This window comes from Buteo buteo, chromosome Z, assembly GCF_964188355.1.
Source record: "Buteo buteo chromosome Z, bButBut1.hap1.1, whole genome shotgun sequence".
Lineage (NCBI taxonomy): Eukaryota > Metazoa > Chordata > Aves > Accipitriformes > Accipitridae > Buteo > Buteo buteo.
Genome location: NC_134204.1, coordinates 20,823,906 through 20,968,084, shown reverse-complemented (window position 1 = coordinate 20,968,084; position 144,179 = coordinate 20,823,906).

Here is a 144,179-nt window from a genome sequence, read left to right as displayed (position 1 = left end):
CTTTATGAGCAAATACAAGTGCAACAGCTATTGATGCAAGCTTACCCTGCTCTGCTCATGCTAGGGAGGGGGAGAAGCTGTGTGTCTGCCTTAGTACAGCCCTGAGCACAAGTTTATAAATAATACTGAGTCTAAGTTTAGAAACTCAGGTTTTCTGACATGCTCATATGAACTTGCAGAGTGGGTTGGTTTTTTTCTATTTTTTACTTTTTTTGGTCAGACAACAAACAGAGCTAAAAATATCTGCTTATAATGTGCGTATGCAATGAAAGGCAGAAAAAAATGAGGGTATGAAATATGACAGGCCATAGGTGGATCACTGAACATAAGGTCAAATTGGGAATGGCAGGACCCAGCCAGCTGAAAAAGAGGTAAATAACTTGCCAGTAAAGGGAGGGTAAGGCTGGGTAAAAATCAGCAGGAGAGCAGAGTACTTAGCGGAGGAAGGTGGTAGAGAAAGTGGGTGCTTTAAAGTCTTTAGTCACGGCTGTCTTACTTGTCACAAACAGCAATAAGCAGTGAGCTGTAACAAATCAACCACATGGCTATTACCTCTGCTGGAAATGGAAAGGAGGAAAAAATATCAGCTTCTTCCAGATGAAGCTGTATATGTTTCTGTACACATGATGTATATTTCCAAAATAGAGTTTGACAAGGATGCTGGCTGAATATGTTCCTCTCAGAAAGTCTCCTGGGCTTTTTTAAATACCACTTACTCATCAGTATATTGTCTTTGTGTCTTATCCCAAAGGCAGCATCATTTTCAGTAGCAGAAGTACTCACAACACCTTCATTTAGCACTCATTTAGGATTATCTCTGAGGGAGAACCTTGCCTTTCTTATTTAGCTTTTCCCTCCCCACACATGTGGGCAATCCAGGGCAGCCCATCTATATTATAGTTTGGGTCACCCACACATCTCCTGGACTCTCCTCCTGCTGCTAGCTATTTAATGTTAATGAAGGTAGAGTGCATGCCTCCAGAGACTGCCACAGTTAAGCAGATAGTAAATTAATCTGACAGGTGACTGACTGGTCCTTTCTGTAGTTTGTCAGCTCAGGCACAGAGGGAACTGGTACTGCCAGCAAAAGGGAGCATGTTGGCAGGGGGGGCTCATGTGCCCCTACTGGGACCTGTCCCCAGTCCCGCTGCCAGCAGTGCATCTGAGTGACTGTAGTGGGGGATATCTACAGGTGAGAGGTGTATTCCTCACTTTGAGGTGTAACAGAGGTGCTGAAACCAAGAAGCATGGATGAGTTTTTTGTTACTTATTGTGTGGTTTTGCCCTTCAGAGTTTCTGCTTGTCATTATAAAAACAATATGTTTTTTCCTTTCCTGTCTTTCTCAGCAGTTATGCTGTATGTTCTCTTCCTCTTTTGGGGGAAGTATATACTAGGCATGTTATTTTGGGGGGGTTATAAGAAAAAAAGCTTTGGTTATATCTTTTTCAATGGGGGATTAATGCTATACTACTTCCAACAAATTACTTTATGCTCCATAACCCTAGCAACTTGGATTTTGCTTATGTGTTTTTTAAGTGGAAGGCATATATTCAAGGAACACAGAAAAAATTGCACCGCAAGTCTGGTTTTGCATATGCAGTGGGAAAGCCAGTGGTGAAAACTGCAGGTTATAGCCAGCTTCCTTTGTGTTTTCCTGAAGAATAAGGAAGCTAAGTAAGTGGTTTTACAGGAGCACTTTATGTGTAAAACCTGCTGAAAGTCAAACACTTTAAAATAGAGTCTGTTGTAAGGTTGAGGCTTTAAGATGTTGCTTTCCTGTGTCACTGTAGCTTGTGTCAAATAAACTAATCATGAACACAGCTCTGGCTCCAGTGGGAAGGCTTTTATACTGCAAGAACTAGCCTTACAGCACAGGTACTGACTGTACTTGTATTCTTGATGTGTCAGCAAGTATGAAAAATTGAACTAGAGAGAACACTTTGACTAAACTACTTCATTAAAATATGCTGTTTTGTTGACGCTAAAACATATTAAGGAGACCTACTAGTTAGGTGTGAGATTTCAGCTTTATTTTTTTCAGTAAGAGAATCTTTATCCTGTGAGAACACAACCAGCCTTGAATGTAAGATTTCCTCTCCTTGCTGTGCTAGATAAGCAATCTGCTCTGAGACCAAGAGCCCTCATACCAAACAAATGCTGTAACAACTCCAGGTTCTTTGTGTGCACTTGACCGCTGTATGGCACTGACATAGTGGCTCTGGGTCAAAGAGCCTGGTGGCTCTTTTCCCCTTACTTGCACCACTTGACTCCAGTGAAAAATGCCACCTTTCCCACTGAATCTTGCCTCTCACACATGAACTGAAAAACTGATCAAAATCTGTACCTCTCCATTTTCATATAACCAAAGGGGACAGCACTTCTTTTACTGTGGAACAAAAAAGAACCTGGAAAGTGAGAGAGCTGCTGTGGAAGCGGGTGCTCCTCTGGCTTGCTATCATGTGAAGTCAACAAGCTACACCCCTCTAAGCTCACTGAAGCGACTAGGCAAAGCAGTCACTTTTGTTACATATCCTGCTTTTTTTCCTGCATAAAAACAGGACTTCAGTGACTAGGGCAGTGAGCTTGAAACCTCTTACAAATACTCAAAAAGAAAAGCATAAGAAGAAACTGACTGACGTGGGTTGACCTTGGCTGGACACCAGGTGCCCACCAAGCCACTCTATCACTCCCCAACCTCAACTGGACAGAAGGACAAAATATAATGAAAGGCTCGTGAGTCAAGATAACAGCAGATAACACTCACCAATTACCATCACAGGCAAAACAGACTCTACTTGGGGCAATCAATTTAGTTTATTACCAATCAAACCAGAGTAGGGTAATGAGAAATAAAACCAAATCTTAAAACACCTTCTGCCCACCCCTCCCTTCTTCCTGGCCTCAGCTTCACTCCTGATTTTTTCTACCTCCTCTCTGCCAGTAGTTCAGGGAGACTGGGGGATGGGGGTTGCAATCAGTTCATAATACATTGTCTCTGCCGCTCCTTCCTCCTCAGAGGGAGGACTCATCACACTCTTCCCCTGCTCCAGTGTGGGGTCCCTCCCATGAGAGACAGTTCTCCACAAACTTCTCCAACACAAGTCCTTCCCATGGGCTGGAGTTCTCTATGAACTGGTCCAGCGTGGGCTGCAGTCCTTCAGGCACAGACTGCTCCAGCATGCATCCCCCACAGGGTCACAAGTCCTGCCAGCAAACCTGCTCCAGCGTGGGCTTCCCACGGGGCCACAGCCTCCTTCGGGCACCCACCTGCTCTGGCATGGAGTCCTCCCCGGGCTGCAGGTGGAGATCTGCTCCACCGTGGACCTCCATGGGCTGCAGGGGGACAGCCTGCCTCACCGTGGTCTTCCCCACGGGCTGCAGGGGAATCTCTGCTCCAGCACCTGGAGCACCTCCTCCTCCTCCTTCTTCACTGACCTGGGGGTCTGCAGGGTTGTTTCTCTCACATGTTCTTACTCCTCTCTTCTGGCTGCTGTTCCACAGTGGTTTTTTCCCCTTCTTGAATATGTTATCACAGAGGTGCTACCACCATCGCTGATGGGTTCGGCCTTGGCCAGCAGTGGTTCCATCTTGGAGCCAGCTGGCACTGGCTGTATCGGACATAGGGGAAGCTTCCAGCAGCTTCTCACCTGTAGTCCCCTTGCTACCAAAATCTTGCCATGCAAACCAATACACTGACTTACTGGCCTTTAAAATAATTTTGAGCTGGGTCTTTTCTGGAATATGGACTGTGGCTCAACAAAATAAAAGTATATGTTGTGAGCTAGTCCAATTTATTTGTACAGGTACTGCCAATTCTGTTTCCTGTGACAGAGACAGGATCAATAGTGCTAAGCAGCAGAAGTGATGCAAAAGTTTTGATGTCACATTGTTGTAGTAATAATTTAAAGCTGGTCATAAAAAAATTTGATCCTATCCACACTTGCTGAGTCTATGAAATTGGAAATGTCAGCTGAGATGGTGTTTCTCTGAAGTCTGTAGGAATCCTTTCTGGGTTTCTTCCAGGTTATCCATCCCTGAGCCCATCAAGCAGGTTGTGGGGGATCCAGACTGCCAGGAGCCAATGGATCTGGAGCATCCCCAGTGTATTACCAACCCTGCAGTCAGCAGCTCCAGGCTTATGTTTGCAGCTCTTAGTTGGATCTGCTGAATCTCCTGGATGAGAACCACTGGAGTTTCAACATGCCAGGTAGTGAAGCAGACAGTTTTGTGTTCCCTCATTGGGCTGACTGCCTGTCAGGGTTTCTGAGGAATTTGGGCTGCCATCCAGATTTAGTGGGACTGGGCTCTTCGGTATTTGTGCAGCAGGTAGTCTCTGCTAATGCTCTGGAACAGTACTCCCATTCCAAGGTTTGACCTTCAAAAAGAATGGGGTGGGGGAACAATTTTCAATGAAGCTGGTTTGAAATTGAACTGCTGAAGTGCTCATGTAATGGAACTTGCTTGCTCAGACTAGCTCTTACAGTTATTCACAGCTGCATTTCTAGGTGTAGAGAAGCTCATACTTCAAACACTCACTGACATAAATGCCTTGCTGTTCCCAGGAAAGGCTCATTTGTATAAAGAGGAATTGGCAGACGCAAATCCAGTGTGACTTGGAACAACAAGACTTTCTGTATATGAGCCAATAAACCTAACCAAAAGCTAATGGGTGCAAGGAGTTAACAGTTGGTTATCTGTGAAATAATATTATCAGCTATTAATTAATTTAAGGGCTGGTGCTACTTTATCACTTGATTAATAAACTTTGGAACACTGTTATATATGGGATAAAGCAATCAACAGTTAGAATCAGGAAGTTGATTAGACAATTTATGTTGTAGCCATCTTGCTGTTTGGCTATTAAAACCAAACACTTGCAGCTATGCATACTAACAGCAGGAGAATTTCCCATCTGTGGTGCAATTTCTTTTGTCGGTCTGTTTCAAGGTAAAAAGGTGCTTCTGTTTCACAGCAAATTTGTTCAGGAAGGTTCCTGCATGGCTACTGCTAACCACTGATGTCCTGCCAAAGTTGTAACAGAAAATATTGCCTCTCTATTTTGCAATAAACTTGACTGGAGTGAGTGCCTGTAAGGGAAGGTAAGAGGGGAAGTAGGGCTGAGAACTTGCATCAAATCACTTGCTACCAAAATTGTTTTGCTTTAAGGTAAAAGAGTATTTTTTTTTTCCCTGGGTTTTCAATAAATGAAAAAAGCTTCCTCCAACTTAAATTTGCCTCAGTTAATTCATCCTCTTTGTCTTTGTTAGCTGGTTTGTTTAATAAAATAATCCTATTTTTAAATGGAACAATTCGAATATTCTGTACTTCTCTTTCAAGCTCTATTCATGAGCTAGATCTTGAAACCAGTCATGAAATTTAGTAGTAATTTTGTTTCTCTGAAGTGATTTCTAGTCATTTATAAACTTGCTTTAATACTTGTCAGAGCCTGGAGATGGACAAATAGGGCTGGTGTGTTTGACTTCTCTGGATTTTGGATAAGAAATGATACAGTTTGCAGACTTAGGTCTTGCCTGTTCTTGCAAATATCCACCCTGAATTCTCAAAGAGCAATAGTCACTTTATACACTGTTGAACACAGATTTAGGATTTCAGTTAGGGGTATTGGTGATGTTGGTGCTTTCACTCCTGCTGCCTTCTCAAGACTGTCATCTCCAACAGCAGCTGTTCCATGAGAAATGGAGGAGAAAGTACTAAGATTAGAGTGTGGGGTGGTCCATGTTCTGTAGGGGAAGAAGAGGTCTCAACACAACTATTAAAACTGTAGTTACATTATGTTTATTTAAAAATAAGAAAATTAATTTAAAGGGATCTATAATTCTTGGTAGTTTGTGCAGTGACACATTGGTGCTTTATGCTCAGCTCCTGCTGTCCCTTTCCACAACTGACTGTGATAGTTCCTTACGACTGGTAAGGTTGCAATATTACTGAAGAAGTGAGACCTGTTGCAGAAATAAACATGAGAGATCTAACTAGCTGGAAATGTGTGCTTGTGGAGTGACATTAATAGCATGGTGTTCTAGCTGTGGAATTTGAAGGAGGTGGAAAATTGCAAACATTGGGTGAAATTTTGAGGCCGTTGCGATGCTTCCATGTTCAGTTCTACCCTCTGCTGGAGGGAGTTCAAACCCACATCCGTCATGCTGCCATAGGTACCAGGCTATGGGCTGCTCTGCATGTTCTTGTAGCTTGTCCAAAGGTCAGTAGATAAAATGCCTAAAACATTCTTAGGAGTAAGGACTCTTCCTCTCTGGTAAGTGCGATGATTACCTGGCTGTCAAATCAGGCTGCCACTTGTTTTCTCATTCTGGTCAAACAAATCTTGAATCCTTTTTCTGTGCAGCAGAACAGCTTAAACAGGATGAAGCAGGGAGAATTCCAATGCAGAATAGCTAACAATAGTTGGGGTGTTTCCTTATAGACATGCAAGTTTGAAACTGCTCAAGCAAGGAAAAGTAGTTGAACCTGGCTTTCCTGCTTACTTATGAATGCTCTTTGAATACACTGTAAAAGAGGATACAAGTACTGAGGTCTCTTCAGTGACAAGAATGGACCTCACTCAGTGCTTTGAGGGGAAGGAGGAAGGTTCTGGGCTGCAGCTCCTGACTTGGCAGAGGCACTACCTTACAGACTCCCTGAAATAAGCTGACCTGAGATTTGTTTGTGTAATCAGATTTTCCTGCTGGCTATCCCTAGGCAGCCCAGTAATAAGCACTTTGTTCATGAAAAGATTTTTATAAGGGCTTTGACACCTACTATTCAAGCAGTGTGACACTTAACTTGCAGACTTTAAAGACTTGTATTGACACTGACTCAGAGTCCATAGTATCACATGCAAAATGCTAGACCGTATCCCCTCCTTCCCTGCCCCCTGCCACCCCCAAATCATAAGGCTCTCAATACTGAGGAAAAAACTTTTCACTGAATGCTGCAGTAGGATTTCATAAATATATTTTTGTTTGCATAAATGCTGCAGTATCAAGGTACTTTGAATTTTAAAGCAGGGTTTCCTTTGGCAAAATTCTCGCTGAATTCAGGAGTTTTGCATTGAGAGATTTAGTCTCTAGAATACTGAGGGATAGGGTTGCATTTGCTTGTTCTGATATATTCCAACAAATATGACTAAACATTATTCTTGCAATTTTTTTTTTCTTCCTCTGGTGATTCATAGCTTAAAGTCTATTGTTAACATTGGATACATGCCACTTTCACAGCTGAACATATTGCAGAAATCTAAAAGCATTTTTGAAAGAACTAGGTGACAAAATTATTAAAAGCTCTTGATGGTATGCAGTGTATTTGTAGCTCATGAGTGGGAGAATCCATTGCATACTAACCATTGTTCAGAAATGATAGCTTATAAGCTCCTTTGCTTACTGAGGAAAGGTTTTTGCTATGTGTATTCTTGAATATTTGAAGTTAAGGAGGTAAGTCACGTGCCTCACGTGGGAAACAGATGTGTGGTGAAAATGGCTGCTCTCTTAATAAGGAAAGTCTGTCAATAAAGCTTTGCTGTCATAGTAAATGTATATGGCACTTCACAAATGCCCATTGTCCCCCACCAGGTGAATATTTCCCCCTCTGGTTTCTCTCTCTGTCCCAGATTTAATTCTTATCCTGATAACTGAGGTCAGTTAAGTTTCCCAGAGAGTGCCCATGATGAAGAGGTGTCTGCTTCCTCCAAATCAGTTGGACAGGAGTGTTTCCCTTTGCTTTTCAACCCTCTGCACAGTAAGGAGACTCCACTTCATGTAGCAAAACAATTGCAGTCTCTCCTCTGTGAATAAATCCTCCTACCAACGTATTTCTGCCTGAAGAATCTTAAATGTTAACTCACATCAATCAGTTCTCCCACACAAGAGAGACCATGACTAATTATTGTATTTATCTAACTTCAGTGTTTTTGTACTCCTGTCACTGACTGTAGTATCTGAGTACCTTCGGCATGCTTCACTGTTAAAAAGCCAAAGTCACACTGGATTTCATGGTACATACATGGTCCCTTCAGTTGGGATTGTAAGAGAATGCTACTTTCATGATGATGTTGGCATGGTTAGAGATAAAACCAAGCATCAGTCTTGCAGTGACTGAAATGCCTGAGGGAGTCTTATGGCTTCCATAAAGATGGTTCACGCTTCTGTTTTAGGCAGCTGAATCACTGTGGTGAAAAATGATTGGTCTTGGAAGTTAGGACCAGAACCTTATGTTCTTGGAGGCCTCTGAACAGAAGTGTGGTGTGTTTTTAGGAACCTCTAGATGGATAAGAGGAGCAGCAGTGCTGGCTGTGTGACCCTCACCCCACTGGGTGCTGGCCTTCACAAACCCCTGTGGGTGAGAACAGTCTTTCAGATTCATTTTAATCAAGGGGTACAGTTACAGTCACAGACATGTCCCTGATGTGTGTAATCTAGAGAAGTCCCAGTAGCTCTATAAGCTGTCTGGTGTATACTTGATTGCTGAAACCTAAGCTGCTGTATCTTTATTGCTATCAGTTCCTTGGCTAGGCAAATCAAAGTTACTGTTGTTATAAGCAAGAGTTGCTTCTGCAGATGTATCTTGTAAAAGGCCTCGATTTCCCTGTCTCGATTTAATCTTTGATAGCCTGTTACTAAGGGTCTGATTATTTTCTTAAAAGTATCCCTGGGACATGATGTCATCTTTGTTACTGAGGGAAGGCTCATGTGAAAAGATGGGTCTTGCATTATGCTCTAAAAATAGTGAGGTCACTCCCATCAACAAAAGATAAGATTTTTCAAGTTAAGGAAAACCCCAAGTAATCTCACACAGACAGAGCACACAAAACCAAGGCAAAGTGCAGGAAACATGCCAACAAAGTCTAATTGTGGGAAAAGACGTCCAAAATACTTAACACTAGCTTAATGAGAGTATCTTTTCCACAAAACATTTACCAAAATTGAAAGTTTTCTGAGAAAAGCTGTAAAATAATTCTGTAGAAAACCAGAGGGGTGTCCTGAGCTCTTGACTCTGGGAAAGGTTGAACTGAGTAGAACCAAAGAAGCATTTTTTTGCAAAGTAGTATCAGAGTAGTGTTTCAACGTACACCAAACAGACATATTGGAGTTCCTCTCCTATGAGACGTATCAGTGTTTCAGTTTTATTTCCAAGGAAACAAAATATCTGTCAAGTTCTTGTATCAACAATTCCCCAGAAAGAAGTAGTGCAACAAAACTCATGCGTGTAACAAAAAAAAGAAAAGATTCTTATCTTGTTACTGAAGGACTCACTGACCAGCCCTTCAGTTTTTGGAGCCCTAAAAAAATGAATTTTAGGTGAGGCAGGAGAGAAAGGTCAGGTAAATATGTCAATAAAACCTATAACAGGTAGAAAAATCATCAAATTAAATTTTGGCATTAAATTTGGGCTTAATAAACACAGGAGGATGCAGTTTAACTACCCTTTATAGCAAGAAAGACATGTGGAGACTAGTAAGGGCAAGACCACACTCACTGAAACCGTATAATAGCCTTGCACAGGGGAAATAAAAGTATCTGAAATATTCAGTATATGGGGTGTTCTGTGAAAAACAATGGCAGTGGAAAAGAAGAGGACAGACTGCAATGGGAGCAGTTGAAACTGCCACCAGAGTCCAAAACTCTGTAGACCACAATTAGCAGAGGTGGCATTCTGCATGGAGGCAGAGGTCCATACAAATATCTTAAAAGTAGGTCATACGCCAGCACTAATATGGGCCCATGTTAGTACCTGAAGATCTGAAGAGTCTGGATATTTGGTGGGATGGGAGAAAGGGAAGGTTGTCTGCTTATGTAAGTGGAATGAACCATGCGCTGTTTGGCTTATGCAAATCCTCCTATTTTTAGGCTTGTTTGACCTTCACAGTATGCAAAATTATTTTGAGTACAATAAGCTTCCAATAAGTATTTATTGGCCTTATCTATCAAGTAAATTATTGTAAGGGATAAAAAGGAAAAGTGTTACAGGCATTTTACTACCTTTTGAAGTAAACAGCATGGTGAAAACAAAACAAAACAAAACAAATTGACCTTATACAACCTTTTCCAGAATGTTAGTATTATTTTCTATGGCCGGGAAATCAGCAGAAGTAAAGAACATTTTTCTGAATTTGGAAATGTCATAGCAACTTTTAATAGAAGTATCTGGGTGTTAAGGAATTGATGGCAATTTTCAGTCCTAGGTTCTCTCCAATGGTACTTGAAGGTACTGACTGCTGCTACTGACTTCTGTGGGTACTGCTTTTCTAGAATTCACGTGATATTTGTGTAAGAGGGATGGTGAATTTTTGCCTTTCCTCCTAGAAGACTGGTTATAGCTGTCTATGTCTGCCAGGTATTATGGGTAATTTCCGCAAAAGAAGCTCACTAGGTTTGTTTGGGGTTTTTTTGTTTTGTTTTGTTTTTTTTTCCTTCAGAATTTCAGGTTATTCCTAAACCTCCTGGGTATATTGCCACTGTTCTAATGTTCTGGGATTTATATATACATATCTGTGCTAACATATTGTCCCTGTAGTTCCAAAGTCCAGATGAGTTTGCCCCATAAAAGGTTTGTCTTGACTTAAATGTTCAAAAAGCAAACTCCTAGCAAAACAGTTCAGGACATTGAATCCTGGATTTGTATTTGTTATGAACATAAGACATACACTATTACTAGTTTCTTGGGATTCCAAAGGCAAGTTGGAAATCCACAATTTCTGAGAAGTTTGCCAAAAAAATGTCTCAAAAACCTTTCTGTCAATGTCTTAGCCAAACACTGAGCAGATTCATAATCTGACCTACCACTGATAGCAATTAGGAATGCTTAGTGTTCCCTAAAATCAACCTTCAAAGCATTTCAGATCGGCTACCAAAATGCTTTGGTAGTTTTGGAAAATGCGTACAATTATGCAAATTTCTGACAGTCACCATGCTAGGACTAGTTTTCTTTAAGCATTACTTCTGAACTAGTTTCTTTAAGTTTACTTTTTAGTGAAATGAGAAATGCTAACATTTCTGACTTGTGGCTCATCCCGTTCTTAGAAAGAGGCATTTGAAGTAGGTTGGGCAACCTTAAAGTGTGGATCATCTACCTCTCCCTGTTCACTGCAAAGGTAGCTCGGGTGTAGATGGCTGTGTGCAAATAACACCACCAAGACATTCTGGGCAAAGACAAAATATGGTCCTTGTTCTTTGGTAACTTTGACTGTCATAAAGGTCATGTTGCATATTGTAATTATTGCTAGGATGCTGAGAACATTTGGCCAGGGCCTTTATACTACCAATTTCTACACAGAGGAAAAGATATGCATGAGGTGTCTGGAATTGAAAGTTTGCTGCTTTTCATTGAGGGAAAACAAAAAAACTAGGAATAGAGCAATAATGAAAGATGGAAACAAAATCTAAGCCAGGCAAGTTGGTTGTATTACCTGGGAAAGCAGAATGGCATGATTAATTTACAAAAATATTCTGAAAACCCAGAACAGTTTCCTTAGAAATATTACTTTCTTCTTGCTTTTATTCCTTTTCAGTTTTCAGTATCTCTTCACAAGCTAAACATACTATGCTGTTCTATGAATTAAAGGGATATGCTCACAAAAAAAGAACAGTTATTAAGTTATTGAAAAATGTATAGGATATTTTCAGGATAGCAGATGTTCTGAACTAACTGGTACAGTCTTAAGCAGGTATGTCAGTCATCACTTTAAAAAAATCTCCAGCTAATGCATATCTATATAATGGGTTAAAAAAAGGCATTAACAGCTGAAAAGTGAAATAGCTTTCTTGGGATATTGAACAGGCAAAAACATAAGGGGAAATGAAAGAATGTCTTTCCGTGGGTCACAGGAAGTTTACCTATAAATAGAGCATCAATTTATTTCATAGCTTGCAGAGAGCAGGAAACAGCTCTTGGTGCAGAATTTCTGTAGAGAAAAGGCACAGTGAATTGTGCTGGTGCAAGTTGTATGTGTCTACACCAAAATGCTGCTGCTGGGGCTGGAAAACTCAAACTAGGCTTTGTCTGTTAAGATTTTTCTTCTCAGCTGCAGATACTAAGAGCTTTACAAAGTCTCAATTCTGCAGGCAGCCTGAAATGATTACTCAAATGCCTGAAGTGTTCCAGTTTATGTCAATAAGCTGCTAGCTGGGCAGCAATACTGTGAGCTTGTATGACTAAATGCCTTTACATTAATTCCAGGATACTTAAAGTGGCAGTTAAACCCAAATGCTAAAATCCCTGTTTTAATCCCATTCTATGTAATAAAAATATTGAAAGACAAATAGCTCTTCTATTGAACATTAAAAGAAAATAGTAAATAAGTACCATAACAAATATGGAATGTTATTCACCTGCATATTTCATTTAAGAAAAAGAAGTTGTTAACACAGGAATTCAGAATCCATGGCACTGTCACTTTCTAGTAAGCTAAACTCAACTTTGTATATGGGAACTTGCTTATAAATGTGCTGGATTTTTGCCAGCTACTGTACAGCTTGTATGCAGAAGAACAAAGTGGTGATGCTAAAGAGACCAATATTAATGTAACTGGCCCTCACACCAGTTATGTATGATTCTTACAGTTGAACTACTTACATCATTGTAGGAGCAGAATATGCACCCAATGATCTGCTTTCTTTACTGAGGTACTAATATGTTGGCATAAAAAATAAATAAATCTGCCTGTGCATGTTCACATCTCTCAGACTGGTTCCATTGAAAAAGCTGAGGAAATAATTCAGTTAAAATCTCCATGTTTCTGAACCCTAGCCTTGATGGAACCCAGCACATGGCTCCCAGATTGCCATGCTGTGTGATCCCCCCAGAACTGTGGAAAAGGGTGCAATCACTGTTGTGCTAGACTACATGGCACATAGACGGTGTACTGTAGCAGAGAGTAGTCTCAGCTGTTTTTCTGTTCATCATAGAACTTTCTCTATACCTACTCTACCTTGAAGTCATCACTTGCTTCCAAGAAAAATGAAAAACCTGTGGGTATAGAGCTGTGGAAGGGGTTTTTCGTGGTTTACATAGCATCACTTAACACATGTAATTAGGTCTCTCAGCTTACCTTGCTTGACCTTTGGGAGGAAGAGTTTGTTTCAGAAAGACACTCCCTATTTTAGATTAATCTGAAAATAAAAATAACTTCCAGGATCCCTTTTAGCCTCTGAGCAAAGAACTTAATGACTTGCAATGTCCTACTTGCACTGCTACATTCACATGCAGCTCAAGAATATGTTTTTCTTGCATGGCAGGTTACTGCAAATAGCAATCACGTGTTGTAGCTGCTTTATAATTAGTGCTGACTGAACAACCATAACCCTTTGGCTCTGATTCCAGTTCATTCTATAGCCTTCATTCACCAAGAAACACATGGATAGTTGTAGCTTAAATCTTGGCTCCTAACAAAATCCATGGAGGGAAGTGAAAGTTAGTATGAATTTTTTCTCTGCCCAACACACTGCTCTGCTCTTCAAAGGATGCATCTGAGAAGATCCAGCAGAAATACATAAGCAGGAATGTTGGCAGCTGTACTGGCAATCTGGTAGTCACCAAATTATTTATTGTAATTAATCAGAACCCATATGTGGGAGATGTACACAGAAGCAGAAAGGCCTAGGAGTTGGTAGCATACAGGTGTATCATGATTGCACACATCCCTGGTAGTTTGTTTGTCTTCAGTAGAAGCTGCCTAACCAGCCAAGTAAGTGGGCTCTCAGCATGCTCCAAATTAGAAACATTTTCGGTGGCCTGTCTTGTAAATGATGGATGACTCTGGTCTGGACTCCAAGGAAAAAACTTGGTGCAAAGAGAGAGAATAATGTTGGCTTAGAGCAATCATGTCCAGATGTAGACCAAAACTCTTAATTCCTTTGGAAAAATAAATAATTACATAAATTGTACAGGGGTTTCAACTGCTTGGAGGCTTTTGTTACCTTGACATATCTTACTGTCTTGGCTTTCTTCTGTCTGAGCTGAAGTGACTAAAATTCATTCTTATTCTTTTGCTAGTACAGCCAAGGGTCAGGCAAGTGAGGCAATGTACAATCTATGTCTGATAGGTGGCTTAAGTGTCATTAGCACATAAACCAATCCAAATCACAAAAAAAATTACTCCTGTAGAGGGGTAGAAACAGCATCTTCAGGTGGATGTCTAAAGGCAAATGGGGAAATAGAACATGTATCCAGAATGCTGATATTGTCCAGATTTTATGTGAAGGAAAAGTGAAATGCAAGGTGGTGCTATTCTGCCTTCTCTTTATTTTTCCAGCGCAATCCATAGCTTTTTTGGTGGAAAGTCTTTCATCACTTCAGATAGGTTCTCAAACCATCTAGCACGCGCTTAATTTATCTGGGGCAGAAGTGTGTAAAGTGTCCCTTGGTTTCAGTCTTTGTTATGCTGCATCTCTCATGGAAAGTCTTTTGAGTAGTACCTTCCCCTCCCCGGTCCAGAGACTATTTTGTCTTATTTTAGTCTTTTGTATCAAAATGTTCATTATGTCATCATTCTTTATCCTAGAATTAACTTATTTCATTAATGTGTGTAAGACCTGCAGACAGGAGATGATTAATGCCTATTAACTCGCATTAATTTATATTAGATACAAAACTACTATATTAGAAAACTCTTTAATTTTGATCTCTCTAGAAAATTCTAACACAACCTTAATTACATCTCAGCTACCAGTTATTGAGCAGATCATGTCTATACTGGAACCAATGCAATTGAGTAGACTGCTTGTTGCTTGCATAAGATCAACAGTGTGCCAAGTAGAGGAGCATTTTATGAACGTCTTAAGTGCCATGTAAATAGATTACAGTTAAAATGGGTAAGTACAATCATTTTTTAATGACAGATCAATAGATTCTTAAGTGCATACATTTCTCAGTGTGAAATATCATTTTGCTGAGTGTTTTGTTGTCTTGGCAGTGTCTAATGGACAAGTGGTTACATTCTTTGTATTATCATAGTCTACTGCAGTTTTCTGTTTATTTTTTCCTCTAAATTCTTCTTTTTTAGTATTTAATTGGTGTCCCACAAAGTTTCCCAAAGCAGTGTTAGTCAGGTATTAGGGAATGTACCCAAACCCTCTCTAGGATTATGCAAACCTGATCTGGGAATGTGTGCCAGCTGCTATAAAGGGGGCATTAATTCACCGCTTACTTCCTTGAGCTTTCTGGTCCCTGCCTGGAAACCCACAGGTGCACAGATTCCTTGAGGACAGAGTTTTCTGGATGGATTATATCCCATGTGATATGCTAGGCTGCTTTACCTCTTTGATCTGCTCTGGTGCAACGCAGGAGTAAGTAGCCATAGCTAATCATGGGAGACAGGTTAATCAGGGGCCTGGAAAAGAAAATCAAAACTTAGTTCACTTTTATTCAGTGAGTTAATAATAACCAAAATACTTTGATAGAAAAAGGTCTCAAAATTTTATTTTTTTCTTTTCTTTGGAGCTTACTCCAAAGAGTAAGAAGCTCTGTGAACTGCAGTTCCTTTTACCACCCAGGAAGGGAGACAGAGTCAGTATCAGAGGTTCCTTCTTTATTTTGTTCTGTTGGATTTCTTCTATCATCTTTTGGAAGGATTTCTAGCTCAGTGTGTCTCTTGGTACTTATTTCTTACCATATTTTTAATTTATGTCTTCTTCTAATGAAGTTCTTGAGAATCTTCAGCTGCCTGTTACAAGAGTTTCCTGAATGCTAACCTGGGGCTGTGTCCTTTTGTGGATCACAGTAATTGTGAGATGACTTACAAGAATGTTAAGTAGCTGCATTTTGCTTTAGGAAGCATACCAGGCTGTCATTTCAAATCTGTGAGGAGGCATATGTATGCTACGGTTCATCTCCTGTGCTTTATTTCAGTACTTCCTACTGAGAGTCTGTGAATGAAACTGGATTCTGTACTAAACAAAGCTACCCCTCCACCATGGGAAGGAGAACAAATGTAGCAACAACACTTGTGGTATTTCCCTGTTTTTAGAAGAAAATGCATGGCCAAAAAAACGACTGATCAAGAGGGGTCACACCATCCTGCCAGCAATCTCCAATCTCATGCTTTGATGCTCTTTCTAGTGATTAGTTTGTGGCAATAGACATGATCACATGTGAGCTTAAGTTATGTTGTTAGCTTAGTTTACTAGACAAAATGGGGGAAGAAGAGAGAAGAATCAGGATTTGCATCACAGTGCAAGTGCAAAATATTCCACACCAAACCACTTTTCCAAGCAGACATCTCTAACCGCTTTTGTCTACTGTTGTGATATTAAACTGTATGTGCCTCATAATCTGGCTCTTCTGACTTATGCTTTCAGTTTCTGAATGCAAAAAACCCTGAATCTATAAAATGGGGTTCATTGTCTCAACTCTTTAAATATATTCAAAAAAGTACTACAGGATCCATTGGATGTTTATTTGGAGAAGTCATAAAAGCAGAGGAAAGACACACTCTTGAGATCTATTGAAATGTAAAGGAAAGGTGGCTGACAATAACGTTCTGGAGATAATAAACAGAAATTGGCCCACTGGGCTGGAGTCCTTGCTCTTAATTGCTCAAGGAGTTATGGCACACCTGCTTCCACAAAATGCCCATAAAAGAACTTTGTGATACATTTGACTGATAGAAAATACAGTCTAGGTTGCATTGTCTCACTTAGGGCCCTATTAAGATCTGTTAACTCGGTAAGGAGTCCAGATCTTTGTCAGTATCAGGCTATACTGAGTTTTGAATCATGTCTTCTAAGCTCTCTTGGGAAGTCAAGGCATTGCTTTATAGGCTCATGTTGCCCTGAGACTGTGCTTTAATTAACTTATCAGGTCAACGGAACAGCACAGATGCAAGGCACACTTTGGCCATCATATTCTTCTAGTGTAGTTCATCCTGTAGTAACTTTTCCAAGGGAAGTTGTACCAGTTGTTTGAATCCAAATAGTTCTCTCCTTTAAAATCAATACTAAGTTGTATTCATACAGATGAAACATCTTTTTAAATTATATTATCCAGTTTAAGTCCCAACACCCGAACAGGTGATCTTGTTAAAGAAGCTCTATTCCCACATGGGGAATACAGGGAAACATATGAATCACAGCATCACAGAACAGTTGAGATTGGAAGGGACCTCTGGTGATTGTGTAGTGCCACCCCACTGCTCAAAGCAGGATCAACTAAGTCATGTGGCTCAGGGCAACATCCAGTCAGATTTTGAGTATTTCCAAGGATGGAGACTAAACCCCCACGGGCAATGTGTTCCAGCATTTGGCCACCTTCCTTTGTCTACATGTATGTTCATCTGGTTGGCTTTGTGCCCATTGCCTCCTGTCCTGACATTGGTACTCCTGTGAAGAGTCTCACTCCCTCTTTACTCCCTCCCTCCCATCCTACCAGGCATTTATACACACTGATGAGATCCTCCCTGAACCTTCTCTTCTCCAAGCTAAACGGTCCCAGATCTTTCTGTCCCTGTAGGTCCCTGTCTGTCAGCGTCCCTGTATGGCAGATGCACCAAGCTCCAAGGCCTTAATCTTTTTTATGGTCCTCCACTGGACTCACTCCAGTAAGTCCACGTCTCTTCTGTACTGGTGAGCTCAGAACTGGACACAGCACTCCAGGTGTGTCTCACCAATGCTGAGTACAGGGGAATGATCACCTCCCACAACTTGGAATACCCTTCCTAATGCAGCCCAGGATGCTGTTGGCTGTCTTTGCCCAAAGGGTACACTGTGGGCTCATGTTCACCTTCATGTCAACCAGGACCACCCGGTCCTTTTCTGCAGAGCTGATTTTCTTGATCATTGCTGTGTATGTAAGCAGTACAAAATTACCATTTATTTAACTGTAAAATGAAGGGTTTATGTTCTACCATGCTTAGTATTATCTTTTGGGTGTTAATAGCTGCCAAAATGACTGCCATTTCCAAATATGTAAGAGGAAAAGAGATAGCTCTAGTAGCCAAATCTACTAGGGTACTGGGATGCAGAATAACTTAAATTATCGCATATCCTCTGCCACAAACTGAGTTTGTAATTTGTCTTATGAGTTTACCTGCATCTATGGCCAATCATTTCTTCAGCTGAATATTGAAATCTAAGAATGACCTACATGTCTATTAAGGGTACTTTCCAGACTGATTTCTACTCAGCCACCATCTGTGTATTTCATACAAAAGTTGTGACAGTGAATGGGAAAAAAAAATCTTCAAAAAATATCAACATTATGTGTTATGCTATTTAAAGCACATAAAAAGAGTGGGAACAAAAAGCCATGCACAGCACCCCACACACACTTTAAGAAAGGATAGAAAAAATACTAAAATACATTCAACTTTTAGAAAGAAAAACAAATTGAGTCTACTGCTTGGATGCAGTAGAGCAGACACGTGAGGTGCTGAGCTTTTCCTCCCCAAAAGGGATGGTGCCTGCGACCAGGTGAGCAGAATGTCTCCCAGCAGAATTTCACCACTCGGTCCCCACCATGGGTCTGCCCCTAGCACATACTCATGCTGCTGCTGAGAGTGGCAGGTGCCAAGAGGCTTCCACCTACTTCTTGCCTCCAGCTGTCTTGATATCTTCCAAACAGAGAAATAGAAAGGGCAAAACCACATGATCTGTGTAGGGAACATAGGCACATGGATAGGGGTTGAACTGCAGACTCGTAAGCTTGGTAGCTGGAGCTCATGATGCAATCTGTTCTGTGAAACATCCTTTTTCATGTTATTTCTGCCTGTTTCTGCAATGTGTCATCAAGTGCTATTCATACTATGAAGCACAATGATTGCATTGCTTTTTTTTTCCTCAAGCTTGCTGTGACTGGTGATTAAACAGTATGTGGGCTACAATTAGCTTCAATGTAAAATGCAAAATTGACTCCTACCTGCACAAGAGAACCACCATAGCAGAAAATGCTTTGTTTTTTTCTCTTTTGAACCATGCTATAAGTTCTAGGGTCCATTAAAGTAATGGTCATGCAAATATAAACATGAACAACTGACAATATACAGTTTGTCTTCTCTTTGGTCAGAACCATGAAAAATGAAAATATTTTAGTCTTTACCTCAAATTTCAAAATTATTCAGGCTTGATAGCTACAGCTATTAGAGTGATCCTTATCTCCTCCATTCCCTGAAAGCCACATTGAGCACTTCTCCATTATTCTCCTTCCTCCCCAGAGAAGAGAAATACCAGACAGGTTCAGCTAAACAAGTTGTGTTGTGACTTTCTGGCTTCCAATAGCTTTGGCCTGTGAATATCTTTGATATCTAGTGGCAGAGGAGCTCATGCTGGATACACTCCTAGTAGTGTATCTCTCATATTTGTTATTTAGTTCTCATGATATCTGTAGGTTCTTTCACTGAGACTCCTACAAAGTCTCAGTAAATTTTAAATTTCGTTAAAATTGGCTACAGGGTTCTGAAATGATTAAAGAAAGAGGTAAGATAGGTAGCTTGTTCTTATTACATTATTTTAGTTTTCCAAGGAAACAAGACTCTGGAGAGTTCAAATGCTTTTTCTGCTGTACTGAGAGAAGGAAAGCAAAAGAGCAGAAAGTTACTAATAAAGTGAGTAGTGAGAAAGTTACCTTAGTGAATACATAAGTCATCAGGACTGAACTCAGTCTACTGGGTTTTCTCAAGCAAGTGTAGATTCTGCTAAGGAACTCCATGAATAATGCTACTCCATTGCTTTTCTCCCATAAATCTGGATGAAAAGCAGCACAGCTTGCCTAGAAACTGAGTTTGATGTAACTTCTGAAACGCAAGCATGGGATTTCTAAAGGTTGCAGTTTTCTAAAGATTTTAGTTTGAGTCTTTCGGAATGAAAAATTCCTTCTGCTTCAGAATGACACCACTGACCCAAATGAGTCTTCAGAGAAATTCCTTCCCCCAGTCTCACCTTCTTGTTCTGTTTCTCAGTATCTTGCTCAGTTTCCCAACCAGTTTTAAAACTGGGAACACTTTTCCAAATAGAATATCAGATATTCAGATATTTCAAATGTAAATTGAAGAGGTCTACATTGCGTAGCAGAATTAGAGTGCTGCATCTGAAGCAGTGACAGTATTCCTATCCTTTTTGGCGGAGCTAGGACTTGAGCTGAAATGTTTCCAAGTTCCCTCTCACCCCAAGGCCTGGGGGGACCACTGGTGATGCCTCATGGCAGGCTCCTGCTTTTGGCCACCTGGGCTTTGGTCTGACTGCGTGTGCTGCTCCCAAGAAGTTGCAAGGGCACTTTCACCTGCATGTCATCTTTCCCCTTCCCACAGTCCCCCAAGCTCTTGTTGAAAAAGCTTTCATTCTGTCATTTGCTCTTTAGTCAAACAATTATTTTCGAGTGATTGCAATGCTTCTCACAGACATGCCTAGAAATCTCAACAGCTGCATATTTCTTTGTTGAGTACAGAATAAAACTATTTGTTGACAAGTTTTGAAATGTCCTACATACAATGAGTTTATTAGGTATAATGGTCACTTGAGAAATATTTCTTTTTCTTCTTGATTTCTTTGTCAGGATCTGATGAAAAAGACTTTTCCCAATCTGAAAGTCAAAGTTGCTCCCTCCAGAACAACAATGTCTTGAACACTTGTCAATCAGGACTATATCCATGTCATAAATTCAGCCTTTTCATTCTTCAGCCTTTTGTTATTATGTGTCTAGCAGTACCAGAATTGCTAACCACACATAACCCTTTGTGTCTTATAGCACCAGTGACCAGCAAGATAGGCACTACCTATAGAAGCTTATAAACTAAACACGAGGGGGCATATAGCTCAGATAAAGAGAAATGTTTGAAGAAAAAGACAAAACTGGGAAAGAGGACAAAGGAAGAGTTGGCATGACTAATGTGACAGGCTAATGTATTTTTGCAGTCATATCTCCTAATGAATATTTGCAATGAGATAATATACTGTTTGAAGCAGGGAAATGTCATTTTTTGCATGAGAAAGATTGATACAAAAGGTGTTAAGTAAAGGTGCCCCATAAAAAGAATCTAGCGGTGTTAGGAAATGTGTCAATGAGTACTATAGTTTTGGGGTGGGGGAGGGAAAAAGCTCTGTGTTTTGAACTTAAGTAGATAGATTGGTCCCCAGTGTCTGAGAAATACCTTGCTATGTCTCGGTTTGAGCTCCTGGGAAGATCTTTATGAAGAGGCATTAAAGTAAGACTGAGAATTTTAGTTAGAGGAGAAAAAGACTAAAATTTATTTGCTCTGTTTTTGTTCTTGTAATGACGTAATGGATACCAAATACTTCTTAATCACAAACATGTTGGTTGGAAGGGACCTCTGGAGATCATCTAGTCCTTCCTCCAGTTCAAAGCAAGGTTGTCTTCAACACCAGGTCAGATCAGCCATGGCTCTTTCTAGATGTGATGGCAATTCCACAAAATCTCTAAGCAAACCCATTCCAGCGCTGCACCAACCACCAACACAGCCAGCAGAATGCCATAAGAGAAACCAGTTACCCATGTAAACTGTAGTTAGATTTTTAACACTGAGTGCATCTTTTAAACAGTGAGAATGTTTAATCACTGGAGCAACATTTCAAGTGAAGTGAAAAATGCTCCATTCCTTGTTATCTTCAGGCACAGACTGCTTTTCTGGTATGTATTTTAACATGTACAAGGTATATGTCACTGAAGTGCCAGTTATCAGGCTTTGAGCAGGGATAACAGAGACAAATTTAATGTTAAGTGATATAGGGGAGAGCATGGAAAATTATGCTCATTCTTCTTTCACCCCATCTATGAATTAATACAAAATGTGTACAGTGATTGTGTGCACAAAAATGAGCACTGTTATGTCTGACTTGGTGACTTTTATGCTGAATGTCTCATTTGTGGGTGCATATTCTGAACATCTGGATTCTTTCATTGCTCCACAAGGGTCACAAAGTAGCTTTACAGCAGCCACCCTTACACTCAAGGGGAGAATTTCAGAGCACAGCACAGCATCTGCAAGAGATCTGTAAGAATTTCTGTCCTTAAAAAAATCTCCTGAACCATAAGCTCATCCTAGTTCTGGAAATTCATTAGTGGTTGCTTATTTAGCATAATGACTCAGTGCCTTTCTCATCACTAAAAAAGTTCCTTCCAAAATAATATAGTCTTGTTGGCTGGGCACTATGGTGTAGCTCATATTTCTGTCCAGTTTGCTGTGCCAATTTTTAAACATGACTTCTGAGATCTTGAAGTGTGCCAGAAGAGAAGTATCTGCCCAGTGATGATTTTCTGGCAATTTGCACCAGCATTGAGGTATTGTAGAATACAGGATTGATTCTAACTATCAACTGTAGCATTTTCCACACTAGAATCTTAAATTTTCCAGACAGGATAATAACACTTGGTAACATGGAAATAACACTTTAGTCTTCTAGTTTCCATTAAAGGCCAATTTTGCTTTTTTTTTCCTTTTTTTTTATCTTTCCTGTTAGATTGGAACAAAACAAAACCTATGAAATAACAATTTTAATTTTTAGGACAGGGACTTGTTTTCTGAAAAATGAAGTCAAATATCTAAATAGCATATTAAAAAAGACACCTGATCTTTTCACTGAGAGCAATGCTGATGCTGCATTATACCACTACTTTCATGAAATTAGAAAGCAAAGCTCTGAAAAATCTTAAACATAACTTCTATGAGAAATGGACTTTTCAAAGTGGTTTTATAAAGACATTAAACAGGTTTGCATTGTTCTTTTATGGTAATTTTGCTAAAAATCAACTAGTTTCCTTCAGCTAATATTACTTTTGTTAGGACAAAAGAGAAAATAGTAATAAGCTAGAATTTAAGCCACTGCAAATGGGTTTAGTTATTTTCAAGTCAATGGATTTATCCCAATCTCTACTATCTAAGGATGAAGTGCAGCTGTCCATTACTAAACAATGCCCACTTTATGGCTTACCGCTCTTAAGTGGCAGAAGCTGCTTGGCAGCCATCATATTGTACTACTTTACAGGACAGGTTTTATTTCTGGGTTTTTTTGACCCAGTAGGACATTCTACCAATAATGTGGGCTGTGTGTCCAGCATCTGTCTGAGTGTTCTGCCTGTTTTTGGTTATTTCTAACAGTAGCTCTTCACCATCCCTCCTCTTGGCCTTAAAAGGAGATGTTTGAGCAGTCAAAGCACTTGTGGGCTTCAAAAACTTGCTGTAAGAGATGAAAGCAGACCTTAAATCTTGATAACTGGGGGAAGCTACAAAGTAGGTATAGTATTTCTTTGAATTCTGGACTATGTCTTATCTCACAATGTGTGTACACAAGGGGACAACATGAGGGCTGAGCAAACCACTTCTGTATGTGGCATCTCATGACTTAAAGTTTTAATATTTTCTTAACTTTCCCTTTTCTCTCTTAATGTCCTTCTATGTATTCCATGAAGCTTCCTTTTCTGAAGCTTTTCATCTCCTACAGCCACCTTAACCCTTCAGTAACAACTGCTTGGAGAGCAGAAAAGGGAATAACTTTTCAGCAGGAGTAGATCTGGACTCCCCATTGATGGGTGCTAGTAGCAGGGACCAGTTGAGTTGAAAGAAGTCAAGTCTCCACTTGTTCTAATTATCAAAAAAGTGCAGTGGTTTCTTTGGTGGAGTCTCTTCAAAAAGATGCCAGTTCCCTATGCAGAAGAAAGTGGATGCAGCAAAGAAAGGAAATTGGGAATTCCTCTGTGATGAGTTCAGTGCAGTTCTGTCCCTTTTGCTAATCACGAAGCAAGCAATAGCTTCACCACCTCAGGAGACTGGGTCACCATACTCCTTTCCCATGCCATAAACAGGTAAAAGAGGTATTTAGATAGCAGAAGTCTGCTTTCAGATGGATGACATATCTCAGCCTGTCAGTTATCTCACTGTCAGCAGATATCCGTGTGTAAGATACACAGCAAAAAAGGTTCTCAGAAATAAATGAGACCAGGACATTTGCGTTGTTCTGAGTTGTGCCAGTCCTACTTATCCAGGTATTGACTTCCATTAATACATGCCCTGTAACCAACCTGCATAAAAAATGAAACTGCTCCTTCTGCAAAGAGCAGTTTAAACAAAATACCTGAAGGAAGAGAAGCAGAGGGAGCTTGCAGTGCAGTATCCAGACCACATTTGGCAGCTACCAGATTTCGAAGCACATATCCTTACTTGTGCCTTTCAGGAGAGGATAGATACAATAGTAGACTTAGGGCACAACAAGTGCCTGTGAATGGTGTGGCACACATTTTTTTTAAGGAAATTTGTCCCTACATTTGCACTGTTGCAGTGTGGCCTCCCAGCCTCCCCACCTGCCAAATAAATCCTGCAGAAATGTCATATGTAGAGTGTCTGTTTCCTGCTAAGCGATGACCTGTGACCCTTGGCAGCAAGACCCTCTTTCCCCTTGGTCTTACTGTGTTGTTCCCTTAGAAGGTCTTGGACTGAAACCCCAGGTAGGAAGGAAGCGGCGTGCAGCATCTTTTGTCAGAGATAAAATGTAATTAGCCTGGAGGATGTGTGAGTAAAGGAAGCTTACAGGAAAGCAAAATCATATGACCCTGATGAAGCATTTAAAGGCACTTGTTGCAAAAATAGGATAAAGTAAGTTAGAACGCAGGAAAGATGGAGTCCTTAGCCATAACCTGTTGGTGTAGCTGAGGTCTCACAACCTATCAAAATGTACCTTTAGACCCTGTGAGTTTTCACATAGAAGGTGGTTGTGATGTTTTTGTTGTGTTTGCACATGAAGTCATAGCAGCTGCACATCTAAACTGTGTGCCTACATTATTTTGAAGATGTATACCAAAAAATGATGTTTATAATAATACTTCTTTATATAGTGTGACATGCCTGGCTGTAATTTTCAGTAAGAGCAAATAAAGGAAGGTTTGAATCTGTCTGGAATTTGTATTTGTTGTTGGTATCAATGATTTTCAGTATCAAATCTGGATTATTCAGTTTCAAACCTAGTCTAACTAGTTTATTGGTGTAATGCAGTCAAAATTGTCTTACTTATAGGGTCCTTCTGCAAATAAAGCATGTATGATCTTTCTATGTTAATAAAAATATCAAAGTAGCAGTTACTTAATTCGAAAATTTTGTTGTATCAGATTTACATGTAGTTCTGGCAGTTTTAAGTATTTGATTCAAGCAATTTTATGACTGAAATTGACACCATAGGTAGACAAGACATTTCACATTTGAATAAGAACATAACAACAAGTCAGGGGAGGAGCTGAATGCAGTAAAATCAAAATGACTTAGAGCAGAGCTACTTTCCCAGAAGGTCAGCTTACTAAATTCATTTCACAAGGGGTATTTTTAGCAATTTGGAAATTTCATTTAGAACAGCCAGCTTAGATGTAATGTGAAAATTGGAAGTAATGGCCACAGCTTTGTAAACAGGAAAAGTCTGGTCTAATAACACATTATAACATAATTTGGGTGAATTATGCCACAAACAGAACAGAATTTTGGCCACATAAATTGATAAATACATAGCAATTAAAGATATCAAAGTGACTTCAAAATGTGTTATTTTTGTCCAGTAAGATCTGTATTTGTTTACATCAGTGCAGAATGACTAGCTCTGCTCTCCCTTTGTTGTAAAATTTAAGAGCATTTGATAAAAATAACTCCCAGCAATGGGTGAAAAGTTCAATAGACATTTCAGGGATTTTCTGATATCAATACTGCCCAGATAGATAGATATCTGCCACATTTGCTTGTACATATGAGAAAAGGTATATGAAATTTCTGCAGGATTATTTATAAGATCTAAGTAGACCGGAGTTGTTCCCTGTGGACTCCCATTTCCTCTGTGTGTTCAAGCTATGCTTAGTGCAAGCTTGGAGAGCAGCCATCATCACAGCTTCAGGAAACTGAGGTGACCAGTCACTGACCGTGGGCTGCTTTCTACCTCACAGCAGATCAAGAGTCATTCTGGTTTGCTCCCAGCTTCCTCGTCAGGATGTAATGATACATCCAAGCCATGAGCCATTTCCTTCGATTGCACCTCCTCTGCTAGTGGTTGGTTAGATAAGGCATATTATATAGCCTCCCAATCTCTTTGATGGACATAATTTATCAAAGGGATGTCCTAGCCTTCCTTGTGCAACCAGGACTATGTGGTGCTGTGTACGTGCTCCCGGTCATGGGACATCGCACTGTCCAGGCAGTTCTGCTTCTGCTAAGGAAATTCCTGGTGGTGGTCCCAGGTGCCAGATGCACAGGTCCCAGACTTGGCACAAACATGAATCCACAGTGATTTTTAGAATTCATGTGGTACTTGACCCCAAAACGTTTTGTCAGTTCTGGCCTAGATGCCTTAGGCTTATGCCTGCTTCTTCACAGCAGCTATAAAATTATCGTCATTAGTGATCACAATCGATCATTTAAAAAATGGCTCTGAAGTTAAATGAAGGTGGAAAATAGCCACAGATGCTACTCTGTATGATAATGTACATAGAAGATAACCTGTCCATAAAGTTTACAATTTAAAACCAGTGGCTCTCAAATTTCTTTCTGCAGTCAGCTCCCATTTCCATCAGTAGTTGAGGGTTCACAGCCTCCATTCATTTCATATAATGGGAGTTCATGACACCCACTTGAGAAGGACCAATACAAGACACAACAGCTAGGTCCAGGCAAGGGATGACATGATGAGCTGATTCTGGTCAACAAAAGAGGCAGTCTTCAGGGCATCAGGACTTTTTCAAGATTCTTATTGTGCATTTTGGCAACGGAGTATTTAAGGAGGAAGTATAAAATAAATATGCCCCCCGCCTCCCCGTCCCCAGAGATTCTTCTGTGTATTAGGGACAGTATGAAAAAAAAACAAGGAAAGGTTTACTGAGAAATGTGAAATTTGGGAGTTGTTTGTACCATGGGTGCACTAGAAGTTGAAGGCCACAGTCACAGGGAATGAGAAGGGGAAAGCTCATGTCAGCCTTTACCATTTCTTTAAAAAATACTTTTAAAGTAATATTACAGAATTACCATCTCCACATCTCTCTTCCTCTTCACACAGGACAGGGCTGATGTGTTGAAAAGGCAGCCAGTATGGCAGGTGAGGATGCAGTGATATCAAAGGAGAAGACAACCTATCTGTTGTGGCTAAATGATACAGAGAAGCCACAACTGCCAAGAAAGAAAAAGAGGAGAAATTGAAAAGCAAATAAGGATTCTTAGTTAATCAACTGAGAAGTTGATTAACTTCCAATAAACTGAATGCCAGGGGAAGAGCAAGTGGAGGGATTCAACACACCAAGTTGCTCTTGTTATGGAGCAAGAGAATGAAGCAGAAGTTCCCAAGGTTTTGTTGGTACCACCTAGAAAATGAAAAACTGTCAAATTTTGTTTGTACTGTTACTGAAGAAAGTATTAAATTTACTTTTCATTTAGCCCTTCCATATATGCTAGAAAACATACCAAGCAAACAAAAGAATTAAAGCATAGAATAAAAATCAGTGCATTTCAACACTTCAAAAACTGTTCATGATAAACATTTGATCCTTGAACTAAAAGTAGGCAGATGGTCAGCCATGCAACTGATAAAACAACTTTTTTTTTGTACTGTAAAACTAATAATACTTTCATAGATGATGCAAACTCTCTACCATGAAGCAGAAATAGAAATGCTTTTTTTAATATTGAACGCAAATTTGATCAAATAGTAAGTCATACAGTGTTTACTAGCGTATTACAAGATTTGCCAATCATATATTCATCTCTACTACTTAAGGGAAAAATATTTGTATTACTGGATCTCAACATTTATTATCCTTCCTCTCAATACTCATAATACTACTTTCTGATATTTTGTGCTCAGGATTCTTTGTTTTTTGGGGGTTTTTTTGCTTTCTGGGAGGTACACTTTGTAATATTTTCTGAAGTTGATAGTATTCTCAAAACCAACACATCTTATTACATTACAGTAATTTAAAAATGGAACAGGCCACAATTAGATGATAATTATTTTAGATTTTATGAGAGCTCAGCTTACTTTGTTTTCCCTTACCTAAATTCTTCTATACTGGAAAATATTCTAATTATTGTTATAAAGGTTTTAATAATAAAATTCTTGAGAAGATTTGGCACACAGTCAGCATATATAAGGAAACTCACATAAGTAATATAGTTGAGATTTGTTTCCTCTTTCTTTTCAAAAAGGAAGTATTCAGAAGGGGCTTCACCTAGAATGGTAAGATAAAAACAGTAAGATGCTGAAAATTTGGGTCCCAACCCCATGAAACTGTGGAACATATACTTAACATTAAGTTCTGGGATCACATCAGAGCCAGTGGCACCACTGACTTAGCAAAAATAAGTGTGCTCAAGTTACCTGCTGGATTAGAGCCAACATTTTCTGCCTCTTACAGGATGGATTTCCTTAGATGAGGATTTAACAGTAAATTTAAGTAAAAAAGCTGAAATTTCCATTCTAACACAACTACACCTTCCACAACAAATTATTTCTACTTTTCAGTTCCAGTGAGAGATTAAAACAGGCAGGGTATCCAGCATTTTTAAAAGCCTATGACTGCCGTGGAGGATTTGTGATTCACAGGTTTCCTACTTCCCCCCACAAAAAAAAACCCAACAACCCTTTCCTTTCCAAACAAAGAAGCTACCACAACCTTTTCCATGTTGTCGTTGTTCTTTTTTTTTTTCTTTTTCTAAATATACTGCCAGAGACCCTCCACAGCCATATATCCTGGGTTCCACAGCAGCTGACTGGAACTGAGTAAGTGTCAGCAATTTCCCGGAGCCACATGGGGATGGTGAGGGTTGGCAGCTCTCAGGAGTCCCCCCTGCTGAGGGTGTGATCTGGCACCCAGAGGCTCAGTGACAGCCCCATGGATGATTAGGTTGCCATTTGGCCTTCTAGATGCTAAGTTAGGGCTCTTCAGAGATATGGAGGAACTGAAACAGTGGTATATGAGATACCCTTTCAGTGCTCTGGTCCTCATTTCTGGATGCACTCTGCAGAGATGCCCTGTAGGCTGGGTAGATGTAAATATTAATTGGTTGTAATAACCAGGCAGCAAAGATCTAATTATTTTATCCTCCACTGAAAAGTTTGAGTAGGCTGAAGTTGAACTGCTGGGAAGTAAAGATTGTTGTGATTGTTACTCAGTATATGCATTTCCTCATATCCCAATTTGTTATGGCAGTAATGGAAAGGCACATGAGGGGATACTTCCTGTACCCTAAATTTAACTCCCACATGTTTCCTCTTTTCTCTATTTCATATTCCCTCTTTTGCTTATACTGTTCCTGAGGTGAAGTTTGATTTTATGCATTGTTGACACCATCCAAGTTTGAAAGAAATCCAGTTTGAATTTTTTTGCCAATTCCAAACCTGATTCTTATTTTGAGCAAAGTACTGGATGAATTTCAGATTATATAGAATTTTCATTCAGTTCCAGGACCAATATTACATGTACTTTGAGCATGCCAACTCATCTTCCTACTGTCTTGGTTATTTTACATAAAGATCCAGATAATGTGGGTCTGTTCTCTGATTATGTAAAGATGAGAAAAAAATTGAGAATGTTGAAGGGGTTTGGGCATTATCAATTATCTGTTTCTTCAGAGGTGTCCCTTAGAGACCTGCCAAAGAAAAGGTTTATGAATGGTATGACCAATGTACCTCTCTGTATTCCAGTTGGACACATACAAGCCCTCAGTGCTTCTAATGCCCTTCACTGACAGAGCAATTGGATATTGCATGTACAATATGTAGTTATGTGCCTGTTCATGGGGTTTGATTAGTATTTAGAAATCTGACAGGTACTAACACACTGCTAACAGTAGTCTGCCACGGTAAATCAAGTGTCACACTGCATGAGCTGTTGGTTAATATCACACCTGATTAAATTCTTAGGCATATAAAGATGTCCCACTCTGCCAGAATGAAGGGCAGTAAATTTGTTTAGGAGTGAAAAACTCAGGTTCACATCCCTGTGACACCTGAGTCTGTTGACCTGATGGCTCTTCAGCAGTGAGCCACTCAGATGCTCCTTGGACACACACCATTACGCACAAACATTCATCATGGCACCATCTTCAACTTCCACCTCACAAATCCAAAGCCACCTTCTGTCTAGCCAAATGATGTTTACATATTTCCACATACCAAAACAGTTCTGGCAGAAGAGACACATCAATAAACTTGTTAATCTATTCAGGATATAGGTTTGAATTTTCACCGGGCTGCACGGGTGCACTAACCCTGGGCTATTGATTATTAGTGGAGGGAGGGAGGGAGTTGTTCTTCCATTTTCCACCCAGGAAACGGAGTGCCTCTGTAGGGAAAAAAAAATATAACATTGACAACCTGGACACGGCTTTTTGTTGGAGGCTCTATCTGTTTCCCTGCTCAGCTGTAAAGCAGCAGGGCACACCATGGTCACAGCATTCAGGGTCAGAGGAAGGGCATGTCTCTGATCCCAGCTTGAGAACACCAATAGGCCTATGGACATGCATTTTTAATGTTCATTGAAATTCCCTTGTGAGCTGATTAATTTTATGTGTTAGGTGGAGTTTTCTGAAAAGTTTGAGGAAGAAGTTGCAGGCATCACAAAGGAAACCAATGGCAAATACAGGGATAAAAATACCTCACATCCCCACATCCAAGTTTGAAGTTCAGTCTCTGACTTATTTCCACTTGGCATGCAGCAGAGCTGCATTTGGCAATGCAAATTTTAGCTTTACTTGTGCATGTGGGGAACATGTAAGCAATTAATAGTTCAGCACAGGTACCTGATAGAAAGAACTCAAAACTTACTGGTTTGATTTGCATCAACCGTTGGGCCATGCCTGTCCTGTTGTGAACCATCACTAACACTGTTGATTTTTTTGCCCATCTGATACCAGATGAATACTGAAAACAAAGAATAAGCCAGGAACATACTCTTTACAGCCTCCTCAGTTTTCCGCTACAGCTGACAGACCTAACCAGTGGAGATCTCCTGACTTCTGGCTCCGAGTGGGTGTGAAGACAACGAAAGTGTCTGTGCAGTGGGTGTTTTGCATAAAACTTGTGTAACTGTGCTAAAATGTGTCACAACTAACACCTGTTTTCTTCCTTGGGATCAGCACCAGATGGACTGTAGGTTTCACTGAGCAAAGGTAACTCATCTCCTTATCGATCCCTTGTGTAGCAAATCAACTCTTGAACTTTTATTCCCTGAGGAAAAAAACTGAGAGAAGGAAATGCCTGGTTAGGCCTCATTAAACTTTTGCTGCCAGGCACAATAAGATCATGGATAATGAGGACCTCTTCACTTTTCAAGTAATTGAGTGTTTTATTCTTTCTGCATTGCCTTTCTGAGGACTGGTGCAAATGCTACCCATCTGGAGTTTTTCTAATGTCTACAACAAACGCATGTGTCTGATTTTACTTTCAGACTAGGTTATGACCCTTTTTCTTACCCATATTCTTGTAAATAGAATAATTTTTTGTGGCCAGTGTTTGTCCAAACTGCTATGCTTGGGCTTTTTTTCTTTCTAGCATATTGCTCACATGGAGGTGACAAGATCTGGCAGCTGCTGTAATACATTGTTTTTGCTTATTTGAGGTTGGAGTTATCTCTTGATTTATTATTTTTAACCTCTAGCTATCAATTCTTCATTCTGAACTACTTGAAAGACACAGATTCCTTCTCTGCCTTTTCGCTCCTTTATCTAGCAAAGCTTTTCACAGTCCTTCAAAAATACAGGTGTTTGTCTCTCTTACTTTTTGAATAACAGGGAGCTACAAACAAGTACTGACACATGCATCCGAGGAAAAGACTAAATAAACCTTTTTTAAAGCAAATGGAAGAAAAAGTTGTGATCTCATCACAATCTTTATGTATTTGCCAGCAGGAGAAGAAACTCTTTAAAAGAAAAAGACCTACTGGCATCTAGCAGTGGAAAATGTAGTTAGACATATTAAGGTTTAATGCCTACCTTTAAATGTGAGTGTAATCAATAAATAAAAAAACCCTGTCAATCCACTGTCTGTGAAATTAGTAGTGGATGACTTTTCAAATGTTATGGCTTGGCACAGAATTTAGTTGATGAAAGGACCAGAAGTGTTTTCTCTCTGCAGCATCAATTACTAATGAATTGTTCAATAGTTATTATTCTTACATTGGTGTCTCCAGTTTAAAACACGCTGGTTTTCTTCAGATAAATCAAAATTTGAACAGTGTGTTTCTCAGTTTTCAGCCTGTCTAGATAATGTAACTTTGCCAACATCTGTCCTGTTGCTCACAGGTTTATTTAAGACTTTTTACTAGGACTCCTGCATTTCAGAGTATTTCAGAGGTGCTGAAGTTCTCCAATAGCTTATTTGTTTGCCTTTGATCTAAACAGTTATTTATCATCTATTGCTGTAAAATAGGAAGGAAGAGTACTTGCCTATTTTTGGAAGGTACACCCTTTCTGTTCTCACTATCTACACTTTGGATTTATGAATCTTGGCATGTAATCCTTAAAATAAGCATCTTATATTGAGAATTCCGGATACATAATTATTTGAGAGACAAATGGAAAGAATTTGAAGGAAAAATAGCTAGAAGGAGTGACTTACTAGGAAAGACTAAAGTACTAAATGATAGTTAATGGGGAAGAGGATGAGCCCTCCTTCCAGTTGGAGGGAGACATGTGAGCAGGAAGCTATCCAAATAGGTACAGTTTTAAACAAAAATGAAAAGGCCTTTCAGGTCACCACATCCATTTCCTTGTTTTAACAAACTGAGACCAGTAACTCGAACAGTTCTGGAAGGGTCATGCTGGAGATCAGAGAAACGGTGCCTATACCAAATGCTAGCATGCATCTCTGTGGGTATAACACATCTATTCATGTCAGGCTCTGTTGCTCCGTATTTTGCACATTTTCCTATTTAAGACCACAGTTAAATACACTGTGCTTTGAAGCAATCCACAGTAATGTTAATGACAGACTCCAGTACTGCAATGTTTATTTCTAAAAACAACAAAGATGTTGGCATGGTAATTTTCTATTATTTCAACTGCAAGTCTAATCAGAATTAGTCTGATTACTTTCAACTTCTCTCCCTTCTCCTCCTCCTCCTTCTCCCTACTCACAGTGATTCACTTCGATCTTCACGCAACAGAAAGAAAACTACAGAATTCACTTGGAGAGAACTTTGATTTCCTTGATGAGAATGGGTTTTATTAAAATACAGTGTGCTCATCATTCAGTACTAACAGGTGGTCACAATTAAGCAACAGCAAAATTGCATCAACAGAACATTTAGAAGATCATACAATCTCAATAGAGCTTTTTTAAAAAACTCTTGAAAATATTAGGTTAGGAATATCATAGCCATGTAGACTATACTGACCATGATGCAAGAAGCATCTAGCAAAAACTGGCTCTTCAAAAAAACAGTTTCAGGGCAAAAAAAGCTAGAAAATCAAAGTGAACAACATACAAAGATAGCAAGAACAGCAAATATAAATTTTTGAAAACTATTATTCAAATCTGTAAACAAAGGATAAAACAAGAATGGGACCAGTGTAAAGAAGACAAAGCCAGTCTCTCCAGTGGTGTCCAGTGACAGGACCAGAGGCAATGGGCACAAACTGAAACACAGGAGATTCCCTATGAACATCAGGAAGCACTTTTTCACTGTGAGGGTGAGGGAGTAGTGCACAGGTTATCCAGGGAGGTTGTGGAGTCTCCATGCTTGAAGATCTTCAAAAGCCATCTGGACATGGTCCTGGGCAACCTGCTCTAGGTGGCCCTGCTTGTGCAGGGGGATTGGACCAGATGACCTCCAGAGGTCTCTTCCAGCCTCAACCATTCTGTGATTCTGAGATAAAGATACTACAGTAGAATTAACAGCCTGGAAGTAATGCAAGATTTCTGCTGTTCATTTTTTGTTTATGTTCAGTCTCCCAGGTTTGTGAGCAAAATTTTCCTGTAGAAAATGTTATTTAGTTTGGGATAAGTTTTATACTGTGTATTGACATGAAGAACATTGCTTAGCTGTATAGAATGAACAGTAGTAGTTTTAGTTTACTATACAGAATAGGCTGTATATTAAGATAATGCTAATATGTGATATTGCAGTGTTTGTTTTGTTCCACTAAAACATTATAATTCTGTTCATTTGGTCTATTTGCGAACAATTTTTGTGTTGCATGAGGTCCTATATACTCAGCTCCTCACAGGTCATTTTGGGTAGATGACCCACGTTGATCTGTTACATTTGTTTACAAGTGTATATGCAGTATGGTCCTGCAAACATCTGAATTTTCAATGTGCCTTTTTATTAATTTTAGCCTGATTCTTCTTTCTCCTCCCATTTTTTCTTCCAAAAGCTTTCTATTCATTAGACAGAGTAGTTAGTCTATTAATGCAAAATACCCTCTGTGCACAGGAAAGGTTTCTTTCGGCTCCCCCACAATGCATCCAGAGATGCAGAACACTCCTGGAATGTCAACAAGCAGCTGGGCATACAGGCAAACAATTTTGCTACTAGAAAAGTAATTTCTTGCATGTTGTCCTCTTTCTTTCACTTCTTCACCCTTTTTTATTCGCAGAGATCTCTGACTCAGCCTATCAATCTCCACAGTTTTCCCCGTTTATTTTTAAAATAAATCACTTGTTCATTTTCCTCTTGCCATTTCAGCAGTAAAAAAAGGAAAAGCATGAAACAAAATTACTGTTCTTCTTGATCTCATGTTCTAGCCCATCTCTCTTAGTGATTGACTGTGCTTTTTCCTAAAATTCATTATGACTTTCCTCTACCTTGATGGTCTTGTCCCTGCTCAGTTTCTTTGTGTTTTCTCTTCAGTTAAGGACTCCAATCTGAATCCCACTGAATACTGATGTGCCAAAGGATAAAGAGAATAAGACTGCTGGATTACCTTTTTCTCTTACCACTGTGGGCCCTGCTGTCCTCTGAGCCTGCAGGGACCCTTCAACACAATAGTCAGATGTTCAGCAAGTTTTGCACAGAGAGTCTTCAGGAGCCATAACCATGTTATTAATAATGCAAATATTAGGGTAATTTTTTTGCTGTTTTACTTTTTACACTAATGATTGGGTTTTCTTTTAATGGGGCCATTTCAGCAAAGCAAGTATTTAGAACTCGTTTTGCTAGAAATGGAATATGTGATTAGCTTCAAAGAAATGAAGGAAAGGAGCGAAAGGTACCAAAGCCCAGGTGCAACAACCCAGTGGTTATTTCCCCCTCTAGCTTCCACATTTGCTCTTTTTCAGCTTCTTTAATTTAGGCTTTGCCATTGCCAAAGCAGCATTTTTCTTTTCTGAAAATTTTCCCTTTTCCAACTGTAATTTTAGGCTTTCTAGTACTTTTACCAAGTATGAATTAATGCAGCTCAAACATTACTATGAATTGATTAATCAGGTTAACAACCCAGACCTTCATTTGATTTGTGTCTGGCTTAATCTATAATGTCTGCACTATATCATTTTTTATTTCCTTTACTACTTCTTGTGCTGCTGGTGTATCTGCCCAGTAAAGCATTATAACTGCATAGTTATGTTTTGTCTGCCTTCTGTTAATGTGCTGGTAGCCCAAGCAGAACTCTACACCTTTGGCTTCATTAGCAAACAACACAGACTGCTACACATGACTGTTATTATCTGAGCTCCAGAGTCAGGCTTTATTTTAATAGAATCCTGCAGACACTCAGCCTCAGCTTTCCTAATTCTCTATATGTGATCTCTCTGTATCTGGCAGATCTCCTCTGTGATTATTGAATACAATTTCAACAGTGAAGTATTGCTGAATTTCTAAGTATGATTTTAAATATATAGAAAAATTGTATTTTTTCATTTAAGAAAAAAATATGTTCATTTGTCTGTCTTTATTAAGTCTGCCCTTTTTAGGAGATTTCTGATTTATTTTAGGCAGTGTGACATTTCACGTCTTGTTTCCTCTTTCTTTTTTTGTCAAGTACCAAGATGTTTTTTCTCCTTAAACTAGGAGTTCGGCAAGATTCTGAATATCTCAGGGTATAGGCTGCCCTGAACGCCACCAAATGCTCAAAACATATTGCCAATTATAATTCAATTTAACTAGGAGCAAAAAAGTTTGGGTTGGTTTTTTTTTCAAGGGAAAGGAGAATGTACTCCATGATGTCTTGGCAGGGGGAGGTGAAGTGCACACCTTCATATTAAGGATGTGATTGCAGAATGAAAGCTGATCTGAGCTGAGTAAAACTATCATAAAAAGACCCTGGCAGTGTAACCTGTGACCGTCTCACGCATGACTTCTTCAAATTACTACATTTTAAAGAAGTGTAAGCTCTGAACTAAATTTTACCACCTGGCAGCTAGGCAAGGATCAAATCTCCTTTTTCACTGTATCATACCAAGACGGTATACAAATCCTGCAAAAGCTCTGTAAAGGAGTGTTTCTTCAGATGCTTTTTGGAGGGCGTCTTTGATGTAAACTCCCAAGAGTAAGTCAAAGTTCCTCAGAAATGCATGATGCTTTGAGAATTGGAGGAGTTGTGGTGAGGAGATTGTCTTCAGAATAATTTGGGTATATTTCAGTTTTGTGCTTCTCTTCCAAATTGCAGAGCATCAAATTTCCTTTTTGGTGAAAAAATCGTAGCTTTCATTTTTTATGTAACTTTGACTTGGGGTTATGGGACTTAGGGAAAATCAGCTCTCAAAATATACATTGCTGTCTGTACTGCAAGTTGTAGCTTTTAAAGAACAAGCAAGCAACAGAAAGACACAGCATGGATCACATTGCCTAAAATGTGTAAGTATGCCTGTTTAATATCATTAACAGTAATATAAATAATCCCTACAACAGTCAGAGGGAACTTCTTCATTATCCAATGGCTCAGAAAATATTTCCCAGCAGTGTCAGGTTTCACTATGCTTGCAGGTTTCACATAGTATGTTTATTAATTCCATTAAATGGATTTCTAGTAGCAGTGCACTATTTTTATAGAGGTACTATGAAGAGCTACTCAGAATATTTTCAGCAGAATGCTTCTGTTGAAATACGCTATTTCGTTCAAGCCAATTTTTTTTTGCTTATATATATTGAATTATAAGGTTTTGACAGAATTATTTCTGCAAGTGACCTTCCTGATGTTTCAGGAAAGGGACTCTATTTTCAGATTTTAAAATCTAAGAAAAAGTATTTTATTGTTAACAGTCTTTGATCTGTAGCATGAGGTTTAAGGACTGTTCTGCATAAAGAACAATAAAGAATTGGTCTTAATATCTGGAGACTCTGCATGTAAGATTTTGAATTTGCTGTTTTCTCTAACCACTATAGCCGTTATCAGAGTTTAGCATGACTGTAGAAAAGTGTATCCTCTCTGCTCTGGGAGGAGAATCAGTAAATGAGAACAGGGTTTGTTACATACCCTGGATTTGATTAAAAATTCTTCCAATCCTGTTAAGGTTACTGAAAGTAGAAATAGTGTTAAAATGTTTGGAGAAGTAGAGGAATCAGTTTGATTTCTACTGCCTACCTTGAGTTTTACATAAAAATATTAAATATTGATATTAGATTAATAACAAATAAAATTTATTTCTTCACACTGTTTCTCTTCCTCCTGAACTTTGGTTATGTTTGTCTTAAATGACCTGTTAAATAGTACACAAAAGCAGCTTCAGAATGCAGCAGTGATTAATCTGTCACTTACTGCAGCATATTTTTCTGAAACATGCTTTAGTGGGCAAAGAGCAATAATTTCCTCAAGAAAATCCTGGGCAGGAAATCAAACCACACGATGGTTTCTCCTGGCTATAAAATCTGAGCTATATTTTAAAGGAATCTCTCAAACAGGCAGTGCTAATAAGGCATACCAAATAAGGGTTTGCAGGATTGCTCTCTGAGCATCAGGCTTTGGAAAGCTGCCAAACACTTGAAAACGTAGAAACAAATATACTCTTCTTTCATTATTTTCAGGCACTTCTCAGATCCTTAAGTAATAAAAAATATGTGCCATGGTATGTGCTTAAACTGTGCCAAGCATCATATCAGGCAATGGCAGAGCATGTGCCCGCACAATAATTGGGCCAGTCATATGCAATTATTTCAAATGAGTTGGCAGAATGTAAATTCATTAGAAAAAAATCTCATCCACACTATTAATTCCTTGAATTGCTGCAATATGAGAAATTCACCACATAACTTTCACACCTGTTCATACTCCCTTGGGGTTTTTGTCTGTAAGAAAAGTTGTGGTGCAATTGGCACTAGGTGCCTGTTTCAAAATGCCTGTGGATATTCACCCCAATTAAAAAAATTAATTCAATCATATCTGCTTTCTATAAACATACTACTGAGTCAGTTTAATGGCAGGAACATTTGCAAAAGCTAGAGGTTTAAGTGAACACTGGAGACCATTTGCAAGAAAATGTTGATTTTAGAAGCATTTAGAATTGGTTTTTTTCAGTGTATATTCTGTCCTGATCCATCCAGTGAACAGAAAAAAAGTAGTGATTTCCAAGCAAAGTTCAGGTTTGCAGTTTTAATTACTTGCTACAAATTTCTTATGACTATTTACAGCAATTATTCAATAAACAATTTTAAATCTTAATAATAATAATTACAAGATTCTCTAAGACAGCTGATAAATTCAGTGGCTGGCAGTATGTGCTATTGTAAGTTCCCAAAGCTATGTCCTATCATAAGTTATTACCTATCGTAAGTTCTCAAAGAATCTTTTCTGGTTATTGAATCAAGTTACATTTACTGGAATTAAAATTAAAATCTATTTTATTAACTGGCAAATCTGCCTGTCACTTTATCTTGATTTGTCATTGAGGGGATGAAAGGGCAGCTGCTGCTGTTGTGTGTGAACAGAGGACATGGCCTGGAACAGAAAATAGAAGTGGAGCGAAATAGATGTTTATCATCTTCTCTGCCACAGAAACAGCAGCATAACAATGATTTAATTCAATTTTTTTCTGCCACAGTAAGGACAATTTTTCAATTTGGGCCAAAATTTGGCTCTACTTTGGTGAGTGAAAGTTTTTTTTGTTTTGGCTTTTTACTGACTTAGAAATGATAAAAATTTAAGCTGGATTCCCTGTCCCTGCAGGTTTCCTTATTTTTTTCACCAACATTTCTCACCTTTTTATCAGCCATCTCTTCTCGCTGGTAATTCTTATTTTTGCCCCTCTTTTCGTACTTTCACGTCCTTTGTACAAGCTTTACTCAAGCCCTGAGATAAGCCTGGGTTTTGGCACTGAACCACTATGAGACTTCCACACATGGGAAGAGCCTTCCCAGAGGCTTGCAGCATGAGCTAGCAGCCATTGCCCTGCAGAGCTCCATCTCACACTATGATGCACACATGCCAGGAGTGGTGGTGGTGGTGGTGTTTCCATGCTGGGTCAGGCAACATTTTAAACACCTTTTCCACCCTCAGAGTCATGGAAACGCATTCTAAACAGGTCAATCTTTAATCTAGTGTCCTGTGCCTAGCAAGCACACAACCTCTCCAAAGAGTAGTGGTACCTTATGCACAGACATGCAATATTATTCAGGCACAGTTGAGTCAAGTTCAGAAGGGGACCCTTACCTTCTCCTGTACTCTAAAAATCAGATTCTACCTATGCTCTTCTTTAATAATTTTTTTTTTGTACCAATTAAGTACAGTGAAGGTGAAATAGGATTTTAGTTATTTATCAAATACAGAGTTTGTAGTTTGCCTTTGTCCCTGGACTGTCACAGTATTGAGACATGTCATACAAATAAATTCCAAAGTAGATATTTAATTTTATAAAAGCTGAAAATTAATCTAGAAAGGCAGCTGTCCTCTGCATAGTAAAGGACAGATTGATCAAAAATCTTTAGATTACCATAGAATGCTGATAAAAGAGGTCACTGATGATTATACTATGAAATCAAGAACACCATTGTGTAGTTGTTACCTAATTGATGTAGTTAAATATCATATGATGTTGCTGATACTCCCAAACAAATCAAACAAATTCTATTACTGGTAATCACCCAGTTCATTAATTACAGGCCTGTTACTTTATTTTCCTTTCAAATGTTAACATTAGTTTCAACAGCCTTCATGAAAATTTGTGCTGTGTTTGAAGTTTTGTGACATTTGTCATGTTTTATTTAGTATAGGTGAAATTCTGGATGCCACTATTTACACTTCACAGTGAACTTCTAATCCAGAGTTTTTGTTTGAACTTATCTTTATTCTTTGAGCACCTGTTCAAATGCTGGAGGCTCAGTTCAAGATATTTTACTTTTCTGTGTTTGTTTCTGGCCCCTTCAGAGAGCATCTCATCTACTTGCTGAACTCATCTGCAGGCAAACTACTCTAGTGTCCCTTCTCTTCCTCCTTTGCTTGCTACCCATTATACTTCATAAATTTAGCTGCTTCAGTTCCCGTTGCAACTTCCTTCCTGCTCCTTGCTGTGACAAATAAAACTGAAACCTGATTTGAACTATCGAATCAATTGATAACTGCACATGCACTTTTTTCTTATCATTTAAAAACATTCCATTAAATATACTGGTGGAAAAAAATTCTAGTACTCTGAGACCTTACACCTCTTGTATGGTGTCTGAAGAATCACATCCTTTTGGCAGTGATTGTCTTTTGCACAGAGAAGTAAGGGATAGAAGAGGAGAATGTTCAAGCATCTACCTTGAGTTGTGATGGTCTGTATCTTCTTCAGCCCTTTGTTTTCTCACCTTACTCAATTTTCACTCTGATTACAAGGGTCTTATGCCTGCACACTAACTAGTTTGATTATGGGAGTTTAAGTTATGTGGAACTGTGAAGCCAAAGTCTGCAGGTCTTCCAAATCCCTGAGAAAAATAAATGGCCTAAAGGAAGAGTAACAGGAAACTCATGTTATTGGTTAGAAAAACCAAATCGCTCCATTCATGCACTCATTCATGGAAGTTCATGGTCTGTAGTTACATCCTGCTTCCACCTAGTTTCCATTACTCCTTTATTTCTAGACTTTGCTCAGAATCCATTCCTAACAAAGACTGCAGCTCTTTGCATGGTAATATATTGAGAGACAAACCAAAGGGTTTACTTAGGTAAACTTTAGCAAAATTGTAGTTGGTTAAAACAAACTCCAGGTAAAGAATAAATTCAGTCTTCATAAAAAACTATGACAAAGTCAAAAAAGTGTTTCTCTAGTGCTCAACATCTGACTAAAAAGACAGTGGTTAGTTTTAGTCTGGGAAGAAACAATGGTAAAGAAATCAGAAAAGTGTAAATTGTGGAGTTAAAATTCATTTTTTCTTTCTCACTAGAAATCAAATGTTATCTCTAAAACCTCTATTTGATCTTTATTATTAGACAGTAATTAAATGTAGAAGATGTATTTATTGTTGTGCATGTGCTTGTAGATACTAAAGTAAGCAAAAAAACCAATAACTTGAAATGAATTACTTTTCAATAATAATGTTAATTCAGTTTTCAGTAAGAACTGTGAGAAATAAATGCCAAAAGGATGAACTTTTGGAAGAATAACCCTCACAGAATCCAGTTAACTCTGCTGCTTTAGGGAAGCCTTTACCTAACTTGTACTGTGAATTCTCCATGCTGCTCTTTTTAGCTCTCCCTGAAGGAAGATAAATTGACACTGTAGAATCTGTGTTTTGCATATATGACAATACCCTGTATAGCTTCATTTGCATCCAACATGTTTCACAGAAAAAAGGTGACATTATAGGAAATACCCTACTTTATTCTACTCTGGATGAAATTGTGCAAGATGAAGCGAGGAAGGGAATGCAACTAGAATGAATTTACATCAGTCACACAGTGTAGAGGTGAGGTGCCTTACCAGGTAGACCTGTCTTCTACCCCGACGTGGTAGATGATTGACTTGATTCAGTGATTGTCATCTGCATTTCACTTCCGACAGGCTTCATGCCCTCGGAGGTGGGGGGTGGGGGGTGGGGTGGGAGGAAGGTGGTGTTAGCAAGGGCAGAAAGCTAACCTAATATATTTACCCAGCTATAATTGTGTCTATTTTGAAATTCAGTTGAATATGGATAAGAGAAGTCAAAATAGAGACGTCTCACAGGCCAGAAGCTTGGCTGTGAATATCTAGCAACATAGGGACCTGCATTCTGGTTTCCAAGTCAGCCACATTCCTGATATACTGCGCTCAATTTCCAAACTCTTTATGCAGTTGGTGAAGCTAAATATGGATTCCCCTTCTCAGAAGAATCAGCTACTCACTAAATCTAGGAAAATAACATTTTTTAAAATTTCGTTGCTCAGACTGCTTGAGGAGGATAAAGAGAGCAGGAAATCATGGAGAAAAAAACACTTCAGACCAAAGAAGTTGGGAGAGTTGTGGTGATGATGGGAAAGTAAATCCAGATGAATATGAAACATTTAGAATGAAAGAACCTCTTTTTTTTCTAAAGAAAAATGCTGAAGTGTGTTTTTCTATTTTTTTAAAAAATACTTAATCCAAAACTCTCACTAGATTGCCCAATATTTACAAATTATTTCAACCCTTCCAGAACAACTATTCTTTTAATTTACTATGTAAAAGTATGACCATCAGTTCTCATAATGACCATGATAATAAATTAAGTCTATTTATGATTTGCTAGTGCAGTAGTTTGTGTCTCGTCATTGTATCTATACCATTTTATACATTAAAATCCATATTTTGATTACAATGTTATTTAATCTAAAAGTGACTTAGGATTCGGAGGATTGTCTGTTTTCTTTGGTTTGTGTTTGTTGACTTGGTCTTTTGCTATTAACTTTTTTTCCAATATCTACCACAAAATGGTCAAATTCACCTGCAAATATACAGGGACTCCAGACTACTACTACACCAGTGCACCTCACAGGATTTATACCTGTCAGTTGCTCAGACATTTGCCAATGCCCCATTTTAATTGAGACAAGGATCAGTAAATTGTTTGCTATAGTGGGCTTCATTTTGCTGGTCTTTCTCCAGCACCAATTCCTTTAGCTGTATCACTCTTGATTTATACATGCACAAACCTGATTCATACACTATGGTCCACAACAGCCATTAGATTAAAGTGCTTTTAGGACAAATTTATAGTGAATTATTAAAATGAATTTTCCTAGAAACAGTGAGTAGATTGAGTACAGCAATTACTGGTGGCAAGTACTGAACGCCAGGGACCTCTGCATTACTTCCATGAATATTGCACACACCTCAGTTTAGTGCACTGCATTGTTGCAAGTCATTAAGAGCCATGGGAGGATGAAGGGAAACAGCAGTAAAGAGAGGCTGTCCTCAGCAAGCAGTAACATAGGGTTGTGAATAACAGTATGGAAACTCTTAACTAGAAGTACCCCCTTGTTAGCTCAATCCAATGTAAATGCGATTCTCTGGGTGAGAAGACCTGGCCTGCACAGCTGACAGGCAATGTAATCAAGAAGAAAGTCAGTGGTACAGAGAGAAACTGAGAAAATGGTGCCAGGATCCTCCATCTAGGCAAGATTCATGTATACAGGCCTTCTTTCTTTAGCTTCTCTGACCATGTTTTTCCTCTTGATTTAACAGCATTTTGTTGCAAAGAGGTTGCAGCAAGCCTCAACAAACATTGTCTGATCACAGGGTCCCCAAGAGACAGTCCCCTGGGGGAACACAGGCACATTGGCCCTCCACAAAGAGCAAGAAACACTAACACCAAGGATAAGAAACACAGGACTGAAGGGTCAGGGAGATCACCTTCTTGGACTTGTCTTGGTGACATCACTTGGAGTCCAGCAGAGGCTCAGTGTACTTGCTATAGATATAGGAAGGAAAGCACTGCATTTACAATACATTCAGATAGCATCTCCCCTTGAATTTCCAATTTCAAGTCTGACCAAGAAAAATAAAGTTGTAATTTCATAATATGCTGACATCATGAAAGCTGCTTTTGCCCAGATCTGCTTTTTCCTGTCCCAGTGCAATCCTCTGCTTCTGCATTAAGCCAGCCTGGCTGATTTAGGGCTGTGCAATGAACCAGGCTGCTGAAGTGATCCTCCTTATCCCTCCCTCCTTTTCTGTATTTTTGGGGAGCAAGCATTATTATATCACTTTTTAGGCCATTCAGTTGACAGCACAGATCCAAATAAATGTTGCCAGCCCAACTGATGGGGACCAATCCCTTTGCATCCAAACTATCTTACAGTGAGATGACTGCAGTCTGGGTAAGACGCAGGGGAGCAGTTCAACCAGCACAACCATCACCTTGAGCACTTGTACTCAGCAAGAATATGCTGAAGCAGATCTAAGCAAACAGTGATGACACCAGCAGTACCAAACAATACAGCTTAAACCAAGTCAGTGTTTTCTAGGGTGAGAGATTTTGCTTTTGCTTTCTGATCCAGTTAATTTCTGAACAGAAATTGGGAATGAAGCATTTAATACCCAAAAAGTTACTTTTATAAGCTGAATATTAGGGTCTTTATTGCAACCTTAATAACGAAATTCACTAATCATTTGGTGAGTTTTTCAAAGTCTCCTAAATCAGACACATAATTCTCAGATTTTTTTTGATATATCTATTCTCTGAAATCACTGGTCCCACATGCAGCACAATGTGTATTCCCATTTAAATCAGTTAAAGTCTGTCCATTTCAGTAGGAAGCTAAAAGCCTACATACTTAAGATTTTCAAAACATTGGTGTTCAAATCCTGTTACTTTAGTGAAGTACTGCAAGGTCGAAGTGTTACAGTGTTATTGCACATGCTGCAAGGGAAAAAAATCAACTTTCAGCCCAGATCCACAGATGTATGCTACTACAACTCTGTTTGCAGTGTGAAATACACTATCAAGGGCACTCTGCAACAATGATACTATTTTCAGGTATTTGGTTATACTTGTGTCTCTAATTAAGCCATACCATTATTTAGTTAAGGATTTTGCCAGTGACAGGTAGTTTCCTATACTCTGACAACAAACTGTTTGAAAAAAAAATATCTACTGAGAGAACCTAGGTAAGAAATACTTTCCACATCCAATGGTACTACTTGCAATTTCCAATATTATCCTGGTTTATTTTGAACCAAGTCAAGGTTTTCTGAAGGTTTTAAAAGGCAAGTGTGATTGAATGGTGTCTAGGCAACCTGCTATGATGTGCTTGACAGTTTCAAATCCCTGCTTCACATCTAACAAACAAGGGGGTCTGACTTTGCAAGTGGGATGCTTGCCCACCAAATAATTGTGCAGATTTTCCTTGTGAGAACTGTTCCAATTCATCTAGGGAATTAAATACTGGAGGGTCAGAGTAGGACCCTGTGTTCTGGTGACAGTAGTCCCACAGGATAACAAAATCTGACTTTAAGTCCTTGCTTCAAACCAGCTATCACAGAAGCAGAGGCTGAGCCATCAGCCCCTGGGCAACTGCGCTGTGCTCTCTCACAGTGGAGCAGCTCCATAGTGAGACAGTAATTAGTGATGTTGCAGACCCAGCCCAGAGATGCTGTTCTGTCACCTGTTCGTCCTGAAGTAGAGGTGTTCTTGGTTCAGACAGACACCTATTCCTGGGCAGCTTACTCACGCTGCTAGTCTCCCTGTATAGTCGGGGGTGAAAAAAGGCCCTTCAGGAAGAAAATTCAAAGATTTATATTAGTTTTGTACCCTGAACCTTCCTTTGAAGTAGACTCTTTCTCCATGGATTACACACAGATGTGAACATACTTCTGCCTTAGTCAAACCACGTGAATACCCCTGAGTATCCTGTGCCAGAATAACCAAATCATTTTGTCAAGGCACAGGTGAAGGTGGCATAGTTTTAAATCCTAATATGAATTAAGAAGACTGGGCACTTTCTCAATACTCCAGGTAAGTGTTAAGCAGTAAATAGTCTCTCTACAAATTTTTATCAGAAAGTTTATCCTACAATGCAGAAAGGTCTTTATGAATTTTTTGTTTGGACATGGCTCAATGAAAAGCATGTCTGTCATTTTTCCAAAGGAAAAAATAATAGGCAGGTTTCCTAACTTGTGGTATGGTTTGTTATACTCATGAAATTTCAATCAATCTAGTCTGTTTTACCAACCATTTCCATCTCAGCTGAGCCTCCTAACCTCTTAAGGATCATAAGAATGAAATTCAGCATTGACTCTTGCCATTTGTTCACACATTTTGCTCTATGCCTTTTCCTATTTTCTTCTCTTTCCTTTTACTTTCACCCATTCTAAGACCATTTATTGTTTGATTTTTTTTTCCCTCCAGCATTCACTTTAAATCTCAGGGGCAGATTATGAGCAGTTGCTCAGAGAAACATTCCCATTGTCTTTAGTAATAGCTAATGTGACTGCTTATTAGTGGTAGCTGTTCACAATCTGGTCAGTGTGATTTAGCTTTGTTTCTTTTGTAAGAAAAGCTACTGATTTTCTCTCTACAGCCCACGTCAGTCCTCAGCTTGTTATTTCTCCCCATTTATATCTATATCTATATCTATATCTGTCTATACATCCCCTGAGTGCTTATTCTCTCTCATTCCCTGTTAAATAAAATCTGAAGCATTCACACATGACAGTGAGATTCAGCTGAACAAATACAGAGGCTTACATGAAATAGTCATACTAGGTTCCCTGTATGCTCGGTGCAGAGAAAGAAGCACTTGCAGGGCACAATTCATCCCATGAAAGTAAACTCCTAAAATGGGGCAGATTAATCCAGTCTTTAGCACCAGCAGTTACCCAGAGAAACTCTAATTAATGTTGCCTCCATCATCAATGTTTTTCCCTGATATTTCTTGGTTAAAGACATTCTCATTAATAAGTAAACAAAAGGTCTCCTACCTACAGCTAAATAACTTAGTCTATTTTACAGAAGGTCCTCATACTTTCATACAGGATCTTTGTATACTCTGTAGTGCTCACACCTTTGCAGGGAGTCACAATAGAAAGTAAAGAGTTGTACAGTGATGGCTCTGTGTTCGTGAAAGCGGTCAGAATGAAAGCACCCTGTGTCCTATTCAATGGTGAAGAGCAGAGCAGTAAAAACAAGCAGACATACCACATGTGTGGCAATGGTGAGTCAGCAGTATGTCCGTAGTTGCCTTTTGCACAGAGCTACCAGCCTGGACCACAGTGAGCTGCTGTGATATAAAAAGAAAAGAAGTGGTTGCATTTGTATAAGCAATATTCTTTTGTGTCTCTTGAAATCCTAAACTTTTCAATGATGACTCAAAAGCTGAAACACTCCAGCTAAAATCCAAATATTTTTATTCAAAAGAACTCTTTGGTGTTTTGTATGAGTTACAGTACAGAAGCTTCATGTTCCTACTCAAACTCCATGTCTCCGTGTCCTATGATGACTCATAAACTTTCCTGTGAGTAATATCTAGAAATATGGAGGACCGTTCCAGCTTCTGCTGTGCTATGGAAGCTGAAACCCCAACAGGGAATCCAGTGCATGTGAGAGAACAAGGACATGATGTAACTGAGCAGTAGCTCTGGTGAGTCACCACTGAAGCATATCCAACTACAGTATTTCTATGTGGGGACGTTCTTTTTTCACTTAAGAAAACATCAAAATTTCAAAAGAAAGACGTTTCATTACAGATTATACATGAAAGGCCCTAGTTCTCCATTTTAAAAAGTCCTGATTGATTGTTTCAAATGCACCATATTAAGCAACTCACCTACAAGATTATCTTCTGTTAGCCCTTTTGAAGAGTCTGCCAATGTCTTACAGGGTAAGGTTAAGTATTGCAATGTTATATGAGGTTATGTGACCAAATTCTGTCATCATATATTTGCCACCTGAGCATCGGAAAGTTTTTACTGGCTCTTTTCACTGTGTTCTTTTTTGCTTTGGTACCTTGGTGGGTAAAGAAACTGGAAGAGCTGTCACAGGGTAGAAAATGTACTGGTATTACAAGAAGAACATTCAGTACAAGGAATAGACTAAACACAATTGCCTTTTGCTCTCCACGCCCTCAACAAAACATATCCTCACAGAACTTCTATTTAAGAGCTGGTAGCACTGCTGAAATGTTAAAGCTCCCTATGTGTTCCTCAATCCACAATTCAAACTGAAAACTAACACACCTAATGTGTCAAGTACAAGAGCAGATGAAAAATGTCAAATTATCCAATGTTTGTTATGATGATTTTTTTGACAAACAACACCTTATTTTACTGAAACATCTCTACCAGCTTCACAAACATGTTGTGCTGAGTAGCTGGGAGAACAGACTGCCAGTATTATCTGATATTACCTGACAACTGACAGGCATGCTCCTGTTATTGGACTGGCCTTAGAGACCAGCATCTGCTCTATGGCAAACCGGAGGCCAGAATCAAAACTCGCTGGACATGATAGGAAGCCCTTCTACTACTTATAAATGAACACTTTATCTAGGACAGAAAGTTTACTTTTCATAGCCTCAGACTCACATCCATAATCAAAGAATATTTAGAAATAACCCAAATAAAAATCTGAATATTTGGAGGAAGTTCCAGTTTGTTGAAAGAGGTTTAATAAAGCAAGTGTTATGAACTTTGCATCCCTCCTTTGCTCCAACAGGTAAGGCTGACTATGAAGCATATCTTCAAAAAGGTTTTCATATTTCACAAGAAACATTTCATGAAGTGAAGGAATGACAACAGGAAGAAAACAGTATTGGGAACATTTTCAGAAGTAAGTCTTCTGAAGGAAGATTTGCAAGGAAAGGCTGAACTTTAACCAATTCATTATGTAAAATTAGAACAGAAATTATTATTCTCTGGCCTCTGATGACAACTTCATCTCTTGCTGTGTTTTCAGTCCTTTCTGTTCAACTGACTAACCAAAAGCCAGTTTTACAGCCAGCAGAAACAGTATTACTATGAAAGAGCCAGGAGTGGTCCTTAGAGCTTGATGTATCATGAATTGTCAGCAGCTCAGTGAGGACCCTTCACCTGTAAAGGGTCAAAGGAGATGTCTCTTCTGTGAGCTTAGATTTTAGTGGTTTCAAAACACAAGTCCATGTATCCTTCCATATTCTTTGCCCATGGAGAAAGGCATGAGGGAATGTGAACGAATGTCTAACCTACATACAAACCAAGTATATATGGGAATCTTTTCATTTTATCTTAATTAGGTCAGGATCCTATTAAGAACTCTCTGCTACTTCTCCCTTCTCATTAATGTACATTAAAAGACTTTTGGTCTGCACTTTGAGTAAATAAACAGGCTGTCTATTCTGGGAAATCTAGTTTGAAAAGATGATGGTGATGTTTTGTTTATTTTGGATTCAGGAGGGCTAGTTAAGGACTGGAACTCTGCTGCACAAAGATATGCACTGCCATGAGCTTCTCTGTCTCCAAAATAAGTTGTTGTCATAAATATAATTCTGTATAAATAGGTTTGCATCCTCTCCTGAATTGAATTATCTGACTAACTAACTAGGTTTAGGTTCTGGTGGTTTGTCAGTGAATAAGCACTAAAATCCTGGGGGCTGCACAGTTTTCTATGTAATTGTTTTACTGTCTTAAGGTAAGCATCAGAATTTGCCCTCCTAGAATTTTAATGTTGGTGATTAATAGGAAGTAGAAAAGAAACAGAAGGCATATATCTACATTTATGTTCAAAGGCAGGAGAACACAATTAATTGCAATGCAAACTTTTACAGATTAGCTTAATAATACTTCACAGTCCCTCAGACCAAGCCCCTGCACTGCTCATTGCCTTTTATCAATTATGCTTTCACTTCTTGCCAAGATTGCCAAAGAATTATGAAGTCTTCCGAAGGGATGGGAATAGGATAGCAAAGTCATTTCACACAGGTTAATAATGCTGCTCAGGATTAAAGCTTGTATCCATTTGTGTCACCAAAAACTGAGGGTTTTGCTTCCACAATTCATGCAAGAATGTAGTTTTTATTCTCTCTATGATGGGAATGCACATTATGACACAGTCTGAAATTGCATTCATCACTGCATTCACAGCATGCTGTCATGCCAATCCTGCTCTTCTCTCCAGGAGCAAGAATAAAATTGATAATGCTTAGAAATTAATCAGTCAAATTACTTAGAAGAACTACTGCCAACCAAACCCTTCTCTTTTCCAGCAGGTTTACCTATGTTGTGAGTGACCTGCCAGTGACTCTTTCTTGAACTCAGGTCCAACACAGTCAGAAGGTCCAATGAGACAAATGACACCCTGTGTTTCAAAGGGAAATGGCTACAGAGAGAAACTAAGACAAATAGCCTAGGGACTACGGTTATAACCTTTAAAACAGTTCCAATCCACTCTGTGAATATTTACTCACATTTTTTTACTAATAAATATGCCTTCCCACACTTGTCATTATGCCATGCAAGATCTCACAGCTCTTTTTTTTTCACATATGGTCCTTTTTCTACCTACTCCTTCTCTGGAACTACATTTGGAAATGATGCATAAATACATCCTGTTTTTCTCAGCTAGAAAAGTCACCCTGCTCAATACTCTTCCTTATTAACACCTTTTTACTTGTTGGTATAGTTGAATGCATGAGAGGAGATTTAACATTTTCATTTCATATCGGTGAGTTAGAGGCTGAGGGTTTTTTTCATTTGCTCACCAAATGCCAAGATGTTATGATGCTCTTAATGCTAGAATTCAGATGTAGATCTCAATACTCCATCTGGGTTCCACCTCTATTCCTTAACATTTCAGAAACTAACACAATTAAAAATTAAAATGAGATGGACAGAGCAAACCAGAACTTTATTGCCAAGTTGTATGGTCATGCAGTATATTCAGAGTGATCTAAAAACAAAGGTACAGCAAAACACCAAAGAGAGGGGGGAGGAGTCTTTGCAACATCTGGATTTATGTATTTTAATTACACCAGCTCTTACTAATGACTGTGATAAGTAACAATTCACTATAAATATTTTTTAAATTAAGTAATTTACTTGCTGAAATGCAAATAAACAGCTCATTAACTTTGCTTTTGACAAAATCCTGTGTAGGACCTGGTTTAAAAATATGTCAATTAAAAAAAAATCAAGACTAGCTCATCATTAAAGATACCCAACAGTCAACACAGGGAGATAATTTCTTTCATGAATAAGTATTGGTACCTTCTCACACAAACTAGTTCCTTCATGGTGAAGTTTTGAATCAACAAATATCAGGCTGTGATTCTGACTGTTGGCTTGGGCTCTGTGATAGTAGGAGCTCTTTTGTAGCATTACCACCTTTGCTTAATCCTGAGGGTCAGCTGGAGAAGCCTGTTCCTGGTCAACACCTGAGATCCATTCATTTCAGATTCACTGCCACGTCTGAGCATTTTCATGAAATAGTGTTTTTTAAACTGATGTTGCAAGTACGAGACCTTCCTCTGACTCTTATCATGCCTCTGTACAAGGACAGGCCAGAGGCTCTCCCAGCGTCCATTGCTGCATTTCTACAATAGGTATGGGGATAATAAAGCACAGTGTTTCTTTTGCCTCCAGCTGCAGACCTCAGGGTTCTCTAATCCAAAACCACACCAAAACATGCTTGCTTCAGAAAAATGTTTCAGCTTGCACAGAGTAGTGCTTTCAACAACACTGCATTTCTCTGGAAATGTTCTGGCCAGGTGTCTGTTACAAATAGTTTGGGTTTTTTTATAATTTCTGGAAACTATTAAAAACCTGTCATAACCACCCCAATGTAAACTTAAAGGCAGAGAGGCATTTGAGCATTTTGTGTTTTATCAGGCACATTTCCATTTAAATACAAAGGTCATTATACATGGTAGCTCTCCTTTATCCACATGCCTTTGTGTTACTGTGCAAAAACTACTTATCTGAACTTTCTGTACCTAAAAGTTAATCCTCTGTGTGTGCTTTTTTCCCTGAAAGTTGCCTTCATCACAACACCTAGGGTCAGTGTCAGCTCCTGAGCCCTTCTTCAGAGTTAGAACACCAGCCCAGAAATCCTCATCAGTTTAGGGAACTGATGTTTCAGAAGTCTGTAGATTTGGTAAATAATTGATAAGAGGCACTTACAAAGTCTCTTCCCAGTGGACTGGCACATTTCTGAAAGAGCAGAAGCTGTCATTGCACTAATAGTAGAACTATTCAACAGGCTAGCGGGTCATATTTTTTCATAGGGATTTTATATTTCTCTTACACTTTCATCTCCTGGTTTTCACAGATGTATTATTCTGTTAGTAAGTAGGATGTGTATTTCAATAGCCAATGCTGCTGAAAAGAATATTGCCTGATGTACTAACTGGTCTAACAACTGTAATTATTAAACATTTGCTGACAACAGAGTATCCCTTAAAGGCATTAATGTGTCCTTGTCTTGTACTTGTGGTTTTTACTATGTGTCTCTCAAGAGCCAGTCTAACCCTAGGGCTAGAAAACAGAGGGACAGACACCTTTTTCAAGTAAGTCAGTACTGAAGATCTGAATAAATAACCAATGAATACCTAAAACAAAACCAGCTGTACCTCACATTTATATGCATGAGCAATACGTTCTTGAAAATATCTTTGTAATCATAACTTTAAGATTCCTAAGAATTGCATCAAGGACATTTTGACAAGTTATTTTCTAGAGCTGCTAACCATTATTTCCAGTTTCAGTTGCTGTACTTTGTCAGAAAATAAAGGATACTTTTAAAAATGTACTAGGGAAAAATACACAACTTACTTAAAACATAAAATGATTTTGGCATCATTAACAAAATGTCACACTGAACACTGAATGGGTATCTAGCTACCTGTGCTAATGAGCTGGAGAGAGTTAGTATTTTTCCACAGTGTGCTGCATTTGCAGGATGCTGAAGGGTCATGTAGAGTTCACATGATCTACATAAAGTATAGGAAATTAATACACTTTTGGAAAAATACAAGCAATTTTATAATAAGTGAGTGATATTGAGCTGTCAGCACTCAGATGTCCTTTTCCCACTTCTTCTGCCATTATATTTTTCAAGAGAGCAGCAAATGTAAAAGATGTGTTTCCTAGACTCCCTCCTATAGCCTTACTGAATGCCGTTGTATTATACACAAGTATAAACAAATAAAGTTGACATTATACAATACTAATATAAAACAGAGCGGGAACTGCTATGGCAATGTTCAGCTCCAGGGTACTGAGAAAAATGAGACCCCATTTCTTTCAAATAACCTAGCTGAAGCAGTGGCCGGAATAAATACAGATATAAAAGCAGCACTGCAAAAGACAGCAGCAGTAATATGCTGGCTTATTTCTCCAGTGAGCTTGGTCAAATGTCATCAGCAAAGCAACTGCCTTATTCATGTCAATGAATTACCTACAAGTTTCTTTTCTGCTGTGGTACCTGAAGCTGAAGTTGGCAGCTCCCATTCGGAGAACCGATTGTCCACCCTTGTTGCGAGAATGAATCAAAGAAAACATTGGCATTGTTTTTTGGCTAAGTACCTACAATTTTATTAGGTATTTTAAGAAACAGCAAGTTAAATCTATAAGTTTTGTTTTCCTGACAGTAACAAAAGTCGAGGAGGAGATTAAAAACCCTGTCTCAAGCCATCACCAAATTGTCCTTTTTTAAATGCATTCCTCCTACATACCATAACTGCCTGTGCTGAGTCTGTGCCTCTTGCATCAGGGGGCCTACAGCATCCACACTCATCCACTTTCTAACCAATGTTTACATCTTGCAGCTTATGCACATCCTATACAACCTCACAGATAAGAGGTTCTCATCTGGTTTAAGCAGGCAAATTTGGAGCAATTTCCTGAAAGACTTTGCTGTGATTCTCAGTTGAGATCCTGTCTTACCCATCTCTACCTGCTCCCACTCACAAGAGTCTCTTGAACTGTTGCATTACAAAAGCCTGTTCCAAGTTAAGAGTATTCCCTTGTGCCCTCTAAAAGAGAGTGAGTCTAAAGGGGTTGTTCACAAAAAGCAGCTGGGGTAACAATTATGCTACAAGCAACTCCTGATGATGAAAGTGTTAGCCCCCTAGCATACTCCACTGTTGCAGCTACCAATGCTGCTGTGTTGACCCCATACAGATACCACTTCTTGTTGATAGGCTGTGGCATCAGGTCTTGATGTCTGATCAGCAGAGACATAGGAGCTGCTCGCAGAGCTGACTGCAACCTTTTAAATTAGAACTGAAATCTGGTATTTCTGACAGTCACCATGGGAAACAGAAAACTTTGTTCAAATGCCATGCAAGGGAAAAAAACTGAAAGGCCGATGCTGGAACCCAAAATAATAGTTTTCCATGTACGTGCAATGCAAGACACCAGGTCACAGGAGGATGTAAACTGACAGAGGGGACCGCCAGTAAGACAAACAGATTAGCTCCTTTCTTTTCCTTCTCAGTTTCTGGTCCCCCATTGTCCACACCAGGGTGCTCCCAGGTGAATCCAAAACTTACTGCTGGGAATACTTTCCTCCGGAGGGATACTATGAATAAGTCAGTGCTAGGAGTACCTCCCTGCACACCACTTTCTGTACTGTTCCTGGAGGCCATGAGCCACTGAGCACCCTTTTGGTGGGCTGAGACACAGGTCCATTATTATTTCAGGTACCGTGAACTGGAAAAAAAGCACACAAAACATTAATAACGATAGAAACTGAACCTCTCTGAGCTTTGTGGTCAGACTCAGAGCAGGCAGAAATTAATAGGCAAAACCTCTGTGTATGAGTCTCATCATGAACAAGTGAAGTCTGAATTAGACCAGTGTCAAACACTTCCAAAATATCTTTGCTACAGTGCTGGTGACACCAACACAATGCCTCCATGAAAATGTTATTCTGAACCACTGTGTGCTGAGACAACCCTGGAATGGTCTAACCCAACACAAATCTCTCACACCCAGAGAACAGAGACAGAACTCCTCCTAGCCTCCACGTTCCTCCTACATCTGCAATTAGCTGTCATCTTCTCTGCTTACCTTTGAGTGTTACTGTCAACCTCTCTCAGAGTGTTTGCTGCAACACAAGCCCATTGTTCCCAGTAAAATTTGTCTTCTTCATATAAAGGCAAACTAGTTTTCATTTTGTTATGGTATTGTACTTTCTTGTAACTTTCTGAACAGTCTGTAACTGATAAAACATTTGTAAGATGGAAATTAATTATCTTCCATTTAATCTCATTTTCGTCCTTGATAGGTTTTGTTTGTAAGGAAAAAAACCAAAGATGTCAAAACCCCACCATTGGTAAAGGCACACAGAACTACTTATTCTCTCACTTTGTCTGGTTTTATGTGTTGCAAGACTCTAGCAAAATAATCTCATGTTCTACTTTTTGTTGTGGAATGAATGGCTTCATTTGCAACAACCCCCTACTTGCATTCCACTCAGAACCCCAGTTTTATTACCCAAGTGTGTGAGATAGACATAGTGACGGGCAAATTAGTCTGAATCAGAATGAAATTGTTTTCTTCCCACTCAGATGTGTGGATGTGAAAATGGACATAAAGATTTCCATAGAACAGCAAGAATATTTGTTGAGCTGTTTTGAACTGCTGAATTGTTGCAATTATCTAAAATGACACAGAAAAGCTCTGCTCCTCCTCCATAGGGTTTAACAGCGATGCTGTGCTCATGGCATGTAAATAAGTGCTTGTTTGAATAGTCACAGTGCAACACTCTCACCATGGGCTGCCAGCAGCTATGCTTCACACGGCACAACAGAAGTCAGAAGACATTGAATGCAAAGGAATGAAGACCCCACTGTAAACAAAAGGCTGGGAAAAATGAGCACTGCCAATAGCTGCCACACTGCTGTTAAGTAGAGGGCAGCTGGGCAGCAGCATCCTCAAAGCAGCACGTGTTGGGCACGCTGCTACATGTGGGACTTGGGAATTGCACTGAGAAAGAGACCGCCTTGTCACCCAGGTGTGCCATCCTATGCCAGCTTCAGCACCAACACTCAGCTTTCCTGCCAAAAGGTGAATTGTGCTGAAATGACATGGGAACAGTTCTGTCCCTGGTGTTACTCAAAATGACATTGCTCCCAAATTAGACCGACATAACCTGCTGCCTCATCTCTGCACTCTAGCACCAGGGCTGCCAGGAGGAGCCAGAGAGCCCTGGGCCATTAACTGTAATTGAAGACACTCGAACGTTCAGCTATAAAGTACCAATGGGAATAGCTCTAACATCAGCATAGTACAAAGCAAGTTTACTAATTATGGTGGCACTTCTAATCTGTTAATGATTTCTTTCTTAAAACATTGAACCCATATTAGCATCTTAATATTTAGCTTTGTACCAGGAAAAAAGTTTTTTAAAACCCTAAAAAATGTGGCAAAATAGAAATTCTGCAAAATTGGTTTTCAAATTATGGGAACATCACACCATTTTTAATCCAATTATGTAATTTGTCATTCTTTGTCTCCAGTTTACTGAACTGTTCAAGTTAATTCAACATCACACATCATTTCTTTGTACTGCTATCTCCAGTTTTCCTTTACTTTTCTTCACTCAGCGTATCACTACACAGTTTAGATGGGTTTGCATTACGGAAGAGAGAATGGGAGAGAACATTAAACCATGTATGGCAATAAAAAACTAATGCAAACAGTTTTTTAAAGTGAATAGCAGAAATTGTCTTTGGTCTACTCAAAACTTAGAATATGCCTTCTCAGGAATATTGAAAATTTAAGTTTCCTTTATTTTAATGGAAAACAAAATCTTTCAGGGAAATCAGTATTTCACTGGAGAAATCTTCAAATTCACAAGAAAGGCATTTTGCCCTCTGTTAAACAGTGCAATAAAAATTTCTGTTCAGCTCTATTTTCAGCATGAGCTGTGTCTGTTCATGCCCAGATGGAAAACATCCCTGTGCCAGCACCCCACCCTGTGGTGATGGTGGCACAGGGAGGAGCATGAAAGCCCGTCCAGCCAGCCTCTGTGGTCTGGGAGGAGTGGGAATCTCCCATAGGTGCCTCAGACCCTAGCAATCCATCCAGCCCAGCTTTGTCAATCCCACAACACCTGTCACTTCATCCTTGAGAATAACGCAAAGATTTGTCTGCAGTTCATCATCAGATCCTTCTCTTGCTTCAACAAAACTTGTGGCAGCTCCTGAAGCACCAAACTTATTCACCAAAAAAACACTAGCTGGCTTAGGATCACACAAGTGCTTCATGACTTTTAAAGTAATTTTGTCAGTCCTTTTGCAGGTTAGCTTGTGGATATGAGTCCTTCAGGTACATTTATTTCCAACAGATTGCTTCACTGACTGAGAAATTCAGTAAAGTATTATAAATGACCCAAGGGACACAAGAAACCAAGTAGATTTTTGACAACCAGGAATCTTCATTTCCATTTATGTTACAAGGTGTTTGGCTTCCCACTAGGCACGAACTTTGAAATCTATGGTCCTATTTCTCAATTGTGTGCATGGGGTAACGGTTCCTGCTTCAGGCTGCTGGTGACAAAAGATGCTGTTATCATTTCTGTAATGAAAATTATTTTAACACCAAAACCTGTAGTTTACTGTAGTAGTACTACAGTAACAGTGTGTACGGTAATCAGGACCCTGGCACTTTGAAAACATCTTATTAGAAGATCATTCATTAATTATCTCTCAAAATAAATATTTAAGGTAGGTGGAAGCAAACAGTCCTTTCACCCTCTGAAACTTGACATTTTTGGTATTTTCCCTTTTTGGTTTTCATGCAGTTGAGGGCTTTCAAATTCTCTTGCACTCATATAGGCACAAAGAGATAGAAACCTATGACCAGTGATGTTGCACAGAATGACATTAAACTTACAAGGACATTTATGCTCTCTCTGTCTCTTCTTCTGGAGCATTTACAGATTGTATAAGTAATTGAATATTAAAGCCCACAGAAGTACTCTAACTGCAAGACTTCTCCAATGAGAAATTCTGTTTTGGAGGAGAAATTATTTCTTCCTAAGAAAAGATTTTGGCCAAAGTGGCTTCTTTTTCTGGTAAAAGCTTTGGCAAGCAAAATATGGTTCACACCTATGAATTCTTTTTGTATGCAAGATCAGTATTTCCAGACAAATTATACTTTTAGTAAAAAGTTACTGACTGGTTTTAACTGCTACCTCTACAGAGAAGTTAGAGATAATGAAGGGCAGAAAAAACTAACCAACTTCCTTCTCCCTGAGCTAATGGAAAAGCCAGAAATAGAGTGAGGGAACCTTCAACAGGACCCAGCCTATGAGTGGCATCTCAAATACCAGATTGAAAAGCTTTCAGAATGATTGGCATGGCAAACCAGTGCTCATGGGCGGTTCCCACACAATGGCATCCCCGACTGAACAGGAAATATTTGTGTTATCTAAGATCCTGCTGCATGGCAACAGCCAGCAAGTGTTGACTTGTTACCAGCACCCACCACGGACCAGAGTTACACCAACATGAAATTTAAAAACGAGCATGTGTTTTGTTACTACCTGAAGACTAACGAACATTGTTAATAAAATGTTCACTTGCAACAGCAAAAGTCCAAGATTACTTTTAATCTATAAATTAGCTTAGTCTGTAGATTTTGACAATTTTGCACATAATGTTCTCAAATAATAGGCTCAGATATTAATCACAGAAGCTCTTTAAACCATGAGAAAACATACAAAAAAGATGGCAAATGTTTCAGGGTGGTTAAATTACGAGATATTTTGTCATTATCAAGATGCAGACTGTGACTCATGCTATAAAGACATTTTTCTGAGCCTGTATAAATATGCAAATGTGGTGGGGGGGTTAAATGCCAAGGGCTAGATTTTGATCTGGTGTAAAACTGGTGTAGCAACATCAGATTTAGCCATCCCAGATGGTGTAGCTGAGGTTAGTCCCACATACGTCTATTCACTGTGTGGAGAATAGGAACTTTCGAGTTGACTCAGAGCTATAAAGTTCTGCACAGATGTGAGAGCATGAGCTGGAAAGCTATTTCAAGCTGTATTCCTGGGTCCCCTAAGTCCTTAATATTTTAGACAGAGGAAAACTTATAAGACTTAAACACCTGTTTTAAATGTATTTATTTGTCTTTCTAACCTGTACCTACATCCATCCATTCTCTGGAATATAAAAATCTGATTCAGTGAAAGTAGTTATGCAAAAATACCAACACCACAGCTCTGCCAACACATTTCCTACATGTATTTCATCTCTCAGCCTTACAAATATACGAAACATTTTCTCCAGAAAAGAAAAAACATTCCAGGAGCATAGACTGTCATCTTCTGTTTCATGTATCATGTTACACCAAGAAGAGTTAATTGTCTGTGCGAGTACTGACTGCAGTGTACTGACCTTTATTACTAAGGTAGAAAAAACACCCATTTGAATTTCAGATCCTTGATTTTTAGCATTAGCAGATAGGGAAAAAATTTCCTTCTACTCACAAGGCAGGCAAATTTACTCTGAAATTAATAAAGTAATCCTCAATGCATCCTTTCAGATTCATGTAGCATTATACACCTGCATTTTAAAACAGTTATTATAGACTTAGAAGCTTGCAGCTCATCTCTGAGGGGGCTGCCGGCATCTTGGTGCCCAGATGAATGAAAGGATGCTGAAGAGGTGTTTATAACTCAGTTCAGAGATTCTTTTGTGCTTCTGTACCAATGAGTTCAAGCACAAGAACAGAAAATCAAGGATATTATTTAAATTATATTCAAATCACCCCTTTGCTTCCCTATATACTTCTGCAAGTCTCTGAGGGATGAGGAAGAAGGCAGCAGAACAGGCATTTCTGCTTTCCCTGTCCAGCTGTGTGTGGCGTTTGGCTGAAAGATGTCTCCAGAGACCAGGGTAGGAAGTAAGACCCGTCCTTAAAACTGAGGGGAAGCCTTTGCCTGGCAGCCAGTTCACCGAAGCTGCTCCATACTTCACTGTCATTAATCCTGGCATCAAACCTCCCCAAGGAGAGGTCCAGAGGCTTTCCCCAGGGCACTGCTTAGCATCACTGAGCAGCCAGCAAAACCAGGAGATGTGAGGGGCAGAGGGATGCCTATGTGGGTCCCTGTGGAAGGGAGCTCAAAGCACTGGCACAGCCAATATGACTCTGCTGCCTCCATGTTACAAAGCCGTTCGGGACTTGGCCTGGTAAAACAGCTCAAAAGGATGTACCTACTGCAGTCCACTTGCCTAAACTAGTTAATCCAAAGTGAATTTACTCATCTGAGGGGAAGAGACTTCAGGTCCAGATAGCTTAGATACCTGCAGGGACTTAACAGCTCTGCAAAACTAATGAATAGTCTAAAATAGGGCTTTCTCCAGAGGGAAATGTTCCTTTTGTCATAAAATATATAAATATTAATTGGACTAGAGGTTCAAACTCTGTTTTTCAATTTTCTTTGTGAATCTCCTGGCCAGTGGGCTCCACAATGCTTCCCTCTCCCCAATGAATCTTTAATTATTCTGCAGAAAACAGAAGTTCATTACCTTTCTTATTATTATTATTATTAAAATAAATTCATTAACAGGAATAAAAGGAAAGGGATTAATTTTTCCTCAAAGGGATAATGTGAAATGAATGTAATATAAAACATATAAAACATAACAGATATTAATTTTAAACATGAGCATTTATACTGATTTTAAGCTGAATTGTTTCTATCGATTTCAGCACAGTATATCTGAGATCAGACTTTTAGAAATGTGACCAGAATTGGTACTTAATGAGACAGGACCAGAATTTGGACTTGAGGTAAAGTGAGAGGCTCTTACCTTAGGTACAGTGGGAGTCAGTCTTCACCAGAATTTTACAACTTCTTTAAGGGTTTTCTTTGTGTTTCTGTCCAAACAGTGACATGAAGTGTCAGCACAACACGAAGAGGCTTAAGAGAACAAAAGAAGGACAGTATAGGTTATTCATTATCAAAACAATACTAATAAGATAAGATTATTTATTTGTTACACTTTGGGGGAAAAAATAGCCAAACTCTTGTAAAGGACATTGTAACTTTCTCCTGTCTTTGCCTTTCTTGCACTCAGCTGTGTTGTTACACACCCACCACTGCAAGCTTGTGGATGATCAGTGAAAACTCCAAAATGAAACATGGTTCCACGGATCCTATTTAAAACTGATGAGTAAATGTGTTACAGTCTACTTGAGCCTTCATGTCCCCAAGCAGAAGCCCATAGCCAGGATGTCTATGACTATCTCTAAGTTCACAAAGACGAGCACGTAAAGGTATTTTACAAAGAACTAGCTAATATTTTCTGTTTTACAAAATATCACAGCTGCGTATTCTCATGTTGTTAACATTGTCTTGGTGATGAATAATTAATACGGACAATAAATAATTACTATGATAATAAATAATGACCTTGTTCTGTATTAAACCTCCTATATATGCATATGTTCACACAAATGTCTGCTACAGAATTTTCTGTTAAGGTCCCCATCAGCTAAAAAGCTTTGAACCTCCAGGGTCATGCTCAGTGATTCTACAGAGCAGTCTCAGCTCTCATAACCTCAAATTTCAAATTACTTGGATCTGATTTGACTTTTTAAGATCACAGCCACCCTCCTTTCTTCACTTGATGAGCCACTATTTTCATTAATGAGAATTCTCAAAAACAACACAGTTGAATAAGGTTGAAAAGAATAACTTTGAATAAAAGAGAGAATACAGGAAAGTATAAAAGGCTGATGATTCAACTAGGTCATACTATTACTCAAATCTCCTACCTCTACAGACCTGTCATATATATCCTCTCTCACTATTAATACTCAATGCAACTAAGAGTGTTACAGGGGAACATGAGAACCCAATGAGGTTGGGAGCCAGATTTTCTTAGATCATTAACTGGAAAATATGTATACATGTCCACTGTTAAAACAGACACTACATTTTTCACTTTGGGCTAATCTATTGCATTTTTGCATATGCACAAGCTGAACTTCCTTATAAAAACAAGATGTTGCAACCTTAATAAAACTATAGATTAGTATTTGCTTGTTGTATTTGGGTTGCAAATGGCTGGATTAATTTGCTTTAAATTTCCCTGAATTCAGACAGCATAATTAGTACAGAATCTGCTATCCCTTCACAGAAGCGAAAAGAAATGCTCAGTGACAGTATTTATGGTCCATTGTACATCATGGGAAGCCAGCAGAAAAACTCTTGTCACTGGAACACTTCTTTTACAAACACACACAAAGTTACTGAAAGGGAAGAGGATCCATCAGTAGCATTCACGGTGAGACTTTTAAACAATTCTAACGAAACATCACCTGTAAACAAAAAATATGGAAAAAAAATCAGATTGTTTAACAAAATAAGGAAAAAGCAAAGTCATGCAGATATCTTCTGCAGAGTTAACTGAGGAGAGTGAGTAAAATATTGCTGAATATGCCAGGAAAGCAGTATTTGATTATGCTCTCTTCCAAAGAGATAAGTTATTACATTGATAGATGAAAACACGGAAAAGATACAAAAGGTGTCTTTGTGATCCAGAAATGATTCTGTAAGAAATGTTTCAGAGCCTTTTTCTCTTGAATCTTACCACTGCATCTGTCCAATACTGCAGGGATTGTTGCTATTCCCATCTACAACCTGCTCATTAGTAAATGGAAAGGATTGAGCCTAAAGCTATCAGTGACTTTCAAATGAGACACTTGGCAGCAGGAGTGTCAAGCACCTGAGCACTGATGCAATGCAAAGGGCCTACAGTGATTAGGGAGTTTGGCAGAAACCAAGCAGCATCTTTAAGACTGAATTTGGAAGATGCCTCTCAGGAGATATAATGGACCTGGTGAGGGGCAGAGGATGGGTTCTCAGGCTTCTTCTGGTCTTATTTTCTAATGGTCTATGAAATATTGAATAAAAAAGGGGTAGAGCATTTCAGCAAGGGTGAACTGAAGTAAATTCAGTTTACTTTTAGAACAGCAACCACAAAGAAGCCATAGCATGATGCTAGAAAGCTAATTAAATTGGCTTTTTCTCATATGACCTTGGTAAAAAGATGCCAGTGCAACTTAGGGCTTCATAGCCTATGGTTGTTCATACGAGTTTCTTGTGTTTGAATTTGCCATATTTTCTCAAGTTCTTGGCATCATTAAAACAGGAAAAGAGGTTTTATAAAATCAGGGTCTTCCTCATGGCTTGACTTCATCACCTAGCACTGATCAACTCACTAGCAAGTAAGGCGGAAATTAATCATAATGTTTGTATAATAATATATATATGTATTATATGTTTGTAATTATACTCTTTATGAATATTTGAATTGCGCAAGCACAAACATAAACATGTACAAGGAAATGGCATTCACAGATCCATGCAAGAAGATGAAGTTAGAAGACTGGAAACAGACCAACTATGAGTAAAAGCCTTCCTAAAAACATTATGCTGACTGATGATTTGCAAAGAGGTTAACAATTTCACTATTTAAAACTGTTAATGCTACACTGCATCACTACATCCAGGGAATAAATTCTTTTTTCTTTTCAGGGAATTACCTCATACCAAACTAATCAGTTTCTCAGCTAAGTTTGCATTTTGTGAGAAAATTAAGGTACTGGTTTTACTTTTTCCATTTTAGCCTCTGTTCAAGGATTCAACCAGTGCCCACAATCAAAAAAAAAAACCCAAAACAAAAAAAAAACCAAACAAAACCAAACCAGAACAAAAAAACAGCTACAGATTTAAAATACAAAGGCCCATCTGGCAAGAAAATCAGGGACTCCATTGAGACTGTTTTGCTAAAAGATAATGCAAGATGTTTCACTTGAAATGCTGCAAGATCTTGGCAGTATTTGTTGACTTGCTGGTCCTTAAAGTTCACCCCAAGCAAGAAAACATACAGCAACAAGGTTAGCAACAGAGCTCAATGTGCTCATGAAAGGTCCACAGACTTCCCTGGCTGCTCCACCAAGGAAGGTGAGCCAGGAGCTGAGGGCAAGGGCAAGGCAATAAGGCAACAAGGCAGGTCTGCCAGCAGTCAAGGGGATCCCAGCAACAATTTGGGAACAGCAGGGACCAGGACTGGGAGCAGGCACACCTACAACATAGCTTAGACCAGGGCTGGGGATCCTGGGCTGTGGGTACCCTCAGTGGGGCAAACCCTCCTTAGCACCTGTAAAAGCTATCATTTCTCCACTTTGATGTCTTCTTCTTGAAAAGAGAAGGTCTTCCAGAAATATCACAAAGACAGTTGTGCAGCATATTTATTAGGGTCAGATAAACAGATTCAAATGACCACTTGAAAGCCAATAACATTTCCTGAGGTTTGAAAAAGTTAGATTCAATACTTCAAAGTTTATTTTCTTTTCTGAGTGCTTCAGCACTTCCTGTTCCCAGAGCAGCTGAGAAGAGAACACGTATAAAATCTCAGGAGGAAAAGAAAGTAGGTTCTTCTACATTTTCCATTCAACTCCAGGCCCGTTCAGAGAAGATCTAAGCAAACCTTTGGATTTTTCAGCACTTGCTTGAACTCAAGTGAACTCTTCAAACTTTGAAGTTTGCTCATTACTTTATCAAACTGAAGTCTAATTTGTGTTTCATACTCATATACTATATGAATACCTCAGAGGGCTTGTAGAAAGTGAAAATAAGGGCTGAATGTGGTTATGAAAGTGTTTTTTTCCTTCAAACTTGCCCCTAATAGTTTGCTGGTTTCATCAAGGAGCTCTGCAATGAACTGTCTGTGTGAATATGACAGCAAGCTCTTTCTGTACACAAAGTGCTGGAGGCAGAAATATACACCTGGTTTCCTTCTAAATAATCAATCCTATGCCACCAGCAAAGATCCAATGCGCAAAGCCACATGTATAGAGTGTAGGCAGGTAACAGCAGCTCAGCCAGTTTCTCTACTATACACGCAACTGCTCTTAGCAGGTTGAAAATGAGAGTTTTGTAGAATATCAGACTTTCCTAGATGTCTTTTCAAAAGTGTTGGACTCAGTGCACAATAATAAATCACACTAAGCATATATGGCAGGATCACACCACTAGGGAAATTGTACTTCGAAGCAGTAAGAACAGTTAAAAATTAACACTACTTTGAGGACCTTTTCCAGTTGACAAAAAATAAAGATATAGACTGGTTTTCATTTTAATTTTATAATCTTATATTATGTTACAAGCTCTAGCACAAGAAACACAAATTACAGGCCACATCACGTGTGCAGTCACCTTGCAGTAAGACCTGCTGTGGGTAACCTATGAGACAGATGAACTTAGCTGAATCCGAAAGCTCCTTTTCTTCCTGAAAGTTCCCATGATCTCTTCTGCCACCAAATCACATCTAATCATCTGACAGGCCAAGAGCTGGAGGACATCTGCGAGAGGGCTTCAGCAATTGCTCAGGCACCAGCCCACTCTCGGGTCGCATCTTTTGAGGCAAGGCTGCCCAGAGCATCACCCATAGACCCGCACGTATCTGCCTAAGCCAGGCACCATTGGGAAGAACCAAAATGGATGAGGGTGCTGGGTGCTGCTGGTACGGGCAGGGCCTCCCACCGACCCGTCTTTTGGCACCATCTTTCATCACTCCCACACAAGACCAGAGGGGAGACAAGCCACCATGACATCAGTGGTCAAGCTTTGCTGCCCTCTCCTGCTTTATTACTGTTAAATCAAGGAACATAGACACATGAACTTCACTGCGGAGTTGCCAGGCAGTTCATGCACCATTGCTCCTAATAGCCTGGTTTTCAGTTGTTCTTTAGAAGCTTATGGCATCCTCTTGGGTTTTCCTTCAGGCCTCTTCCTTCTGCTGCCTGAGATAGAACTTTTGTTCTTGGTTTATTTTCTGTCTTCATGTCAGCTTAAACCCACTGTATGCTACTTATGCTTTCCCACATCAACATATGAATAGGTATTTCTAATCCCCTTTGTAACTGTAAAGAAACTTCTAAATATAGCCTAACTGAAATCAGATTCTCAAAGCTACTGTTGATTAAATATTGACCCAAGGATTTTTATATTAAAGCACCCATCCACACTTACTGAAATGAATGGCATATGTCATATTCCCAGCATTGTGCCGGAATTTTGGATGTTGCAGGGTGTCCGGGGGTAGCAAAGAATATCTTTGAGCATCATCAAAAGGTGAGCCATGGTCTGATGAAATCAAGAGTTTCATTTTTAATAAGCATTTCCACTAGAAGGCTAGACATATGTGATTCCCCATGTGGTTTTGTATTCAACAGAGTCCTTCTGAGGATGGATAAATGTGGAGTTTGCAGGAGTGGAGGAGACTGAGGGGGATGGTTCATCTCCACATTCTGCTGCAGATGCCAAAATATCTTGCTGTGGCTTTCTGCCAGAGTAGTGCTTTCCACATTTAATAAGAAACATAGAGGGAGGAGGCTGTATGGCTTTAAGCACTCTTTAACAAAAGAAGGCATGAGAAGAAAACCTTAAGGTATGCCCATTCGGGCACTGGAGCAGAAAGCATGCTGAAAAAGGTCACTGTGATGTGATCTGTAAAACTTCTTTTTACCAATAATTAAGCTGATGGAGAAAAAAAATTATTTGCAGCAATATAAAACTTTCATGTGTATTCTCATCCAAGACCCAGATTTCTCTTTGAGGGAAGGAAACTTGTCTCTTACTCCAAATATATTGCTAGCAAAACCAATTCCATTTTTCTGTGAAAAGAACAGGAAAAAAATACAGAATAGAATTTTTACTGTAAAGGATGTGACACGGTGGAAAGGATATTCCCCAGGTAGATAGAAATTGCCAAAATTCTTTGTTAGAATAAAAAGCAAAGAAATAAATGGAAATTTTCAACTGCTAAAGTGTTTCAATTCAGTTTCTAAGCAGTCTCTTTCAAAGCCGTTCATGAATTAGCCAAAAGACAGCCTTAGGATAATCAAGAGCATGCATGTGATCTCATTGGTAACTCCCACTTGGATTAAAGATGCATTTTTTTGGTCCAGTATCTTCTGGCAAGGTGGTACACTTTCCCGCCTTGCAGCTGTTCTGTATTTTTTCCACGTTTTCCTCATGGTTGGGTCCAGACTTCCAGCACACACACCCTATTGCAGTGTTCAGTGTAAAACTGTATGTGCTTTTCTCTTGCAATTTTCTCTCCAATATTTAGTCAAAGGTCCAGGACCTCCCTTTTCCTCCTTTTCCATTTGCCCCAAGAACGACCGCCAACCTGCAGACAGAACAAGCAGTGGAGGTGATGGACTGTGAACAGCTCTGGAGTTGGAAGGATCCAGGCAAATTATTCTCCTCCCACATGCTGCTACCTGTGCAGGCAGAGGCAGGAAAAAGGAGATCAGGAGGGAGAACGCAATCTGCAGATCTTTGTCACCTGTACTCCATGATATCATCTGTCTTTCAAAATGCAACTAAAATCCAAAGACCCTTTTAGAAATAAAGCTAGTTTTCATGTGAACACTGATATTTGTTCCCACACTGTTCTGAATTTTAAAAAAGACCAAAACTCCCACTTATAGTTATCACTTGGCATCTCTGACCATGAGCTTGTTAAGTTTTACATTGTAGAGATTTGCCATTTTATAATGTTCTATGCTGGATAAAAACCTTATGATTGCCAACCCAGCTGGAATGAAGTAGAAATGCCACCACACAGAAGGATTTTATTGAAATATTTATAAAATAAATCATCAAGACCATCTACCATTTCAAGCTAGGAAGTAGAAAAAGGTATGTATAAATCAATACCTAATTCAGAAGAAACATCAACATTTCATACAGCACAATATATAAAACTCATCAGGAGCAAAATACATCAGACAGCATTAGCAACAAGCAATTCCAAGACCTGTAACAAGCTTAGGCAACATGTTATAAGGTTTCTCCCAATCCACAGCTCACCACAGGTACTAACTGGAAATCATCACAGGAATCATCACAGGTGGAATAAATGGGAACACATACAGATCAGTAATTTCCCTGCCCTCCCTTAAACATCACCCAGATTGCTTTGGGGGTGATCTCTGTTTGTGAGACACAGGTAAGGTCTTTAGTGTCCAGGTCCCACCACACAGGTCTGCACCTGCATCTCCCCAGCCTTTGATCTGCAGGATGCATCCTACCATTAGCCATGCAGCAATCGCTGTGAGTGAAGCTGCCTGGCTGGCTTTGGCTTCAGAAGTAGCAGAAAGAGAGGACAGAGTGCCCAAATGACAAAAGTATATCCTTTGGCAAGCAAATTATCAGGTGAAAACAAATTTCTGTCTTGTCCAGGAAGAGCAGTGCCTCATTCATTCAGGATCCTGTGGGTGCTGCCCCATGTCAATCAATCTGCCTTTGGGACTGACCGCCTCCTGCATGAAAACATTTTGGCAGGCTATTTCAAGAGGACTGCAAGCATGTGTGCACTGTGAATGTCTCTGGTATCCCAGATGCTCTGAGAATAGCAAAGCCTGAAAGCCAGCTTTTATTTTCAGCACAGCGTGAGATCCAGGTTACTAACTATGGCAGTTTTTATTAACATGCCTCCTCCACCATTACCTTGACAGCTGATCTTCCAGGGTCAAAACATTTTATAGATCAATGTTGAGTAATTTGGCAACAAAACTAGCAACTTATTTCTGTGAGTCCTCTAAGCTCCTTTATTTATATGCTGGGGCCCTCAGACACCAGTCAGGCATCCCACCTGGTCCTGGATGGGCTGGTTGCTCATGTGAACGCTACGGAACAATTATTGGTCACTCCACACTTACTTACAAAATAATGCAGTCTGTAGATTGTGCTGTTTCTCCCGCGCTAGCTGTTCTGCTGTGCGTATGTGTGTAGGAACATAAGTTACACCCTCCAAATATACCAAAATTCCTTCCTTTTCACCTTTCGCACATACTGTACAAGCAAAAAGATATTCCACAACCTCTGTGGATACAATCCCTTGGGTCACACAGTCATAAGCAACCATTATTTTCTTGCTGCAACAAATGCATAGAGGTAAGCAGTGTGCTGAGATTCACCTGCAGCCTGAGACACATGGCTGTGATGAGGTCTGCTTGTGGGGCAGAAAGCTTCTCTTTGTACAGGGCAGAAGGGCAGGAGGAGTCCCTGGTCCCAAAGCCAACATGGATGCAGACTGCAAGGTACCTACTTCATGAAGGCATAGGAGTTGGAGAAAAGGCACTTTCATGGCTGAACTCACATGGTGCTCTTGGACTGACAGGTACTTTCTATGTGAACTCCTCTCTGGATACTTATAAATCACTGGAAATGCCTAAGTGAAGTAAATGAGCAAACTTCCATTCAATTCAGTGTCTTGGATTTTTATTCTTAAACTTCTAATCAGAAATAATACCAAGAAACTCATGACCCAGAGACAGATCCAGTGTTTGCTGGGATGAGAGATGATCAATAGCTCCTACGGTTGCTTCACGGTTTCTAAAGAAAATAACTTTTGTGCTCCACGGTAGTTTTTATGAAAGAAAGGATGAAAACCAAAAATCATTGATTTTATAATGTACTTGGTTTTCCAAAATCCATCCCACACTAAGCCCCTGCAGGCACTTAGCCATGAAACACCACAAGATGTTCTTCGCTTTAGATAACAGCAAGGAAGTTCTCCCAGGGGAGTAATCCTGTTTAATGCTCTCAAAGACTCCAGGCACATGGAGGCAGCACTGGAGTAAGGCAAATGCACAAGATCTGTACCAGGTTACCCTGAGATAGATAGGCAATAGTTCCCACTCAGATACTAGCCCCAATTAAGACGCAAATTTGATTGCAACTGCTACTCCTCTATTAATCTGCTTACTCAGGTAATGATATCACTACCCCTAAATATGCCATTGTGCACAAAATCGATACTTTGGTGTGAGTCTATTGGAACAACCTCAGCAAATTTCCTCATGGGAATGGATAATTTTTTTTTAATTAATCAAAAATGCATATTTGGATTGTCAGAAACTCTTCAGGTATTGATATGGGGAAAAATGGAGAAAAAATTCCACAATACAGAGTTCAAACTTAGAGGGGAAAAAAGTTTAATTTACAATGTTTTTTCAGTATTTGTTTCATTAGGAGAATGGGAAAAACCTCAATATTTCTGGGTAAGTCTAAACTGGTTCTTTTAACCTGTACACTTTAAAATACTAAATAAATTACTCAGTAACATTCTTCATTTCATTCTACCTATTCATTTATTCTGGTGAAAATAAACATCCATATGGATGATATTTAAGTAAAAGTGTTCTATAGACCTTTCTGACTTCCCACTTCTCCAAAGGAGAATGCCAGTTATGGAATACCTCCCAGCAGCAAGCGAGGACCTGCCATACAACAAATAAGCAGGCAGTGTGCTTCTTTCAGATATTCCTGCGTATAAAAGTGGCATTTTTTGGTAATAAAATTTCTACAGAGTTATTTCTCAGAGTTTTAGCATGGGAGGGAAAACACCACAGCACAATAAAAAGGTAGTATCAGAAACCAAATTTGGTCACAATGATAGGTTTTCAAAAAGTGCTCGAAATCTTTCATTTCACAGCAGTTCAGCAATCTGTTGAAAATAGAGGTGGCCTCTGTTTCTGGAAGAAAATACTGCTTAGACATGACAGCTCCATTGTTTAAAGTTTTTCTTCCTCGTACTGCTGAAACACTTGATGGAGTTAAGTAAGAGTGAAGGAGTATGCAATTTCTTCTTTAAATGGTACTTCTGCTTAGAAATATACCTTTTTGGATTCACATTTTAAAAAATGACTCAAAATCTAAACTCAAACACATGATCAAGAATATATTTGACATGTTCAATCAGCACGCACCTCACTTTTTGGAAGTAATGCATGTCCACACTAATATATAAACTTTCTTCCTTCAATGCTGAAAAAAAATTTCCTTATTATTAAAACTTATCCTTTAATAGCACTTTGAAAAAATATAGAAAGATTGATGTCATTTATTCATTTTTTTATAACATACCCTTATGCTGTGGAAAAAAAATCCATATTTCTCCTTCTGATAATTTACATTTTCATTTAAAAAGTTGTATGGCCTTCTATTAAGACTTGTGCAAAGAGGTGAGCTAATTTTCATGTTAGAAAACTTTTATTACTGAATAAGATTTATGTTTCAGTGTGGAAGCATTTGTATTGCAGTGAAATTTAGATCCAAAATTTGGAAAAAATTTATTAGAAGGAATGGAATATTGTGATAGTTTGGAGTAACCTAGGAGTGTGATTTTCAGAAAATGTTTCTGTAGTTACACAGAATAGTACACTGCATGTCTTTTATGTGCCATCAAGTTATAACACTATAATAAACAAGCAAAGACTGAAATACAAAAGCTATGTTCAAGTGAAACTAAAAAATATCTATATGGAAAGAGAAAAGCTGAGAATTTTCCAGAGGGAGGTCTAGAGCGAGCTGATTTTAAAAATTCAAGCTCTTTAAAATTTGTTTTCACAGAACAGAATACCAGAAAGAAGGTAAAAAAGAATCTAAAGAAAACGGGTGGGGGCTTTGAGTCTTAACATCACTGAGCAGAAGAGAGGCAGGAATATATAATTGCAGGACAACGGACAGAGTCCACCCCACATTCTCCATGAGATCTTTGGACAGGCCAAATCAATAATTTTTCTGTTCCCTTGATTTCTTCAGAAAAAATTGGGAAACAGGAGGTAGTCATAGCACCTGGTAATAACTTAGGTTAGAAGAGCCTTTTCCTGAGATGTCCAATTAATCAGCCCCCAAAAATCATCTCCTTCAGGCAAGGTGCTTAATTCCTTTTCCCCAGGATGCCCTTCTCTTGCTCTCCCTGCTCATCACCTGCAGCCTTTAGGCACCAGCACCCCAACTCAGCACCCAAGGGGTAGGTGGTGGGACTGCCCTCCTCGCCCCACTTAATCATGCTTTACCGGTGGCTTCAAAAGTGCAAACAAGACATGCTGTGCAATTACTAATTGAAGAGGTTTTTACTATTTGAAGTCCAAACATTTCAGCATCTTTCAAATTCCAGAAGCTGAAAACTAAGTTAAATAAGACTTGGTTGGGCACTGCAGTGACCAGCATGCTCACATTGCCAGGGTGCCAGCACCCAGCATGTGCAAAAACTGCATGGACAAGGGAGGAAAGGGAGTTCACCAGCAGTCGTTGGCCCACCAGGTGATGATGGTTAGACCCAGTGAGAGGTGAACCAGCAGAAAACCTGAAAATCCATGAAAACCTCGCAGAGCTGAAGGAAGAGAAGTGGTCGAGGCAGCCTGCCCTGCCTGCCTGGGGGCTCTGCCAAGGGACACTGATGCTGCATTTGACACACGGTGACTTTATATGGAAATGTTGGGACTTCTAAGCCCACCCAGAGCCAAGAAGCCAGACTGGAGTGGGCTGTGCCCCACATGTCCATGGCTCAGTCCTTAGGAGACCTTTCTGGCTGGCTTAGTTTGTACCTGTTTCCCTCTTCTAATCCCTCTGTATTGTGTAGAACAGCAAAACAGTCTCAGAAATGTGATACTTTTCCTATTAAAAAAAAGAATTCTGCAAATAATTTAAACCAAAAAAGAAGGACCTTTGTTACACATCACATTTGAAAGACTTGCTACATTCTCCTAAACAAAATGCAAATGGAAATAGGATCGGGGCCATCACAGTTTTCCACACCACTAGTACTCCTAGGACATTTTATATAAAACGTTTAGACAAGTTAGAGATTTGTGAGAGTCTAAGTAATTCATGTGAGAACCTTAACACTCATCTTACACTGGCAAGCAGGAGAAAGAAGGGTGCTCAGGAAAGTTTTATAACCTCCAGCTCTTTATCAAATGATTTTAAACTTTAGCCCCAAGACTGTGCTCATACTTGGTGCGAGACCAGGCTGCATGCTGGAGGTGGTGTAGTACCCATAGTCCCCCCAAAGCTCATCATTCACGGATATGTCCACTCTGTCAGGAGCTCCAAAAGCAGCCAGGAGCCCCAGCTGCTGTAGCACAAGGTTGTCTAAACAACAGTCCCAAGGTAAAAGTTTGAAAAGCACATTCAGGGGCTGATAACACATGGCAGCCCACTGATATCTTAGATGCTAAAATGATAGTGCTACTGTGCCAGATATCATGGGTACAACAAAAAACACAGCACTGCCCAACCTTTGCTTACATTGCCCTCCAAGGGCAGGTCTACCAGAAAAACTGGCTGCATTTTGCAGGATTAAAGCCCATACAATACACTGTCTTCTGGCACTTCCACTGCCCCATGGAGCTTTACATATGCTTTTGAAATTAGCTGGTTACTTTAGTGCATTCACCAGTTCTAAGAAAAACACAATCTATTTTATGTGCAGTCTGCCTAAGCAATTTTTCCAGCTCAACCTCTTTCACCAAGACAAAGGCTGCCTCACTGGCTGGCTGCCCACCTGCCCAAGCAGGCAGGACTTCCTGCCCTGCTCTGTGAACTGGTGGCAGTGCTGGCACCCTGTGCAACTTTTGGGCCAAGTTGAAGGAGGCTGACAGTCTGCAATAAACATCCCTTTTCCTATTATTATCATGGGCTGTGTCACTGAGTGCAATCATCTCAGCTGCAAATTTCAAAATAACCTGAAGTCAATGCTTTCTGTCACTGCTATGACCATGTAAGAGAACAAAATTGCAAGCAATATTAAATATGCAGCTTAACTGACCAAACCAAACAGGGCCATGCTATTGGCACCTGCCTTATGCAATAGCCACGGTAGTTAGGAAATTTCTGAGACTCGCAGACAAATCAGCATAAAAATACGAGGAAGAAAGAACTTCAGGTGTGTGAGAATCTCCTTTGCCTGCTTCCCAGTGGTGGTTATTTCACAGGACATGTATCTCAGCCAGGTTTATTTTGGTAGGTCCCCAATGTGTTTAAGAAGAGTTCATACCTTTGAAGGTTTTTGTCAGCCATGTTCTTGTCATCACTCTTGTTCCATTTTTAGTAGGACTTTCTTTTAGTACAGCGGGACTTCTGCCATGATTCATGCGTTTAAATATTAATCTCTCCCAAGGACTAGATGTAGACTGCCAGATTAATTTCATTTGCAATTTAAAGTTTACACCGACTGCTTGTCTTTGTTGTTCTGCTCATGTCTCCGTCTCTCCCAAAGCTGGTAATGGTTCCCAAAACAGAGGAATAACGCACTGTTTGCAACCAACAGCCTCAGAGAGGTGACAAAGCTCTCCCTGGCACACACAGATTACCTCCAGCTCCCACAAAAATCAGTGTAAGGTAAACTGATGCATGTTCTGGACCTTGCAGACACACTTGAAAGACAACTTGAACATCAGGAGCCTTAGAGAGTCAGGAAATGCAGCACTCAAGGATTGATAAGTGATAGCTGGGCATTGCTAGACCATGTATTTCAGTCCTCACCGTTGGAAGTACCTGCTTATTAACTGAAATGCACAGACTTTCTGAATTCCCTGTGTTTAAACCTCTTGTTTAAAATAGCCTCAAGAAAAGTTTTAATTACTGCCAAGAGCAGCCAAAAAATCCTTGACAAGGAGCCCACCAAATTATTTCCTGGTCCTCAGGCTACTATATGTCTTTTAAGCAGGAATGCTTTTGAAATCCCTTTTGAGCCAGACCAAAGTTAACAAATGATATTGAAACATGTATACACATTCCCTCAGAAAAGACATTATAGAGGTCAAGAGCCCCTCCTCCCTCCTTTTTAAGAAAAACAGGGTGAAAAACTTGAATTTCCACCAAAACAGCCTGGTTTCTCACATTTGCTGATCATTCACAATCTGAGATCATGAACACTTCTGAGATTAAATCATATAGTATTCTAGTATTCTGTGAAACAACAAATTTATTTTTAGAGGGTTTTTTTACCAGTTGCCTTTTCACTTAGATACAAGCCTAGCACATCTGGCTAAAGCATGTCATCATCACTGAGATGTTTAAAGTTGCTTTAAAGAGCCTTTCCCTATACTCAGTGCTGAGCTTTCAAATACATCATAATTTTGCTTGTTACAATAGGCAACAAGAATTTTTCCAATTCACCACCTTCTAAGAGTGATCTTTACCTGGTAGGATTAATAACTCATTAAGCAAATCATTATTCATTGATAAGCCAGGAAAGATTTTTGAAGGACATGGAAGAACACAAACAGCTGTCTAAATAGCAGATAATTTTATGAGCTTATGAGGCTAAAGTCCCTGTCCTGAGTTCCCACTGTGTCATGCCTTTTCTGCACTGAAACGCATATTTAAGTGTAAGCATGGAGCCAGTCCCAGAAAGCACTGTTGAACAACAGCCATGCATAAATGTAAATACAAAGACCATCTTCATCCTTACACCCTACTCAACATAAAGCATATAGTTAATACTGTACCACAGCAGCTTAAAAAACATATAAAATAATACAGCCTTTTATTTTTCCAAAATAATGCTACACATTATCAGAAAGAGCTGTGTGAAACTGAAAACCAAGTAAAATAGCCTAAATATTCATTTTGCAATAAGGTCTACCTGCAGCAAGTGGAGTCTATAATTTCCAGACATATCTTGAACAAAATCAGTTGTTTTAACTATAGTTTCCTGGTTTAACTACATTTTAGCCTCCTAGGAGAATAGATAATAATGGTTTCAAGCAAGCAGCAATGGCAGTTGCAAGAATAGGAGATGAGACTCAAACTATTATAGCAGAGAGGCATTAACAACTTTATAGGGTTATTTTAGTGTATTTTGGTTACTTTCAGCTTCCTAGAGACTTTCACTCAAGAGAGTTAAGGATTGCAAAAGATAACTGCTGTTTTGTTTCATGATCACACTGCAGAATTTGTTTTAAAAGTAATGCTGGTGTTGTTGAGTATGTCGCAAATGTAATTTCAATCACAGGAAGTGTTGGTGTTGATAATATAGCGGATGAGATTCATGCCAAAACAAAGGCACAAAGCTATTCTAACTGTTCAGAACATGTACCCAAGAAACCAAGAATTTAAACTCAGGATAAATCACTTGCAAAAGCCTAAAACAGAATTCTTATTGAGTTCTGACAGCTCTTGCAGGTTTAGCTGTTTTGTTTCAGCAGAGGAAGCACTGCTTTGACCCTCAAGTCAAACAAGAAGTCCAGCAAAACAATCCAAGAAGCCCAGGCTTCTCCTGCTCTGACCTCAGCTGCTGGAAGCCACCCTCCCCTTGTTATTGCTGTGATACTTGTAAAATGGGAATCTTATTTCCAGATTCTTCAGTTTACAGGAACTGAACATGTTTGCACTTAGGCTCATCAACGCAAGACAGCTGGATGTACATGGGCTGGTCTTTTCAGAAGGAGGAAGCCTTCTTTCAAGTTCTCCATGGGCTCATTACGAAAACAGTAGACATACCTGAGACTATATTATTCCTGCCATTTCTGTGCCATTGCTTCAAGGCATAAAAATTCCTTCCTCTTCAGGTTCTCACAATACACCTACTTGGATAAACCTCAATTTCTCTGAGGAAAAAAAAAAAAAAATCACAGAAACATTTTCCTTTGACCTGGGACTCCGCCTTTTCTCTGAGGCCAGCTGGCAAGGCCATATACTTCTCAGCTGTTGAAGTAACGCCCAGTAATCATAACTACCAAAAAACTAGTTATCTGGGCTGATGGAGGACTCTAGTGGAAAATCAGCAGAAACACAAGTTCATCTCTGATCTTCAAGATAAGTTCTGTCTGACAGAATAAAAAAAGCACTTCCCCTTCAGCTGGCGAATGAGGACAGACAGCAGAAAGTTTTCACTAAACAATTTGCTCCACAGATAAAAAAGAGCTGCTGGAGAACTGTCTTCCTGTGTAGGGTGAAGCCTTCATGGGCATCAGACCTGAGGTGTGGTGGGGAAGAAGGAACACCCATTGTCATCTTACTTTTGGCAAGAAATGGTCAAAGAAATATTTCTTCAAAACATAGCTAAGAATTTCTGGGCTTGTTCAAAATGCAGTAACTTGTGATCAGTGGCTCTACATTGCTCACCTCAGCTGATATGAAATAATTTCCCAAGTTGGAAAAGGTAAAATTATTTTAAAAAATCAGTGAATTACATTATGCACATGAGAAATATTATGCTGCTGTATAAATTGTCATAAGCTTGTTAGTAATTTTCTTAATGGCTAAATTGCTTGGAAGCAACATACAAACAAAAGCATAACCAATGTAGACAAACTCACAAACAGACTGTGGTTAAGAGTAACAGTCCTGTTTGGGAGTCCTTCTGGCAGCATTTGCAGGTGGTTGTCCTACCTGCAGGTCCAGGTAGACATCACAGCAACACAGAGAGCCAGCCCTGTGTCACTGCATTCTGAACAGGCCAATTTGGGCACATAAGGAGGAAAGGAAGCAAACCCCAAATCACACATGGCTCTGAATTTGATTTTCTTTTTGGCAAGTCAGGTTATTTACTAAAACTTGCTGATTAATAAGAAGCAGTTACACTCTTATTTTCAACTATCAGTTATACATGTTCACCTGGGAAAAAACTACTCACTGAAGACAATTCAATTAGTATAGCATGCTTCATCTCAACATGGACAAAAGTTTAAACTGTACAAAGAAGAGTGGGGTTCAGACCATCTCTTAGCTCTAGACAACTCCTCAACCACAATCAGCACGGCCCACCATCTCTGGGGACGCACAGAAGAAAGTTCCACTTACCACGAGGATCACAGCACGTTCCACCCCTGTTCGATCCTGCACTAGATTTCACACACTTTCAAACTGAAAATAAAAACATTTTTGAGTTCACTAAGCATTCACTCTGGGGCAGTATTATTGTTTTAGAACAGAAGAGGTGAATGCTGGTGTAATTATAGATAAAAGAAAGGACCCAGCATTACTGAAATTCACATAAATCTGCTTTTATAGTAAAAAGGAGTACACATGCATGTAATTATACCAATATAATGGAAGTGTTTCATTAAAATAGCCTGAGAAAGGCAAGAAATAATTCCTTATTTCCCCTATAGTCAGTTATGCAGTAAGGAATGGAGTTTGGGAAGTGGAATATTCCTTTTCTTGACCTCATCATTCCCTAGTGCATGGTATGGTTCTTATGCAAATCAAAGTAATCCGGTACTGGGTGTTTTACTCATGCTATGTCACTGGAATTAATGGGATTGCATAGTGCAATGAGGGTGGACAAGAGACACTTCATCACTCTACTATCAACATTTTTTTTCCAAGTGCCTTCCTCATGCCAAGTTTCTTTCAGTCACACAGGCTTTTGCCAGTAACAGAAATTGGTCTTGGATGAAAGTATTAGTTTCCGTGCTCTCTGTGATCCCAAGTTTCACATGGGTATAAAATATTAAATAGAATCAAGCAAATAATCCACAATGAACTATTTCTCCCTCCCTAAATATCTTCCAAGAGGACATACTTTCCTCATTGTTATTCAAGCACAGAGCTAAATTATTTTTAATTGTATTACGTCAGCTTTCAAGAAGTAAGTGGAACTCAAGAGTTGTATACTGTTGCTATGTGGTGACTGATGTCTTATGGTTTTGGGTGTCGTTTTCCAGTCAGAGGGGTAAGCGAAAAAATTCAAAGTGGAGGAGCTGTATTTACTCATTTAATAAATACAATAAATACAATGCTTCCCCCTTCTCCTGTGTGTCCAGGCACCCCTGCAGACCCCTGCTCTCCACTGTCCCACAACCCTCCCCAGTTCGGTGTGATCCCCAAACATGCCAAGGGTGTGCTGCCTCCTGTCGCCTCGGCCATCTGCATTCTCCCGGGGAGAAGGATGCTCAGCAGTGTCAGCCCCAGCAGGAACTGCTTACAACCAGCCATGGGTTAGACTTCACCCCTCCTGGACTTGGAAGGATATGACTTCCTATTGCTTCATTGAAGACTTATGCAATATGGTAGGGGCCCTGGCATTCCTTGTGAATGAATGTGAAAGAGATGCGAGCACAGCCCAGACAAATTCATTAAAATTCTGGGTAGACTTTGTAGCAGTGTTTTTCCTGTATTCCCATTACTTCAAATAAAAAGTTATTGTAAAAACATCAAGACTCCATAAAATAACATCTTCAGCTACTTATGTATTTACAGCATGAGTTGCAAATTAATATTTTACTCCGAGATTCCCTTCAGGAAGAGACTTGGCTAAAATATCCTGGAGTCCCAAGGAACTTCAGTTGTATAGATGTTCCGTGGGCCCTGGATACCTTCTTTGCAGAGATAAAGTGTTATTTTAACTGTCCTCATATCACCCTACAGGCTTTGTTCAAGCTATGATGAAGTGTTACTGCACCAACAAAATAAGTCTTTTGCAAAACACAGCACTTATAGCTATTACCAGAGCTGCTAAGATCTGTTTTGCACTGTTCATTTTGATTATGAGCATAGATTGGTACAATGCCTCATTTGTCAGTCTGCTGAACTGAAAACCCTGTTTTTATTTAGCAACAGAAATCTGTCAATACCCTTCAAAAGAAAAAAGAAATAGCAAAACTATAGTTTGCTATTACCAAACACCTGAGTTAAGAAAGCAAGTACTTTTTCAGATAGTAAGGGGACCACAGTTAGGACTTGCCTTTAGACCCCCCCACTTGTAAGAAAACCAGACATTGAGAAAGAGTTATCATTACTTTTCTCAAAGGAATTATTTTTTCTCCTGGACTGAAATAGCTAGTGACCACTTGCAGAGCAGAAGAGAGCTTATCTTTAATAGACTTTGGTTCCTTGAAGATAAAAACATCAGAAAATCTGAAAATTCTGTGTTCATCTGATGCTTAAAAAAATAAAAGCGCTGAAACGTGTGTGCCCTCAACTACAGGACACACATGAAGCAACCCATCGACCCTAACTTGACCACAGACATGCACTGACTTTCCTTTCTCAGTGTTGTAATGCTTTCAGAGCACTTGTCTTGAAGAAAAGCCCATTAAGAGATTTTTAGGGCAATCACTCATGCTGCCAGCTCCTGGTGTACTGGTGGGAGAGGTGATTGCCACTAGAGGCTCACCAGCACCCAGCCCAGCATTGCTACCTCCAGTCTTCTGCTGGTGGAGGGGTTTGTATGAGGGAAAACAGGCCTGGCAGTAATGTCTGCTGCTCAAACTGCCCCACCTGATTTTCCTGGTCACTGCAGGAGGGAAGGGGGCAGCACATGAACTGCGCTGCAGGCCACCGGTGCTGTGTAGCAACACGAGGCAGAAAAGCAGCGATGAGACACCAGCAGTGGTGACCCCTTCCATGACCATGGCTTCCCAAAGACCATCTGTGGTCCCAAAGACCATGTGTGCTCACCAACTCAGATGGTCACTGCCTGCTGCTCAGGTATCTTCAGTGCATGAAATCCACTTCACTTTGGCAGTGGCAGGCTCAGGAACTGAATATGGACACATACAGCTTTAATTTTTTCCTTTTACAGCAGTAAAATGTGTGCATTATTGCCAACCTCGCCTGCATTACATTATCTGCTATTTGTCTTTGTCGTTAAGCAGATTTTGCCCCATCTGCGAAATCCCTGACTCTGAAGACAAAACTGCTGCTTTGCGTACTTGTGGAGAAGGAGAATGAAGGGTTGCACAGAAATCTGTCCTGTTGCAAGGGTTTTAGGAGCAGCCAACCAGGCAGACCCACATGTATGGCAGAGTATCTCCAGAACAGCTGAATATCTGTCCTAGACTGATTTTAGTTATGCTGATTAACATCAGGTGAAAATACGGGTACAGAAGTTAAGAAACAAAGGAATGTGTTTTGCAGCATATGTTGCAATTTTGAGCTTCACACAGCAGGAGGAGGGAGAAACATCTGGCAATAGCAAATACCCTGAGGACAAAGACACCATACGTTAATATTATGGGAACTATTCAAGACTGTGTTCAGTGTATGCTAAAAACCAGCCAACTGGCAAATTGTTTCCTTTCACTAATCTGATGTAACGAGGTGCTTTGTTGAAAAAAAAAGGAGTTAAAACAGAATATGAAGTGGTAATTGGAGGATGTGTATTTCACTCCCCAGAAGCCAGACGGCAGCGAGTGAGCGCAGTGGCGGGGACACAGGCACAGGGGTCCAGGGGCCATGGCGTGACAAGGACCTGTCTGCTCCCACGGGACAGTTCGCACGGTGTAAACTGGTTTGTGCACTCTGCAGAGAAACCCAGCTCCAGGTCAAACTGGCTTGGGAAACAGGTCAGCGCATTTCCACTGAAGTCAGATGACTTTCACTCCCTGACAGCAGTGACAGCATTTCGTGACCTGTGTCATCAAGGTTACCGTAAGGCTGCACTTCACAGCGTTGCAGCTCGCAAACTTTGTATGCCTACGTTATTTTCGTCTCCAACTTCCATGCAGTTAACAGGTGATGGTATATGTGCATGTGCACTTAAACAGTCCATAAGATCTTAAGAAACTTAAGATTTGCTATGGTGAAAGTCCTATGGAAATCATTAATATAAAAGACAATGCATTAAAGGTCTCATCTCTTCTCCCCTTTCTGTTCTTTAAAATCTTATCTGGAGGTAAGTGGAAAAGGTTGCTTTGTACAACGTCTCTGTATGTTTTAATGAGTGAAGACTCTCTTTGTGCACACTCGTGCTTTTGCCAGGTTCCCAGGGAGGCAAACACGGCGGTGTCATCATCACTTTGAAACTGGAGGCAAAGATGTTAGGCAGAGCTTGTCAGGACATCTTCTGAGGTTTTACTGGGAAGCCTTCAGGGTGAAGAAAAATTGGAAGTGACCTTTATACAGAATTACTATACATACAAGTAGGCTTAGACAGAGAAGAAAGGTTCAGGGAAAGGTTTCTGTTAGGTTTTATTCATATTTCAAGCCAAGTAAAGCAACTTTATTTCCCTAAGAAAGTGCTGCCATATGGAGCAGGACAAAAATGTAATTTAGTCAGCAAGAATTATTGGATGTTATAGCAGAAAACATTAGTAGCAGTATGCAAAATTACATAGGGTTTTGACTTGCTGCAAACATGACAGGTTCCTGTTATACTTTACTATCGCAAATTAATATCTCACTATAAGAAAATAAAGGAAGGGTGGGCCTACAGAGTAGGAAAGACTCAATGAGTGCTAATGAGCTACAGGATTGTCTCACCAGGAAAGCTGTGGAAGCTTCTTCCCTTGAACTTGTAAAGAGTTTCTGCCAGTATCCCAGAGGAAATCTCTTTACCCACCCCTTGCAATGATTTAAACAATGTTTGTCAGCTTTACTTAACTCTTAAGATAGCCTGATTTTTCTGAGGAAAAAATCCATGGACATGGAGGAAGAGCTGCATATGCTGCTGCTAGTAGAAATTAGGGTTAAATTTGAATTTTATTAAATTTATTTGACCTCATCTTATTCATTTCATGATTTATGTGAAAAAAAGAAAGAGAAAAAAATATATAGATATATTTTAATACCACACTCACAGTTTTTGCTGTCTCTCCCATCCTCATATACAAGCAAACAAATAAAATGAAAGCAATAAAATAAGTGCAATAAATTAAAATCCAAAGCCCAGGTGTAGTGTTTTAGTTATACTTTTGGAAAGCACTCTATGGACCACCTTTCGATGTTCTTTGCATGACAAATATAAAAACAATGGAACTGAGGATGGTATTCCTTTGGTTTTTTGCTCTGTCATTTTCATAATAAGGTAAGTGCCACTGCAGAATTCATTAGATTGATTACTTTCAAGTGAAAATGTGAAGAAGACCTACATTGCAGTTCAGGGCCAGTGAAAAAAACAACATCTTGCCCACAACTTTATTTGTGAGAGCTCTGCTCTAAGTCTTTGCATAATTTTTCACATGGCTGTTCTCACCAGCCAGTGCCTCTTCATGGAAGGAGCTCTGCAACCTGCTTGGCAGAGCTGACTCCAAGACCTGCTGCACGCATCCTGCTCCCTGCCAGTGCAAGCACAGGGGCTGGTCCTCTGCCTGCTCTCCTTCAAGCTGGCCTTCCTCCAAACACACTGACAGTGAGGGCAGGCCAGTTTAACAGTGCCCTCTGCCATGCTGGCATGAGCAGATTCTCCTTTTAAATGCACATGGCAGCATGACCCCCACTCCTGAAGCAACGGGAGGAGGGGTGGGCTGTTTGTGGTGCAGGGAAGGAGAGGGGATGCTTCCTCGGGACAGCAGTGAGGGCAGGGCAGCAGCAAGGGGATGCAGTCCCTTGGGCCAGGAGGGAGGAGACGTGGGTACCGCGAGGGGAGGAGAAAGGTGCCCCTCACCAGGTGGGTGCCATGCACAGCACAGCGGTGCTCACTCCAAAGTGTGGGGGGGTGAACCCTAATTTCAGCTTGTAGACTAACCCAGTGTCAACAGATGAAGTCCAAAATTCATGAGTCTGTGCGATTCCTTACATATCTCATATTATGCTGGGGTTCAAAGAGACCCCTGATGACTCTGTGCCTTGAGCTGCAATCAGATATCCGTGGTTTTGTCCTTTGAGGTTCAAGTGGAGTTTTGCTTTACTGATCAGTTTTTTAACATAATCACGTTCCTGCATGTGATCCAGGCCCAACGGCATGAAAAGAAAACCCTCATCTGCCAGTCTGAAGAAAACATCGCACAGCAACTGGAGATGAACAAATCCCAACAAGCACACTTTAATAGGAGGCTGAAGGGCATGTTCGCAGTAAATACACGTTAATGCACTCTTCCCTGCTTCTCTTTGTAAGCTGTTTGTTTGTTTTTAAATACAAACATGTTCAGTAGTTGAAACATGAACCTACCCGTTGGCAGATGCAGTTGGCACAATGCAGCTTTTCTCTCACATTTGGTCTGAGTGTGACAGAAAGCGAGTTCTTCAATACTGCAAAAAGTCAGCTGAAAGCTGAACAGGAGGTCTCAGCACCACCCAACGTACAGCTCCACAGTACCCACAATCGGGGTGGGGGGGTGGGGGGGGTGGTTAAATTTCATGAAAGAACACAGTAGTGATGTTTGCTCTTTGTGTAAAGAACGAGAAAAATATTTAAGATCATTTTCAAAGTAATTCAATAGCCCTTTTTATCTTTTCCTTTTTTACTATAGATCACATAATAAAACTCCATCTGTATTCAATTAATAGCATTCATTTCCATTCAGTTTAGATAAATAAGATCATTTTGACTAGAATTAAGAGGACTATGTGTTGGGGTTGTCTAAGGACGTGAGTCTAAACCCAGACACATTTAACCAAAAATGTTCAGTGCTACTGTGTACTTACATGTTTCTGTGTTTACTGTGGCCATTTTCCTCCTTTCTTTCACCCATCATATACCAAAAGTTCTAATCACATAAATAATGTCCACCTCAACAACACAATTGTGATTTTATTTTTTTTTATAATGTGGAAAAAGTTGGGTTTTGCAAAGTCTTAAGCAATTTGAGTCAAGTCAAATCAGTCCTCAAGGGACTGGGTATTTATTCCTTAGCTCAAACACTGAAATAAACTCTCCCATTTTCTTGAGATTATAGTTTCCTGACCTGGCAGTTTCATCCACACAAACAAAAAGGAAATGCCCTTGTAAAATTTCTTATGCAGTCTCACCAGGTCAAGAAATACACCCAAAGTCCTATCACCATTGGGAACATTGCCAAGTCTCCTTTTCTAGACCTGGCCTTAAGTTTGGGCAGGATGGGTAAAATGGTCAAATGACTGGAAGTTACCTTCCAGGTATTTGGAAATGAAAGGTGATACATCTGGGAACTTTCTTACAATCAAAGACAAACACCCACTCAGTGGTTTAACAGCAGATGAGATGGAGGCAGAAAGATACCTGCAACAGGTATTGCTAAGTAGTTCTCTGATGACAGGTTTAAAATGCAAATTACAGACAAGTGACCCATTACAGAGCAGGGTTCTAGAAATAAGTAGAAGAATGTGCTTTAAATTAAAAAAATAATAATGCTGTGGTATCACAAATTAATCTGCATTGAGGTTTTGTGAATAAGAAAAGTACGTGTCTGTATTGTGTCTCTGCTATTCAGGCTTAAGATGAATGACATGGAAGATCTACCATGAAATAAATAGTTGCTATATTTTATCATGATGCTATAGGAAGGGAAAAGGTGAGGGATCAAGAATATTGATACTAACCTGATGTGAATGCAAGACCTTGTATTTCGTCCCCCTGCCTCCAAGGAATCCAAAGTGGAGGGGGAGAGTGGCTCCATTCACACCTAGCAAGGCAAAAGCAAGTTAAATGGAAAGGAAAAAAGACCTGACTAATACACAGGGTATTTTTGCATGTCTCATGTTATTGGATTAAGGAGGTATTTCTGATAAAAAAAGGATTCTTCTTACAACAAAGCATTTTCATATATCCAGACCAGCTCCTACCAAATAAGGAACAAATTTGTGACCTCCACCAAGGCTGCCAAAAGTTGCCTGCATCTTTCCACAGACCAGATTTGACCTTGTGCACTCACTGTTGCAGTTTCTTCCAGGGATGTGCAGCCATAGAACTGTATCCCTACATTTTTATTCCTCTTGCAAGCATCACTGCTGAAAAAAAAAAGAGACGTCTTGGTATGATCAGAGAACTGGTCAAAGACAACAGACACAAAACAAATCACACTTATCTCTGTGCACATTACCCCTGTTTCGTTGTGTCTGTGCTGTACAGCCTCCACGCTGAGTCATGCCATTACCTCATGGGAAACTCCTCTAAAAAGTGATGAGCAGTACTTCTGCAATGTACATACACGATGTCATTACCTGCATCTGACTTCAGCATTGCTGTTGTCCTAGTGAAATAGCTAGAACTAAATTTTCTGAGATATACTGAAATACCCACCAGTAGAGAGAAGGCAAAAAAGAAACTTAGGAAGGAATGAAGAGGGAAACTTGAGGGAAATAAATTTTTAAAAGTGGTAGGGAAAGAAATTTGAAAAAGTGGCATTCTTTTTAATATGAGCGAGCACATAAGGAAGAATAGGAACTGGGAAATTATTCTCCTTTGTCTCTTTTTGCCAACTTTCCTTAGTTCTTTTGCATTAGGAGCCACTGGCCAAAAAAATTGTCCAAGGGGTAATGACCCACTAACTCATCCTCTTCTCCATGACCTACTAATTGAGAGCCTGAGATACTTGTGAACAACAGAAGAGCTTGCAGGTACAACAGACTGGATGTCTTCTGACAAAATGTTTTGGTTGTCAGAAAGCAAAGATTTATTAAAGCAGAAACTGCTTGTGGGAAGGGACTGGCATTTAAGGATCTCTCCATTTTTAAACCAAAACCCTCATTAAGAGATTTACATTTATTAAATCAACCTATCTGACATTTCCAAGATGAAATCTTCACCTTCCTTTCCAAACCAATTCCCTGTTTGAAATTTGGGTTGTTTTAAATGGTTTAAAAACACCAAAGGTTGAAACACCTATCACTTCAACAAGAACTATTGCAAAAATGTATTCAGTGAGTTAATCAAGGCACTTTCCTCTGCATTCAGCATAAGAAGCATTTCAAACATATCAAAGTTCACATAAGGAAAATTCTGAGTTAGGCTCTTTTCTGTGGTAAGGTTCAGCCAAATTCATACACAAGCCCTGTCCTCATGAGCAAGCCCTGAAGGCCTGGGTTATAAGCATCATGGGAAATGCTTGTATCACACTATTGAAATGGAGTAAAATACTCGCAGCAAGGTACCTGAAAGTAACAGACTTGCAGAAAATGGCATCTCACCTCTCTCACAATAACACACCCGTCAACATGCCTGCATATTTATTCTCCGTTTCTAAAACCCACCATCTTTTCAGGTTTCTTTTCCTTAAGGACAGCTAAATAAACTGTACCCAGAAATCTCTTGTGAACTTACTGGAGCTAAAGTTTTTCTTTGCTTGGCTCTCATCTAAATTCCTGTTCTTTCACTTTCCCATGAAGAGCAATCCTTTCTCTTCTGGACCAAAGCTGGTGAGACCCTTGTAGCTTACTTCCAGCACAGGTCAGGTGGAAACACCTTTCCCCCCAGACTGTGGTAAACTGCATTTTCAGCCTTCCCTATGATGCTGACACAGCCAGTAGAAACTATGCAGCTGCAGCTTTGCAGCGCTATGAACACTGGGTTTCAGTACTGTTTCCCTTGCCACAGACATGCTACTTGCAGCATGACATCAGTTAGCTGTTCCTGACAGAGCATGTTACAGTAAACAGGCATTGGTTTCATCATGCAGGCTCCCCAGCATTTTTTCAGCTGGGAAACAACTGTGAGAACAATGGAGGATACGTCGCTGACAATAGGTGCAATATCATTTACATTTCTGACAAGCTCTCAGCATTGCTTTATTTCAGCTGAGTTCCTGCCTCCATTATGTGACTGCAATGTGCCTGCGGAGTGATGAAATGCTGGCTCCCTGACAATAGCTGTAGTGGGATACACCCAGTATTGGTTGAACACAAGGTGACTTTCCCAGCTTGTAAAGGCCTGGGAAAAGACATGAATAATGCTGGTGTAAACCACAATATCCAAGAGGTATTGAGTTCTTCCTCACACATATGCAATAAAAATAAATAATGGGCAGGAGGCTACTACTGTTGCACATAATAAGGACACATAAGATCAGAACCCATGTACTTGCACATTGCTGGATAAGCTTCCTTGGGGTCCTTGGGATTTTTGTGCAGATGGGCAATCCCTTTCTACTTCTCAGGCAATGGTTTAGAGAGAACGGTGTGCTTTACTCCTGCCCAGATTCCTCTTGTCCTCTGCTGGGAACCCACGCATTTGCAAGACAAAGCCATACCTGTTGTCTAAGTAGGTAAAACAGGTATAGAAAACATACAGAGAAGGAGTGGTGCTGGTCAGTAACTGTGGGAGCCCTCAGCTGAAGACCCATCCACCACACAGCCCAACATGGGCTGATACCTCCATCAGGAAGATGGGATTTGCTCATCTCCCCTTTCACAGCCCAGCCATACACACTTCTGACAAATTTTAATGGAAGATCATGGGTAACCAAACAGAAAAAAACTCAAAGCGGATGTCACAACTCCAGTACCTCAGTGCAAGCTCTCTCTCACTTATATGTGTAAATTCCCATTGTCTTTTTAAGGGCTGCACGGCTACTTCTGAGGGCTAAATATATTCCTTACCACCTACACAAGAGCACATTGCATTGTCAAACTGCATTTACCAGCCCATCATCCCCACCTCACATTATGTGTCAACACTGATATCTCTATATAGCAAAACCACATTAGGGCTAGCTTTAATATTAGGCACCAATCACGTGTTCACCTGGGCTCATGGGGAGGTCTTTCAGCCCAAAATGAATCCCACACCACTTCAGCCAACTTGCAAACCATGCTCAAGGCAGCTGAATTGCAGCTTATGTGAGGCTGCCTACACAAGACAACAGCAATAGCTGAGTAATCCTGGCAGCCTGCTTTTCAGTTTGTTGAATTATTAATTTTCAAAACACTTTTGTTGAAAAAAGAATTGCAGAATTTACCAGGTTGAGATCTCAAAGCCCTTCAACACAGAAAAAAAGCAAAAGCATATTCTTCATGAGAACCAGTGCACCAAATATTTCATGTGCTCAGAGGGTTCTTCCTAAGACTCCAGGAAATGCTGAGCTACTTATTAAGGAAAAGTTGCAAGAGTATTACTAACTCCAAAACAGGGCCAAGGAATACAAGGTGGCAAGAGCAGTTCTTTTGTAAAATGATGCTTTCTGCTGTCCAAACTACAAGGCTAGCTTTTTGTGTATTCAGACCATGTTGGTGTTACCCTGTCACACCACTAACAACTACCTTTAACTGACAGGCACAGACAAATGAGTCTTCTGTACCTCTTACTGCTCCCCCATTGGAATTTAGATGCAGCACTCCTCAATCCTACACAAAGCTCAGTATCATTTCCCAAAGCACTGCTGCATCTTTGGCAGGACTTTGAGAACTGGTGCTCACTGTAAACTGCTGCAAGACACTTGGATCATATATAGGTTCAGAGATACAAGTTTCCTCTATGTACTTCTGCCAACAGCAATGCTCACCAGCAAAATCATGGAGTACACTGCAAGTGAAGATTCAGAAGTAGCAGCCAAAAGTTCAGCAGTCCAGACTCCTCTTTCCAGATGAAAGGGAGTCCTGTGTTTGTACAGCACTTTGTTGAGATAATTTTATGATCATTGGGAAGTGTAGAAACCTGGTCTAGACATTCCAGTCAAGAGTTCAAAAAAAATACAGCAACCCTGCTGCCTTGGAAGTCCTTCAAAATCACTCCTCCATGAAACCTAAAGTGTGACATGAGAGTTTGTTTCCGGGAGCTAAAGCATGTTTGGCGTGTGTGTGCTTGAGTGACAGAGCTCAGAGGCCGTGGTGCTGCGGCTGGCTTCTCCTTCCTCTGGAGCTCTGGCACTCCCAGGAGGCTGCTGCAACAGAGACCTCAATTTGCTGCTATGGCTGGGATTTTAGGAGAAGACGACTGTTGATGAAACCTCTGCCTTGTGATACTTCAGCAGTATCGTTCCCTGCACATGATCTGGGCATTGATGCCTAAAATTTCCCACCTCCCAGAAGCAGAGGCCAGCCAGGTCTGCCCGCAGTCCAGGAGAGCAGGGAGCTGCTGGGAGGACAGGGGCAGGAGGAGGTCCCCAGCCGGGACACCCGGGCAAGGGTTGGCTGGAGGAGGGCGAGCGAGGCTCTGGGTCGGCCACTGCCTCTGCAAAGCCAAAGACTGTGAAACGGATAGATTTGAGGAATTTGTTTTGCACGTCATCCTGAATTAAGTACGCTGCCCTTTTTGTCTACTTAATATTGTCGGTTAAGACAACTGATTCATGTTTGTGAGTGAGGAAAATTAGCCCCCAAGGCACCAAAAGGTTTCATTTTTCTGGATTGTTGAACAATGACTTAAGACAACGATTTATTACCGATCACTTAAAATTTTAACCCATTCTTTGTGACTGCCTAAGAAGAGGTATATGAATCACAAATAGAAGCACTGTAGATCCAAAAGGTAGAGCATTCATTTTCTTTTGCTATTTTACTCATGATTTTGAGATCTTCGTAAACTCTGAATAATATATTTGCAGATTTGATCTTAATTTTTTTTTTTTTTTTTTTTTTTTTTTACAATCTCACCATCCTATCCCAACTGCAAATGGTGTTAAAGGACAAAAATCCCCTACAATTTATATGAAGCAAGTCAGTGCATTATCATACCTGCATGATTTCCGTAATTTGGATATTCACTGAAAGACCAAGGTCTTTTAAAATGTTTTGGAAGAACCTTGAAAAATCTTGCAAAACCTTCTAGAATCAGATGCTAAGAGGCTTTGCTCTGATCTTACGCTTTCTTTGCTGGTCCACCTAGCATTCACAAAGAAACTGAATTACAAATCACAGCGTCAAGTTGCAGCTAACACTAATCAGTAAAAGCAGTGCTAATGCTACCACAATGTATGGGACACATCTCCTGCCAACTGGTTTTGTTTCTGTTTCTTTCTCAGAGATAGCTTCTCTTAGTCCTTTACTATCAGAAAGAAGGTGGAGCAAAGCCTCCAAGTGGAATTTTACTGCTCTGCCTCTGATTTAGGAGGCTGAGATCTCCTATTCAGATAGAAAGCTTGCTCTTCCAGAAAAGGTTCACTTAGTAAGACATTTCTGATATGGGTCAAAGCAAGAAATGACAATGTGTAGGAGATTACCAAGGAAAGGTTGATTTCAAATGTTTTTCTTATTGCTAGATGATTGCATATTATTTTTGTCTCCCCAAATAAAATTTGTTAATCATACCACTGAGTCACTGTGCTTTGCAACTCCTACATGATAAAAATAAAATACTCTCATTTATATTTATTTATTTTTATGCAGACCAGGAGTATGCTGCACAGAAGCACTTACGTACTTTCAGGTGCTTCACTTGCAAGGCTGCATTCTTTTGATTACCTGCATTCCCTCCACTTAGTATTGCTTACCAGAGCTGGGTTGTTTATAGTTTCTGATTAGCAGAACTTGACTCAGAACAATTGCATTCTTTGAATATGAAGATAAATTCTTTCATTGTGGCAGAGGGATTCATCCGCACAAGTGCCATTGATGTGCTGCTGCTTTTTCATTAATAATCAAATTAAAGTCACAACCCACGCAAATTCCAAGAGCGGGTTATCTGAACATGGTAAACTCTGATGAGTAGGACTCAGTGCATGCTACACTGAAAATATATAATGCAGAAAATCCTTTAACTAGTCTGAAAAGAAGATAGCTGAATCTAACAGCCTTTGCTCATGGCTTATACTTTTTATCTTCAATACAGACCATATTAGGCAATAAGAAACAACTGCTGAGCACAGAATTGCAATGCAGAACGGAAAAAGATGCAAGTAAGGAGGCTTTTGGTCTCACAGTGCAGCAAACAGAAGCAGATCGCTATGTACCCTCTTCTGAACAACATGAGTGTGCAGTGCGACAGTGAGAGAAAGCACAGAGTTCACAGAGGCCCCAGGCAAAGACTGAAGTCATACTCTTTGCACTTGCATGTTGTTGACTTGCAGTGATGCCTACCAGCCTAGGGAGGCCCTTGAGCTGCTCAGACAGCCCACAAGTTGGTTTTCTGCAGAGTAACTGAACCTGGTGCTAATGATCCTGGTGTGGCTGGTGAAAGGGTAACAGCTCTGGAGACGGAAGAGGCAACACCATCAGCAGGTCTGGAAAGGGTGCAGAGGGCACACAAACCTGCAGCTCCCAGAGGAACTGGGCTCAGCAGAGTCACCTCACTCTCTGGAGCTGTCAAAGGACACCAGTTAAATCACAAATGAAAGTGCATGCCTGGACACAGGCAGACATGTCTGTTTCTTTGTGTATTTTGGGACAGGCTGCCTGGGAGTGTCAATACAGTAAGCAGTACAATGATGGTGAAATCTTGTTAGAGATTTCTTTTATCGCTGTTGCAAGTATGATTTCATCTACCCTCATACATCTTTCTTTCATTTTTAAAAAGTCTCTGTGCACAACTATAGCCAGAAACTCTGTGCTATTTCCTGTCCTACTAATGTTCAGAGGCCAATGTATGGGGCATTCTGCTTGCCCATCCAGGGTCCATGAATGTTGGGAGCCTGAACTGTCTGAACATGGCAGACCTTAGAAGTACCTCTGTAGTCCACCCCCAGTTGCAATGCTAGTTGCTCTGATTGAGCGGAATTGGCAAAGCAGGGTTTCTCATGGCAGCTCCACTATACCCATACCAGCTGGGAGAGGGAAGAAGTGGATCATGAGAGATTAAATTCATGGGCAGATGGAACATATGACAAAGTAAATGAAGCAGATGTATGGTGGGGTGTAAGAAATGTCCTGGAATAACTAAGAGGTGTGCTGTAACACTGCTAAGCTCTGGGGAAATGTACAGGTGAGAAACTTGGTAGAGATAAGGAAACAGCTAGGGGAATTAATAGATGTGCCTTGGGAGATGAAAAAATTTGTCAGAGCTTCTAAGAGAAAAGCTTGGGAAGGTAGTAATGCCAACTGTGTTGAGGGAGGATGAGAAACTGAGTGGAGAGGCCAAGATAAGCAGTAGGAAGATGAATAGCAGGAATAACCAAAAGACAATGCCAGGCTTGAGTAACAAGCCAATGAAGCCAACAGAAGTGCCAAGAGCCTGAGAAATAACCTTGAGGAGACAATTAACATGAAAGCCATCTCATGAGAGCCAGGAGTTGTGGTTTGGAGATCAAGACATAAGGCTCTTTCTTCAGATCACACTGAAAACTTGGGTATTTTCTGGTATTGAAAGCCTTTGCCTAGGTTTCTCATAGCAAACAGATGACAATTTTATCTGCTTCTCTAATATGTATGTTGTACATGTGAGAATTATAAACAGTAGTGGTTTTCAGTGTAGTTGGTAAACTATTCAAAATTGCTTAGAAGTCTTATGAAATCACAGCCCTTATTCAGCCCAACCTGGGCTCTAAAAATATAAAATCATACAAACCCTTATATAAAAAAATATAAAATACAAAGTTCACCTGCAGAATTCGCAATGGTCAGAGGCTACATGAGCTTCTCTTCTAGCCTTCTCACTCCTCCAAGGGTGTTGGTAGCTGGTGCAATCCTAGCACAAGGGCATGGTTTCTCTCCACTTCTTTAGCCTGATGTAACATGGTGGGGACCTGGAGACAAAATGAAACCTTCCCCACAACTCCCTCAACTGTCCTTAGCTGCCACTCTGCACTCAGTGACCCAGCACAGATAGAAAATTAATCAAGGAAGGAGAGTGTATGTGAAAGGACCAAACTCACCTCTGGTCAAGCAGGTAGACATGAGTCAGCCATCTGCCCCTAACACAGGGACTAAATCCTGGGAATCACCATCTGACCTCTCTCAGAAGGTCTGTATTTTTCAGGAAATTTTTCTCTCCTAAGCAAGGCCATTACCTACTCTACCCAGCAAGAGCAAATCCCCGACCACCTTTTAGACTGAGAGCCATCAGGGGGCCCCGTCCCTCTGCAGGCAACTTGGTGGCATCAACAGTTCCCTCTGCCCTTGGATTTCTGCTGTCGAGAGAGAGTGCATAATTATGTATGTACATATATAGTATTCCTCCTCCATACACTTTGGGTGTAATTCTGCACAGGCTCTGGACCTTGCAAAGTTATTTAGCCCAGTGCAAAGTTTGAAAGTCCCCACATCAGAAGGAGAAACTCTTGGCAAACTCACAGCTCTCTTTATCCTACTGCAAATGGTGGTGCAGAGTACCACTGAAGTTGCCCCCTTACTGAGACACCTTACTGTAAAACATGGCTAATTCTGGACACGTCTGGTGCTTTTCTTGTTCCCTTATGCGATAGAGCTAAATGATTAGCTGCTTTGATCTAAAGATGCCATGCTAGATGCTACTGAGTGGGTATGCGAGGAAATACAAGGGAGGTTCCTTCCATTTAGAGATAGGCTATGAAAAAAACAGGCTATTCTAGGATTGTGACTTTCCCAGGAGATAGCTAGTAGACTGTCTCTCCAGAGGACAATGACTAAGCAAGTGATTTTCTAGCATGGCATTGTGACATGGCATTATCACAACTTTTGCTTTCACATCATCTACTCATATAAGGACTGGATTTACCAGGCAAATGCGAACAAAAACTGCTTTGAGGAAAGATGCACTTCCTTCCCAACTCCAAAATTACCTTTTCAGTGATTTCAAATGCAAATATTTAAAATTTATGAACGACAAAAAATCTTTGCTATTGGCTTAGTACCCATAATGTCCTCTTAAAATACCTGTTGTGAAAGCAATACCTTCTTATCCCTATGTCTGCATGGTATTAGAGTAATAGAGGAGAAAAGTTTCACCATCTCTTCTCTGTTATTTGTCATTTTCTGTATTTGTTCACTCACAGCAGTAGGATGAGGAACTTTTAATATGTAAATTAATGAAGTGGCGGTGTAAGTAATTTTACACCCTTATATTTTGAACATATTAAGTACAAACTGGGTATTAACATCAGCTGGTGAGTCAGCTCCTCTGAGCACAGGAAGAATCGAGATCATATTCGACATACAAATTTCTATCATTCTTATTAAAATGCAAATATTTGTTCAGAAACCCTTATGATTAATTGGCATGAAGATTGCATTAAAAAAAAAATGAGTCATAGTGCTGGAATACTGGCAAAATAAGGCCTCTTTGATTGTTTTTTCCACTACAAGGGCTAGATTTTAAAATTATTCACTTCCTTGGGCTTAAGACACCAGTTCATCTACCCTACCACAGTTACTGTGACAGTAAGCAGCAGTAGGTGTTTAGGAACATGACAGATAGGGCAAGAAGAGTGTGACCTTTCTGTTGATCTATCTTCTCAGCTTCTCGCAGTTAGTGATTTAGGGACTTGTCAAGCTGGAAGTTGCGCCAATGATGGACTATGATATGTGAAGCTGTCCAGGCTCTTTTTTAATCCATTTATACTTTTAACAAATCCACTACAACAGACACCTTAATTTGATTATATACTTTTTGGAGAGGTAGTTTCCTTTTCATTTGGTTATAACTTTTTTACCTAACCCCACCAATCTCTTGCATTGTGAGAAATTATGCTCTACTCATCTCTGTGCCATTTTTGATATCAACATTTCTATCAGATCCCCCGCAGTCATGAGTTACCTGTTATTATCTGAGATGAAGAGCTGCACTTTATTTCTCCTCAGACAGAAGTAATTCCATACCTCTGTTCAGCTTTGTCAATCTTCTCAGTCTATCTTCTAGGCTTATTGCTACTTTTCTGAAATAGGGTAACCAGGTTTCCATGCAATATTCAAGGCACATATAAACCATGGCTTTGCAGTAGCACAGTGCAGCTTTCCTTTTTTTTGTTGTTGTTGGCGTTTTTCTGTTTTTTCTTCTCTATTTCTTTGTTAATATTTGAGAATTCTCACAGTTAAGTTACTAACAAAGCTAATACTTCTACCTGGAAACCATTCATTGCTTATACTCTTACACCGTAAAACTAGAAGACAGTAATAATTTCTAACAGTATTACTGGGAGTTTAACCCCTAGTGAACCAATGCTTTTAAAAATCTCTGAGTGCTAATTTAGAGACTTATAATAACTTATAATACTTGCTTATTATACTTACAATAATTGCTATTTCTTCCCATGTGCATTACTTCATACTTTCCAGCATTAAATTTAATCTGTCCTTTTATCATCCTGTTGTTCAATGCTCTAAAATCTTTCTGTAACCCTGTGTCATCAGCTTTTGATTGGACTGTCCTAATAACTATGTGTAATCTGCAAACTTTGCCAACTCTCAACTTATCCCCATACCAGATCATTTAAGAGCAAGCTGGTCAGCACATGTCAGTACTAGAGAAGCTTGATGTGGACCTTCATTCTTGCTGGCATTTTTCTTTACTGTGAAAGGTCACTCTTTGTTGTTACTATTTATTTCTTACCTGTTAATCAGTTGCTTCTCCACAGAAAAATAAGGTCCTTTTTCCTGTGAGAAGTTGATTTCATTATTCTTCAATAAAGAACCATGCCAAAGCCTTTTATAATATTCAGATTCTTACTTTGGATCTACATATGGACAAAATTTCAGCTCCCTCAAAGTATTCTAGTAGGTTTGTGAGGCATGACCTGCAAAAACTACCCTTCCTACTCCAAAAGAAAGTCATACATATCTATGGTAAATGTTTGGTTCTGCTATTTTATTATGGTTAACGTTCAGTTCTACTATTTTGTTACAGTTGTTATAAATTTGCAGGGTACAGAAGCCAGGCTTTTTGATCTGTGTCTTCAATGATATTTCTCCACACCTTTTTTTAAAGACTAACACCATTCTATTTATCTTCTACACACATTGAACTATGTTTAAGTGACAAAAATATTTATATCAGAGTTCTTTTAAAATTCTTACATTAATACCATTTGATCCTAGTAATTTTTTTACTTTTTGTTTTATCAATGCCTTCTAACACTTTTCTTTTTTAAATTTACTTCTAAATTGACAGTTAAAACTCTGGATTCTCTCTTCCTGTAGTGATGGACTGTGGGGCAAAAGCCATTCTCCGTGGTCAATACCAGCTGAAACAATTAATCTGGCTTTTCTGTAGTGACTATGTTTCTCCTGAGTGTTCCTTTTGACCCAAGTTATCTATGGCTGAACAAACTGACTTAGTTCTCCCTCTCATTAAAAAAATTAGAAAACCTTAATGCCACCTTACTTGCATTTTGAAATGTGTTGTGTGTACTGCTCAGAAATAACTTAGTAATTCCTTCTTCTCTTCCATAGCAATACTTCAGATTTTCAAGTATCACTGTGTTTTCTGTGCTCCCGTGACCTTGTCTGCCTCCCTTCCATTTTCTGGTTGCTGTTATCATCATAGCCATCGAATGATGCTGTAAAACAAATTCTAAAATTGTGTTATTTAGATAGGGAATTTCAGTCCATAGGAATTACACAGCGCATTTATTACAGCTGACCTTGTACCACGTATTGTACCTTGTAATATACCTCATGGTATATTGTCTTATTCTTTATATTCCTTCCAGCAGGTTTGTAAAATGCTTATTCTAATTCATATTTCTTGTGTTTAGATATCAGTATTTGTCCCGAATCTCTAGAGAACTTCAGCATATCTGTGGACAGGTACAAATCTGCATGTTCTACATATTTGCATTATGGAGTGCAAGCTCTTTTTGCTGTGGCAAAAATCAATATGACTTAAAGGATAAGATAGTTCAGTATCTAGGCTAAGTTATTTGAATCAGGTATGTTAAGCGTGTTAACCACACCACACATCAAAGAAGTAATGATTAAATGTTATAGCGTAATTTCTTCTCAGACAAATTATCACAAGATATCTCACAGCGGCATCACTGAGCTATGAGCAAAAGTGTCCATAACTAAAGCATCAAACTATCATTATCACTGACTTTGCCATTGAAGCTTGTCATACAAAAATATGCAGATTTTTTAAAAGGAGATTAAATGATATTCAAATTATAGTAAACCAAAGCAATCATCTTAATATTGCTAGGTTTATATATCTTCTCAAGATTAGAAAGGAAACTTTTAATGTACTTTTCATCTTCACATTTTTTTTTAATTCCTTGCCAAATCGTTTTCTTTCATCATTCATGCACAGTGCACCATCATTATAGTCAGGTTGTGCAAGAGACACGGCTAATTTTCTTCTTCAAAAAACTATGGAGCATTCATAAAATGTATGTCTACTCTTGTGATTTTATTGGGTAACACTGTGAAAAACAAATTTTTGTTCTGAACTTTGGTATATAGGATCCTAAAATAGGTATTTGGAAACCGAGAAACAAATTACCATGAAATTAAAGGCTGTACCAAAGCATACAGAGAAGGTAGCATACATGAATGGGCACTCAGTGCTAACATGTGCGCATGGTCGTGGGGTGGTTAGCTGCAAGTCCTTTGCACAGCATGGCTGGCTTATCATTAGAGCAATTGGCCTGAATCTAGACAGGCCTCCTCCTCTCAGGAGGTAGTTCAAGAGCCCTAACAACTTCTCAGTGTCTTTCATTTCACCACAGCTTACATCTCCCTTGTCATTGCACAGAAGGTCTAAACTTTGACTGTGAGACACTTGAGGTGGCAGCCTTTCTGGTGTGTGTATTTTCACTGCCAGACATGGTTTTGGGGGCTGTCTGTAATGGCCACAATAATTCCGTTAAAGACAGGCTATGCCACATGGACAGTTATTCAAACAGGCTGCTTGGCCCAGTGGTTACCACCACTACATGGAGTGGGTACACCAGGTGGACAGCTCTGCACACCTTCTTCCACAAGTGCCTAGATGCTCATTTAGATGGTAAGCCTCAGTTTAATCCCCTTGCCGTTCCTGATGCCAAGGGAAATTGAAGGCCGTCTGAAGTTCTTGGCCTGAAGTGCAGCCAGAAAGCAACAAAACTATGCAGAGGTAGTTCTGCCTAGAAAGGCAGCTGATGTTCTTTCTCCCTCCACATCCCTACCTCCACAAATGCATCAGGAGTACTGTTTGACTAATCATTCCTTTCCAGGAAGGTGGTGTCAAAAAGTAGTATCTGCTGCATAGCTCTAAGTTTTTCACACATAAATGAATGCAGCATCAGATATGAAAAATGTGGGAGAGTTGCAAGGGGACGGTTAGTAAAAGATGTAAACCTCTCAAATTCCATGTCTCCCTCAAAGAAAGTACCATCAGGAATGGGGATGATCACACTACTGAGTTCAGAATAAAGCTTGTCTAGAGAATAAGCACTGTTGTTCATGCTGAACAGGTTTACCCAGCTCTATAAAGATGGGTTGCAATCAGCACTTCCCAGAGCCTTCTTGGTGCAGAAGTCTCCTTACCTTTTGAACTTGCAAAGTGCCTGAGCACAGCTTACCCAGTAAAATAAAACATGTGGCATATCAGTAAATTCAGTTTTTAATTAGCTCTCTTTCTATCTCCATTTCTAATACTGACAGATCTTGAATGGGCTTTTTGTTATTACTATTGACTTTAGCCTTTTGAAATACTGCTGAGTGGTGACCCAGAGGGGTGGAGATGGAATTAAATTCAGCAGCACTTATGCCATCATCTGTTTGGTATGTTACTTCCTTTCACTCTGATGTTGGGAAGATCACACCCAGCCTTTGCATTCCTCTTCGACAAGTTGTGTCAAGGAAAGGGGAGAAAGGAACTGCCCCACATACCACTGGATATCAGAAAGGAAGGTCTTAATTAGGAAGTCGAGATGTAATTTCTACAGAAATCAGCCCTTCCTTTTGTCAGTCCCAGGTCCGGCTGCTATAACAATTTCAACAACATACTCTTAAGAAGTGAGGGCTCAAAAGGTAATACAGTATTCTCTGGGGTTATTTAATGCTTTTGGCTTATATCTAAAAGGGATGCTGAATTCTTAAACTTAACAGCAGTAGTAAATCCCTAAAAAATGAAATTAAATAATGGAGTTTGTTTTGGCTGGCATTTCAGAGAGAGAGGTGAGGTGATTAAAAAAGGCAATGTACCAGAACGTGAAAAGTAACTTGCTCAGTGTTGTACAATAGCAGCTCATTCCTAAGGAGCTGAAATTAAGAACTTTTTTGGCTATATTAAGAACTATTTTCTTATTCATAAATTTGAGACATATAGATTATAAATTTTTTATCTACACCTTTTCTATTCTTCAGCAGTGGCCATAATAACAGTAGTAAATAACCAGAAGGCAGAAGGCCATGAAATGCACAATCACAGTCATACATTTACAATATCCCTGCTTAAGAAATTTTTAAACTTTAAAAATAATGTTTGATCATATTTTGTAGTGACTTGTATGTAAAATAATGCATGTATTTCTGACTCATTGAAAATTTCTTAAAACTGACTCATTCATCTTAGAAAGGAATTCACTGAAAATCCTTTGTGGTATGCCTATAAACCTACAAGAATATAATAATTCAACATAAATAAAGCATTTATAATATTTCACTCATAAGAAAAAAACCTGCTTAACCAGAGTCAAAAGAACATTTGTCTCAAAACATCATTTTCCTTTTGTTTTTATCTGCTGAATTAGGGACCATGAAGTACAATGGTCCATAAGGACCATTTGGATACTAGAAAATAATTTATGTTAAGCATCTCTCATTCTTAGACAAATAAGATGCTTCTGAAACTTTTATGCAAAGTTTGAACATTTCCAGTCCTGTAGGCATTTTTTTTTTCATTGCTTGATGCTTATGACACGAGAAGAAAATGAATGGTGGCCAGACACCTTGGGGGGGGCGGGGGGGGGGGGGTGTGCTCAGAATGAGTTCTAAAATTGCAGCTACAAAAGCTGTGCAAAGATCAAAAGAGAACACATCTCTTTGCCTTGCCTGCTGCCATTTTGTAGTGCCAGTCTCCAATGACAGGACTGTGCCCATGAATTTGGAAACATGACTATACCCTTCAAAACCTAGACAAAATGCCACATGGGGAAAGTACGTTCGAACACCATGTCACAACCTTTCCAGGAGAACTGATGGATAAGCCCATGTCATGGACTTCCAGTAACTCATTCACGGAAAGATACATGATTTGTAAAGAATTTAATCACTGAGTTACCTACCCATTATTCTCCATCAGATCATCTTCAGTCAGCCTGAAGATTATTTCATTTTCCCACACATTTGCTTTTGAGCACAGGCCAAACCACCAGGACCATTGTTATTGTTTTTGTTTTCATATGCTTCAATTCCCAGGGCCTGATGCCTGTTTACTTAAAGAATGGCTTATGGTGCTCCAGTTTATAAAAAAAAAGGCCTTAAAAATGGGAGTAGATAACAATTACTCCCACATTGGAGGCATTTCACCCTCAGAATGGGGTAGACTGGCCTTCATGTGAATGAGTACTAGGTATCACACAGGCAGTGAAAACTTGTGAAACCTCGGCCCCATTTAAACCATAGTGTTATTCAATACAAGAAGGCCAATAGTCTCTCCAGTTTCTTCAGTGGTTAGTAGAGAAACTCACTCTCACACCAACTGAAAGAAAACTCAACAAGTTGTTCCACTTTTTTGATTACCTATCTTTCCCTAGATGCTTTGAATCATAAACGTAGTCATTATCACAAACAGTTCTGCTCTACTTATTTAAATTAGACCCTGCAAGATCTAAACCATTACAAAATGTGGTCCTTCCAGTGACACTTTTGGCCTACGGATATTTTTGTTAACATTTCTGCATCTCTTCAAAAACACCATGCAGCAAGCAGGGGCAAAAAGGAAGATTGGACATGGAAAGACAATTGTGTGGTTCTAGCTCCCCCTTTTCTTTCAGCTAGAAACATAATAATTATGCTAGGTAAATTGTAAACAAGGGTGGAGATAATAATAAAATGGATGGGTTTTTTGTGAGAAAGAAAACTGGCACATTATTTAGTCACTGCAAATACACAAGTATTATGGACATTACTGCACTGCTTGTTCTGTTGCCTACAAAATAAATGTGATTATGACTACAGAACATGGTTTTCTTAATACTGTCATTACATGATCTAAAGGAAGACATACGACAAATACATTAAGCAAATATAAATACATAATTTCATAACTCTGGCTTCCATTTATGCCTGCCAAATGTGTTTAGACCCTACTACATCCTTGCATATAATGCAGATATTCAAATTGTTCTCTGGGTTTTCAGTAAGGGGGAAAAAATCCAACACTTAGTGATAGAGCCCATGTTTACTAATGTTAGAAACTCAAGTTCAAATCCTGCAGGAGATCACACTAATTAAAATTTGTTTATGGCCTCAGACAGTTCCTGGTCTTTATGTTACTATGGACCAAAACAATATTTATCACATTCAGAAGCTTAGGGTTGTAGCTGAATGTTGTCATTCTTCATTATTATATCCCTTTTCTTTTCTGCTTACTGTATCTGGGAGACAATCTGCTCCAAAACATAGGATCTGTATCCATTTATCAAACCTTTCTGACAAGGTAAGTACTGAACTTGAGACTCTACCAAGATTTAAAACATTTAAAATATTTCAGGTTACTGTTTATATTCCACAGCTCTCAGCTCACAAATGAAACATTTCAACACCATAGTAACTATTCTTTGTGGGAAGAAACAAAACAACATAGGGTTGTACACATTTAAGTATCCTCCCTTCATTCCCACCTGACCTTCTGCTTCCCCAAATCAAAGAGTAGCTGTGCAGCTTCCCTGATTCTGAAGCTTTATCTGAAATATCCTTTCCAGCCATTCTAACCACAGAAGATGACCAAGTTCACCATAAAGTTTCCCAGCTTTGAGAGTCATCTACTTCAATGCTAAAACTGGGGAAAAAAAATTACTTTTGCACCAATGAAAGGATGTAGAGTCATGCACTGATCTCAGAAGTCTGTGGGTTCTTCCTTCTGCAGCAGAGCATCCCCAGCTTGTTTTCAAATAGTGATGCTATTTCACACAACCTGGTTGACTAGCATCCCTTATGCAACATAAGAGAGAACCGAAACACAACACAAAAATAGACCAAATCCCACTCAAATTGATATCAGGTTCTGCTCTCTCTCAAGAGTGATTTCTTTGCTAAACAGAAAAGTGGTTTCTTACATGGAGTTAGCAGACTTGTTAAATCCCTCATACACAAGAGGTTGCAGGATGCTTCAGTGTACTCAAGGAAATCCCTGAGTACTGAGCCCTGAGTGTACCTACCCTAGCTTCATCAGTTCCAAAATGACCCATGCCTTTTCTCCCCTGGGATCTGCCAAGTCAGTAATTTCATTGTTACAACAAGACCAAAGTAGCCACTTTTTGCCATCGTGCAGGTCTGAAATACTGAACTCTCACAACACGGTAGTGCCCTATTCAGGAAGCAGTGGCAATGGCTGTTCACAAAAGCATGGGATGTGAACTACTTGTCCAATAGTCATGAGGGCGCAGACTCCAAGTGCAAATCTAAAATGGCTAGTAAGATGGAGAAATGAAGATAAACTATCCATCAGTCAAACATTTGCCGTAATCTTCACTACAAAGCTCAATACTGGCAAGAGGCAGCTTCAGCAGTAAGTCAGGAACGAGTATGGCTCCAGAAGTTCAGTGTTCTCTCCCTGCCCTCCTTCCCTTTCCCCCCCAACATGCGCACAAACACATACTCTTATCCCCTGAGGAAATGGAGTCTGTCTGCACCTTTCGCTGATATGAGTCACAGTGCTCTCAATTTTTGCTCCAGAAAGCTAGGTGGTACTTTACAGATCCCAGGCACCTACTGCTACATACTGCACCAGAAGGCTAATGATTGCTGAGCTTCATCCTTCTGTACTCCAGCAAAGAGGAAAAGCTATTAAATAGAGCATGTGACACGTAATTCCTCTTGGAAATACAGCTTGTAAGTAAGGCCAGGTTTTTTTCATCAGCATAACTCTCAAAGGGATGCTACTAAGCATCTCAAACCAAACCTTACCCTACAATGCAAGAGAAGATTTGGATTGAGCCTTTAACCACAGCCTATAGTAAGACCCAGTGGTGATTGCATAGGAGCTTTACTGACAGTAATGGTGGAAAATATATGACTCTTCTATAGACCTCTACTAAGGCACATCAGGCAGAAATTGATTGAGAGCTGCTTTTTCTGTTTGGCTAGCTCTTGTTTGGTTTTTAGGCTCTATTTAAAACATTTGGAATTAGCTAGAGGTGGAGACAATACCAAGAACTCTAAGACAACATAGAACTATTTTTCCCCAACTTACATTAACCTTGAAATTTGAGTGAGAGCAGTAATTTGTCCTTCAAATCAATTTGGGAGGAAGTGTAGTGGGGGAGAATCATTCACCTCTTTTAAAGCAGGACTATGTTGTCGGTTTGGATTATCTAGGCATGTGTTACCCAGTCACACTTCACTGCACTGGCAGAGGCATCAAGCACTGCTGACACCTTCCCTTTTTTTTCTGAAGACAGCACTTTTCAATTTTCTGAAGAAAATAATGTTTTGATTCCATATAGCAATGAGTTTGATATTGAGCATATAGGTGAGCCTAAACAATTATTTCTGGGGAAAAAAAAAAATTAGTAATGTGATGATCCCTGCAAACCTTAAAAAATTCTAAAAAGGGCAGACTGTGAAAGGATCAAGATTGGTTCCTCTATAGAAACAAACTTTTCAGCAACTTGAAGAGGTAATAAGGTAGCCCTGGAAGACAGTATTAAATGGTTGCCATGAAAAAACAGGCCATGCTTCGAAAATACTTCAAAATGAGAAGTTGAACAATGCCTGCAGAATAATAAACTACCAGTGGACAATGATATAGAGTAAAAAGCAAACATTCAACTTCAGCTGTTACCTGAAGCTTGTTCATTACTTTAAAAATCTCAGAACAGGCAATAAAATAGAACCATCTCTACCTGTTCTCTATCCCACACATGCCTTGCTTTCTCTAGAACTTGAGGACTCAAGTAGCAAATAGGACACAGCACAGGGAGCTTCACATAAGCAGTAAGAAGAGAAAGAAGAACGCAAACGTAAACGGAAAGAGCTTCAGTAATGAAGAATGTCATCTACTATCATATCCCTTCCCACAAGCACTTGCCATGAATACAAAGAATTGACAGCAAAGCCTGGCCTGTGGGAAGAGTAAGGGGTTCATGTCATAAGGACATCATAGGGGATGTTCCTGTGGATAAACGCAACATTTGGATTCTGTCCGTAAGCAGATAATCAGAGCTCTGTAGGGCTTGAAGGATGTTTTATGTTGCCAGGCTAATAATCTTGCAGCTATTTCCCTAAGAATACATGGCAGTTATACTGCCAGCTGTGTTTTGACAGAATTTGGGGATTGGGAGCTTTCTCTGTATTTTCCTATGAGAGGCCATGAAATGGCCAAAAATTAAGTCCTTCCCTTTAAAAAGGTAATTATACTTCATTAAAGTCTTAATCAGACAATTTTAGTTTTTATATGAGGGACTCTTTTTACTTTAGATCTCAGATATGGCATAATGATTTCAATCAGCTGCACAGCTTTAAGCCCAAGAGGCAGGATTAGATTTTTGGTTTCTCTTTTTGAAGAAAGAGATTTGAAATTAAGAAATCAGTCTCTATGTGAAACACCTACAGCAAAAACATGAAGCTAGTTCTTATTGGTATGGTTCTCAGAGTAGACAGATGTATGCAAAGTCCCATCACTTCTGGGTTCAGCTTCCCTCAGTGAAAGAAGAAAACATCTTTTTGGAAGCTGTTAAATGCAAAATGAGTTGTGCTCAAGGTAAAAGATTGTTACAATGAAAACCTCATTTAATTTACAGTATTATTGTACAGACCACGGGCTGCCTTGCATAAGACATACAATGGTTGCCAGACTGAGTTATTAGGCAGCTTAGGGACCTCTTCAGGTGTCTGGGGACATCTTTTCTGGTAAAATTGTAATTTGCTCCTTGTTTCAGAGGGTGTTCTCTATTAACCTATCCCATCACAGTTTTCAGAGGTTTTTAGCCATAGAACATTTTCTGACAACATTGAATTTCTGCATGGTCCAGATTATAGACCTTCACTCTTTCACAGAAGTGTAAAAGAAAGAGCATTCTTTGGTTGAAAAAGATCATACTTTTCATTAGAGCTCTACAACTGTCTTGCAAAAACATCCTTGATCATTAGACCACTAAACTCAATATAATAAGGTTAATGTAAAATACCAACACATATTTCACCCTGGAAAATAAAACAGGATTCCAGTTTCTAAATATGAGGTGGGTGAGGGTGGGGTGTCCCACATTTCATGTAAAAACTGTTTTCTAAAGGTACTTCAGCTCCTTTATCTATTCATCTGCACTCAGGGAGGAGGCCTTGTGAAATTTTTGGCATAAACATTATCCTCTCTTTATCACATGAGATGAGACTACACTATTTGTAAACCAATTTCAAAGGGAAGAAAATCTTCACAGAAGAGAAGCTGATTTATTGATAGCCTTAGGTAGTTTATTATCAAACCTGTGTTTGAGGTTTAACTATCACTTTCATTTATAGCACTGACTTCAAAAGAAATACTGCATGAAAATACTGATTAATTTCCCCCCATAACCCCCTCAAATGCACTGAGAACCACTATAATTTCTGCCAGACAGCAAAATACATACTAAACTGGTAATTCAAAATTACAGAATTGCTCAGCTGTGAATGAAGTTGAAAGGCCAAAATGGCAAGTGCACAAATGAAGCTGACTATCATCTCAAACGTTACTTCAATGGACAGGTTTTGTCAGGCCTCGGAAATTCTCCGTATGCCTGCCTCTCTAGGGAAGACTTGTTGAAGCATTAAAGCGACAACTCCTTGCTGAGCAGTCCAGCTCAGGGTTGTTTTAGGCCATGCCTGGTCAGTGCTATGCACTGTGAGCCTCTGCATAAGTTACCGTCTGCACTTTTCACACGTGGCAGCTACCACCCAAGTAGGTCACCTTTAACAACAACAGAATAATGAGCCAACCAGAAAAAACTCATAAGAGTTTTATAGCTGACAGAGCATATTGGCACAAGGATTTTTAAAACAGATCAAGGCAGCTGCCAAGCAACCAAATGAGCAGTGTTTCCAGTAGAACAGCAAGACAACACTTAAGTTTTTAGACTTTTAAATATTTCTTGGATCTTAAACATGAGTAAAGAAGAGAACTTGAAAAATTTCCTAACAGTTTTTGAGACCTCAGAGAATCTACCAACCTGCCAAGGTAACTGAAGATCACAAAATAAGATGCCAATGCAAGACAGCTAGCCCATAACCAAATAATTTTCACCTTTCAGTGTGACACACCTGCAAAATAAACAGTATCAAATGTACACACAAATGTAACTGAGGAAAAGAAGATAAAGTATATAGGCAAGTCCCTTTTACTTTATGACCTTTGTCTCTCAGCCCCAATGCAGAAATGCTAATTCTTAAGAGGGGCTGCAAGACTTTCATTCCAGGATGGGCACTTACTGACCTGCAACATCAACACAGCTTGTTCAGAGCTGAGCAACACAGTAAATATTGCTACTTATCGACACACACAACACAGAGGTGATTTGAAAATATTATACCCATCTTGTAGGAGGGAGAGGTGGAGATAGCCACATTCAAACAAAAAAATCTTTACAAAGACCATATAGATATCAGGAATACTTGACTTTAAAATTCTCCCTCCTCTTGTTCCAGTAAACCTATCTCAATGCAGGATCATATGAGGACCAAATCTAGGTCTTTCCTAGCTAAAATGGGAATTCCTGCTGGACTGCCTTTAAGTTACGTTGTACCTTAGTATTAACACCCCAATACACATGTACCACCTCCGTCTCCCACCTTCCTCCCTTCAGTGCCCACTGTGATTACACAGAATTGTAAGTCCTCCACAGAAAACCAAGACCATCATTCGTTTGGCAGCCCTATGTCTACAGAGCAGCCTTGGTGTTGAGTGCAGTAATAGCCTTGAAGCCATATGACCAGCAGCTTTCTGGGAGAGGGAGATACAGAAGCAAGAAAGAAATATAACCTAGCTGCAGACAAAAAGGAAAAAAGAAACCCTCACTTCATACTCTCTGAGTGACAAGATATAGTTTAGCCAACTTAATCCTTTTGTTTTCCCCAAAAAAGACCTGTCTCATATTTACTTAGCATCTGAGCCCTGTTTTCTCAATGCACACATTTCCTCAGGAATGGTAAGAGATGCAGTTTTATTCCCTTTTTACATTAAGCCTCCATTAAGTTTTCTTGTCAGGCCTGTCACTGGATATGACTGCTGCCCTCTTGCACCTCAGCTTCATTTCCCTGGAAGAATCAGATAATGGCAATAACTTAATTCCTGGGATGTTGCAAGGGAAAGAGTTTGATGCACAGAAGACAAGAGCTACACCGTCACTGTAAACGTAATCAGGATGAGCATGCATGTGGGACATGCAGACAACAACGAGGCTATAGGATTCCAGAGAGTTTAGCACAAGACATCTGTTCCAATAGCTGTCCTCGACTGAGGCAGCACTGGCAAAGAGCCCGCAGCCTGGCAGAGCCAGCCAACAGGGTTTGTCAAGATTTGCCTTTCTGATAAGTGTTTATTATTGGCACCTGAACTTCAAGCTGACTTGAAAATAAGTAAGGGTTAAAGGGTTTCTTTAAAATAATAAGGTTTAAAAGCAAGTAGCAAAAAGTGAAGCCTTGTACAAGCAACAGTAACAACAGCAAAACCTTTAATGACCTGATGTTTAAGTTGATGATTTCCAAGAGCCTGAAGTCACTTTACCAATCTCATGTATATGAAATGAGATTGCCTTAAAATGAGCCATGTTTCAAGCACACCCATTACAGGTCATGGCCTGGAACTCGAGTTTTAATTCCCTGTGCCACTAGTTTTACATCACCTGGCTGAAACTTCAGTGGCTGGTCTGTTACAGGTCCTCCACCTCTTCTATGTACTGAAAAGTGAGGGGTGGAAGTACAGCTTCATAGGCAAGCACTAGCTTGCCATTTCCTAACTTCTGAAGGCTTTACTTAGCAACCTAAACACTAAAAAACCAAACCCACAGTTTTTAAAAATGCAATTACTTTTATACCTTATGTAAAAGGTTACAATTCCACATTTCAGTTTAACTGTCGGCAAAAGGAAGACAAGTTATCTCAAATCTTTCAATGGCACCAGTTCCTTTAATGCTTTCAGTGCCTCTGCCACTGTCACTATGACTGAGAGCCTGGGCTGGATTGAATGAACTGCAGGAATAAGCCCAAGCAGCAATTTCTTTTTTCTTACGTTGAGCAAAATTGGCTGTTTAAAATTGGGACTCCTCAGAGTTCTCATCGATAATGCTATTATATTGTCACATTCAGAGAGCCCAAGGAGCATACACAAAGTGCTAGAAGGCAGAAATTTTCAGATTTGAGAGAAGCTATAAAGGGGATAAGACATCTCGTCAGTGTCACACAAATCCACCTTTTCAGATATAAGCTAGTAAAAACAGTTGCTTCATCCCTCCCATTAAAATCCTTTCATTTGTCATCATCTTTTTACAGTCTTTTCTGATTACACAAAATAAGCAAGCCTTCTGGAGCTCACAGGGCCCCTATTACCATTGCTACAAAGGATTTTTCTTCCCACATTTCTTTCCTTCACTCATCATTCTTTTCTTCAGCAGAACCATAGCTAGCAAAAAGGAGACCTCAGAAAATAGCAGCACCAGTGGGCTCTCTCTAGGCCATTCCCATAAATATATTTCTGGTCAGAGATTTCCCATATGACAGCTGTGTTGGAAGTGTAATTCCAAAAACGTGTCAATTGCGTTATCCTGTAAACACGATTCTGGGGTGATTTGTTGAAAGGCATTTCAGCATTCTGCCACCCACACACTGCAACCACAGAGGAGTTTCAGTTCAGATAAAGTACCTACATATTATGGAAACAGCAAGGAGAATTTCCATGGATTTAACAAAAAGCCCCAACTCAGGGAGAAAGTAAAGAAATTGGCACCAGGAACATTTTGCAAACACTTAACACATTAAGCCCTTTGGCTCTATTTTCTCTTGTTATTCTTAGCAACTAGTATTTCCAGGGGTGCTGATATACGTAGCATCATAGGAAGAGTGAACAACAGGTTTCTCTAGTGGGTAGTAACTGCAAGAAAATTATGCATGTACTGGACAGGCCAGCTAGAAAACCTGCCTAGCTGAAAGTCATGCAATGTCTACCATGTTGTCTTCATTAAAATCTTTTGCAAAAGTCTCCTTTTTCAGGGATGTCCACCAATACATGCAATCCACACTAGTCACAATAATGCTGTCATGCTCTCACTAAATAATCATTCCCTTAAAAAGAAAGCTGTGCCCTGAGTTCTTCAGTACATTGCTTGTCTGATGTTGTTTTCTTTAGCTTGTGGACCTTTATGTTCTCAGTATTTAACATATGCATGGGAACAGAAAAATTATCTGCAGGACTTAAGTCCTCTATTTTTATATATAAGGGAACTCACTTATCATCTGTCATGGCAAAAAAGATGGTTTCTTCTTTTTAATCTGAAAGCAATGTTAGTACAAGAGTTAAACTAGTGGTAATTAATTTAAATATAATGATCCCTAAAAATCTGCTCAACTAAAACAAAGTAAATATTACTCACTAGAAGGGAAAAAGATCTTGAATTACATCTTCAGTCAGGCTGCTATTCTTTCTGTATTGCCTTTAATGCTGAAATATAGTAACTTCTAACAGCACATGCTGTCTCAGCATGACAGACAGTTCAGAATTAATTCACTGATATGCTAGTCTCAAAAAGAGAGAAGCCAGTGCTTCTTTCTTGCTGGATTTAACAATGTATTAGGCATGCAAGACTCTGAAGAGGAAAGGTAGGTGCATTAATATCAACAGAACTACTTCTTCTTCCCATTCCACAATATGGTAATGTTTTACAGAAAAGGACATGCCTGCCATACCCTCGCATCCACATGTATAAAGGGAAGTAAATTAAAACCCATACTCCCAAAAGTCAACCACAGACATAATGATGCATTGTAAAAGCTACCTGTAAACAAGCAAATAAAAAAAGCCAGAGTCATCATGCTATATTGCAGCTCCTCCTATTTGGCTGGCCAGATGCACATACATCAACTTCTTATGATGCACAGTCTAACCCAGCTATGGAAAACAATCCTTTCCACATGAAGCGTGGCTACAAAAACAGTTTAGAAACAGCAGAAATGCGTGCTGGGGGAGCTAATACACAGATCATAAGACAATTTTCTTTTTAAGAGACCATATGCTTTTGTACAGCATATGCGCATGTTTGTAGAGCAATATAAACTGAAGATGTTTGGGGGCCCAGGTGAGAATTAAAAGACCTCATCTCTACTTTTGCTTTTTTCATTGGAGATCTTCTGCAATGGTAGGCCCTGGTCCTCTGTTCTGAACAGAGAGTGGCACAGAAAGGCACCTGTTTGGATGCAGAAACAAACAGGTTGTCTTATGAAAAATAACCCAAAAGAGCAGCAAGGGATGATGGACTGGACTCAGGTACACTAGCTTTTAATACAATTACTCAGAAATGAAATGGGGTGGTACGATGTGAAAAGCATTAAGAAAGTTTACAGAATTCAGGAGAAGGATGAGTAGGAATATCCATCAAACCTTCAGCTTCCCATAGCCAGAGCTGGGCAGAGCTGGATGCTTGTCCTCTCCACTGAAAAGGTTCAGGATTGCAAGATTTTTGCCATTCCAGGAAAGGAACTCCCTGTGTGCACTCAGATTGCCTGGTAATGGGAAAGTTGCAGTTGGATCACTTCTCTGCCTTACTCAAGAAACAGCTGGTATTAGGACCTGGTTGAACAGTGCAGACAGGTTTTGGATGATTGCTCTGTTCAAGCACAGACTTTACAGTCTTTCTGTAAATCTACATCTGAAGGAACAGCCTATATCAAAGAGGTAAAGAGTTATGGTTTCAATCGTACTTGTTGCTACTGCCCACATACACTCAGCAGGCCAGTAAAGAGGACAGTTTACAGCCTTTCTGACCTGAATTGTTCAAAATAATCAAACTGATCTGAAATAGGTTTATCCAGGCTAAAACTGCCTGTGGAGATGTGCTGAAGAATATCAAAGCAGAGAACAGCAGAGTGACCCGAAGAAAGTAGCAGACAAAATTCTAGTGAGTGCAAAATAATATATGTGGGTGAAAAAATAACCTTAAGTAGATACGCATAATGATAGACTATGTTCGCAAAAAGCATGTAGAGGAGCTAGTACACAAAAAAACCACCAGAGCTCAATGATTATCAAACAAAACAAATAAATGAAATTTTATGAAAGCAATGTATGTCAAAGCAGATAATACAATTACACTTTTGTACAGAGCAATGACACAGATGTATTTTCTGGACTGCAAGTAGTCCGTACCAACCCACCTCATGGCATATGTAGGGCCTAAAAAGGTACAGACAGAGGAGTCCAGGATGATGGCAGGTTTTGGAAGAGTTTCTATAAAAGGAGAGACTAAATGAATTCATTTTTTCATTTGACCTTTCTAGTTCATCATTCTGATTAAATCAAGTTAGTCTTAGGTCTCTTCAGCAGGACTACTTGGCAAAGCTCAAGAAGAGAGGTAAATGAAAATGAAATACTATAAAAACAAACTGTGAAAAAGAATATGGTAGAAGACTACAAAATGATAAATGTCATGAAAAAGGTTTGTAGAGAATGATTTTTCATGTCTTCTCATAATACAAAAACAAGGAGGCACCCAAAGAAATGATCAGGCTTAAACAAAAGGAAATGCTTTTTCCACATAACTTCTTAATTGAAGTGTGGAATTCATTACCACAGGAAGTTGTGGAGGTCACAGCATAAAAGAAAAAAACAAAACAAAACAAAACAAAACAAAACAAAACGGATTTGTGGAGGTTAAACCCACTGATAGCTATTAAACACAATGGTCCGGATGCAAACTTTAGCACAGGAAATTCTTAAACTATCAATTACTGAATGTGAGGATAATCACTTGCTACATCCCCTGTTCCTCATCCTCATCTTTCAGCACTTATTGCAGGCCACTGCTTGTGAGAGGACACTGGGCTGTCTGGACCTTCAATTGATTCATACAGAAGTTCTTCTTGTCTTAAGTTACATTGCATTTACCACAGTCTAAGAAAACACTTGTGAGTTGCCACCATTAAGTATGCTACCAAATCATATTTTGCAATTTGTATAGCTACCCAAAGCAAGAGAGGCAAATTACTGAGGATGGAATAAGACATCTCATAGTAACTACAAATTACATGCTTGCGAGGGAGATGCTATGCAAAGGAAACCCTGAATTTTGCATGACAGAAACCACCTTTTGCATTGAGCAGCACCTGAGTGGAGCCCTATGTTTGGATTGAACCTCAGAAATTATGGAACAGCCATAGTATACCCGCCCAGCTTCAACCAAAAGCTCTCCAAGGAGGAGCACTGGAGGTATTATATATAAATGACCCCTAGTTTTTAATTATTTGAGTCCAAACTATATCTAGTCTTCATCAACAAAAACATTAATCCACATAACGAAAACATCACCAAGCAAATGTATCCAAGAGCTCCAACTGGGGTAGGTACCAGCAAATGCAGTACTGTCCTTGCACTACCACTGACAGCATGAAAAGCTGAGCATTCTGGTCATGTCTTCATTAAAAAGTTTACAGCAACGCTTCTGTCACACGCTATGTTAAATGCAGCCTGCACATATGCTGCAAGAAGATTGTGATCTAACTCCCTAAAATGAGAGGGATTTTTTGGAATATTGATGGTTGCAGCAAAAAAAATCATGTCTTGTGATTCATGAGGGCTAATCCCTGAAATGTAATGTTGCTCAACAAAACAAACCACAGATATTCCCGAACTACCAAGAGTGATGACACATGCTCTAGTCTGCTGAGAGTTTGTAAAATGCAAATCATTACTAGCAAGCACCAAACTTCACACTAAAACAAAAACTCAAATTTTGTTTACAGATCCAGTTCCCTTATATTTCACTTAAGATGGATGTAATACCACATGGATCAGACTGCTTCTAGGGTGGTACAGCAACATACTGCAACATGCAGTGCTGTCAAAAGCGACAAAGAAAAGTCCAGGACACAAAAGCGCAGGGAGTGAGTCCCATTGAGCATCTGTCTGCTAATGAGTGAAAAAGTCTTCCGTGTTCCTTGGGACTGAATGGCAGAGACTGATGGTGGCATAGGCCTGTCAGGAGCACAGGTCCTTAGAAACAAAGTGCAGGACTGGCCCATACCTAACTAGCTACACATTCAGTGGCACCAGCACCTGGGTACCATACCTATACGGGCGAAAAAACTTCATCAATCACTCATACAGCTGTTTATGTGAAACAGCATAGTAAACTACATCAGACTTTAACAATTGCACTCAAAATCTGCATGCCAATTTTCACATGTTCCTACACACACATAAATTGCTTATTTTAAAGTAATGTTCCTCATTACTATTGTCCTCTATAAAATTGTGATTTAAAACTATTCTTTTGTATGGAGAAGCATGACGGTGTCTGGTCAGCTTACAAAGACATTAACTATCATTTCCTTTAAACTAAAAATCTTACAGTTATGTATTTGGTCACTATGTTCAACTACTATTAAAAGTGTACTTAAAAAGAAAAATAAAAAGACACACCCAAGTAATCGTAAGAAGGTTAATTGCTGAGGCTGACTAGTGATAAGAACCAACACAGTCAGCAATTTGAAAGCACAGCTTCGAAGAGCCAGCACCAACAGAGAGGCTTTCTGTAGTCCTCTGATATTTACATTAGAAGATGTTTGTGCAAAGCCCAGCAGATTTTCTGACTGAAGGCGGCCAGCCTCATGCGGAGGGTGGGTGAGGAAGAAGGAGGGGTGGGAGGGCTGCAGGCAGTGGGAGCTGCAGGGTGGGAGTTCCTCTCCCCCCAGCTCAAAGTGCAGGAGGAACAATGCTGAGAAAGGCGGGCGGCTACGCCCAGGTCAGTGGAGATGGACAGTCCCCCACCGCCGCTATGCCCCGCCACGTCCTGGCTTTTCAATAACATTTACATGTTCGCAGTTGTGAACTATGGCGCTTTATTTTCTTGTCTGACTTTGTAACTTCAAGGGGAAACACATTAGAAGATAAAATTTGCTTAAGCTTTACAATGATAAACTACAAAGAGAACAGTCCTTATGCATTACTACTAGGCATGCCTTGGCTGACATCCCTGTAACCCTGACAGCTTTTCTTTTCCAAGGAGACCTGCAGTTATTGTAGCACGTTCCAGGTGTCCAAGCCAGACGTGGGGTCACCCCACAGCAGGCATTAGGGACCCCAGGTCCTACCCAGCCCAAACACCCCTTTGCCACAGCTCCCTCCTCTACCCCTGGGCAGAGCTCCCTTCCTGACTCCACTCTTCCTTGCTTTTCTCTGTTAGCACCAATATGGGGTGATTTCAAACACATGGGGCAAATCTGGGCTGGTGTCAGCAGGATATCGGTTTTTCCCAACCTTTTGGGGTTTCTTATAGGGCAGCGCAAGAAGGTGGTCTACAAATGAATTGATTGTTCCCTCTTCTGAAGTTGCTTACGTGTAGCAGCAACACTGCATCACCACATGGCAGGTGAGGTTGGGGAAATGGCTACACAGAAAACCTGGCAACCTTTGCAATGGTACCCACAGGTCACTGTGGTTAGGAAGCTTCCCCTGTCTGCTCCCCAGGACACAAGCCCCATACCCAGGCCCTATGGCTGCAGCACTTTCCATGGCAGTTTTGCGCTGTCGGATGAATTAAACCTCTATCACATAACACTATGCTTGTCTGCAGCCTAAGCTGTCAGCCACACAGTGGTACCGTGCCTCTGTGGGCCTCGGGCGTCTCCTCTGGACAAGCCATTCCCTCTCATTTCATTCGCATCTTTGCATCAGATCGCAAGCACAAAACCTGCTCTGCTCTTTGTTGCTATTTACGCACCGCTTGCTGTGTACGCCCTGCCCAGAGCAGCCCTGTCCCTCTCGCCGCCAGCCCCGGTGTGTCAGTGACCTCTAGAGGCTCACGTCTCGCTCCGTGCTGTGCCTCAGCCCACAGCCAGGACACGCTGCCACCACTGCCGCAGCAAGTCCTGTCCACCCTTCCGACCGGGAAAAGCTATTTGTGCAGAGAGAGGACAAGCTCCAGAAACACCACCTGTGTATTGCACCTGCAAAGTCGGCACTTGCTTTTGGGAGTGAGAAATACAGCGCAGGGTCCGTCAAACACGGTGGGGAAAAGATCAGTGGGCGAAACCCAGGACGGGGGAGGACCTGCTGAGGACATTACCAGGCACAGCTGTCTGCAGAGATGGGCAATGCACTGCTCACACAAGTTTTAGCTCCTTGACAGCAGAGGAAAGGGCATGGTCACCATGAGAAAGCTGTGAGGATGTCCTTCAGGGAACAACTGAGAAAGGGGGTGTCCTCTATTAAGCAGAGAAGCAGGAAAGGCCCTAGGCTACTGACAGAACCTCAGTCCACAAGTAGCTTCGGATGAGCTACCTCAACACAAGTCTCTAGGTACACCTAACATACATCAAAAATTTTAAAATGGCTCACTACCAAGGCAGGCAAAAGCTACACTGATTCCCATTCTCACACACACTCACACGGGCCAGGAAGTTTTGTGCTTCTCTTCTCCAATGGAAATGTATACATTCTCACCCTATATATTTTTTTTTCAGACAAAAAAAAAATCAAAACCAAAGAAATCCTGCATACATCATATGCTCATTTGTCACATTATTGTTCTCATTCCTTGGCATGACAACTAGCTATAATGTAAGGCATATTCCCACCTTGAGGAATGGGGTTCTGAGCTTCAGACTTCTGCTTCAGAAGGGTCATAAGCTGCTAAGGCAATTGCCAGTCTGGAGCTGCCTGTAGTTTGTGCTGAAATTCTGTGTCATCCATGACAGAACACAGCTTTTCCCATGTTTTTGTAGAAATATAAGGGGTTCCAGAACATATGACAGCTTGGGATGCTGGTTGTTGGGGGAATAGCCATTGCAAGCAGAGGGAACAACCAGGCATGAAGCAGCCCGTAGTCAGACACAACAGACTGACCCACATGTGCAGCACCACTGGCTGGGCCATGTAACACAGAGCTGTTCAGCATAAGCCTGATGCATGTGCCTGAGTTTAACCATGATTCATTTCCCAATATAGAAACACCCCAAGAACTTTTGGGATGCAGGACCTTCAAAACCCTGAGTATGCAGAATAGAGTGTCTGGGTATATATATATATATATATGGAATATGCAGAGTTCTTACAGCTCATGAAATGGTCCCTCTCTGTGCTACAGCTGCCTCAAATAACATTGACGGGTGGAGAAGAGGAAAGAGTTGATTAGGGTTAGAGAAGGGCATTTACATACACACACAGGCATCCCACAAACCCTCAAATTCTTGGAGTGTCCTGGCTGAAATTGGAGCACCCAGCTGCCAGTACCTATTGCCTGATAACCCAATAGCAATAGCTCTTAAATACTGCTTTCCTCCCTGTATCTGAAAATGCTTGATAACCTGGACAAAAAAGAGCAGAGAGCACTTTAACTCATTCACAAATATTCCTCACGATGGACATACGCCAGACAAAAAACACCATGTGTTTTAGTGAAAAATGCTGAGCGCTGCTAGCTGGCCCAACCCCAAGCACCCCGCCTGCAGCCCACCCTGCCACGCTGGCACCTGCTGACACTGCCTCCCATTGACTCCGGCATGCAGGCAAACTCACGCAGTCATCTTCAGGCCTGCCTCTGACATCCTCCTCCTTGCTTTACTGCTGACCTGCCCAAATCCATCCATCAGACAGTAGCTGGGCTCTCCCTTTCTATGAACCTTGCCTCAAAACTAAGCCAGAGGAGTGGAATTCCAGAATACTTTTTTGCAAACTTTTCTCACAGTCAGGATGGACACAACCAGTCTGACCAATTCTGCACCAAAACAATAGCAGCTAAAGTCAATGGGTTATTCTTAAGCACATTGTTAAGCAAGTGCCACAGACACAGACGTAATGGTCCATCAGCTCCCTGGCTCTTACCCTGTGTAAAAGCTTGCTGTAAATTGCCTTTGTTCATGCTGCTCATGAGGGGCCATCTTTACTTCCACCTTGCAAATCTATTTCTAATACAGCCAGAGAGCTGAAGTATTTCTCATCAAGCACAAAGTAACAATAACATAAGCTAATAAAATAGTCCATCAGGAACATGTTGACAGAGTAAGAAGGTCTGTTCTATAAACTTATTTAAAGAAAAGTAACAATTATGACACCTTTAGCAGACTAAGAAATTGCCATACATGTTACTGGTGCAGTTATGTGCATCTTAAACAAAACTTCCTATCTTTTACGGGTTTATGCATTAAAAGCTGTGAGAACTGGCTATTGCAAAGGGAAGCGTTTTCTCTGCTTTCTATACCTAGCTTTTTATAGGCTTTGGTATTTTAGCCCAGCTCCCAGAGGCGAAGGAAAACTGAATACTCATTTCATCCACATAATGGTATCTTACAACTGTGAGTAAAACTTGTAGAATCCAATTTCTGATGTCATGTCTATGAAAATGAAAGGTTTAGGCATGAAAAGCAGTGAGGAGGAATTTTTTTTCAGATTGCCTGGTGCTTCCTGGTCACTGTCAGAAAATACACCCTCTCTCAGGTGCAGGCAGGTGTCTTCACAAAAAGGATTTCCCTGTGGTCGGAAAGGAAGGACCTGAATAAAAGAGAAGATATTAAAAAATATATACATAGCCCATTCTCTCCAAGCATCAGTTTAGTACTCTTCTCTACAGGTAGGCAAGACATATACTAGAGCAAGGGAAAAAAACAAACAAACAAAAAAAAACACAAACCAAAAACAAACAAACAAGGGAAAAATGAAAAGGAAGGAAAACCAGAAAAGGACCACCACCATCACAATATATTTACAACACTGTGTGCAGTAAGAGGTCTGGCTGCAATACATGTAGGAAAGCCTGCTGGAGCAATCATGTCATGCGGAGGGATAGATGTCAAGTTTTCTTAGCCAGAGATTAGAAAAATATGTTTGTTTCCAAATAAGCTTATCCCGCACACTGCCAGGAAATAGTTTAACAAAAGCTGCCATTCAGCCCTGTTTCTTTTGCCATGAAGTAAAAAACACTGCAGTGCTGCTGGAAACAGTGACAAAGGCCACTGATTTCTGTGTTATCTGCTGGAACTTGCTCCCAGTCCTTACCCAGCTCTACCTGACTGACTGTGAGCTTCAATAACAGCTAGCACTAAGGATAGCCCTAATCACTGCCCAAACATTTCCCTCTTCAAGTAAACCAACAATGACCTGTAACAGTTGGTATGATCTTATTTCAGCCTTCCAGAAATGCCCTGTGTTTTTATTTGTCCTTATTCAGTTGCATGACAAAGCAGAAAATCTGTATGATCGCGTGTGGAAATGGCATGCTGAAGACACTATGAAAAATAGCTTTGCCATGTTTGTAAACCTCAGAAAAACTCCTTGGATCATCCTCTGCTTTACCAAAAGCTGGGAAGATGTATTTTGACTAATGAGTCAATTTATATGGCTTTATTGACAGCAGAGTCCAGAGGGAGAGAGAGAGAGAAGGAGGGATGGAAGGATGTATCTGGAGAAGACAGTACACCGACCAATGTACAACGCACACTAAAAACAATGCAAAAGCAAGGGTGGCTTAAAAAAGAAAATGGAATCAAAGCCAAAATGTAACTTCTCAGTGGAAGAGACCAAAGCAATCAGTGTTTCTTCTTGCTTGGAGAGGGCCTCCGTCACCTGCCTGTGAGAGCACAAACAAAGCAGATTAAAACCCAGACAGTATGGAGTGCTGACTGTGGCTTAAAAATATGTTGGCTAGATAAATGACAAGTAGTTATTCATGTTTTGATAGCACAATGGTGTTACTGGGAAGCTGCAGGCTGGCTGATTGTGCTGGGATGGAGGGGGAGCAGGGGAGGTCTCACCACAGCTGCTCATGTCCCACGCAGGGGAAGGTTTCCTTTGCTCAGTTTCCTCTCGCCACAATCCAAACAAAGATGTGGGATTTTCCCCTCTGCATGGCCAAGACTCGCGCTGCTGATGGCAGGACTAAGGCAACCCCAAGGCTGAGGCACTTCCCAGCCAGTGTTCATGTGCCTCGCAGATCAGAAACACAGACTTCAAGTCAGGCGTGTGCTTTGCTGAGCTGAAGCCTGAGCTGCTGTCTCAGGGGTGGTGGCATGAGGAATATTTCTTACCTGCAAAGGCTCCAGCTGTGGCTAGAAGTTACCCAAGAAAAGCTGTTCTAACAGAAGTTGGCACAGAATTATAGAGACTGACGGTCTTTTTTATCATCACCTCCAGGCTCTCTATCTCAAACCCTCCTGAAAAAACTGCCCTTCTAGTTATCTGAAGTTGAATTTAATATTTATACAGCATCTGGTATTTTGTTAAGCAAAAGCATGATCATAACACTTTATAAACAATACTGACCTTTTTCTCATTGTCTTGATTTGGTTTTATTATGCCTACTTTACTTTTTGTTAAAAATACCATTTCATATTTTGTCTTTCATTCTGCAGCTGAACGTCACGAGCGACAACCAACAGCAAGTCTCAGTAATTCTGCATTTTCTTTTGGGCCCCACCTCCCCTGGTTGTCTCTAGGCTGTACTCTGATAGCGATAATAATTTTATCCCTTGCTTAGTAGCACTAGGTACTGCAGATATTAAAGTAGCCACCATGGAGAAATGTTATTGTCTCAAACTTTTAATGGAAGCCTCTGAGACTTACAAGCAAGAGTACTTAAAAATATCTGCAGAAAAGCTATCAAAGTTTGATACAGCCTTTACTTTTTGAGTTTGGGGTTTTTTTTTCAAATAAGTGTTGCTTGCGCTTTTAAATATTTAAGTGTTTTAAAAAGCAAAAGATGTATTAAAGAACTAATGTCAAGATTAGCAATAGTAAAGCATACCTGGACTTTTGCAAGGCTTTTGACATGCAATATTCTTGCATCCAAGCTAAAAATAAGGACAGGCTGAGTGAACCACGGGGTAGGCTGGGAAACTGGAGGGATGTTCAGGATTAAAGATCAGGGATCAGCAATTCACAGTTCAGCTGGCAACCAGTTAGGGGTGACATTTCTCAGGGGAGGCTACTGGGCCTGATGCTATTGAGCATTCTCCCCAGTCAACTGGGCAGTGGGACACAGCGCACCCTTGGCAAGTTTGGGGAGGGCAGCAGCGGGCTGTGCTGGCAGGCTGAGGGAAGGGGTGAGTGCTCCAGCAGCCCCATCCAGAGTATGGTTCTTCCTGTAATCACACGGGCTTTGATAGATCAAACCATGAGCAGATTTGGAGAGGTAAAATACTGAGGGTTCAAGCAGGGTTGGTCAAACCAAGCTCAAGAGTAAGTTTGGATACTGACCCACTGAGAAAAAGGAGAAGTGACTGAGGAGCCAAATGAGGAAAAGTTAAAGCCAGGCAGGATTATTCTTTATAGTAACCCTCTCCCCTCTGTTTAGCAGTTATTCAGTCTGTATGTAAATCCCCTTGCAATCACAAAAATGATGGGATAATGAGTTTGTGTTAACCTCATGACAGCCTGGAGGGAGGGGTTCAAACGAGAACACACCTCCAAAGCGTCGGGCTGTGATCCGGACAGAGAAGGGGATGCTGCTGGCAGACGCTTCCTATTTTGATCCAGGGCGGGAGGGTGCAGCATAGGCTCCTGCTCTTATTATGAGCAAGATTTTCCTTCCTATGTCTCTCTTTCAGCTCAAGAGGTCAAAGTAAGCTAGTCTGCCTGAAAACAAGCAGAAAAGGAGCACAGTTCAAGTTTTCCACCGGCAACAACCCCGCCGCTCCCCACCAAGGCTAGCCATGTCCTGCAGTATCCCCCTCGACGTTTGCTCCTGCTCAGCAGCCTTTCCTGAGGCTCCTGTGCTCCCTGTCTCCTGCACCACAGACCAGTGCTCCTCCTGCATTTTCCCATCAGCAGCAGAGCCAGCTCACACATTCCCGTTGAGCTGTCCGTTCCTGCCCCTCATATGTACAGGGCCACCTGACAGATCAGGTGTGTGAAATGATGGGGGTTAGAGATAATCACATTAAAACAGCTCTGTAAAGGAGCTCCATCACCTCCACCCCAGGAAAATCACCCCTGCTACTCCCAACCCTGATGCCACAACACCAGGTCCAAGTTTCTGCCCTGGAACCACTCACCAAAGCTGAGCCTTTGGACAGAGGTTTTGGAATAGGGTAGGATTTCCACACTATGCATTTCATCCAAGTTTGCCATTTCAGAAAGTCCCACTGTCTTGAAACTATGTGAACCATACCAAAACCTTCAAAAGTGTCTCCTCCACTGTTTTCCTAATTCTGTTTAGGCCTACCATTTCCGAAAATAAACTTTCTGTTAAGACCCACCCATCAATGCAGCAATCACCATTTTGTGGAACCTCCACAGGGGTAACACTCTTTCTGTTCACCAAAGCCACCAGGAGCCAGCTTTATCCCCATTCTCCTAGAGGGACAACCAAAGAAGGTCAGGTTTTGCGTCTCATCTTTCCCATTTCCAGGGGCGTCTTTGTTTTTACTCTGTGATCCTTGGAGGCTCCCTGGTACATACAACAAGTCAAGTTTCAATAGCACCATTTTTTTCTTCCTCAGTGTAATAGGCTGCTCTTCTGTGATGGAAGCTGATTTTTCTACTCTGCTTCTGCTGTGATTCATGTGTGTTCCACACAGCTCTGTCAGGCAGCATCTCTGGACACTTACGTACTTCAAAACCTTGTTTGGAAATCCTAATTCCATCAATATGCTTTATGCACCCACTCATTTCTATTTAATTACACTTTGAACTAATAAAAGTCAAGGGTATATAAGTCTAGTTTTATCAGACCCATAAAGCTCTGAAAAATGATCTTTGACTAGCATGGAAATAGTTTCTTCTACAAAAGTATACAGAATAACGTCCCACAGCCTGTTCTGCATTTACACTGGGGTACTTATTTCTTTCAAAGTGTTGAAGAAGCAGAATTACCTCATACAGCACACAGTAAGATTTTTCAGTTGAATAATTTTTTTGTCAAAAATGCAGATTGGGGTACAACTCTAACTGTTTGCAGACAGGCACATGATTTATTGATTAGTTCCAGCTGAAAGAGCCTGGAGAGAAAGAAAGAGAAATATTAAGAAATGTTTTTATTTTCCATTTGTAAAAAAAATAGTCTTAAGGTAACAATATTTATTCCTATTTTCCAGTTCAACAAAATAAGAATAAATGTTTAATTTTAATCACAGGCCAGATTTAAAATCAGAGCTAACCCACAAACTAAGATGCCTCCTAGAAAACTAATTGCAAGGCAGTGCGCTAGAGGAATCTACCACAGTCTCAAGAATATCAATTGCCCGAGATTTAGGCATGCTTATATATTGAACCATAAACTCTTATCATCAGTCTAAAGCCAACATCTAAACAAATCTTGAGACAAAACTACACTGCTTGTTAACTAGTTATTAGGCAGTTGTTTCAGTTCAACACATTCAGGTCCCATCTGGCTGCTAGAATTCTTAAAAGACAACACTGTGAAATCAGGCCTTCTACAACAGGACTGAATTTTAAATAGCAACCCCTAAAAATACCCATAGTTACTATCAACTTCTGTTAGCTTATGTGAATGTTTGCTCAGAAAATGAAATGTTACCTTTTTTTCTTCTTCTCATTCAGACTAAGTATTTCAGGTGGGAAGCACCAATTAATAGTGGAGAACATTTAAATAATTAACACTGAGTTATTTGCTTGCTCCTGAAGGACTGCTGAGTCAGTTCTGGGGTTTTGGCTATCCCTTATTACCTGCAATTATTTTAGTTAAATAACAATGGATAAATAACTCAGAACTTCTGGGAGAGCATTTTCCCAGTGGAAAACTCCTATTTATGAAAGTCCAGGTGTTTTGAATAGGGCTGGGGATTGCAAAATACTCTCAGTGGACAGCTGCCAACAAACTCTCCAGGCTCCCCAGCCACCTGCCTGTGGGGCTGCTTGAGAGACCTGCCCTCTGGGACTGATATGTCTGCACTATATAACCTGAATCTGGGCAAATGATTTTCCTAAGAAACAGGTTCACACTTTGACAGCTTTGCTTAATAAAGCGATTCTCAGGCCACAACCTACTTGTTATCCTGTGAACCAGTCTGACACTCCTCTCTGTGCCAAAAAGGTGTTCTTTGTTGGCTCTGCAGCGTGGTTTGTACAGCTCACCCCACCAGGACACAGCTTTCAACCAAAGCCACTTCACAGAGCAGCTGCCAGATTTATCCTCAAATGCTGCCTGCCTTTAGCAGCTTAATTATCTTATCAGCTTCAGCATCATATAGTTATCTACAGGCACCTGTGGGAAAGAGACAGTCTTGGGAAAAGGGCATTATCCCTCCTTTCAGGTCTGACCTCAAAACTTTTTCCCAAGCCTGAACATTTGTTATGACACCAATTTCCAACCTTCGCAATAACTCACGGTGTGGTAGAACAGACAGCAGCCAGAGCTCACGCCCTTCCCAGGGCCAGGAGGCTTGCAAGCCCTGGAAACCACCCGGCCGTGTCTTCCCTGCCTCCAGTGGTGCCAAAATAGCTCTGGTATCTGCATCAACCAGCTGGCAAAGGGCTTTGAAAAACTCACTGGGGTAGCATTTGTTGTGATGAAAACACCAGGGCCGATCCTGCTTTGCGTGTGCAGGGTGTGAGCACTGCCACCGAGGGCCACCCCGAAAGGGCATGCAGGTACACCGTTTGAGGTCGCGACAAGCAGCCATGGCCACGGGTAAATCCTGAACCTAAGCCCGGCACGTGCCAGGGGGAAAAGCCGGAGCTGGAAGTAGCTGCTGCATCCCTCCCCCAGGGCTTGCAGCCTCCCTGCCCCTCGTGTGTCTGTCTTGCATGCTTCTGGGATGCGAGCACATGCTGGGAAATGTTATATCTAAGGGATGAAGTGAGCAGCCTCCACCTTAGCAAGAGAAAAAAAAGACTGCCTGAGCACCTTTGGGGAAGGTGGGAGAAGGCGTGGGAGACTCTGCAGTCTTTGGGCTTTATTTAAAGAGTGAAAGGGAAGCTAGGGTTTGTCCTAAGTGCTGCCCTGCTCCATCAGCTTGCTCCTCTCATAAATGAATTGGTTCATCTCCTTAAGGAAACTTCCACAAACTCAGAACTAATATGAACTGCATCTGTCATTTCCCGTATATTTTGAGAGCAAAGTAAGAATTTATAAATCAAATTTTTATTAAGACTTTATTGGTGTATTTCTAATTCTCTCACAGAGGAATATGCTGTGGACAATCAAAGCAAAACAGATCCAAGCAGCATATATAGACTGAAGACAGCAGTACACAAGAACCAGGATGATATTGCTATGATATTAACATGGAGTTGGTATCATATTCATATGATATGATAGAGATGTCACCACCTTGCATCACTAAATATAGTAAGAAAGTGGTTTCAATAGCATTTAAGCTAATAATTTGGTCTTTGAAAAATAAGCATGTTGTCAATTTTCTAGCAAATACTCTTTGCAGCAAATACTGCAAGCAAATACTATTTCTCAGAGAACAAAGTAGTAAGAATGGGTCACATCAAAGATGCAGCCCAACTTCATGCCCTCAGTTGCTCCTCAGAGGGAAGGTTACCTGGCAAGCTCCTGTATTTCATCAAGTGGAGAGCACGAAAGGAATTTTTATTCCTTTGTTACTTCTGCTGAAGCACAAAATAAACACTAAGGATGAATGAATGCTCTAACCCAGGTCCTAATCCTGTCAATATTCCTGTTTATGTTTTATTTTACATGAAAAGTGCCTAGGAATAGTCTGTAAGTCATGTTTTCTTTGCTGCATCAAAGATAAATAAAGCCTGCCACAATCCTTCACCCCAGGTTTGTGGTACTCGAGATGCTAATGACTTCTCGGAAGCCTTTTCTGTTCACCTTCAAATAGACTTCTAGAAAAAGCCATTCCTTTGGCCCAGCTGTTACTTGATCACAGATGGACCCACGCTTTTGTGCTTGGTCTCCAATTACTCATTAAATGTCTCATAAAATTCCAAGAAGGAAACCGCATTTGAAACTCTGCCCATCAGACCCTCAGATAAAAACAAATTATGTTCTTTTCAGTTTCTACATTCTCTGTAATGTTTCCCAAAGCCTATACCGACTCTTAGCAGCAAAGTGTCTCTCAATGTTACACCACACACTTTCCTTGAGAGTCTTTTAACCCCCTCATACCTTCAAGTAAATAAAATTTCCATTTCAGGTTTATGTCTTTGCTTTGATAGATAGTGTCCTTGGTTATTTGCCTTCCTTGCAGTCAATGCAAGCAAGTAGTTCATGCTGGCACACTGACTGCACACTCCTTACCAGATAAATTGCTCTCTCATGAAGGATTTTAACTGCTTAGAACTTTGTCCAGCAAAAGCCATAGTAAACTGGAGGGAAATCTTATTCCTCATATGTGATGCCAACACTATGCAACTATTAGGGAAGAAGGACATTGATATTTTACTTGATCTTATGGACTCCTGGCAACTTCTGACTCAGAAGCATGACAAAAGGCTTCAAAATATTCTCAGATGTTGGTATAAACCCAGTACAATTCTATGTATAGCTGATTCTTCACAGGGGATATGAGGGAGCATATGCTGTCATGCCCACAAAAAAACTATTTGCAAACCTGCAGTGTAGTCTCTGGTGCAGGAACTAAGATTGCTCGAACACTGCACTACTGTCCTATGTCCAAAGTGTCTTTCAGAAACGTCAGGATGAAAGTAAATGCTCTTCCCCTCATGCTGCCTGCAGTTATTTCTTTACCCAAGAGCAAAGAAGAAAGGGGAACTTCAATTCATTATTTATATGGGCTCTGCTGTGTAAGCAGAGCCAACAAACTGAGACTTTTTTAATTATTCCTCCCCCTGCCTTTTTTAAGACACCTGTCTAACAGTTTTTTCTGACAATTTTGAAAAACTATGAATTTCAAGTACAAATAAGCATCATGTTCACAGCAGGTTCTGAAGACACGTATTGCCAGGTGATATTATCAGAGAGAGCAGCCCTTTTGCAATATGCAAGCACAGAACACCAGGTAGCCTCAGCCAAAGGTAGCTACTGCTAGTGGCCAAAAACCTCATCTGTCCTTTGTTGTCTCTGTTTCCACTGTTCATTTCTATCAGTAACTGAATTTTGAGTCAGTTACTCAATGCCTGTGAAAGAATAAAACATTGAATATGTTCATATGTCTTAACTAAAATATCCTTGTAGTCTGAAATCATCCACACGTGGTCATAAACAGTTATGCTTCACATACAGCAGTAATAGCATAACAAAAGAAAATAGCTGTTTATCCAAAAACTCTTAAACCCAGTCTACCCAGACCAAAACATTATTTTTCAAGCAAGGATTTACATGAAATGCTCTAGGACCAGAGCACAGAAACCAAGCCTTGGAGAACATTTTCCAGTTTAGGTTAAGATCAAAACTAGGGGAGCAGTTACAAGAATCACCGTCCTCTAGGAGAATGGACATATCTGTTACAGGTGTCCAGTTGACCAGCGTACAGACAGCTCTCTGGGAAATAACATATCTCCCCACAAATGAGGAGAAAAATATTGTCATTTGTCTTGAGATATTTGATTAACAAAGTTTTCATGCCATAAAGCTAGTGTAATTTGCTTTAGCATGGAAATGAAGGGTAGCAGCTTGCTCTATTTGGCAGCATGAGTTGAATGGTGTATTCCCAGTTACGAGCTATGGGGACCTGCCCAGATCTGAGACATCTGGCTACTCTCACCATGGTCTATCCAGTAGTAATGGACCTAGGAATTCCTGGTTTAATGTTTTAAATGGGGAAAAGAAAATCAGGTGAAGTGTTTTTTTTTTTACAAAACTTACTTTTTCCATGGAACTTCCCTATTTTTCAGAGCTGCTTTTTTTTTTGGGGGGGGGGGGGGGGGCGGTTACTTCCAGAGAAAAAAATCCTTGCTTTGCTAATAAATTATATCCAAGTAATGTGTGATCCCACCACAGATGTATCAGCTTTAGAAAAGAATGTGTGAGGATATCATGTTGCTCAGCTATTTTAAGACTTCCAGTATTACAAAGACATCCTACTTATAAAAAAGCATGTGCAGACACAGCCTCATTTTTTCAACAGAGCCCACATCTAAAGACAAAGCTCAACAAAAGATCACAAATATAAAAACAACCTGCATCATTTCAAATAGATTCTACACTAAAGATCTGATCTTATTTGTACCAGTGTGAATACACTGAAATCAGATGTCAAATGAGGATATGCAGAACGGGACCATAGAAATCCTTGTCCCTCACAATATATTATGTTCTTGTGCTTAAACACTATACTCTTCCTGTAGGCAATACACAAACAGAGCTAATTTTATGTAGGAGTGGCTGCTATTATATTCTCTGATATATAACAATCAGACTAATATAGCAGCTCAGCTGACAGGCAGAACAGGTTTCACTATGCTATTCCAGACCTTTCTGCCACAAAATTAGTTGTTTGTGAATGAGGGAAAAACACAAAGAAACCAAGTTCTCGTCCTGTGACTTCAGCTGCCAATCCTGGCATAAAATTTGATCTTTGCATTCACGTTTGGAACTTATGCCAAAAGCCTGCAGATCTTACGGTCCTTCCGAGAGCATGCAAGAATCCACTTACCAAATGGTTCCTGCAGGATAAGGCTTCAGATTTTACCTAGAAGGATAATCTTTAATGTGGGTGCCCATCCTTGCTGAATACAGGTCACGCAGAGCAACACAGAGATGAGCAACGCATCAAGTTTGAGTATCGTCTTGAGCAATCCCTGATTACAGAATACTTCTAAGATTCGGTACAGCTTATTTTGCTATACGGTGTTGCCCAAAGCTCCCAGTCATTTGGGCATAAAACCCTTTATCCATAAAGTGTGGGTTCAAAGCATGTTCCCATGGACATGCTGGGCCTGGACAAGGGAAGTCATGCGTTCTGAGCAGTGTCCTGCTGCTGATTTCTCATCACGAAGATGGCCAAGCCTGTGCACCTGTGCTAGGGTTTGGATTGGGCATGTTTACAACACAAACTGTGGCAGATGCAGGCCAGCTCTGCCCATGCTCCAAGCCTGAAAAGGGTAATGTAACCATGTTATCATCACACCAAAACCAAGGTAATATACCTTGCCATTGCATTTCATCTCTCAGCAGGTTTAATTAGCTTGTCCTCAAGTGCCATACTGACATGGTCTGTATTGGCTTCCTCTAGTAACCAGTGGACATAACCATCCCACACTTCCCAGACCCTGCTTCTGCTCGTCCTCTTATGGCTTCACTTCACACCCACCCTCTGCATTTCCCAGCCAGGCAGGTAATGCCAGCTCGGCATTCACCCTACAACACCTTGTGGGCTCTTCACAATCTATTCGAGCTCCCTAGGTAGCTTACCATGCTGCCTGGCAAAGCAGTCAGGGGAAGGCAGTTCCTGGCATAACGTGGACACACAGCAAAGGGAGGGCATTGCTGGTGACTGCCTTCCTCCCACCAGCTCTGAGGCACTGGACGAGGTCTTTGCCTCCCTGCTGACCCCCCAGCCCATGACTTGCCCCTGGGCAGCTGGTGCAATGGAGAGAGGAACCAGGACACAGAGCAACCTCTGAAGCATGGGGCAGCAACAAACAAGCACACAAGGAGGAAGCTTTCCACTGGCAAGAGAGAGGGAAGGGAAAATTCCCCAGGACAGTGTCATCTCTGCTTACTCTTCAACATAAGGCAGCAAGCAACAGGCTCAGGTCTCTTCCATTTCAGGACTTATTTCACTTGCCTTCATTGCAATTTGGTTAACAATCAACTGCAGGTTAACTTTTTATGGGGATTGGAGGAATAGGAATTTCAGGTCAGTACCTACATGAGCTTTATACAGTCAAATATTTATTTGCTGTATTTGAAAGCAAGCCAAGCTAGCACATATGTTCACAGAACCTGCTGCCCACAACGCATTTTAGCCTTACTCAAGGGGAAGCTAAGATGCAACTGTGCTACCCATGTTTTTCCTTTCAGTTTCCAGGTTTATAAAACAGAAGACCATTAAACCATACTCGAGGATCTAGGCTGCTCATTTACAAAACTCTAACCATAAAATGTCATTCAATTACCCTGTATTGAACCCAACAACATGCATCTGACTAAAGCATAACTTTTCCAGCCGAAGCCTACCTCCTGTAAAAGTGAACAGTATTGTTTTAAAGGGATGAAATTTTCAATTCTCACCTTCTTCATTTATTCTATTGCTATTTGCTTTTCATGAAAAAAAGCATGTAACACACAGGCAAATAAAAATTACTTCAATATACTTACAAAATTTAAATAAATCATTTCTCGGCCCTTTTTTTTTTTAAGTAGACTGAGTTATTTTAAGTTGTTCACTGACAGGCTGTCCCTTCAGCCCTCCAATGGCTTTTGGAACTGTTGTCATCACCATCTTCAAATTTGTTCTGCATTTTAGGTGGACTCTGGACATGCATACCATATTGCAGCACCAGTGCCCCTTCTCCCTTTCCTCCTCATCTTCATTGCTTTTCTGATGACAACAGCCTCCCTTACCCTAGGGCTGTGGTGGGAGGGTGTGGCAAGGGATGGACCAGCCCCTACAGTCTTTCCAGACTCACTGCTTTGGATTTCCTATTCAAGAAACAGCCTTCAATTCCTGTCAAGTTTGTATTTCTATTAGCAAACTGTGTGTAAATAGGCCTCCTATACTGACACATCCTGATTCCTCCTTCCAACTTCTATTTCCTCATCATTGATTAAAAGGCTGCTGATCTTCATAACACAAAATCACTACTACATTTTCTCACAGTACAAGAATATTTGCATCTAGATCACCGATGAAAACACAAAATAGTGTAAGGCTTGGTACTAGTCTAGGACGTGGAACATGCTAGAAATACTTCCATTTGGTGAGGCTTCCTTTTTTGGTCCAAATTTTAATCCATGTAGTACTTGCTTTACCAATATCATAGTGTGCTAGTTTTAAATTAGAATATTATAAAGTACTAAAACTGTCATTGTATTTTTATACATTTTAATGAAACAGCATCAAATTGGGGTTTTTGACATGATTAATTTCTTTCAAAATCATGGTGACTTCCATTAAATACATTCCCTCTCCTTTAACCTCTTTAACATTGAACCCCCCATTTCCTTTTTCTTTCCTTGCAAGGGATGACAAGACAATAGACTTATAAGTTACACTGGACATTACACTTGACTTTTCCAAATTATAGTACTCTTTCGGACTTCCAGTATATACTATCTCAACAATTACTAAGGGATGCATGGCTTCTTCATAACTATAAAGAACATTTTACACTGGTCAAGTGAAGACCAGCCAAGCCAGGATTTTCAAGATTCTTGGCCTAATTTATCCAGAACAGCCTATTTAGAACAAAGGAAAAAGAAATAATTTTTTAACACACAGATTCTTCAGACATCCTCACTCACTGCCAATAAATTATAAGACAGTTTTCTACATCTTTATGACTTGAATACACCATCCTGATTCTTTCCAACCAGAACAAAAATACCAAAACCACAAAACACAAAGATAAAGGGAAAAAATTTCGTATTTGCTTCACAGATGTTGACTGTTCATCCATTTGTAAATTGAGTGAAATAATAAAGGAAAAAACCACCATCGTGTCAACAAGTTATGATTCTCTTTTTATTGAAATACAAAGAAACTCCACTGAGGTTAACCAAGCTGTGAAAATAAAAAGTGAATGCAAACAAGTTCACAAAAATTCAACCCTAAGTTTAAATTTGCCATACATACTCCTTTTATTATTCTCTCTTTACACAAACATCCAATTAAGAAAAGGCTTTTGTTTGCACAAATACTTGTGGAAATCAAACTTTGGACTTAGCACATCGTTCATTGGAAAAAAAACTTTCGCACATGGAAGTGGAAATAGTTTCTTTGCTAAAGCTACTGAAACCTGCTAGCAGGTTGTGATGCAATTAAAAATTTATGGTTGACGTCAGCATTGACCCAAACCAAATCTTTTCAAGAGAACAGAGCTTCTTTGAGGGCAATATTTAGATTCATTGTGTGTTCATTGCATTACCAACCACAAAAGCAGGTAAAACTATAACAAAATTTAGGTTTGGTAGATCACATTAAGCAAGGATTTTACTACAGCTATCCAGGTACCTCCCCTGCTTCTAGAACCACAGACATACTACATCCAAAATGTATTAAGAGATGCATGGCACAAAGAGGAAAGAATTACAGAAGATTACATTAATTCATGTTGTAAGTGTGTTTTTTACATCTATGGAGTAAGACTTACTACCCTGAGAGCATAATCACTTGCAGTCTTTCTGCAAAATCTTCGTAGGAGCCCTGGAACTGATGCATTTCTGTGAGACACAATTCCTATGCAAAACAGCTATTCTAGTATGATGCACAACACCAGACAACTTTTTTGGTGATCCAGTAAGCCAGATAGGGATCTGAACACACCTTACACAGATGCAATTACTTCATGAGACAAGAGCAGATTCATTTTAAAACTCACCCTACCTGTACTATCTCAGGAGACCAAGCTTCGTACAGGCCACTCCTCCGCCAATCCCCAAACAAACAGTTTTATGTGCTTTAACGCTGGCCTCCCCTGCATGGAGGGTGCCTGCAACCTCTGCAAACTGTTCCTGTGTAAGCAACAGCCAGCCTCCCAGGGCAGCCAGTGCTCTACCTGCACGGGTCTGCAGCGTATGAGCCACACCTGAGCAGCCCTTTTTTTCATCCAGGAAACCCCACCGGCACAGGCTGTCCAAGCTTCTGGCATCCAGAGCACAAATATGGCATCCAAGGATGCCACCAGTAGCTCTACAGAGGCCTTTTACCCATCTCAGTACTTCTGCATCAACAGCTCCAGCTCCAACCGTAGACACATGGAAGTCCCATATTGGAATCTCTGATCACTACAGAGACCGTCATCTGTGATCACAGCTTCAAACAGTTGCAGCTGCTTGGTGCAAGTTGCTGAATTGGTGCAAACTCACTCCTGTCAATGCAAATTTGTTCCAAAGCATCTGGAGGGATAACTTTGGCCCCCAAACACCTTGCCGGGTCAGGTATAACTTCTATTTCCATGCCAGCAAACAGCCAGCACAGACTGCATTATGCACACTTGCTAAAGCAACAGCAATGAAGTTGTGTGTTTACTCCTGTTGCAGATCCCACCTGGCTGCCAGGCACTCAGAAATGCACAGGACAATATAAACAAATATTGAACTACTGGCACTCCCCAAGCTGCTGTAAACCCACAACCTTCTTTCTCACTGCGGGTCCACAACTTCTAGAACAGATGTTCCACCTGATTCTTCCTATTCCTCTGCTGACAGCAATGTTGCCATGAGAGTCAAAGGCAGCAAGATTTTTTCCGTTTAATGGCAGCCTTTGCACACCATATAATCTAACAGTCGTGTAACATCTCTATCTAGAGTATCATTTGAAAATACAGAAGAATTGAGATCTACTTCAGTTCTTCCAGTGGCTAGATTAATTCTACATTCATTTTCACTGAAAAACATTGGGAATGGGGAAAAAAAAAAGGAAAGGCGCTTTAAAAATACCTCACCCTGCAATGGGAAAAAAAAGGAAAAGAAAAAGAAACAAGTTATTTCCCTTTTCCTCACCCCCTACATCTCACTTTCCATACACACTTTCTCCTCCTTCTCTCTACATTGTCCTCCAGATTAAAATAGTTTAAAAAAGTTTTCCTTCTCACTTTTTGGTCATTTTTGTTTAGTAGGAGAGAAGAAAAAAATAAAAAAGACAATGACAGCCATTCTCAGAATCCAGGAAAAAAATGCAGATTAGAACTCTTTTATACAAGGCATTTTTCTTCTGAATTTCTAGAAGCATAGAGTAGTCTTTCAAACAAAATAGAAAATAGCTTTTTTTTTTAAATCTCGCTCAACTAGGCTTATTCCTTCAACAACTCAGAAAAAAAATGCTCTGCAAGTTACAGAAAGAGGCTTTGATCTCAGCCTTATTTAAATAAATAGGACTTTGGAGAAAAGTTCTTCTAAGGTAGAATTACCATAGGCAATCAAACATAAAAAACAGTATCTAGGTTATATAGATAAAAAATATTTTACCAGCAACTTGCATTGTACAACACTTAAGTGCTGAAAAAAATGCCCTTCTATTAATCATAGAATTGTAGAATCATAGAATGGTTTAGGTTGGACGCGACCTTAAAGATCATCTAGTTCCAACCCCCCTGCCATGGGCAGGGACACCTTCCACTAGACCAGGTTGCTCAAAGCCCCATCCAACCTGGCCTTGAACACTTCCAGGGATGGGGCAGCCACAACTTGTCTGGGAAACCTCTTCCAATGTCTCACCACCCTCATCATAAAACACTTCTTTCTTATTTCTGATGTAAATCTACTCTCTTTCAGTTTAAAACCACTACGCCTCATGCTATCACTACACTGCCTGTTAAAAAGTCCCTCCCCATCTTTCCCCCTTTAGGCACTGGAAGGCTGCTATAAGGTCTCCCTGGAGCCTCCTCTTCTCCAGGCTGAGCAACCTCAACTCCCTCAGCCTGTCCTCACAGGAGAGGTGCTCCAGCCCCCTGATCATCTTTGTGGCCCTCCTCCGGACCTGCTCGAGCAGGTCCATGTCTTTCTTATGCTGGAGGCCCCATAATAATAATGTGAAGTTATTCTTGTTTGGATTAGAGATGTCTGGGATGTCTCATGTCTGGTGACCCTTCCTGCAGACATTCCAGCCGCCATGAGAGCCCACTGCTCTGCCACCCACTACCAAACTGCTCAGACAGAGTACATAGTAGCCTCAGTCAACTGCACAGGTTTCAGTGCCTTTATAACCAGGGTATACTTTCTCTGCAGACACCTTCACTGCTGTTTCTCTGGCAAATTGCTTTTCCAGCTGTAGTGATACCACATCAATAATATAAATTAGAAACTCTGCCAAATTCTCCCCTTGTCTCCTTTGTCATCCATGTCCTTACAAACCACCCAAGAGAAATATTCTTTGCTTAGGAACTCACAGTTGGAGAGAATAGCAGGGAGTGCCTGGAGAATTTGGTCACCTATGTTTTTATTTGAAGAGAAGAGAAATAGTAGACATAATCAAGGAAGGAGACAAGACATAGTTGCTAGGATGTATGGAGTTTGTTTTCAAAACTTTTAAAGACTTATTATTTACAGAAGACTAAATGAGAATTAGCCAAAATCCAAAAGCAAGGCATGCTCATTATGTTGTTACAAACCATGCATATATATCCAATTTCATTCATTAATAAAAGAGAAGTGAATTTGATGTTGACATGCACCAGATATTCCTAGAATGTGCTGTGGAGAACAAGGTAGAGGAGGTTGCTTCAAACACCAGCAACTCTATGAATGTGAAATGTCCTCATGATATAACGGCAGCCAATTCTTGCTACTTTAATTCTTACTATCAAACTTTTGAACAGTTTGATAAAAGGTCAGATACTTAAAAAAAAAAAAAAAGATTCTTCAAGGAACTCCACAAATGCATCAGCCAAAGTTAAGATTATCCTACGTGTTTTACAATTTTCCATAATACTGGTCACTGTGGTAAATGATACCAGAAAAAAATAGTTCACTAATAATGATGATTTAAATCAATGTGCTTCAGTAGAAAATCACAGTGTGCCATGCCACTCAAAGGACAGATTTATCTGCCAAAAGTTAAATAGGGTTCACAATTCTTTATCTGGAGTGTTAAAAAGTGAGTTTTCCTTTCCCTTGAAAATTAATATTGCATTACTCTTCCAAGAAAACAAAAGACAAGTATTCGCTTTTCTATGCAGAATGCAAAGCTTGGTTTTGGTATTCTCACCCCATCATCTGGTCTACATGGCATCTGTCTAAGTCACTAGAGCACTTTCTACACCAGATCTAAAGAGTTTCAGCCCTCCCAGTCATGTTTTGGTAGGGTTTAAGGGAGAACCAGGGCAGTACTGCTCCTCTCTTGTATCTACACGGCTTCCAAAGCTACCGTATTTCTGTGTGTCTGCTCTTTATTTACCTACTGATACAAACAGCCACTCCTCTTCAGAGTTAAGTTCTTGCCAAAGTTGCAGGGTTCAGTACAGGCTAAAAATACATGTTCATGGACATAATGCACACAGAGCAGCTTTCATGTTAAACAGCGGCCCAGAGAGCTCCTCGTGGTGGCCTTCAATGCCTTATGGACAGTTTCAAAAATTCAGTAATTGCTCTCCAGAAACATTTCTGACACACATCTCATTTTTGGTTCTGCTGTCCCAAAACAAGCAAAAAATTCCTTGTGCTTTTAGGAACCAGTTTTATACATTTTGACTACCAAGGAATGACTTCAATGAGTATTCATCTGGAGAGCCAAAAAGATGGTCCAGCCACAAAGATTTTTTAAAGGAAAGTGCTAGCTAGGAGACATTTAGCATCCGAGGTTTTCACATCAGTAATGGCACATTGATGTTGAAAATGCAACAGCTCCATATTTGTGCAAATACTTATTCTTCGTCCAAGATCATTTAATTTCTCTCTTCGATGTCCCACCACCAGAGCTGGTGAAACCAAAGGATGCACAGTGTCAAAGATTATGTAGAGCCCTGTCCGCAAAGGCAGAAGAGGAGAGGAGTTTGAAATAACGCTCAGCTGCCAGTGGCCTCCATTCAAGGGAGGAAAGCTTTGCCTTAACATATCAACACAGAACCATGTGAGTCTGGAAAAGCTCCAGGTAGGGAAGAGAGTGACCACAACACCTCGAGAGGTCTGTGCCACCCAAAGAACAGGGCATTTGTTCTGTGACTTTTGGTATCACCATGCCAGCAGCATCCTTCCCACGTTATGGGGAATCTGGTAGCATTGGTCATGACTCCAACTCCTGTGCTGATGGAGCTGTACGTCTCCCAGTTACACATACAGCCTTAGTGATAGCAGCACTAGCGGGCTGTATTTTAATAGTCAGATTATACTAATTTTCCTTAATAATGATTATGATGGGTAAATCAGGGCACCTTTGACTGACAAGGATGAAGCCAAGCCACTTTTATGTTTAGAAATAATTAAAATAAAAAGATCATTAGCTAGGTTGGGGAAAAAAAAAAAAAAAAAAGCCAGCAGGAGCTTGGCACTTAATACTTCTCTGTATGTGTTTTGGTTTCCTGCAAGCACTATTGAACACTAATGAGCCTGTGTGAAAGAGGAGTTTGTGCTCACTTCCATACCACTTGCGGTCAGGAGCTACACCAAAGAACAAGCTCAAAACAAATAAAACTGCAACAGAGCATGCCAGGATGAAAGCCATGAAATAAATGTCATATTGGCCACATGAAATCAGTAATGAAATTAAGTCATACACAGGTCCACTGGCTCCACTGTAGCTTTTTCTTTTGTTGCTGCTGTTTTCTTTGCCACTGGTACAGAAGCAACAGAGACATTGGCCTCATCAAGCTGCTGGTGGGCTTGGGGAGAAGACAAGAAGCAACAGATCAGTGGGAGGCAAGGATGTACGGACAGATGCCTATATAGACACAGATCGTACCACCTAGCCAGCTCTTGTTCTGCAGCATCATGAGGATACAAAATGCAATTCTGATTAAGTAAGTTTAAAAACAGAAAGAAATAAGATAATGCTGGAAGAATCTGGCAGATTTTCTACTCCAGCAAACACATTCCTGTCAAGGTTGCAGGGTCTAGGGCTTGTTGAAGTGACAGGGAGCAGCTGATGTGATGTTACAGGGGCTGCTACAGCAGGAGAAGCATTACAGCAGGAGATGTGTTGCAGAAGCTCCTAGACGGAGGAGCAAATGTAGAAACTGGAAGGGAACATATTCCAGTCTCACCACAATTAAGAGAAAAGAAGTCATACAAAGAATGAAGAGACTATTTCTTTTATCAGGTGGTTTTGCTGAAATGTCCTCTCAGTCTCCACCTTCCAAACGGGAGGTACGGTTTGTGACTAGAAGCAAAGTTAGCACTCCCGTTCATGTCAAAAGGCAAGGCTGTCTCAACTGGAAGCTGAGCAAACCTTTGCCACACCTTCTACCCTAGGTTTAGTCTGCCTTTGACGAGTACAGCAGATGGAGATGATATAGCAATGAGTTCCAATAAGGTTAATGCAACACCCCCCCCCAAACCCCACCTTCTGTTGACAAATCAATCCTGTGAAGCAAACTGAGTGTGTACATCCAATCACGTTTTTGATAGTTTCCCGGGTGATCCTGTAGCCAAAGATGGAACAGCACCTTGTTTTTTCTGCTCAGTCATTGCCCAAAAGTGGCATATTCAAGTCAAATCCATTGCCTCCTTCTTCACTGATGAGCTCTTGGGCCACGTAGGCAGTCACACTAGATTACAGAGTAAGCAGAGCTGTCATCAAGTTTTCTGGTGCATTTTTGTGAGGGCTTGTTTTGTTTTACTTTATTTTAATTTTCCCTCATTTCATTTCATTTACAAAAAAACATTTGGTTGAAAACTGCCACTTGAAGACTACTTCATTAAAGTACTGTATTTAAGGTTGGTGGGGGCATGCACATGCATACATGGAGTCCTTTTAGCACATCATCTCTCAGCCCCAAGCCCATGGGCAGGCAGGAGGGGAAGAGCTGCCTCTCAGCAGCAGCAGAACTCCCCACGAGGCTTCCAGGTGACACAACAGATCTGTCCCAGTGGCAGATGTGCTCAGCTTTGTCACGTCAGAGGGAAACAACCACTTCAAACCACAGCATGACCTCGACAGTCAACAACAAAAACTTCTGCCAAAGCCTTTCCCTAAAACCTCCAAAACAAAACACAGGCTCTTATAAGAGAAAAAATAACTTTCTTGAAAATATAAACATTTCCATTTAAAAATGAAAGCATCAGGTGTAACTCTCAGCAATAGAAACAAATATTTTCTGTTTAAAGAAAAATACTTTTTGTTAAAAAAAGGAAAATTCTGAAGATTTCTAATAAAATCTAATATATAAATATAATATGTAGTAGCCCAATCCTTGTGACCCTTTTTTTTCCTGTGAAGAAAGGAGACAATGTTTTAGATTTTTACCTTCATTTAGTAAACCTAGGACCTACTTAAACTCAGTTCATCTTCCTTGCACACAAGGATAAGTTTAAAGTAGCCGAGCTCAAATATCTGCCATTTAATTTAGATATCCACAGGAAGTCCAGCCATTGCATTGGTCAGGCATCTCTTCCCTCCCCAGCCTAGTGCCCGCGCTAAGCACTGGCAGTGTTCTGGCAGCACTAAGTGGCAACCAGTTGCTTTCAAAGGGGAAAGCTAGTTTGGAGTTGGTCTGTGCTTGCTAGCTGCGTGAGGTCCTAATTCTCTATCCCTTATTGCCCTTTTGCAAGTGCTGGCTGCCATTGTCTTGAACTGGATGCAGGCCCACCAAACAGCTGGGTACAAACTGAGAGGTCAGATCACGGGTGCATCCAGCCCAATGCTCTGCCTCCAGCAGCGTGACAGGAGACACCGATCACGTGTGTAAACCCTGCTGCTCTACTTATTCTGTTCTTCTATACCTTCCTCCAGCACCCTCAGGTGCTGTATTAGGGTTGTTAGAGGATACATGTCTCTTTTTGTGTCCCTTAGACTTTTAAGTATCTGTTTCCAGACCTATTACCTGTGAAATTGTCTAATCTGTATTTCAATATGCTGATGCCATCTGCTTCTACAGTCTCCTGCAATATCACATTCAGAAGCTCACTACCCACACAGTGGAGTGCTTTTATCCGATTTAAACTGATCTTGTACCAATTTCAATGAGTGCCCCTAGTCCCAATGTTGGGGGATTTAGTTCTGCATTAGGCTTGTCCACCTCCTTTCTGATTTTGTAGGCTTCAGGCATAGCCCTCCAGCTTCTTCGTCTCCAAGATGAAGAATCTTTTTAATATCCAGCGTTTGAATATCTCCTTACAAGATACTGATCTTGATTGCTGCCTTCTTCTAAGTCCCTCCTGTGGTGTGGAGACCAGAATTGCACACAGCCCTTAAGATGTGCACACACTAAATAAAATGATGCCTTTTTCCTTGTTCTCATCACCCTTTTAAAGCTGGCCAATATTTTGTTGGGGTTTTTTGGCGGCTGCTGCTGCTGCTGCTGTGTATTGAAAGATAATTGCAGAAAGCCCTCAACAGTGTCTCCAAGATCTCTTTCCAAGTTCAACATCATGTAGGCATGGTTAAAATTGTTTTTCCTTAGGTGCGTGGCCTTACATTTACCTACTTTGACACCCGTCTACCTCCTTTTTGCTTGCTCTCTCAGTTTTGCAAGGTTCATTTGAAGTCCCATTTCATTAGCATATTTGATTACCTGCAAGAGTTTAATACCACCCGTAGACATGAAGACTTCACTGTTCATTCCTTTACTCAGCTCACTGATGATGCTGTTGGAAAAAAATCTGTCCCTGGAAGCACTGCTGCTGATTCTTCTCCATGATGGAAATTGAATACTAAGCTTACTGAAGCTCTGCCTTTTGCTGGACAGATCTTCTAGAGGAAAGGAAGACTTCTCTCTCCAGATAAAATAGCACCTATTCACACTTACATTCTTCACTGTCACCACAATACTCTGCAATCATTAAGGTCTCTCTGTGGGAAGTGGTATGTTGAGAGTGCAACAATCTTACACAGAGAGTCAAATAGTACAGAAATAAAAGGACTGGAAGGGGAATAGGTAAATTAAAAGTTTTTCCATAAAAATATACCAGCCATTAAGGAGCTGTGGGTTATAGTTTTTCTGATTTGTGCAAACTCATTTGCTTAATGCCACTTCTTAATTTTGCATGAAGCACTCTTAGAGCAACCTTTTACAAGAGGCTACATAAAGGAAACAAAAGCTTTGTGACTGCAGATAGAAAATGCTTTTGGTCTTCACCACTTAGGAAAGGGAAACTTCCTCAGTTATAATAAAAAGAGAATTTAAAGGAATATTATCCAATAATAGAATTAGCAATTGGACAGGCTTTTTATTGGTCTCACTTCTACCACTTGTACAAAGAAAACTTCCCCAGGGCAAGCAGAAAACAGACTGAAGATTTCCTGACATCAGGCCCCACCCTCCCAACAGTGCACTGCTCAGAAAGCTGCTTTACATGATGCTCAGATCCACAGACATCCTTCTCCCTCAGTGCCCTAACAACACAGGACATCCCTGTACATGCTTGGGCATCTTCCCTAAAAATCAGATTGTTTTGTTTCCACAGCCTGCCAGACAACTCAGAGAAGAGCTGGCAAGAGAATATGTCTACAGAAATATTTTCCATACATTTAAAAAGCCATGTGAGAGCATTTTGCCCTCATATACTCTGTCCTTCTCTTTCCTTTCCCCCCGCCTCCATATATTTTCACTGTCATTGTGCTGCTAATGATAAAAGTGGAATAAAGGTGTTATAGAGGAGTTTGAGGTAGTTTCACTGCAGTACTACTATTCTCCAAAGTGTTCTGTTTTCTGCAGTAAACCAGAATGGTATTTTTTCAGTAAGGCTGGGATAGTGTAACTGGGAATTCAAACTTATGTTTAATTAGGCAGCTTAAGAAGGGACAGTATATTGTATTAAATTTCCCAAATACTATACGAGTATGTAGCACTGCATGGTGGCTTTTCCAAGGACCAACCCAGGACAAGCCATATCACACAAGCTGGAGCAGCAGCAGCATGACCACAGCAACTTGGGTATCTATCTCGTGACAGGTTGTCAGTTCATAATGAAATTGTCATTATTAACTAATCTCTGAACTCTCACCAGCCTTGCTTGCACTGCCCTGGCACGTAGTACTGTCTCCCAGACCAGCAGGATTGAAGAACAACACTCTTTCCATCACAGGGATAGTTTTTAGTACCTAAATATTGAGCGGAAACACTGGGCTCCCCAGCAGTGCCTGAAAGCAAATTGCACCTGGTAATATGTGTATGATATCCTCAACTGTTTTCCACGGCAAACCTTCACCTTTTGGGTGCCTTGGTGCCCCACTAGGGTAGAAAAAAAAAAAAGCACTGAGCAAGAAGCCCTTTCAGATAAGGGGGCTACAGCACAGGGAGAGTTGTGCTCTGACTGCCAGGGTTTGAGCACTGCATCTTCCACTCAACAGCATGGTACTTCTGAGCAGCAGCAGTGAGGGGAGCTCAGTCTGTTGACATTTGCAAGTGCATCCAGCAAACTGCACATCTGCAGTAAGCAAACTTCCTCCTCATGTTTGTAAACTCAGAGCAAAGAAAAGGTCAGCCAGGTTTCAGCCTGGCCACGCAGATCTGACTTACTGCTCAAATCACTAATAAAGAGAATTGGTAGAAATGGTCAGAGTAATTTTCTAATTTCCTTGGGTCTCTGCTTAATATAGCAGAGAGACGAATTAGCAACACTGTACAAGGTATAGGCATGTGTTCTTAAACAGCGGAATTAATAGGTAACATGATTAGCAGAGATCTGTAAACACAATGTGTCCCAAAAATAATCTCTCAGGGGCTTTAATCAGCTAAATTTAAACTATTTAACAAGGATAGCTTGTCTACAGCAGCAGCAGATTAAACTGCACAGTTTGTTGTAGGCTTAAGGGCTCAACTATGCAACCTGTGTTTGCATTGAAATTTAATTCCCTTTTGACGTAGAAGACTGGGACAAAGTCCTCTGTACCACACAAGTTCTGCACAGCAAGCCAGCAAGTAATTGGTGTGTTGAATAGCCAAGGCAAAGCACCTGCCAGCCCCAGAGCTGGTGGCCATGCCTTAAGCAACCAGCTTTAAGGTCTCTTGAGGGCAGGACAAAGACACAGAGACATAGTTCTTGTCCCAGTGCCAGCAGCGACTGTGCAACATCCTGGCCTCATCAGCAATATGGGGAAGGTTGTTTTAACAAAGATTTCCTCATGAATTGCCATTTACTCCCATATGAAGTCTATGTGCATAACATATAAACAACCAGTCACGCTGCAGTCGTGCCATTCACACTCGATCAGATTTTGGCCCCACACACAGATGCTCATATGCTCCAGGCACTACACACAAGGTTTCTGTGTGCAAGATGAGAGCTTCACCCCAGCCCCTCTGTTGGCATGTGAATACTAAGAGAATATACTGCAAAGATACTAAAACTAACTCTAATAAGAGTTCAGGGAGTTAACTTATGTCTTACCCAGCCTAATTTTCAGTGGCAAGAATGGCATTGAGGGCTCAGCACACACCTGCAAGCCAGCGTAAAGCATGCTGTAATTGTTTACATGTAAAGTTTCAAAACATCTCTCAGATGTCTCGGAAGCAGGGGAGGGGACATCCCATCCTACAGTCATCAAACCTGCCTGCCCCAGAACAGGACCTTTCTGCCCAGGAGAGAGGCGCAGCCCCTTCCTCCCAGGCTGGAAACCTTCCCAATCCTACCGTCCGAAACCAGGCCCTCGGGCTGGCTCTGGTTATCACTGCCTCTTTAATTCCCTAATGCAAGACCACTTTCTCTTCTGGGTCCCTGGATAACCCAGCAGGACGTTGCAGGTTTGTATCCTATGGTTTCACCTAGAGCTACCTCAGTGGCTCCCATGGCCTGCAGCAGGCAGCACGGATGCACGCTGCCCCAAGGACTGGTTGGCTGCACAGTTCATTGCCTTGCCAGTATCGGATGACCACATGATATTTAACTTCCTTATCTTTCCTGAGGCCTTTTTTTTTTTTTTTAAAGTGTTTGCTTTCATCTAGATAATAAATACTTCTTTTCTTCCTTTTCTTAGTCTGTGCAATAGATCCAGTGCTACCAGCTGCCTGCACGCCTCTGTGCATGCAATTTCCAGCTCTGCACAGATAATACTTGCTTAATCCTCCAAAAGCCCTCTGAGGTTTGATAAGAGAGGATTATTGGCCCATTTTAACAGTAAGAAAAACCTGTGGCAGAGAGCCAGGGCCCAAGACCACAAGGTAACTCTGAAACAAATTCGGTCCTGATGCTGGGATCACTGTGTTGAAGAGGATGCTGTTGACTTCACCCAAGTGAGGACTGAATGACGGGTAACAACTCTCCATCTTCCCTGAACTGAACCTGCCTTGGGATCATTTTCCTCTACTCATTGTACACATAAATGGCAAGTGGGCAGCTCTCAGTGCTAATTCCAAGCCCAGGCATTCTGCTAGGCAAGGAAGCTCTAGGCACGAATGTATTCAGCACAGGACCACAGTGGATCAACACTTGTCAGGCTTACTGTCAGCAAGGAGGAGAGACAGGGCTGAATCCAGGTACCTATGAAAAATGGCTGGGTTTTGTCTGAAAAAAAGTTGTATTCATATATCACATCACCATACCTACTGTGAAAGAAGTTACTTTGATGGAAGAAGTGACTTTAACAGGAAGATTTTCAATGGTAACATTTACTGACAAGATGCCAGTAATTGCTGTATTCCCATAAAAGCTGTTATTTTTGAACCAGTGCCATGCAAGAGCTTTACTTTCCACGTCTTTCGCAACTCCCGTCAGCTCTGAGGGAAAGTGCAGGTTGCCTCTGGGCAAGACAAGCTTGAAACAGGGCAATGCAGAAGAGGCACTAAGAGGTTGGTCCCTGCAGGCTTCACTTGAGGGACAGCCCCATCTTGTACCTCTCGTTCTGCCGGAAGGAAGGAGTGCCTGAGAAGGAAAGGGAGAGAGGCTTCTGACTACCTCTTCTGTCCTTGCTTTTGCTCAGGTCTCCACAAATGCCACAGGTATCCTTTGAGCTCCAGGAAGACCAAAACTGCCATAAGACAAAGACAGAACAACCAGATGAACAAAAACCAAGAACACGGTGTATTTGAAAAATTAAGCAAAACCTTAAAGAATGTTAAAATATAGGACTCAGACTGCCAAAAGTTCTATTACTGAAGCTAAACACAGGTCCAACAAATAAAGATTTTTACAAAGGAGCAAATTAAACATCTGTGGATTTTCAGGACCTGGCAGGATTAGAGCATTACAAATATAAGAGACCGGATAAGTGGCTTTATAGCTTGCACTTTCGTTCCAGCTACTAGGAAACACCCTCCAGTGAAAGAATAGGTAAGAGCCAGTGAAGATTATCCCTTCCCAAACTCACACAAGCCTTCAGAAAAAAACCCATC